General features: G+C 35.0%; 2 long non-coding RNA genes across 2 annotated transcripts; one reads left to right on the forward strand and one right to left on the reverse strand.

Annotated features, from left to right (window-relative positions):
- Positions 1–39194: 39194 nt before the first annotated feature.
- LOC112661759 (uncharacterized) lies at positions 39195–57204 on the reverse strand. Its single transcript, XR_003137949.3, has 3 exons — positions 57082–57204; positions 42357–42466; positions 39195–39334 (listed from the first exon to the last, which is right to left on the reverse strand). It is a non-coding gene; the product is annotated as an uncharacterized LOC112661759 (long non-coding RNA).
- On the forward strand, positions 57169–105478 carry LOC112661758 (uncharacterized). The gene is made up of 8 exons (XR_007407581.1): positions 57169–57298; positions 73253–73359; positions 78341–78607; positions 84288–84412; positions 96164–96250; positions 99005–99140; positions 99484–99563; positions 105230–105478. It is a non-coding gene; the product is annotated as an uncharacterized LOC112661758 (long non-coding RNA).
- The last annotated feature ends 38701 nt before the right edge of the window (positions 105479–144179 follow it).

Genomic DNA, 144179 nt, shown 5'->3' on the forward strand with positions numbered 1-144179 from the left:
ACCATACAAAATAATATTTGATCTATATGGGGTAGGAGAAGAAAATAAGATGCTAAAAGACGTTAAATAATGTAGATATGTCAATAGGTACAAAAAATCTAAACTTTACATTTTATAGGCAAAAATATTTAGATTATGTCAAAAAAGTTTCAAATATTCATTCCTCATAAAATACTTAACACAAAATAAAATGCTAGAAATGAAGAATGACCAAATATAATACATAATCAAATGTTAAACAACTGATCATGAACATGAGGAAAATATAAGGAAAATAAATATCTGTAGTTTAAACCGCCTAGTCTATGATATTTTGTTATGTTGGCCAGAGCGGACATTTTTATCAGCTATGGTATAGAGACTGGCAAAATTAAGAGACCATTTCTAAAGAGATGCAGTTTAAATTCCAATACAATCAAAAGAAATCAATTGACAAATGATTCTGAAGTTTCCAAGAAATATGTGACATGTTAACATAAATAGCTATGTTGAAACCTACTGACTCATGCTTCTAGAACTTACTTGGACAAATTAATCTGTTCCTCAAAATTACTTACTGGGGACTAAAAATCACAAGGCAATGAAGCATTGATAAGTACGAAGAGTTATTCATTCTAAATTATACACAAAGATGCATGGTGGTCTGAGTGTAGGATGGAGTCTGAGCTGGACATTTGTTGGACACATTAGGTGATTATGTTGAAGACCATGGTTTACAGATCCATAACACAAAATGGAAAGTGAAATTCAATTTTCAGTTGCCAAGTTGTTATAAAATATTAGGATGCAAGTGAAATATTAGGAAGCCTTCTCACTTATTAGTCAATCACTGGGTTTCCTGAATGAGTATGACTGCAGGAAGCAAGAAAGAGACTAGTGTTAGGACAGGAGGACGGTGAGAGTGGAGTGCACTGGTGGGGAATGTATTTGTTAAGTGGAGAGTAAGTATTGCTGGAAAATAATCTGGTATCTAATGTGTTTAAAATTCAAATGTATACATATATTTTGCATATTTTGTATAATACATACACATACACATGTATACCTATATACATTTGGAGAATAAAACCATATAACTATCTCTGAAGGGGGAAAATACTACACTCTTTTGAAAATACTACAATCTTTTTAAAGGATTTATTGTTTTCATTTTAACAAACTGAACAGTAAAATTAAAGTTTTATTCTTTTCTCCTAATTTTATTCGAGAAATGGCTGCACAAACCCTTAAATGTTTCTTCTCCTCTAACTCATAATGAATTTATAATGCTAAAGGAAGAAAACGTCTTTCTCTTTGTTACCTCATGTGAACAATTAAATTCTTCATTGCCCCAAATCAGTTTTTAACCATGACTTGAAATTTTATGTTAAAAATCATCTTGCTTCCTATAATTATTTATTTATTTATTTATTTATTTATTTATTTATTTATTTATTATTTCTCTCTTTTCTATAAGGTATATATCATTGCTGTCATTTTAGAATTCAGGTTGAGTACTAACACTGATCCTAGATATAAGTGATGTGTAATATAAGCAAAACCACCCACCATAATAATAAGAACCCAATGAGCAAGAATTCTGTGCAGTATCTCTAAACAGCATTATCTGACTTAATAACATACCAGGAATGCAAAATCACTTAAATTGTTAAAATAAGACTTGGTAATTTGTCTTTTCCCCATTAGCCTTAATGCATTTTGATAGTTAGTTAGAATGAGGAAGAGAGAACAAACTAGAATAGTCAGGGCCAACAAATAAACCTGCATTACAGTCATTAATATCAAGCCACTGGTGACGGAGTATTCAGCACATGAATAATTATTACTCTCAGCTGAGAGGTAGGAAACATTACTAGGGAATATTTGCATTTTAATGGCTTTCAGGGTTTTGTGTTTTTTTTTTGTTTTTTTGTTTTTTTTTTTTTTTTTTTTACATTATTTAGTTTTCTACCTTTGTCCATAGCATTCGAAATGTTCATTGATAAACTCTTCAAAATGATTATTCTTTGTTGTTAATATGTCTATTGAACACTTTTTTTAATGGAGTTGTGTTCTTTTGTTTGTTTGGGTTTAGCTATTGACAGTGAAAACCCCAATAGAATGTATAAAGTTAAATCTTCATTTCCATTTTGATGAATCTCTACTTATCTGAAAATTTGAATAATTTCGTGTAAAGTCCTACAATTTTGTTTGAAAAAAAATCAATAAACTTCTATTTTAAAGTCATCGCTTGACATGAAGATCAGTGTTGATACATTTCAAAGTATTTCAATATTAACTTTGAGCTTAGAATTTTCATACCAAAGACGATATACACATGGCCAACAAGCACATGAGAAAACACTCTGCATCACTTGCCATCAGGGAAATACAAATCAAACCACAATGAGATCCCACCTCACACCAGTGAGAATGAGGAAAATTAACAAGACAGGAAACAACAAATGTTGGAGAGGATGTGGAGAAAGGGGAACCCTCTTGCACTGTTGGTGGGAATGGGAACTGGTACAGCCACTCGGGAAAACTGTGTGGAGGTTCCTCAAAGAGTTAAAAATAGACCTGCCCTATGACCCAGCACTTGCACTCCTGGGAATTTACCCCAAAGATGCAGATGCAATGAAATGCCAGGACACCTGCACCCCAATATTTATAGCAGCAATGTCCACAAGAGCCAAACTGTGGGAGGAGCCTAAGTGTCTATTAACAGATGAATGGATAAAGAAGATGTGGTTTATGTATACAATGGAATGTTATTCAGCCATTAGAAAGGATGAATACCCAACATTTGGATGGAACTGTAGGGTATTATGCTGAGTGAAGTAAGTCAATCAGAGAAGGACAATCATTATATGGTTTCACTCATTGGGGAATATAAAAAATAGTGAAAGGGAATAAAGGGGAAAGGAGAGAAAATGAGTGGGAAAAATCAGAGAGTGTGATGAAACATGAGAGACTCCTAAATCTGGGAAACAAACAAGGTGTAGTGGAAGGGGAGGTGGGTGGGGGGATGGTGTGACTGGGTGATGGGCACCGAGGGGGGCACTTGATGGGATGAGCCCTGGGTGTTATACCATATGTTGGCAAGTAGAACTCCAATTTAATAAATATACATAACAAATAGATTCCTGGGGAAAAATTAATTTTCATAGTATGTTGTCAGTTTTTAAAGATCTATTTTGAAGAATATTAAAAATTATTTTAAAGAGGGATGCCTGGGTGGCTTAGTTGGTTAAGCTCCCAACTCTTGGTTTCCACTCAGTTCATGATCTCAGGGTCATGGGACTGAGCCTTGGAACAGTCTCTGGGTTCAGCCCAGAGTCTGCTTGAAATTGTCTATCCCTCTACCCTTCTCTCCACTTGTGCATAGCTCTCTCTTTCTCTCTTTCTAAAATAAATAAATAAAATCTTTAAAAAAACTATTTAAAGAAAATATCTTCATAAGTTGAACAATATTCTCTTATTTTAAATTATTGAAGCTGTGTATAGATAGATTATATATAAGCCATACATAGTAACTTCATATGGTTAAATGCATTCTACTATCTGGCTAGGCAACTTGGTAACTTAATAGTTGCTCTATTTTTTTAGATTGTAAATTTATGATATATTAATATGGACATATATATAATTTTTTTCCTTTACTTTAACCCTGAAATATGTTATCACCTTTAGCAAAGTACAAAGTAAAATGACAGATCCAGGATTTTACACTGCTAAATATCTAAAGCAGTGGGGTCTTAATTATAGGTCCTTAATTATAAATTTTGAGAAAACCACATTTTAAAACATGCATATTGAGTAAAAACAATATATATTATATATAAGTAAAAACAAAATCTATAGATATTCTAAACATTTACCTACTATTGATTAGGGAAAATATAAGATTTTTTAAAAATGTATTCATGAGACACAGAGAGAGAGAAAGGCAGAGACACAGGCAGAGGGAAAAGCAGGCTCCCTGCAGGGAGCCTCATGTGGGACTTGATCCCAGGACTCCAGGAACACACCCTGAGCTGAAGGCAGATGCTTAATGGCTGAGCCACCCAGGCATCCCTGATTAGGGAAAATATAAAATTGAACTCAAATAATCCTGAGTTTGATTCCTACTAGGATTATATGCTAATCTCTGTGACATCTTCTACCCTGCTTAAAAGTCTAGAGATATAAAAAACATATACTACTGCTATAATATCATTTACCTTAGATTGTTTAGATTGCTATTGGATCATACAATTTAATGTAGCATTAAAACATTTACTCTAGTGTTACATATGTATCAAGATCTCCATTTATTTTAATACACAAATATATGTATTATCTATATGCCTAATATAGATAACATAACTTGTATGTATGAAAAGACTGACCAAGTCTCTCCATGCTTTTCATTATAAGCTCATCAACATATACCGGGTTTGTAATGTCTGTATGTTCTTTCAGTTAAGGAGCTGTAAGTCTTCAATTTTTTCTTGGATGGAAGATAAAATGTTTATTTGTAATTATGTAAAGTACAATACTTGTTATTATAAGTAACTTGAAATAAATCAAGAGATAAAAACAATTATTTTCATGTTTTACAGAATGTTTATGTTGGTGAATTTTCAAAGTACTTTGCTGTCTATCCTGGATATTCTCTCATAATTTTGTATTTTATAATGCATAGAAAAAACGTTTAAAATTATTTAAGATTATTATTCAGGATTTCATTTGTCTTTAATTCCAGAATAGTTTCAAGATTTTGATGCATTAACAAGATTATTTCCCTATCCAGGTTCAAAATTATTACCCATATTCAGGAAAAGATGAAGCAAGTGTGTTAGAAAGTAGATCCTTAACAGAGAGTTCGGATTTCTCTCCCATACCAAGCCATGGAAGTGAAATTCACTAACCCAAAAACATAGAGCCTTTTGACCTTTTTTTCAACAATACATTTTCATCTAATTAGCTCAATCACATCCCTTTTATTTTATGATCTAATACCCTAAGAAATAATTGCTTGCAGCTATCTATTCTCAAACTACTATAAGATTTTTTCATTTCACCATGTAATTCTTAATTACTGTACTAATATATATCAATATTTCCACCACTTTTAGTCTCATGATTGTTTTGACAGAAACAAAACAGCTCCTTCATGACCCACTTTCATTTATTTAATAAGTTATTTTGCAAAATGCATCAGCCCTTGAAATTAAAACAAAAAATATTTATATGATCTCTGTAACTCTATGCCCACTCCTCTTCAAGTCCCATGTCTTTGGCCACACCTCCCTATGTTGACTGTTAAAACCTATCCAGTCAGTGTGATTTCAGATCCTATATGTGGTCTTCACAACTGGTCCCCAGAACTACAAAAATGTTGTTGTGCTCTAATTAAAGTCCCAGGTCTTTTTAATTAAATAAACCTCAATCTCCTTTAAGTGATGGTGCTAAGCATATAGTTTGGGCATGTCCTGCTTTTCACACAAAACTATCTGCCCTGGACAGTCACAGATGGTTCTCAGTCTTTGCTCATTAACTTTGAGAATGATTGTCTGTCACATGCAAGAAAGCTTGGTATATGTCTTCACTCCATGGGACGTGGTGATGGTAAAGGGATTCTAAATTACTTGAGTAGGAAGAGTAACCTTCTGATTGGAGACAGAACTCCCCTACAGCATGAGGTGCCATGACAATGCCCCTCAAATTTCTAAAGACTCTCCCTGAAGCATTAGGTCTTGGCACTATTGCTCATTAACTTTATAGCCAGTGTTATATGAGTCATGGTAGGTTTGCATACCTTACAAATGTCACAAATCAGGAAAAGTAGATTAAAAACTGTCCATCTTAAAACTTGCAACTGTTCATTCTTTTTTTAAATATTTATTTATTTATTTATTTATTTATTTATTTATTTATTTATCTATCTATTTATTTATGACACACAGAGAGAGGCAGAGACACATGCAGAGGGAGAAGCAGGCTCCTGGAGGGGAGCCTGATGGGGGAATCCATTCCCGGATGGGGGGTCATGCCTTGAGCCGAAGGCAGACGCTCAACCATTGAGCCAACCAGGCATCCTGTGTTGCTTCATTCTTGAAAAGCAAAGTAATAAACAGTATTTGCAACTAAACGACTTATGGAGGAAAAAAACATCAGCTTGCAGAATCTGTGTTAGTCTTTATTTCATCCCTATTTACATATGGGTGCAATGTACAAACATACAGACAGTATCCCCTGTGCATAATAATCTTCTGTAGTGCAGCAGGTGGAATAATAATGTAAGATTGTTTGTATAGAAACCCATATTTTTATTTTTCTTGATTATTTTTCCTTATAAATCGGGTAAGAAGGGACAAAATATTTTGTCAGTCCAATTTCTATACAATCAGCTTCCTGGTAGCCCCAAATGATATTCCCTCCAAATTACTCAAAGGAATTAAGTAATTACTGATTTACCAGAAAAATAAGGCACAATAGCTGTACTGCACTGTACTATAATCACGTAATAATGCTAGTTTCATTCACAGTGGGAAAGCCATTAGGTTTTCAAAAAATATTTATGTAAAGTAATTTATCTACAGAGATTAAGAATTTTTCTTTCTTTCATTTGTTCTTTTTTTCCCAAAAAATAAACATGATATTAAGTGGTTAGTCAGAAGTTTCTGTATGACGTAAAATCTAAGACCAAATTACACTAAGGAATAAAAAAGTACATGGAAGATATTGGCTGAGTTTACATGGGGGAGACATTCACTAATACACTAAATTAACTCTGCTACAGAATCATTGATGCTAGAGGGAGGAAGAACAAGAGAGGAGAAAAGGTGCTCATGAGATCTGATATAGAATTTCCTTTCTAATTTGAGAAACCAACTCATAAATATGAAACATAACACCTCTGTGCTTACTGATAATTAATTTTATGGCTCAAGCACTTAATAGTTAAAATTTTCCAATAATGACAGGAGGAAGATAGGAATGATCAAAAACAATCATAGACCTTCTTTGTAGTGACATGAAATCCCCAGTTGCACAACACAAATGTAAATATAACCATACTCATCTTGGCAAGTTTACTCAATAACATAAAATTGCATCTATTTGTTTTACTCTATATCTCAATATTTATATAACTTACAGTACCATAGAACTGTGCATTTTGAAAGGTTACTATTTTCCTGGGGAAACAAATCCTAGAATTTTAATTTTGGCCATCCTATTAAAAATTAAGCAATACAGTATCAGTATTTCTTACAGCATTTTTACCTTCTGCATAAGCTATGATCTTTACCTTATATATTTGGGATAATGAAAATAAAATTTTAATAATCTTGTATATCTTACCTTTCTTTCTTCTTTGTATCTGCACTCGGAAAAGGCAATCTTTTGTATAAGAGAATCCCTGAGGCAGGGATCTCTCTTGAGCATCCCTTGAATTACTAAACAAATTGCATACCCAGTAAAACTAGTCTAATATATCCTTAATAGCTATACAACAAGATTTGGAATATGCCTCCCCCTCCCCTTTTTTTTTGTCTTCCAGAATTTTGGCCAAATTATTTATTTATTTTTGGTCTTCCAGAATTTTGGCTAAATTTTTAAAGCAGCCAAGAAAGGTGACAATACCTACTGTATTATGAAAGGAAGGAAGGAAGGAAGGGAGGAAGGAAGGAAGGAAGGAAGGAAGGAAGGAAGGAAGGAAGGAAGGAAGGAACAACTAAGATCTTATTAAGAAGTGACCTTATTAATCCCTTATTTTTAGTCTTAATGGAAAGAAAGCTAAACGTCTACTAAGATGAAGGATTCTATGAAGAATGTTCCTGTGTTTGGCCCTTGAGACATATTTTGGAGATGATCTGTAAGAAAACAGAAAAAGCACAATCTCTTTCCCTATCTGGAAGCTTCTGAGTTAAACATGGCAAGTGTTGTCTGTTCTGTCCTAAGAACTTAGCAGGGCACTCAAGATCTTCAGCAAACCATCAAGATTCTTTAGAAATTTTGGGAGAATAGAGACTAGTGTCTGGTTTTCATTTTCTTCTCCAAAGAACTCACAACAAAGAACTCAAACATTGAGTCTATACCCTGATGGAGAAGTGTGTGGTTTGGAGAACTCAGAACTGCCAGAGCCTGAACTATCCACTGGCAGCCAGATAGGAAGAAGAGAGGGTAGAGCAAAGGTGAGCAGTAACCATATCTCCTTGAAACCTTACCCTTCCAGTCGTGTGGCAGGTCTCATGGGCAGGATAAGGGAAACTTACAACTGAATATGAGGTTAAAGTTTTGATGGAGACTGGACTGATCTTTCAAATACCTGAACCTGAAGCTGATCTCAACAAACAAAAAACCGATGCAGGGGAAGGGAGACAACAAGAAAAAAATGAATTGGATACCTGCAATTTTCTAATTCCAATAGGAAGTCCACAATCTACTGAAATAATTTAGGCAAGAAGAAAAATAAAAGGGTATTCATCATTTTTGCCTCTAAAACATAGGTTATGAATTAACTTAACAAGTGCTGAAATGTACCAGTTGGCAAAAATTCATGGTCTTAATTCACAAGGGCAGTCAAATTATAGTTTAGTTTGGGAATCCTGATAATTTTAAGAAAGGTATCCTCTTTAATCTGAATTACTAAAGATAAAAATAGGGGAAAGAAAGTGTGCTTCACCTTAGCCTTACCCAAATTCCCCATAGTCATAGTGTCTGTTGCTTTAAAATATTCCATCATAGTAGATACTCTATTCAACAAGCAAAAATGTAAATGATCATACAAAGTAACTAAATAGTCATAAATTAAATTACATTTGAATTGTTTTTTTTTAAGCTTACAATTCTCTTGACAAAATAAGATCCCACGGACTTTACTTATCTCCACCAGACTGATATAAATTAAAACAAGACTTCCCGAGGTCTTGAACCAATTATATAAGGCCTAGATAAGGCATGATTAACCTATTGTTTTGTTTGTTTGTTTGTTTGTTTTTTATTTTTTCTTAGCCCAATGTCTCCTGTCCTTAAACCTGGAAAGAAGAAATGGTGTTTCATGGTAGATTTTCCCTCCTACTCAATATTTTTGAAATTAAAGACTCCATTCAATCATTAACTGGTAAATAACTTGGAGTCAAAAATTTGGCTAATATATTCTGTTCAGGGCCTATTATGATAGCCTTTCAACTGCAGTTTGCCTTCGTCTTCAAAAAGACATACTATACTTTATCTGACAACTGATGGGATGTAACAGCCTTGCCATTGCACACAATATTTGTATGGAAGATCTTAACCACACCAGCTTTATCCAAGAACACAAATATATCATCACATCAATGACAAATTTCTGTAAGTAGATTCATTTGACATACAGATCAAGGACATCCAAACACTCACAAATGAGCTCTAGAAATGAATGAACAATTGCCCCACATAAAAACCACTACTTCAGTAAAATTTCTGCATATTATTTGGTCAGTTAAGAGGCACTTAATCCCTGACATTGTCAAGAAACAGCTATTGAACATTTCAGCATCCATAATATTAACATGAACAGTTTAAGCCTTTGGGGATTCTGAAGGAAATATAGTCCCAATTTAAATATTTTCTTAAGCCTAGAAATGCTATTATTCCTAAATTAACCTGATTTGAATTGTCCCCTTTCCATTAAAAGTCTAGAGTCTGTCCAAATTTCAATGCAATAGATATTCCAATTAATATCTCCAAGAAACTCTTTTACTGTACACAGTATGGGAACTTCCTCTCATGCCATCTAGATTCTTTGGATCACCTATTGTTGCTATAGATTGCTCATAAGTTTCTGATGCAAGAAACTGCCATTCTTGACTGCATATTACCCAACATGAGATAAGTAATTGCTGGATACATACATAGATCTTATTAAAATCAATACTTTCACAGGCACTGAACCTTGGACCTTTATATAGAGCTGCCCATTGTGAATTAGGTCAGGAAGAAGCACTCCATAAGGCATGGTCACTTGCTAAATGCAAATAGTACTAATATGAAAGAACCAATCCTGGGTCTCCTGGCATATCCCAAATGCAGGAGGAGGTGGACTCCTCATCTTAGTCCCTTGCCAGACATCATGATGCTGAATGAAGTCATCTCTCTACCACATCCCTTGGGCACATGAGAGTCCATTGGTATCCACTGACTGAATTTCAAAGAAAATTCATGTACTTTATAAATGGCAGCACTACAGTTACATGTTCTAGAACCTCCAGGGGAGTTGCTGTCTTCTGCTCCTTAACCATGGTAGCTCTTATCAAGGACAAGAAAGATGAATCAACACAATTGACCAGACTTTCGGTAGCAATTCTTCACATAGATGCCCTGACCAACAATAGCCCCATCTGCACATTTTTGTAGACTCTTGCACCATTACCAATAGTATGGTCATCTGGTCAGACCAGTCACCAAAGCAAGAATTTCTTTTTCAAGTCGGCCTCATCCAAAATAACACTAGAAATCTCTTCCATCACAGATATCCAAAATTAAAAGCACAATATAGGGATGTCTGAGTGGCTCAGCAGTTGAGCATCTGCCTTTGGCTCAGGGCATGATACCGGAGTTCCAGGATTGAGTCCTACATCAGGTTCCCTGTGAGGAGTCTGCTTCTCCTCTGCCTGTGTCTGCCTCTCTCTGTGTGTCTTTCATGAATGAATAAATAAAATCATTAAAAATAAAATAAAATAAAATAAAATAAAATAAAATAAAATAAAATAAAAGCCAAAAAAGTCTCATTAAGACACTCATCCCTTTTGGAGCTTAAGATATTATTGACAGTAAACAAGGCCCATATTTCGTTTCTCAGGAGCTGGGCTCTTGACAAGACATTCACTGGAACTTTCACTTCCATTATTGGCCTCAGCCTACCAGCCTCTAGTTAATGAAAAAGTGAAAATGAAAGATTTAACTTGAAACTACAATGAATTTTAGGAATTGGAAAGGAAATTTAAAATGTTTTGTTTTTTTTTTTAATTTTTATTTATTTATGATAGTCACAGAGAGAGAGAGAGAGAGGCAGAGACACAGGCAGAGGGAGAAGCAGGCTCCATGCACCGGGAGCCCGACATGGGATTCGATCCTGGGTCTCCAGGATCGCGCCCTGGGCCAAAGGCAGGCGCCAAACTGCTGCGCCACCCAGGGATCCTAAAATGTTTTAAACATTGTAGTTGTATGTAAACAAAGAATATCCACAATAATACAAATAAGATTATATCTAATGGATATCAATGGAGTTTGAATTATTCCTCATCTATCCATCACATGGCAATATTATTTTCAACACTGAAAAAAATTATGCTTTTAAAGATTTATTTATTTATTTATTTGAGAGAGAGAGAGAGAGAGAGAGAACATGCATGGGGAGAAGGGCAGAGGGAGAGAATCTTCAAGCAGACTCCCCACTGTGTGCCCAGCTCTGTGTGGGTTTGATCACATCACCCATGAGATCATAACCTGAGGTAAACCAAGAGTCAAATGCTTAACCTACTGAGCCATCCAGGCGCCTCGTCAACACTGAAAAATTTAAAAGTTAAGGCAAACTAAAGTACTTTTGTGTGACTCAGGAAAAAAATAATTTAATAAAACACTAAAAGTGCACATTTTCAATGTGCTTTATGCAGATTACACTTTTTATATACTATAAAATTATGATTGAATGTCACTAACATATTATGGATTTAATATCTTCAAGTGTTTAGATTCAAAGTCAGAGTTCACAGGTAATATCTTCGCCGTGCTCAATAATTTCTATGTCCCTCCATTTCTCCATCCATAAAACAAGGATAACAAAAACACTTGCAAAAGGTTTCCTATAAGGAACAAAAGATAATAAAAGTGAAAATGACTTTCACAGTGTCTGACTTACATATGGTATTCAATAAATTTTTTGGCATGATTTAGGAATGCTCTTAAAAATAGAAAATATTTAAAATATATATGTGTGCTTCAGTGCTCCCTAATGAAATATCCTAGAAATGGGTCCTGCCTCGTAAACATCGCCATGAATTTAGACTATTAATTAAATGGTCACGAGTTTAGGACTAACCAGAAGGGCAGCATGATGAATTTGGTAAGACAGGAGTCAGTGAATTCTTAAGAATGAATAATATCAGGATTTCAGTACTTTATGCAAGGTCTCAGGAACACAAATTTATTTATGGGAGTGGGAGGAGTGACCAAAGATTGGCTCCTAGTTCTGGTGAAATTTATGCAAGTTGCCATGAGAGTATTAAAGCCTGAGCTCATGTCAGACTTCCTGACATCTTGGCTTGATTCCATGTCATCTCTGATTCATGTTTCACCACACTACTCCTACCCTTAACATTTTTTATGTATCTGTCTTTCCACAGCGATTTGTAGCTTCCACCTGATTTCTATAAACTGATTAAGATTTCAAGCAGAAAAGAATGGGAATTCTAAGTCTCCCTAGGGCAGAGGTCACCTCCAGCGGAGGCAGCTGTGGAGCTTCTAAGGAAAGATGACCAGGTGGTCAAACAGAATGAGGTCTGTGGGGTCAGCTGCAGTGAGAAACAGCAGCCCTAGTGCGCAGTCTTTGTGGAGATCATCATTGCCTTGAGGGCAGATGCCCCTGCAAATTCCTGCCTAATCTGAATACATTTAAAATTGAACTCCAGTGCTTTTTGAGGCCCACTGGGAAATGCTTCCATTGAATAGGCTTAAAGAGATGCTGACTTATATTGATCTTCATTCCTGTCCTCAGCTCTATCCTGGCATAAGACATTTGGGCATTGCGAAAGAAAGAAGAGAGGTTGTTTGTAGCTTTCATGTGAAACTTTACCTTTATTCCCTAAGGCCTGGCTTAAAACCTTTTTTTTTTGTCATTTCTGCCCCTGTAGTTTAGCCACGGTTCCCGACTCCCAAGTGGAATTTTTAAAGTGTCTAAAAAGGAATGTGATTCGGAAGGCTATGGGGAAAATAATTGACTATACTATAATCTGTAAAAGAGAAAACTATGGGTGTTATGGAATTCATTTATTCTCTCTCTCCATTCATTGTCCCATTCCTCCATCTATCATCTCTTTAACTCCCCATCTATCCTTCTATTTGCTTAGATGATGCTAACATATTTAGTCTATTTTCAGTTCTAGTAGTAAAACACAGAAAGAGACCTCACTCATTTAGAATAGATAAAATTAACTACAGATAAAAAGGAGACTCATAAATGCTTTAAGTTAGAAAGAACTAATAAATTGTTTCTCTTTGGAAAGTGGGTAACATCATTCTAAGAAAATTTCTCTGAAAATTTAAGATCCTTATAAATTCTTTCAGGGAGGTTCTCAGTGTTGTAAGAAGGATTCCCTTCAAAGAGGGAAACAGCCTAATGCATCTAAAAATGTTAGTCATATCTACTTGTAGTTTCTTCTTTTTGTGTACTAAATGAGTATTTTTTTCTTGGGTAGAAATAATATTATTAAATGTTGGAATTAGCCTCCAGAAAAATGGCCTCCGAAATTTCATATTAATTTTTTATCTAACTAGACATTTTTAAATGCTTCATATATTACTAGTATTATTAATTCATGTTTTTCAATAAAGTTGAATATACAATGCAATATATTAACATATTATATTATCATTGCTTTAAATATCTATAACTGATAATTGTCATTGGTTTAAATATTGATAATTGATAATTGTAAAGGAAATACTGGTAATTATTTTAGATCTTGACACACCAAAATATATAGTTTGTTAGGTACATATTTTTTTTAACAAAATGCAATTAATCAAACATAATTTGAAGGCTTTAAAATATTTTTTGTCAAAAGGATAGAATCTAACAGAAGATCCAGGCTTTGATGATGTCATTAGTGCAAAATGAAGACTTTCAGTGACTGGTGAGTGAAAATTAAGAGCCCTTGAGCATGGCTGATTCTAGAAAAATATTTGCCCATAACTAGTGAATTGGCTTGAAAAAGAACATTTCTAGTAAAAAAGAGAAAAGGCACAGTACTAAAATGATTAAAAATTACTGATCATAACTATCAAATCTATCATCATCATTGGTGGGAAAAGGCTGCAAGGCATGCACCTTCTTAGTACTCTCACTTAGTATAGGTTTTCTGAATTTTTCAGTCCTTAAAATGCTTAAATGTGAAATCTGTGAACAGATTATCAAAAGATAGCTATTTCTCCATGCCCTACATGCATATTTTAAATAATAACTGGCTGAAAAGCCTTGACTGAAATGCCTTAGCAGATGCTTCTGCTCTCTCTTTTGTAATTAAATATGCAAAGCTTGTTTCTTTTGGCCTCTATGTTTCTTTATTATTTACCGTTTTGTGAAGTTTTTAAAACAGTCTGTCAAATTGAAAAGACCTGCTCTGCCCTTGGTAAAACAATACAGAGAAATGTTTATATTTTCAAGCTTGATAAAAATGACTTGAAATTAATGAAATTTGTTCCAAAAGAAGTCAATAGATCACAAGCCACAGAAGTTAATTTAATTGATTCTAGGAGTTTATTGTTACTGAGACTTCTAATGTCTCCCCATCGCCCAATTAATGATATTTCCCCCCCTAGGTTATATGGTTATCTTAAAATCCAAATTTCTTATGTGATCTGAGTTTTACCCTGCACTGATCCAAGATATTAGCTTCATTTCAAACGATCAGAGCTTATGACAGTGTCCTTCAGTATAACACACCTTTTAATACATATTTCCTTTAACCGCTTGAGAGACATATAATGTACTCAATTTGTGTGCGTTTATAAGATCATATCCATTTATGAAAAGCTTATTTGGATTTATAGTAACCACAAACACCCATTTTTTCTTTACACAACATAGATTTGGTAGTTAAATGATTTCTCTGCTCAAACATAGCAGACTAACAAGTTGTTATGTTTGAATAATATATTTGAAAGAGACGAGCTCTAATACACTCTCTCAGGTACGATATTTTTTTTTTAGCTTCACAATTTTAGAAAGCAGTCAGTCTGGCTGATTTCACTACCAATTAGTGTCAACATCCAGTTACTTTCTCGTCTGTCTCATTGTAAAATTTAAACCAAATTTCACTGATTTTACTCCATGGAGCTGTTATTTCAGCCATAGATACATCATTAATGCATTTCAAAATGTTCAGTGCTGGACTCAGACTTTTTTTTCTCTCTCTCCAGTACTTTAGCATGGAATTTGTTTTTCTGTGCCTGTATTTGAAAATTCATTTGTAAACAGATTTCTGTCTTTTAAAGAAAATTAGAAATTTTATAATCAATTATAAAAGTAACATTTGGTTGAATTTTACATATGAAGGTTTTTTTAGCTATAATCTCAAATTTATTACAGATTGGATTTATATAAATTTATCATTTTATCTGGTTTGTCAAGAAAAAAATTATTAATCATTTACCAATATGCAAATAGTTTTGCTTCTTCACAGCTGCCATTAAAAATATCTTAAACTTGTATAATTTTTCCAGTTATTTTCATGTAAATCATCTGTTCACATACTGTGTTGAAAAAATACATAGTTACTTAACATATTCTCAACTCTGTTATAAAGGTAAGTAAATAAAGTATCATTGTTCCACTTTTTAGATGGAATGTCTCTGAAAAACAAGAATTTTCAAAACAATTTACAGATAATATGTATCATATCAGGATATAGAACCTTAATTCAGTATACTTTCCAGTAGACCAGGGTGTAATGTAATTCAACTGCCCTTAGAAACTGTTTTTTTTTTTTTCTTTTAGTGGCAGAAGATATTGGTTTTAAAATGCATTATTTTTATTAGAATTTTTAAAAATAGTGAGCTACACTTTTGGCTCTTTTTACAGTAAAAACCAAGATGTTTGTAACTGATTTTTCTTAATTTCAGTTTAAGAATCAAGAAAATTTTTAGTTAATCAAGAAAATTATCAGGAAGATATTACCCAACAGTGCATTTGAACCCAGAAAAATATTAGATATGTGATTTGATTAAAGCCTATTAAATTTTTTTCTAATAAGTATTAGAAAATAAGTAATAAGCATTAACATTTTTTTTATAAAAGACATTTATAAGCACCTGTTACTGAAACTAGCAGCTTCTCCTTACACGTATTCCCATACCCAGAGGTTTGTTTAATCCTTTCTACATGTAGTTCTTCTAATTACTTCCTCCATAAATATAAATGTGACCAATGTTAACTAGATATAAAAACCCTAAAAAATATAAGCAAATATAATCTGTACATGTTTTTATATCATATGTAGATATGATATACATGTATATACTGTACTTATCTTAAATTCATATACACTTGAGAAAATATATCATGAATGTAAGGTTGGTTTGATTTTCAAACATCAGTGTACTTTGCTGCATTAACATTAATGAAGAAAATTATTTCAAGGATGCAAAACGTTGTCTCTTTAGTTTTGTAGATGTGTAGGTGGTGAGGACTTCTGCCCCAAGAGCTCCACATAATGGATTCTACTTATAAGTCTGCTGTACAGATTTAACTGATTTAGATGATATAATTTAGATTTTAGAAATGATACCGAGGGAAAAAAAAAAAAAAGAAATGATACTGAGATGGCCTTTAGACTTTGAACTAATGTTGGAATGGGATGGTATTTGGCAGCTTGAGGAGTCGTAAGTGTATTTTGCTTTTGGAAAGGACCAGAGTCACTGTGGGCCAGAATGTGGACTGCATTGGACAGAATCCTAAGATGTCTTCCATATCATATGCTCCTGGAGTACACACCTTGCATAATCCTTGGGACTATGACCCTAATGAGTTTTACTTTCATTTGATAGGTTATATGTTACAATTGACCTTAATACAAGGAGATTATCTAGGTAAGACTGACATAATCACAGGAGCCCTCTAGAAAGAGAATTTTATCAGGCTAGTTCCAAGAGAAAAAATCAGATTCAAAGCAAAAGGAAGAAGTGAAATGAATTGCTGACTTGAAGATGGAGTGAGCCAAGTGCTAAAGAATCTGGCCTTGGGATCCCTGGGTGGCGCAGCGGTTTGGCGCCTGCCTTTGGCCCAGGGCGCGATCCTGGAGACCCAGGATCGAATCCCACATCGGGCTCCTGGTGCATGGAGCCTGCTTCTCCCTCTGCCTGTGTCTCTGCACCTCTCTCTCTCTCTGTGACTATCATAAATAAATAAAAATTACAAAAAAATTTTTTTAAAAGAATCTGGCCTCTATTAGCTGAGTGGCTTCTGTTGGTTAGCAATAAGAGAACTGGAATCTCAATCTTAAAAATATAAAGAACTGAATTCTGCCAATAAGAATGAGCCCCTAAAGGAGCCCCTGGGTGGTTCAGTTGGTTGAGTCATCAACTGTTGATTATGGCTCAGGTCATGATCTCTAGATCATGATCTCAGGGTCCTGAGATCAAGCGCCCTTGTGGAGCCCCACAAAGGGCTCCACACTCCACAGACAGTCTGCTTAAGATTCTCTCTGTCTCCCTTGCCCCTCCCCCACATGTTCTCTCTTATTAAAATCAATAAATCTTAAAAAAAAAAAAAAAAAGTAAGCCTCTAGATAAAAACTCAGTCAAGTCTGCCAGGATGATTTCAGCCTTAGGACATGAGCAGAGAACTCAGCCACACCTTTTTAAACTTCTGATATGTGCAAGAGAGCTAATGAATGGATGGATATTGTTTTAAGCCAATTAATGTGTGGTAATTTGTTAGGAAACAACAGAAGTCCTCTAACAAAGAGGACTATTACTATTTTTCTCTAGTAAACTGATAGAATGGGAGTGGATTACTTAAACCCAATCAGCGAAAGGGAAGAATAGCAACCAGTTTTGTAGTTCTATCATTGCAGAGTCCAGGGCACAGTCCTGCAGTGATTCTAAACCTGAGTTTTAACTGTTGACCATGGCCTCTTCTTTTCACAGTTTCAAAATTCTAAAATCCATCATCTCAGTAACATATAATTGCCCAGAACTCCTCATTGCTTCGATAATTAGCCTCCTGCCATATGCAGACTCAGAATTCAGCAAATGTCTTGAGGGGAGCTAGCAGAGTTTAGCAGAGTCCCCTTTAATATGTCTATCTTTGGCCTCTTGTCCTGGCCCAAGAATAAGCCAAATTCTTGAAGGATAATGTAGGTGAAAATACCAGTTCACTGCTCCATGTGGTTTGCCTTTTTTTGAAATTATTTTCTCAAATCTTCTTTGCATTAGTATTCTTCAGTTGCCTTGACAAGTTTTTTTCCCCCATAGTTTCAACATAGGTATTCATTGTTCTATGGCAAGATACTGCATCACAATTTAATGTATAATTTTTGTATAAAATCTATTCATTTAACCAAAAAAAAATCACATGATAATTTCATATGATAAGGAGAAATAAAATTTTGGTTAATATGCATATTGATTGGGGATCCCTGGGTGGCTCCATGGTTTAACACCTGTCTTCGGCCCAGTGGGTGATCCTGGAGTGCCAGGATCAAGTCCTACATCAGGCTCCCTGCATGGAGCCTGCTTTTCCCTCTGCCTCTGTCTCTGCCTCTCTCTCTCTCTCTTTCTGTGTGTTTCTCATGAATAAATAAATAAAATATTTAAAAATAAATAAATAAAAGGCAGAAAATTGTCTTTAAATAAATGCATATTGATTGCATCTGAAGACATGATGTAGTCAATGTGTAATTCTTAGAAATTTTCTCTACTTCTAAACAAAAAGCATGCTTAAACAATTAGGAGCTTGGAGGCAGTTGTTTTATAGTTGAACTCAGAATCTGTAAATTATTTTTTTAAAGATTTATTTACTTATTTTAGAGAGAAAGAAAAAACATGGGCAGAGGGAGGGGCAGGACAGGGAGGGAAAGAATTCGAAGCAGCCTCCCTAATGAGTGAGGAGCCCAATACGAGTGAGGCCTGATCCCACAACCTCAAGATCACAACCTGATCCAAAACCAAGAGTTGGGAAGCTTTACTGACTGAACCACCCAGGTGCCCCTGTTTAAGCTATTTTTATAGAATTATAAATGCTATTGATGGAGAAGACTCTCAGCACCTCACACCCAATTCTGAGTCACTTGGCAACAGAACTGTGACTTTGGGCCCCTTGTGAAACTTATTCTTCCATAAACTGCATTTGGAATCATTTTCTTTCTTTCTTCTTAATGTGACATTCTTATTTTTTAAGAAAATGTCCATATATTAAATAATAATAAAGAGAAACAAGAGTCAAAAATGTGGAGAAATAGGAACATTTGTGTACTATTAGTAGGAATGAAAAATGGAGAGTCCCTGGATGGCTCAGTCAGTTAAGCGTCTGCCTTCAGCTCAGCTCATGATCCTGGAGTCTGGGGATCCAGTCCCGCATCAAGCTCCCTGCTCAGCAGGGAGTCTGCTTCTCCTTCTCCCACTGCCTGCCACTTTGCCACTTGTGTTCTCTCTCTCATTCTCTGTCAAATAAATAGATAATCTTTTAAAAAAGGAAAGCAAAATGATGCAGCTGCTATGGAAAAGAGTGTAAAGGTTTCTCAAAACATTAGACATAGAACTACCATATAATCTAGAAATCCTGCTTCTGGGTATTTAGTCAAAAGAACTGAAGTTAGAATACTGCAGAGGCATATCTTATGTACTCTTTGCCGCGCTATCCACAGTAGCCAAGACATAGAAATAAACAAAATATCCATTGATGGATGAATGGATAAAGAAAATGTGCTATGTACATACAATTGAATAGAATTCACAGTGTTAAAAAGGAAAATCTGCAATATGTGACAATATTGATGAACTAGAGGATGATGAACATGATGCTGAGTGAAATAAATTAGTCACAGAAGGGCAAATACCACTATGAAGTATCTAACACAGCCAAGTTCTGAGAAGCAAAGACCTAGTTGCCAGGAGCAGAAGTTAATGAAAATGAAAGTCAATTGTTCAATGGCTAAAGTTTTCATTATGCATAAAAAATAAGTTCTAGAGATTTGCTATACAACTTTGTGCCTATAATTAGTGATATTGTATTATACTTTAAATGATATGTTGTGAGAATAGATGTTAAGTGTTCGTAATATAATAAAATAAAAACAAAATTTAAAAATAATACATTGTACTTAAAAATTTATGACTTTTCATACTTTTTATTGACCAATGTCAAAATGTCACTTCTCATTAAATCAAGAAACTATAACACATCTTGCCTTGTAATTTTGGTGTCTGAAACCTCACTATTTTGTAAAATTTATTGTTATACCACCCTTAAAATTATTAGGTGATATTTTTTTCAGTTTTTAACATGAATTAAATATTTGCCTTATATTATACATCACCAACAATTTTATTGCCATATCCTGATCTAATTGCTATATGAATGTGGTACAGTAACACAGAAACTATTAAAACATTTTAAGTCATAATAAATTACAAATGCTCTTTTCAACTTCTATTTGTGCCGAAAATATAGTAAACGATGTAGAGAAAGTCAGTGCATGTGTTTTCTTAGGTCAACTTGTATATGCTTATCTTTTTTCTCCTTTCACAGACTCTCTGAGAAATCTCTAAGCCTTTTAGGACCAAGAAAAACTATTTCCACACAGGAACAGGGGTAGAATGAAGGAGCCCAGGACAGAAGGGAGATGAGGTAATTCTAGAAAGAAAGAGCAGAGATGTTTGCTCATGAATCCAGTTATCAAAAATAATCTCATCAATTTACAACACCCTCTTTACACCATTTATAAGCAATAACTTTAGGGCAAGAACTTACTTCTCTATTTCTTTAATGGAGAGTGAGACATTAATTTAATGTATTCATAATAGAGTTTTATTTAAATTTTATTTCAAGCTAAGGAACAAATTATGACCACAATAAGTGCAATTATAATAGTGATAAAAAAGCAATACTTATTAATGTTTATTAATTATATGGAACTTTGCTTAGACTTTACTTGCATTTACTCAGAAAACTATCAACACCAATAATTTAAAGCCTTTTCATAAGTAATGTAACTGAAGCCTAGACCAATTAAATAACTTTCCTAAGGTCACTCTGAAACCAGCCCCATTCAAGTTATGAAGTTGAAATCAGCAGAAAATTTTAAGGTTGTTTTTTAGAGAAGGATTTCTCCCAAATCAGCTATTATGATTTTTTAGACCCCACTGACAAATCCACCAGCTGTCTCTGCAGCAGCCTCTGAACAAGCAAAGCCCTGCATTCCTTCCCCAAAGTAATGACCCCATCCAGTTTATACAGACTCTTGGATTATGACCAGAGCCCCTTCTCTTTGTCCTAAGAGATCTCTTGAAGTCAGGGCTGAATTTTGCCTCGTTCTGGTATTAAGTTTCCATCTCAAAATGAACATGAGATGAATGTTGCTCATATGTCTGCTCAAAGTACGTGTTCCATCTTTCCTCATGAATAGTCATAACTCTCCTCGTCCTTTTTATCAATATGTATGTAATCTCCCATCCTGACTTCCCCGTTTAAAATCTTACTTCTCAACCTAGAACCTTCAAGAGGGTCTTTGGAAATCAGTCTGCCATTGCCCCAGGTTGGTGGCCTCCTAAACACAGTGAACTTTCCTTTCTACCAACATTTGTCTCTGGAGTACTGGCATTTGAGCCATGAGCAGCTGCACTTGGGCTTCGATAACAAATCAAGTTGCAGGCAGTATTGAAGAGTTCGGTAGACACTCTTCTCTAAGAGCATAGTCACTATCATACACTGCATCTTCACCACAATTTGCTAATATGGAAACCTAACAATAAGAATAAAATGGACATTATCTCTTTGAAATATGAATATCATGCAAGAGAATTTCAACATTGCAGCGCATTGGACTTTGGAACTCAGTGAAGATCTTTAGAGACTTCTAGTGTGGTGAAAAATGCCAATAATGAATACAAAATCAAAATAATTGTCTTCCTTGTGGGAGTAAATATAATGTTAAATATGTCTTCATTTCTGGGATATTTTTTACCATGTTGAAAAGTACCCCATCAGTAATACACTGGGCTTTTTTTCCGCCTAAGGATGTAGAGAACTTGCAGATTTCAAAGGGGCAAATAGAAAATAAATGAGTTGTAAAATTGGGAAATAGTCACAGTCAACATCAAAGTTAGAAGTCTGCAGCTCTTTCCAAAACTGAGTAAATTGCAAGAATACATAGTACTAGAAAGTGTGCACTTCATTTTTTTTCTTAAAAAAAAATAAATTCCCTACAGTGATGCTTTTGGTTTCTAAGCATCAGAAAGACAAAGGGAATTGTGGTTTTGATTTGCATTTCCCTGATGATCAGTGACTTTGTTTTTTTTTCTTTTTTTAAGATTTTATTTATTTATTCATGATAGACACACAGAGAGAGAGGCAGAGGCAGAGACACAGGCAGAGGAAGAAGCAGGCTCCATGCAGGGAGCCCAATGTGGGACTCGATCCCGGGTCTCCAGGATCACTCCCTAGGCTGAAAGTGGAGCCAAACCACCCAGGCTGCCCGATGATCAGTGACTTTGAACATCTTTCCTGTGCCTGTTGATATCTATATGTCTTCTTTGGGAAAATATCTATTCAAGTCATTTGCTCATTTTTTAATCAGTTTTTTAAATAATAAGCTGTGTAAGTTCTCTTCCTTCCTTCCTTCCTTCCTTCCTTCCTTCCTTCCTTCCTTCCTTCCTTCCTTCCTTTCTTTCTTTCTTTCTTTCTTTCTTTCTTTCTTTCTTTCTTTCTTTCTTTCTTTCTTTCTTTCTTTCTCTTTCTTTCTTTCTTTCTTTCTTTCTTTCTTTCTTCTTTCTTTCTTTCTTCTTTCTTTCTTCTCTTTCTTTCTTCTTTCTTTCTTTCTTTCTTTCTTCTTCTTCTTTTCTTTCTTTCCTTCTTCTTTTCTTTCTTTCTTTCTTTCTTTCTTTCTTTCTTTCTTTCTTCTTTCTTTTTGTTCATTCTTTCATTCTTTCTGTCTTTCTGTCTTCTTTTTGGTTTCTTTATTCTTCTTGAATAAGATATCACCTCATGCCCATTAGATTGGCTATTAGCCAAAAGACCAAAAAAAAAAAAAAAACGTGTCGGTGAGGATGTGGAGAAAAGGAAATCCTTGTGCACTGTTGGTGGGAGTGCAAATTGGTGCAGCCACTATGGAAAATACTATGGAGGCCCCTCAAAAAATTAAAAATTACCACATGATCCAGCAATTTCACTTTAGTGTGGATTTATCTGAAGAAAATGAAAACACTAATTCAAAGAGATATTTTCATCTCCATGTTCATTGGAGCATTATTGACAATAGCCAAGATATAAAAGCAATCTAAATGTTCATGAATGGATAAATATATCATAAACACATGCACACACACACACACATACACACACATGCACACACATGATAGAATATTACTCAGCCATAAAAATGAATGAAAATCTGGGGCACCTAGGTGATTCAGCCACTTATATGTCTTCCTTCTGCTCAAGTCATGATCCCCAGGGCCCTGTAATCAAACCCCTGCTTCCGCCTCTCCTCTGCTCCTCCTCCCCTGCTTCTGCACTCTCTTTCTTTCTCTCTCTCTCAAATAAATAAATAAAATATTTAAAAAAATGAAATTCTGTCACTTGTGACAACATGGTGGACTTAAAGGATGTTATGCTAAGTGAAAAAGTCAGACAGAGGAAGACACATACCATATGATTTCACTTGCATATGGAATCAAAGCAAACCAGAAACAGACTCACTAAATACAAGAAACAAAATGATCATTACCAGGAAAGGGAGAGACTGAGAGCAGCTGAACTAGGTGAAGAGTATTAAGATGTACAAATTTCCTGTTATAAAATAAATCAGGCATGTAATGACCAATGTAGGGACTACAGTCAATAATATTACAATAACTTTGTATGATGACAGATGGTAACTAGACTTACCATGAGAATCACTTTGTAACATATAGAAATATTGAATCACTGTGGGAGAGCTTGTCAGTTTGAGTGATTGATTATGCTATTCAAGGTCAAGAAGAGACAACACAGTACTAGTTGATAACAGCTCTGAGTCTATAGCTAGATTTGCTCACAAAGAGTTGAATTCCTGGTCTCAGGCTAAAATAAGCATATCTCTAAAAGAATATTTTGATTTTTGAATAACTTCATGTTCTTTATTAAAATGAGCACACATTGCATTGTTTTGTTGTTCATTGCAAATACAGGCAAAGTGGTCCATTATTAAAACTTTAGTATAGTAGATTGCTTTTTTTTAATTAAAAAAATGTCAACATCTTTGTTGGGGTGTAGTTAGTACACAGAAAATACAAACATGTTAACACATACAATTTAATGAATTTGGATATATGTACACACCCATGAAACTATTATTACAATCGAAGCAATAGACACAGCCATCATCTCGAAAAGTTGTGATCCTATTTTTTGCAGTAACATGCTTTACATGACATATTACTTTTCAACAAATTTGTAAATTCACAATACAATATTGTTAACTATAGGTGCTATGTTGTAAAACAGATAGCTAGAATTTATTCATCTTGTGCTACAGGGACTTTATACCTATTGAACAACAACTCTTCATTTCAGCCATTTCCCACTCCCTGGCAACCACCATTCTCTTTTCTCCTACTAAGAGTAACTATTTTAGATACCTCATGTAACTGGAATTATGCACTATCTATCTTGCTATGGCTGGTGTTTTTTTTCACTTAGCATATGATGCCTTCTAACTTCAAACATGTTATGGCAAATGGCAGGATTTCCTTGTTCTTTTAAGACTGAATAATAGACCTTCGTGTGTGTGTGTGTGTGTGTGTGTGTGTGTGTGTATCACATTTTTTTTTGTCCATTTAACCATCCATCAATGGACATTTGAGTTATTTTAATGTCTTACCTAGTGTAAATAATGTAATGAACATGGGATACAGATATCTCTTTGAGATCATGATTTCAATTATTTTGTATATATACCCTGAAGTGGGTAGATTACTTTTTTATTTTTAATCTCTGCAACAGTATCTTTAGAATGCTTGATAGAACAAGCAACACTAACAGGGAAAGAAATTCTAGAAACTTCAGACGAATCTGGTTATGTTTAGCTACATAGGTGATCTTCCTTTAGTTTGTTGTGTATGTTTGTGTTGAACACATATTCAATTAGTGTGTTTTATAAATTTATATAATGGCTAATTAAATTAAAAAACATTACATTTATATATTTGAACATTTGGCTCATTGTCTTCTTGGCCTGACTACCAGGACAAATAATATTTTAAATAAAAAACACATAATGGAATATTACTCAGCCACTAGAAACGACAAATACCCACCATTTGCTTCGACGTGGATGGAACTGGAGGGTATTATGCTGAGTGAAGTAAGTCAATTGGAGAAGGACAAACATTATATGGTCTCATTCATTTGGGGAATATAAATAATAGTGAAAGGGAATAGAAGGGAAGGGAGAAGAAATGGGTAGGAAATATCAGAAAGAGAGACAGAACATGAAGACTCCTAACTCTGGGAAACGAACTAGGGATGGTGGAAGGGGAGGAGGGCAGGGGATGGGAGTGACTGGGTGACGGGCACTGAGGGGGGCACTTGACGGGATGAGCACTGGGTGTTATTCTGTATGTTGGCAAATTGAACACCAATAAAAAATAAATTTATTATTAAAAAACATAAATATCAACATATGTTGATTTATAAATATATTAATATATTTCAAATATAATATATAATAAATATATAACATAAGCATACTCTATAAATATGTTATAAATGATATATATAATTTGCATATAGTAGATAACATAATTATTTTATTGTATTATACATAAACATAAATATGAATAACAAAATTTAACAATGATGATCTATGTGCTGCTCATTAAATTAATTAAAAAGGATTATTCACTGAAATACCAAGAATTTAAATAAAAAGTAGAGTGGAAAAATTAACAATTTAATTATTCAAATTAAATAAGTCCCTTGGATTTTCCTTTTGTGTGTGTGTGTGTGGAACCATTTCTCACACCTGCCCGTATTAAGAGCACTTCCAACCCAGATGAGTGAATTGAAAAAACAAGGCTTAACTGCAGGAGAGCAAATCCTGTGTCTCTTCAGTTCATTTTTGCATTACTAGCTCACAGAACAGTCCCTATTACAAGGTAGGTGCTCAACCCATATTTGGTGAATATACTGAATGAATGAAGTTTCTCATATGCTTTGGGTTCTTATAAAACGATACTTCTTTTTTTTTTTTAATCTAAGGTGAAGAAGTTAAATCCTCAGGTAGATATTGGATAACTTAGAAGTAGAGACATGCTCAATAAAACAGAGTGACAGAACTAAAAGTGAAGTTATTTTTCATCAGGGAACCTCAATGAGGTTTTGGAAGAATTTTTGCAAGGCTACAATTTGGGTGAATATATACACAGAGGCAACAAAAAGGTACGTATGCATTTTTAAGGAATTTGAAAAATCAATTGGCAATGGACTGAAATTAGAATACACATGATAGATATAATCTGTCAGAGGCTCCAATTTTTACTTTCCCAGTTTGATCTGGCGCTCCAGTGCTGGCACAGCATTTCAAAGAAAGTGTTACAACAATTAACTTTAAACAATCTGTGTACCTTCATTAATATTTCCCACAAGCTATATGGATGCTATTGTTAAAGAGGTCAGTTTCAAACCCATGCAGAACTCCTGTCTTCAAAGATAGGAGAATGCCACCATGACTTCACACTATCAGCTCATTGACTGACTCTTTACAAATGTGCCAGCTAAGTAAGGAATTGAGAAGAGAACAGGGTAACAGTGGGTAGATATTTCAGTTTCTTTCTTCAAATTGTTAGATTACAGAAACAAGAAAAAAATCCACTTTATTCTCAGGTGCTGTTAATAGATTTCCTCATCTCCATATTCAGCACTGTTTCATAATAGAATAATGCCTTTAAAAACTTCTGCTAATCAGGAAATGGGTTTATGTATCAGATTTAGCAAAACAGCAACCTGCCAGCATATAGAAAGGATATTGAGGAAAAGACAGGTTTTCTAAAAATCATCAGGTTTGGGGGCACCAGGGTGGCTCAGTCAGTTAAGTGTCCAACTCTTGATTTGGGCTCAGGTGATGATTTCAGGGTCATGGGATGGAGTCCTGTATTGAGCTCCACAAAACTGGGGACTCTGCTTGAGATTTTCTCTCTCCGTCTCCCTCCACCACTTTCCCCACTCACACTAAATCAATCAATCAATCAATCTTAAAAATGAAAACAAAACATCAGATCTGTAAATTAATCTATCCTTTCTCTTCTTCCATTCAGTTCTTCCTCAAACTGAGTTTCCTATTTGGCCCAGACACAAGACATTATCTGTCACCTAGGCCTGCATGAGAATATTCTTTAAAGTTAAGTGTGCATGTGTGGCTTTTAGAGTTTCTTCAAGTCCTCTGCCTACTTCATGAGGAATTTTGATCCACAAGTAAAATTATTTTCAATATATTTTAGATACTTGATTCCTGAATGTTGTGGAAATAAAAGTAATGTTGTTTAACTTAGTTTAATTTCATATTTACTGTGATGATTTCTAGCAATAATCAACTGAAGTGTTTATTTAACCTTCTAGAATGTCTCTAACTTTGTCATTATGAAGAACCTTTCATGAGAAAGTACTTATATTTAAGAGATTGGGGGGAATAAAATCACTCTTAATATTTGACTTTTGATTTATGATGACTCATTATTAACACGAGTTAAATTATTTTAAGTGACTTTAATTGGAAATACTTCAATAGACATTAAATGTATCTAACAAACATTATGGGATTTCAAATAAAATACTCCATTAATTGATTTAACATATGTGTAGTAGGCACCAATTACGTCAATATTTATGTTATAATCACCATTATATTAATTATTATGTATTAGTCACGGTGGCCATTATTAGGGCACAACAAAGAATGAGAGATGATTTTTGCACACAAAATATTTAAACTCTAAGGAGTTCCACTTCATTTTATTGTTGATTAGACTCTGTAAAAAAAAAAATAAAAAAACATAAATAGAAAATATGTGGGTTAATATTGAAACTCTTCCCAGAAATATTATTAAATTTCAGCTGAGAAGCAATGCATCCCTAATCTGCCATTAGTATTATTATTGTAATCATTTTAAAATATAAATGAAATGTGCAAATAACGGTAGTAACAGTCACTAGTAGCTATTGCAATATTTACAGTATTGTGCTTTTTGTTATTCTTTAAAAAAAAAAGTCCCAATTTCTGACCCTGGTTAACCTTTTTTTTTCTAATCCTTCTCTAGAGGAAGATATTATAGATATTACTAGATATTATAGAGAATTACAGATCTCTATATGTACAGTCAACTCTTAATTGTTTTCACGTAAGTATTTAAATTATAATGAATAATCCGTTGACTTTCCCAGACTTCCTCATTTTTCCAATGGATTGTGTACCACTGGAGTAGGAGGTGGATTAAAATTGAAAAAGTTAATAGCAATGGCTGAGTAAAATTCTGCATTAAGGAAACTGGTAAGGATCGAAGTGGGACAGACTTTCTTTCTTTTAGTACTGTCTCCTCAGTTCTTTGTTGTCTGAGACACACTACATTCTTTTCAAGGTTATACATTTTTACACATATATTTTAAGTTCCCAAATAATCTCTAAATCATGGTACAAGATTTTTATCAAAGGATTATATTGCTTTTTAAAATGTCAGGTTTTTTTTTTAAGATTTTATTTATTCAAGAGAGACACAGAAAAAGAAATGCAGAGGCAGAGGCAGAGGGAGAAGCAGGCTCCCTGCGGGGAGCCCAATGTGGGACTCGATCCCAGGATCCTGGGATCATATCCTGAGCCAAAGGCAGATACTCAACTGCTGAGCCACCCAGGTGTCCCACACGAAAGATTCTTTAGTGTTAGGCCAGTAGTGGGTAATACTTTCTAGAATATTATGTGTTTGACACTGTTTTGATGAATTCATTTACATAATATCTTCACTCATTTTATCCTTACAATTATTCTATGAGGGAGACTCTATTATTATACCCATTTTAGAGATGAAGAAACAAAGAGGGGAGCTTAAAATAGCTTTTCCAAAATCAAATTAGTGAATAATAGTGAATACTACTTCACTTATTATTCAATAAGTGAATAAATTGGTGAATAATAATAATAATAATGGCCATAAACCAAGAATACCCATTGCACTGTCTGTCAGAAATGATGGAAATGTCAAGAGGGGTTAACCATAGTCAGGAATTCCAATACTACATCTTCCATTAATTATCGATATGACTTTAGTCAGTGTACTGGCCTCTCTGGGTCTCAAAAAATATTCTCAATGGTAACACTGATCTAGAGGCACACATTTCTACTTAATACACAATATTTACCTGGTCAAGCCAGTGTATTCAGTGGACATTCTTCATGCATGCCTTCAAATATGTTATAGTTTTCATTCAAATAAAAATAATTGTTACATGGCATTGCAAATGGGTAAAAAGCAGTAACGAATGCAAAATTAGGACAATTCCTGGCCAGAAGGAATACTTCATAAATCATAACTAGTATAACCATTATTGTTTTTACTATTAAAACTTTCATTCCTATTACTCCTATTATTGCTTGTATTAATAATACTACAAATAAAATTAAACAGATTTTTTTAGGGACACCTGGATGGCTCAGTGATTGAATATCTGAAATAAAATCTTTAAAAATAAATAAAGAATCTATTGTGGAGATTGCTTTAAATAAGTACAGGGCTAATCAATATCCAGAATCATTTACTGGGTATTTGCCTGAAATAGATTAGTGCCTTTGTTTATAAACCTATCTGATAGCCTTAGATATTTAATATATTTTAGACAAGAAGTAGGAATGGAGTACAGCAAATCTGTCTTCTACTTTCAGTTTTGGTATCAAATAGAAGTGAAGTACAAGTAAAAATCAGAAATGATGCATTTAGAAAATTTTATTACATTCTACTAACCTGATGTAGATTTAAGATTTTAGTAGCAAATATATTACCTAGCAAAGGTGATGCTACAAAAAGCAGCTGTTGGCTCTTGTCAAATTATCAGTTATTGATGTGCAAACTAAAATATCCAGAAGAAAGAGGGTGAGATGCATATGAGTTAACCTCAGGCAACAGACATGTATGACTTGCTGTGAATTCTTGTCACATAGATTGAGAGGATTCCTCAAATGATACATATGGTGTTCCACCTGAGTAAGGGAAACAGCACTGCTAAAATACAGAGAAGGCACCTTTGTCTTCCTTATACAGCTGTTCTTGTTAGGCATTACTTCTATATTAGAACAGATGGGTTTTTTTATGGAAAGAAATTAAAGAATCTTTTTCAGGATCTCCAACGTAAAAACACAATTTCTTTCTTCAAGTAAAGAGGATTTTTTCAGCAATTATCTCAATTATTTAAGCAATTTTTTTTCCTTCTAGATGGTTAGGGAACTATCAAAACATTTTTAATACATCTAACTGATAATTTTGCACCTTATGATCCTGTATGGGCCTTACATTTTTATGACAAACAAGAAATCATTTTTTAAAGATTTATTTATTTGAGAGAAAGAGAGAGAGAGAGAGGAAAGTACATGCAAGCAAGGGTGAGGGGCAGAGGAGTGATAGGACTAGACTCCTCTCTGACTGCTTAGCCTCCCATGAGGTTTGATCCCATGATCCTGAGATCATTACCTGAGCCAAAATCAAGAGTCAGAATCCATAGACTAAGTCACTCAGATGAAGCAAAAGTAATTTTAACTTTCAAAGTTTCAAAAAATCATATTGCACTTTTGGAGATTCAGTTAGGGACAAAAATCATTCAACATCCACATGATGTTTTGAGATTAGAGAATCATACCTTGCTAGATATCTGTAGAATTTACAGGAAAAGGAGGAATATATGCCCAGTATATATTTAATATTCAGGTTTGAAATCCCCAACCAAAGAATGAAATTATAAGTTATAACATATATTATAAGACTAATCAACATCTTACTTTAACTTAATAAATGTTAAACTTGCATCCAAAACTTAGCTAATTAGTCATTTTTGGGGGGAGGGGAAATGGAATATTTGATCTAGATCTTGTGCTTGGGAATGTGGGCAAAGGGTTTTTCACTTTAGTTTTCTGAACATTTTTGAAGTTCAATTTCAGTTTCCATCTGAATTATATCCAAAGGTTCCAGAATCACTGCTTTCAAGTGCATTTATCTTAAGCAACCTGCACTAGCTGGTTTGCTCCAGTTGCCAATTCTCTTCTAGGAGAGGGCTATGTATTACAGATAAATCAATATAGGATAAATTCTCTTTTCTCAAGGAATATACCATCTAATTGGGAAATCAAAAACATAAGAAAAAGAAAAACATCTTTTGAAGAATACAATATATATTTATACAAAATGATATTGTGTAGAACAGGAAAAAAAGTCAATACTAATGAAGAACGAATTCTTGGAGAAAGAGGTATCCGAAAAGAGAGAAAGCATTCAGGTGTAAATAGGATAGTTTTTAATATTTAAGCACCAAAACCTTAGAAGTACTTATTTCTCAAATCATCCTTTCTCACAATTTTATTATTCAAATAATTTAAGCCAAAGTGTTATAGTGTCTCATTAGAAGTGTCTTATTTTCCATGTTATTTGATTGATGGAATATTTCCAATGCATTATATTAAATATAATATATGCCTAGTACCAGATATCTAGGTAATACATATTTTGTAAAATTTCTAATTCCTTTGTAGCTATTTTGTAGCCATATGGAAGGTAAGTATTTTTTTTATTTTTATTTTTTAAAGATTTTATTTATTTATTAATGAGAGACAAAAAGGCAGAGATACAGGCAGAGGGAGAAACAGGCTCCATGCAGGGAGCCTGATGTGGGACACGATCCCGGGACTCCAGGATCACGCCTTGAGCTGAAGGCAGATGCTCAACCGCTGAGCCACCCAGGCGTCCCAGAAAGTAAACATTGGTTCATATATTAAAATTTTAAGAGGATTTCTGGATGAATGTTTTAAAATAAAAGTTTTATTTATTCTATTATGACTAATCAAGTTTCCACCAACATTTTACAAATGGTAAGTATTACATACTTGGTGATACTGCTGGGTACATACATACACACATATATATATACACATATATACATACACACAGAGGTATATATATACATATATATACCTATACACACACACACATATATATAGACTATATGTATATACAAAGACATTATTTTCTTTGTACATTGTTCATCTTAGAACATGAGTGTGTGTGTGTGTGTGTGTGTGGAAAGAGGATGAAAAGCTATTTTTCTGGCTTTGGAAAATCATGGAGAAAACTTTTAAATATTTGAGTACTGTAAAATAACCTTGAATGATTTTATTACTTTAGGATATAAAATATTCTCAATCACATCTGCCTAGGGAATATTCTCCATTAACTTCTGATTTTCTTCAAACCATTATTTATGAATGCCCATTTTTAATGCAGAAAGAATTGGAAGAGAACTCAATATTTTTTTAGAAGATTTGTTACCCATACTAACTTATATAGTTGGTTCTAGAAAGCTTAAAAAGTAGGTAGAAGAGTATGTTATGTGGCTACTATGCAGGAAATTTAAATTTTGATTGTTCAGGGTCTCTTTATTATGTCACTGGAGGTTCTATTAGGCTTCCACTGAGTACTTTCAATACTTCTTTCTACACTGTTTTGTTAAAGATGCTTGAATCTTAAGGTTAGTAGTTTTCTACCTACTGCCATTAGGACTTGGAAAATTCCTAAACTAGTTTTCTTTAAGAAGCACACATCCAATTTACAATTCATTGGGTCTTCCGGGAGAAAGTTGCAACAACAGAAATAACTACTTACTCAAGAGGCTGATATTCACTAATTGCCTCATATATATTGAGGCTACTTTGGAGAATAGAGAATAGCAAAATAGAATAGATCGATAAACATGTAGCCCAGTGTCATTAAAATAGAAGGTATTGAATCAAAAATTCCGAGTTCTAATTTTCCTTTTACTCTAAGTTTAATTCTTTATTTTTCATTAATAAATGGATTTTAAAATCTAATGCTCCTTTGAGAATCTATGAATAACAGAAAAGCTACAAAAACATTGAAAATGCTATAAATACTATTGTCATGATAACAAATATGGTCTTATTATGGAATGCACTTCACAGTATGTAACTAAATTGCTAAACATCTGAGAGTATCTAGAAAGTTTGTTTTGTAGAGAATATTTGGGACTGTAGCTAATTCAAGCATTTAGTGAAAATACTAAAAATAGTTGATTTTTTTTTTCTATTTAAACTGCTCATCTTAGAATACTTCTCTCTTTATAAAATTCTCTTGTGAGAGTGTCCTGTGATTTTTTAGCTGGAAAAGATTGGGTTACAGCCTCAACTGCTTGCTCTTCTTGACAAAATGGAGCATGTGGCAAGAGACTTCACTCTTCTACATTAACAAGACAAAGTTTAAATAAAGTGTTTTGTATATTTGAGGAACAATTTACATTGCAAACAGATGTAATGTTTCACTTGTGGTTGTAATTTTTAAAACTTACACTGCTGTCTAGATTTTTACTGATTGGTTTTTATTTTTAAATAAACCTATGAAACAAAAATTCTGTAAAATTACTGCTCTGAAGTGCTATATATTCATATATATATTTATAGTGGTGAATCTGTAAAATTGATTATCTATGCACCAACCCTTTGCTCAAAGAGGAAAAAAAAGTGTGTAAAGTACATGAATGTGTGTGTGTGTGTGTGTGTGGGTATAGGTATAAAATTCCAAATTGGGGTTTTAAAAGAAAAATCAATTGATAAAATCTGAAGAGTGAGTCAGGAGCTTGTTGTATCAGACTAGAGAGAAACATTCCAGGTAGAGAGTGTTAAAGTTACCAAACTCTGTGTATACATGAAGGGACTCAGAGGTGGACTTATCAATTACAGTACCAACTACAACAAGATATGCTTGCACTGAATCAAGAAGCTTTGCACAAATTTTGTGGATGGTAACATGCTATTCTCTATTGAAAATGTTAGCATTTGGGGCACCTGGGTCGTTCAGTTGGTTAAGTGTCTGTCTTTGGTTCAGGTCATGATCCCAGGATCCTGAGATGGAGCCCTGTGTTAGGCTCCCTGCTCAGTAGGGAGTCTACTTCTCCCTTTGACTCTTCCTCTGGGGAAGAGTTCCCTCTCTCTCTTTCTCTCAAATAAATAATTTTAAAAAATGTTAGTATTTGATAAAATGCCCAAATTTTAATACCCCATAATTTGCTTAATTTTTCAACCATAATCTATAAATTTATATTAAAAATATGCTAACTAAAATATTATTGGGATTTCTATCTCATCTATAAGGAAATTAGAAAGACCTTAAATTCAAACATCAAAAAGGCAAATTAAACTAACATGCTCACAATTAGCAAGAATAATTAGCCAGAAGCATTTTAATTATAAGTAATATAATTCCACCCTGAAATCATAATTACTTTGTAAAGAATTGTTTTGCCAAAGCAATAGCAAAATAAACTTTTGATACTTAAAAATAATAAAAGTCTTTGGTTTAAAATATAAGTGTAATTAAATCATGTCAAGAAGACACTCATGGTTTCCTTCTCACTGTAATTTCATTATATTTCTTATTATTTAAATAATTTCTTGAGGATTTAATTCATTCTCATTATTTGCTTTCTAAAAAATTTTGAAAATAGAAATGTGAAATATATCACAAGAGAAAATAGCCACACAAAATTTATTGTCATTTATCCTCCAATTTTCTCCCTTCAGTTGAGGTAATAGAGCACTGACTTATTCTAAATATTATACTCAGATAGAGTCTTAAATATTTAAACACAAATATGGACTAGCTCTATGAAAACAGAAAAGTTGATACCATGGCATAGTTAAAAACCAAGAAAAAAAGTACATAAAATAAATTTCCATAGGTCTATTTTGCTGTAATGAGTATTTTAAAGAAATGTAGTTCCTACTTAGAATGAAACCAATGATAATTAAGAGCAGTTACAGATAAATTCAAAATTAATTGTTAATGATGGAAACCTCTAATTCATGTAGTCAGGAGAGTTGATCTCATCTGAAAACTAATTCAAGGTGGTCAACAAAAGCACTTCTCAAATTTTGTTATATTCTGAGTTGAAAACCCTATATTAGTTATGAAAATCAAAGTGACAATTTTATTTTTTTTACCTTTAAAAATATTTCTAACTAGACAAACCCTATCCTTGCAAGTCATCCATTTGTTCTAGACCTAAGGAGGCTAATATACATCATATGGAGAAATTCTCATATAGTAATTGCAAAGATACTGAGAATTAAACATGATTGTCAACATGTAAAATTGATATGTATCATTTTATCCAAAAATAATTTAAGTAAGATTAAGTAAGACTGAACTAACACTTCCAAAACTCAAATTTATTTATTCTCCCATTTATTAAACAATATGAAGCCCTTAATTGTCTTGCTCCTTTCTTCTCATTGGATGCATAAACAGCATGATAAGGCCAGTTCATACAGGTTTGTGACAGCTGAATGTGTGCATTTCTTTTCAACTCCATGTTTAGTGCTTCTACATCTGTAGCTTGCCATTGGCCATGCTATGAATATTTACACCATGGGAATTGGCAATTCTGAGCCTTTTTTCTTTCATTAGAGAACAAGTTTTTCAATGTTTCCTAGCATATCACTATATACACAGTAGCGAGTAAGACGAGGACATGGACATAGCTATTCTGATATCACTATATACACAGTAGCAAGTAAGACAAGGACATGGACATAGCTATTCTGAAGCCTAATTAATTAATTAGGTTAATTAATTAATTAGTATTAATTAATTTGAATTTGAATTTAATCAAATACATGTGACTAGTCCTACGGTATTGGACAGCACAGCTTTAGGCAATGAAGGATAATAGGGGGATCCCTGGGTGGCTCAGCAGCTTAGCACCTGCCTTTGGCCCAGGAAATGATCTTGGAGTCCCAGGATCAAATCCCACATCAGGCTCCCTGCATGGAGCCTGATTCTTCCTCTGCCTGTGTCTCTGCCTCTCTCTTTCTCTGTGTCTCTCATGAATAAATAAATAAATTTAAAAAAGAAGGATAACAGAAAAATATTCCAGAAAGGAATATGAATGGCAAACACTCTATGGCTGGAATTATATTGAAATATTCTAGAAAAGTTAAGATAAATGTGGCAGAAGCTTAGTGGTGGGGGAGAATGGTTTGAGATTAGAGCAGTTGACTGGGCAATATGAAGGCTCATTTACGACAGGCATAATTGTTTGCTTCTGACAGGTATATATTAAAAGTTATGTTTAATAATTACAAAACTTTTATTTATTATTTACTTGGCACTACTAAGAATTCATTTTGTTTTACTATATTGTCATAGAAAATGTATAGGAAAAAGAAGATATTCCAACATGCAGAAACTTAAAATAATTTTTTATTGTGTATAATGCTAATAGTGAAAATTGCATTAAACTGTCATTTACTGACCACAAACTATGACACTCTGTCTTTGTCATTAAATGAAAATTTAATTTTGAAAATTATAATTTTCACTTTATAAATAAGACTACAGTTTAAAGAACTTAATAGTTCATGAACATTCAAGAAACTGGGGAAAGATATATTTCTATCAAGCGTTCTGGAATTCCAAATGTATGGATATAATGGAGAAGAAGGAGAAAGTATAATTACAAATATGATTACAGATCAATCATTATAAGCTAAAAATAAATATAAAATAAATATTAGCTTAATTTTAATTTTAAGAAAATTTATAATATTTACAGAATTCTCTGGGTACTCATGGTTTTCCTCAATAATCTGGAATTTTAGACTGTTTACGTATATAAGAATGTATTTACTTAGTTACTCCTCCATCCCTCTCCCTGCCTTTCTTGACTGATGGATGGTACAGATACATGAGGGATGATAGACAGATGGATATTTCTGCCATAGTACAGACAGATATTTAGACTGTGATGTTATATTAATAATTATATGAGGGGTGCCTCGGTGGCACTGTTGGTTAAGCATCCGACTCTTGGTTTCAGCTCAGGTTTGATCTCAGGGTGGTGAGATCAAACCCCATGTGGGGCGTTTCAAGTCCACTTGAGTTTCTTTCTCCCTCTCCCTTTGCCCCTCCATGCTGCACCTTAGATCAGCTTATGGAAGTAATTAATAGTCAACTTCTGGCTTACCAAGAAAGCTAGTAACAAATTTGTTATGTGGGAAAAGTAGGTAAAAACACACTATTAATGCCAATTAGTTCTTACAAAAAATGAACATGAAGTTCAATAATTAGAGCCTATTGAAAGATTAGAGTCTGCATGAAATACGAAAACACAGAATACCAACAGAAGAACAAAAAAGGGAGGTAATAGAATACTTAGCATGGAAAAAATAGATGTGGATTACATGTACAATTCCTTTGGCTATGAAAATAATTATAATGGAAATTTGGATAAGGAGAACTTAGAAAATTGAAGAAATTATTTTAGTACTTTTTCTAAAGATATATTAATAAATTTTGAGATCAGGTGATAAAAATGTATGGGATTCTAATTTGAAGTTTTAATTTTCCAAAGACCCAAACATAGATGGCATATAATGGGAAATGACTAATGCATTATCAGATATTTCCTTTAAAAAAAAGGAGGGAAAATTTTTTTAAAAAGCAACTGCATTTGAAATCACTTTGATATCTGAGCTAATTTGAACATTGTCATGTTATGGTTGGCTTAAAATAGGACTAACTACTATGAAATAAAAATTATAACACTAATGAAATCAAATAAGTATAATCTGCTTTACAGATGAATTCCTAGAGGTTCTATTAGTTAAAAGTAAATGGAAATTTTATTATTTATAAGGCTTTCTTCTAATGTCAGTGAAATTAAGGCCAACTTGTATAAAAATATATAAAAGTATCTTAAGTAGTCATCCTTTTTAGGGACATCTGGGTGGCTCAACGATTGGGCGCCGGCCTTTGGCTCAGGTTGTGATCTCAGGATCCAGGATCAAGTCCTGCATTGGGCTCCCTGCAGGGAGCCTACTTCTCCCTCTGCCTGTGTCTCTGCGTCTCTGTCTCAGTCTGTGTCTCTCCTGAATAAATAAATAAATCAAACCAAACAAAATGATAAGGCTGTGCACCATACATTTAAAAAATTATTTCTCCAAAACAAAAAAGAAAGACAAAACAAAAAAATTATTTTTCCCAGGGGTGTTTGGGTGGCTGAGTCAGTTAAACTGATTCTTGGTTTCTGCTAGTCATGATCTCAGGGTGGTGAGATCCAGCTATGCCTCCAACTTCATGCTGGGCACATAGTCTGCTTGACATTCTTTCCTCCTTCCACCTCTTCACATACCTGTGCTCTCTCTCTTTCTAAAATAAATTAAAAAAAAAATATATATATATATATATATAAGTGTTTTGTTGGAGGGCCTAGATGGCTCTGTCAGTTCAGTGTTGAGTCTTGATCTCATCTCAGGTCTTGATCTCAGAGTCAATAGTTAAAGCCCCATGTTGGGCTCCACACTGGGCATGGAATCTACTTTAAAAAGAATATTTTATATGGTTTAAGCCAAGATATTCAATAGTGGCTTTCCATCAAGATATTAAAGATATTTAAAAAATACATAAATAAGTTACTACTTATAGTCCTCATCTAATTCCAACTAGGAATTAGATGATTCTCAAAATAAAATGACAGGCAAGAATGGTTAAAGATAAGCCCTCAGATGAACATGGGGGGACAAATTAGTAATAGTGCTTGCTTAGTTGCTTGTGAATGAGGATTATTGTTTTAATAAAGGTATTTTCTTATAGAAAAAAATTCTCTTATTTTCTTTCTTCTTTAGAGCTAATGTGGCTAATCCTTTCAAATATGGGCTGTCAGATAAATTTGGCATATTCAAGACCATTTTTCAGTCCATTGAAGGCACTTTCTTGCATTTTGTTAAGTTACTGTCAATTCACTGATTTGAAATTAATACAAGTTGGCAGATGATGGAAGTAATACAAAATTTCCTCATAATAAAAAGTACTTTGGAAATACCAAATTGCTTATATTTTAATATAAGCTATTTAATTTTCTTATATCTCTAATTCATTGTGCTTTTGTTTTTGAGACTTTTTTAAAATAGTTAAAAATTACTGAAAAAGAAACAGAATTCTGTTATTAGTAATAATAAATTAGAAAATTTTTACTATAAATATATTGTAGTATACAAAAATGTCAAGAATTTTCCAGTTAATATGATGAATAGCCTTTTATGACAATGAAGAGCAGGGCATTGCTTGTCTTTAGTAAGTGCAAGTTTCATGCCTGAAAAAAAAAAGGGGGGCAATGACAAAGGTATATTAATGCAATATGATAAAGCCATGGACATTGTTATGAGTATGAAACATGTCATTTTGACCAAATGCAGATGACATGTTGCCTGGCCATGTTCTGTGCTTTACTTTATGTGAGAATATATTCCAATAACTCATTTGGCCCCAATCCAACTTCTATTCCAGCATACTCACAACCTGCTTTCCAAAAATTTTTGTCAAGGCATTGAGCTATCTTTTATTCTCATTGATGTTCTAAAGCCCTTACTGTGGACAGGAACTATCTTTGCTTGAAAGTTAGGACCTGATGGAAGTCTACAAAACATGAGGAAGCAATGGACAGAAAAGAATTCTTCAAGAGAGAAAGACAGTGGAATGGGGAGTGGTCCATAACATGAACAAGTAAAAAACAAAAACAAATAAACAAAACTAAGCTCTCAAGAATGAGGAAACAACAATTTAGCAGAATCAACTTCACTCTCTATGAATATTTTAGATCAAGGACTAGATCTAACTGAGATCTCATAGGCAGTGACTATTAGTACACATGGAGCAGTAAATAAAGGTTTTTCCCCATAATGAAATATATGAAGAACTTTGGGAAGGAACAAAAGTATCAACATCATTACAAACCACTTTAAATACATGTAAAACATCTTAAATCTGAAGTCCAGAATTTCAATTTGACATTATGGATTAAGAAAGCTTTTATCAATTCTTGAAATAATTATTTTTGGAGCTACTAAATATTCAGAGATCATTTTACAATAATATTGTACAATGTGGCTATATCTTGGATTCTGGTTCTGAATCTAAAAAGATTAAAATGTTTATGGTTTGGTTATTTAAATCCCTCCTAAAGATTCTCTGTGGGTCTCATTTTTTAAAAATTTATTTCATGTAAGTTTACATGTGATCTACTCAATGTGGAAAATTTAAAATGAGTTTTATAATTTTCAAGTTACCAATGTTTTCAAAATATTGTCACAGCACATAAAACATTAGAATTCTGAACACCTTATAAAAACAGTCAAAATCCATGACTACATTAACTGTTTTATCATTGTATTCACCTATGTGTACCCAAGCAACCTGGAACATGTTTTCTTTTAATCTAATCTAAAATGTTACTTTCTTGGTCAAGTTTTACAGTATCCACAGTTCATATAACATGCCGTCACTACAGTAAATTAAATAATGTTTTACTGATCACTAGAATTTTATTCAGTTTGAAAATTCTAATTCACACTCTGTGAACAAAAGAAAATAGTGTAATGTACTATCTGCTCAGTTGTAATTTTATTCAATTAAAAAATTAATCTGAAATACAATTTTTCTAGGATATATAGAATTAAAGATTACAGGTCAATAATTTTGAAATAACTGATATCGAATTTCAACTGAAGTCATTGAAGCACAACAAAACTTTCAGCCAAAGGAATGTCTGCATTACCCTTTTCAGCTACCAGTAGATGACAAATCAGTGCTTTTTTCTCAAATCTTCAGTTATGTTATGTGACTAATAGTTGACAGGAGAGTTAATGGTGCTTAGAATTTCATGTATATCAAATCTACAATCCCAGTAGCTATAGCTATTATTCTCTTCATCCGCATGCATATGATTGGCATTCTGTACTTAGGAAGCGCCAAAGAACAGTATGAAAACAGAGCACTCTTTAGGCTCTGTATTCCTAGCAACCACCCAGTATGTGGAAATGGAAAGCACTTAATCAATTTACAAGTAGATGAATAAATAAATGGATGATTATGGATCATATTAGTGCCATTAGTTTCATGAGGTTCACATCTGTAATGGTCCATAGCAATAGACTTACTGGAATAGTAAATTTTAAATTCAGACTGCAATTAATAAAAATTATCTTCTCAGTTACATTGATTAAACACAATCAATTATTTTATGACTTTATAAACATTTCTAGAGAGTAAATTTCAAATTCAGATTCAAATAATAAATGTTACTCATATTGATGAAACGTAATTATAAAATCACTTTATGTAAGGTGTCCTAAAATGTTACTTATCACATTTAACTTATGTAAATTTCTTCTACTGCTTTTTCTAGGAAGGCCAGGTAATGCATGTTTGATACTGCATATATAAGCAATTAATGCGATTTTTTGAATTGCATATAAGGACTAATAAAGACTAAATAATTGCAAGAGAAAGAAAAAAAATGAAGCCTGTTCTATCCAATCACATTAGCAATAACTATATATAGAGTTTTTACACAATGACAGAATAGAAGTAAAACAGAAATGTGGTTTCCACACAAGAAATAAGTAAGGAGAATGGAAATAACATATTGGTTATGAAAATAAAATCTTTAAAATGATTGATTTACTTCTTCAATCATTAAAAACACAGATCTAAGTAAAACATGACCTATCTTCTGCAAAGACAAAAACTAACCAAAGTAACTTTTTATCTCTCAAGTTAACCATTCAACTACTGTTCAGTGCTTTATATCTCCCAAGTGTTCATGATAATCTAAAAGAACTAGTGACTTTTAGACAGCCAGGAGGACAGAATTAACAAAAATTATTGTGTTTTTTCTCATTCCTTATTGCTTCATAAGGTATGCTGGTGGATATTATTTACTGAAAGTTTCATTTTGGTGAAAGGGAATTGGCATCAGTGAATGTTTTCCAAAGTTTTTAAGTTTTTCACTCACATCCCACAAAAATTAGAGCGTGAAAGCTTAATCTTTGGATAAAGCTGCAATTCTTGGTGTTTTACTCTTATTTCACTTACCAATTGCTTCAGAATAATCTACTCCAAAATTCAATGGCTTAAGACAACATCATCGCATCTTATTGTGGGTCCAGTGATGATAGCTCATTTCTGCTTTACATAATGTCTACTGGGTTACCATATTAAATATGATTATTCTTATATGTCTATTTTCTTATCTAGGGTAGCTGAAATGCCAGGGGGCAGGGGTGGTAGATAGAATGTTTTTATTTAGGTCATATGTTTGGAACCTTTCCCATTACCTGTTCGGTTCTTCTCCAGGTGGTCTTTCCATGCAGCTGTTTGGGCTTCTTACCGCATGGCAACTGAATTCCACCAGGCAGGAAGTGGAGCTTGTATACTACCATAATGCCTGCATTCAGAAATTCCAAATGATCACTTCTGGTGCATTTCATTGGCCAAAGCTAGCCACAAGAATGGTGAACACTTAACAAGAGGGAAAAATAAGCTTTATCTCTCAGAATGAGGTACAAAGTACATCATAGAGAAGAATTGGTATTGGACAGATTCTTTGAGGGTTAATTTGCAAAACCAAAACAAATTTTCCATCTAGTCTTCACTTGTTTTGATTATGTGGAAATCTGAAAGTCATTTAAATGGCTTAATATCATTAATATATAGTATCTAACTTGCATTGCACAAGCTATTTTAACCTTTGAGAATTTGGCATAGAGGAGAAAAATTTTAAGTAAAAGTTTTAATGCATTATGTGTATATGTATAAAATTATGGCTGGTTCTAATTATTACTTTTGAAATGTTTAAATCACTTTCAAATAAAATAAAGTTTAACTGTTATGAATGTTAAAAGTGTAATTTGGAAAAAATCCACAAAATTAAAAGCAAAATTTTAAAAATTAAGAACATTTTAATTGCTTCAGGTCAGGAACAATTAAATTTACCTCTTTTCATGTCTATTCAATATTCACTTTTCCTTTTATTTTTATAGAGCTCTTTAAAAATATTGCTCTTATGGTCTTATAAGCATATAAAGACATATTCATATAGAGGTCTTTTGCCCTTCAAACATTTTTGCTCATGATGAAATCATTTTGCTTGGCTCTAATGAAGTAAATGAACCATAAACTTTAAAGCAACTGACCAACTGAAGAATTCTTGCTGCTGTATTCAGTAGTAGTACCTACGGTTTTGTGTTTAATTCACTCACTACATTTTACTAGTTCATAAACCATGAAAACATAGATTTTATTCAATATTTTTTGGCACACGGACTAAGTTTCTAATGAATAAGACATATGGTTGAGAGACATATCTATGCTATGAATATACTTTCTCACATGAACATAATTCTATAAAATTGCCTGTAAGTTTTTATTTCTAGACACATACGGATATATGCTTATTGCACACAATGTCAATGCTCTTAAATCTCCATATCTCTTGAAATAAAATGAATGACAGAGGGAATATTAGTAAAGCTCTTTTGCCTTTTGCAAAAGAAAATAATTTTAGGTGAATTTTTAAAATAATGATTCAGAGAAGACTTAATTGTTGGGAGTAAAATGATTCCTGTCATGCATAGTCTTTAAAAATACAAACCCTCAGCTCAGTCCTTTTGGATAAGTTGCTTCCTCCACTATGTTTCCTGACATTTGTCTCCTTTTATGTTCCAACATGCTTAGATCCTGAGTGTATGGCAAACACTAGAGTATCAGTAGTTGATTATGGATGAAATTCAGAGGCACCATAAATTTGGCAGCAGGGGCCAAAAATAAAAAAATAAAAAAATACTAGTCTCTAATTGAAATTTCACATTTCCTAAGGGAAGTAGGCAACAGATTATACAAATGTTAAGATTAAATACTACTTTTCACCAGTATAAATCACATGTTTTCATATAAACATACAGCTTTTACAGATATCTCAAAGTAATTAACTACTACACTTTGATATTATGGTAGGTTTTAGAAATGCTACTATTTCTTATTATTTAATGTGTTAATGAATAACTACATATATTGATATATATTAAATTTTGATAAGACTGTAGATTTCCTAGAAATGTATTTTGTTTCATGAATTTACAAATCTGCTCTAAAAAAAAGGTGCATCGATCAAAAATGATTAAGAATCCCTGTGATTTTCAGCATAGTATGATTGATAATATTCATCAGTTCTTCTCCCCATAGATTTTTCATGTTAGCTAAAACAAATACTTTTCTTTTTTTTTTTTTTTTTTTTTTTTTTTTGGGTAACAAATACTTTTCTTAATGGGGTTACGTGGGTTTTAATTTTTGAATTGCCTTGCCCTTGGCAGGACATGTTTGGTAAAATTGCCCTTTAAATGTAATTTAACATGAAAACACATCCTATCTCCAACCTATAGGCAAAATGTATGAGATTTACTTTTAAAAAAATACACTGGACTGTTCTATCCATTTTGTATTTTCCAATATAGCATATTACCTAGTAACTATTCCAATTGTTACAACATCTATTGTGAATTTTTATTATCTCTGTCATACTAGGCATTAAGATTTTGCACATTATCCCTGCTTCTCAACATCTTCAATGTTATCACTTCAGTCCAAGACACTATCATCTCTTACCTACTTATTGCAATGGAAGCCAAGCTGACCTTTCTACTTTCAACTCCTCTAGTTTATATACTATCCTGAAATTAGAGATTTCCTTCATCCACATGATTTAGATCATGTTTCTGTATTTCTAAGAACACTCCAATGTACACCCATCTCATTCACATCTAATAGTCAACATCTTTATAATGACCAGGAATGTTTTACCTAATCTCATTTTATGACTTCAATCTGGGAAGGCTAAACTGGTTATTCTGCCTATGATCCCACAAAGATGAGATCAAAGTGTTGGTCAGGCTGAGTTCTAATCTGGAGGCTTTAGGAAGAATTTGCTTCCAAACTCATTCAGGCAGTTGGCAAAACTTAGCTCCTGTGGTTATAAAGGTTTCCATTTCTTAGTTGGCTGTCTGAAGGAAATCACTATCATTACCTATAGACCACATGGACCCTTGACACATGACACCCTTTCATCTTCAAGCCAGTGCTGTGACATCAGATTCTCCTCATACTTACAATGACTTTGACTTCCTTATCTTCTAGTAGCTATTACAAACACAACCAATAATAATAAAAAAAAAAGCCCACAACTGTACTTTGAAAGAACAGACTAAATTAAGCCCATTCAATTTTCCTTTCAATAGTTTACTAATCAAAGCCAACAAAGTAGTGATCTTTTTTACATTTTCAAAATCTCTTTGCAATGCAACTCAGTATAATCATGGGCTAAGTATCTAACCATATTCACAGTCCTGAAGACCAGGGCTAGAAATCTTAACATAGTCATTTTCAAATTTCCCTTACTACATATGGGAAATACTTGGGAAAGAAGGTGTGTTGAGATTTTTAATTATTATTATTGCATAACAATATTGTCACAAACTTAGCTTATAGCACTCATTTATTATGTCCTAGTGTCTAAGGGTTGGGAGCACAATATGGTTTACATAGGTCTTTTGCAAGGCTGCAATCAACATGTCCACCATGGCCATATTATAAATCTGGAAACTTGACTGAAAAGAAGACTCTGCTTTAAGTTTATGGCATTATGGATAGAACTCGATGTGTTATGATTATAGCAATAATGCCCTGTTTTCTTGCCGTCTCTTGGCTGGAGGTCACTCTCAGTTCCCAAATCCTACTATCAATGTTTTGTATCTTGTGTCCCCAACATATCTGTTTCCTTCATTAAATGAGCAAGGGAGACTCTCTTCCCATTATGGGCATTACAATCTTATATAATGTAATCCTGTACATGTAATCTCTACATTCCATCATTTTGTCTCATTCAATTGCTTAGAAGCAAGTCAATCTTCAGGAAAGGAGTATGACACAAAGAAGAAATACTAGGTAGAAGAAAACATGGGGGGGGGGGTATTGTTACCTTAAGAAGATTTTCATGACAGGAATATTGAAAAGCAAAAGTAAAAGCAGAGAGGAACATGTGTGTGTGTGTGTTATGAGGTCTCTGTGTGTGTGTGAGAGAGCGAGGGGTAAGTATATCTTGGTGTATGTGAGGTAGGGCATGAGACTAATGATATTTGAACCACATTGATATGTATATAAATTCCTTGTGTTGCTTTATTTCATGGCCATTAAACTGTAGGTCTTTCATTTTGTTTTGTTTCAAATAATACAGGTTGAGTTTGGTTTCTGTCCCTAGCAACTTTTACCAATTGAGAAAGAGTCCCATATAAATAAAGTGTTTTAAATAGTAACTGAACAGTAACCAGCAGCTACATCATTATTATTCTTAGAAATAGAAAATGAATCACAAAAGTACTAGTTAAATTGCCATAAAAGATTAAGAATAGAAGTTCAAATTCACAGTCTTTATGTCCCTTCCATTCAAAAAGTCATTTTAGAAATGTTAATTTTGCCATAAGAAAGAATTTATATCTTTTAGTCAATAACATTTTTAAATTGCTTTTTCTACATCCAACATTATTCTTGAAACTGAAGACAATCCTGAATATGATTATAGGAAATAGAAGGAAACAGATATAAAAACTTGAAACCATGATATTGTAAGTGGTACCTCAGAGAGCAAAAGGAATGATCAAGGTAAGATTTCTCAAAGCTTGTTATACTTAGAAGTTGGATGTGAGTAGGGCAAGAGGTGAAGAATGAATCAAAAGGAAGAGATTTTAATTATGAATGGTGCAAATTTTAAGGGTTTTCAAGATATTCTATTCTGAAATAGTTGGGACATACATAGAATTACTTTTAAAAAGGAATCCAAAGTTAGTTTTCGAATCAGAAACACTGGAGTTGTGACAATATAAAATGATTAGCCCTGGGTAATAAGGCATAGGGAGGCCAGTTAAAAGTTAACTGCAGTGTACCAAAATAAATAATGAAAGTATGCATTTCAGGAATGATAAAGATGGGGAAATGCCTTGTGGACTATTTAAAAGGAGTTATTTATAGAAAGTGACAGGAAACTTTAAAAGGTGGTCAAGTTGAGGGGAGCCTGAGTGGCTCAGTCAGTTAAGCATCTGCCTTATGCTCTGGTCATGATCCCAATATCCTAGGATTGAACCCTGTGTTGAGCTTCCTGCTCAGTGGGGAGCCTGCTTCTCCCTCTCCCTCTGTGGCTCCCCCTGCTTGTGCTCTCTGTCTCAAATAAATAAGTAAAATCTTTTTTTTTCTTTAAGATTTTATTTATTCATTCATAGAGACACAGAGAGAGAGAGAGAGAGAGAGAGGCAGAGACACAGGCAGAGGGAGGAGCAGGCTCCATGCAGAGAGCCTGACTTTGGACGTGATCCAGGGTCTCCAGTATCATGCCCTGGGCTGCAGGAGGCGCTAACCGCTGCGCCACCGGGGCTGCCCAATAAAATCTTTTATAAAAAGTGGTCAAGTCAAGGACTACTTATTGATGTGGAACAATAAGAATTAAGCAAATTGTGCTGAAAACATTTGCAACGGAAATAAAAGAGATAAAGTTTGGTGAGGGCTGTAGATCCAGGCACAACATTCAGCTTTGGATACTTTATGTGTTTGATATTGAGAAACCATCAATGTGCAGAAGATAGCTGAAGCCAAATGAATGAAGACATAGGCAGAGGGAGAAGCAGGCTCCATGCACCGGGAGCCGGATGTGGGATTCGATCTCGGGTGTCCAGGATCACGCCCTGGGCCAAAGGCAGGCGCCAAACCGCTGCGCCACCCAGGGATTCCAAATGTCTTTTTTAAAGGAAGACCTGATATTCAATGACCATTTTTAGAATTCCAGAGAAAGCCACTGGGAAGTCATTATCAAAATGTGAGGAGGAGAACAAAGAAATATCCAAGTAGTGGAGGCCAAGGGAGTTTCAAGAAGGAAGCGGTCTTTAGCCTGTCACATATGCATTTCAGAAGAAAAAAAAAAATCAAGCACTGAAAAATACAAAAAAAAAAATCTATTGAATTTTATATGTAAGAGTCAATATGTTATTTTTAAAAGACCATTTTGGGAAAATTTTTGAAGGCAGAAGTAGTTTTCAAAGTAAATGTGAATAGTCCACATTTAAGTAGGGCAGTAATGATATTTAACATTGTGAATAATTAGATGGGGAGAGAAGGAACAGCATATTCATAGGGGCACCCAGTATGATCCTAAGAAATCATAAATAGGTAATGTAAATGAGATTGAGGAAATTCTTTTGTGTTACTGTTTTACTTACATGTTTTCTAAAATCTTTCCAAAGTGTGCTGTGCAGAATAGCAACACTGACCTCACCTGAAAATCCCAGGACTTTACCCAGACATGTTGATCAGAGTCTGCATTTTAGCAGCCACTCTAGGCTGCATTTTTCTTTTTTTTTTTTTTAATTTTTTTATTTATTTATTTATGATAGTCACAGAGAGAGAAAGATAGAGGCAGAGACATAGGCAGAGGGAGAAGCAGGCTCCATGCACCGGGGCCCGATGTGGGATTCGATCCCGGGTCTCCAGGATCGCGCCCTGGGCCAAAGGCAGGCGCCAAACCGCGGCACCACCCAGGGATCCCTAGGCTGCATTTTTCTAAACTGCACTGGTGTACACATGCCCGAACACTTTGAGGAGGCATTTTCTGTCAGTGGCTTGTAACTATTTATATTAATAATCAAATAATGAGTTTATGATCTGAAGTGATTCAATGTCAAGTTGATATGAAGGCAATTTACTGCTAAGAAAATAATCTTCAAAGAGCACCTCACTGGATATAACAGATATGAGACAAACTTGAGTTTTCTCTTAGAGTAAATACAGTTTAATTCTTACATCTTAAAAATGAAGCAAATTTTTAACCAAAGTCCTGGGAAGGGAAATGTAGTTAAAAGCTGCCATCAGATTATGTATTAAGAGTATTATAAATACAAACCTTTCTGTAAGCAACAGGCAGTTAGATTAGAAATTATGGTTCCTTTGTGAGTAGAACTATTATGCATGCATGCAAGTATTCCCAAAATAGTATGGCCGCAAAATCCCAAACCACCCTGTATGCCAATGAGCAATTATCACACTGGAACCATATGAGACCTCCTTATGAGCTCACAAAAGATGCCATATAATTGCACTCTCCTCTTGATTCCTTACTAATGAAATGTAAACTTAATCTGCTGTTAAAATAAACAAAATATATATGATGCCATCTGAAGTATAAAAAATTACCTTATTCTATATGAGTTAAAAACATAAATATTTAGTGGCACCAGCATGGTGCCATTGGTTAAGCGTGAGACTCTTGATTTCAGCTCAAGTCATGATCTTGGGGATGTGAGATGGAGCCCAGTGTTGGGCTTTACACTCAGCATGGAATCTGCTTGGGACTCTCTCTCCCTCTGCCCCCACCCCTCTAAAATAAATAAATAAATCCTGTAAAAAATAATTTGAATATTTAAGATAATATTATGTCAAACAAGTAAATGTAAAATGGAATAGTTGTCAATACCTACATAAGAAAAAATACTTAAGAAACTTCATGCAACTTTTATAACATAAAAATTTAAACATACATTACAAATCATAACAAAAAATCTGAAAGGTCTAGGACATTCCCCAAACTGCTTCTAGGAAATAATAACATTAGTCAATGGTATATTTCTTTTTTTCACAAGTATTTTAATATTTCCTGACCATGTGCTTTGAAATAGGCAACACACTATTCAACTGAGATATATCAGAAATTGTGAAAGAGAAACTTTGCCTGCATGGAGCTTGACATTTAGGAGATGCATTAAATTGGGGAACTGTTTTTCAATTAAAGGAAGGGTATTACACGGAAAAAAATTCCTTTCAATGTGGAAGTAACTATTACAACTCATTACTAGAAAAAGGATTGAAGGGGCTCCTGAGTGGCTCAGTTGGTTAAGTGTCTGCCTTCAGCTCAGGTCATGATCCCAGGGTGCTGGAATCAAGTACCACATAGGGCTCCCTGCTCAGTGTGGAGCCTGCCTCTCCTTCTCCCTCTGCCCCTCCCCTCACTGTGTTCACTTGCTCTATTTCTCTCTCTCAAATGAATAAATAAATTTTAAAAATCTTTTAAAAAAGGACAGAAAATGAATTAAAAAGGATATGTATAAGGTATAAAAATGAAGTAGTTTTTCTTTTTTCTTTTTTTTTAAGAAATTAAGTTATTTAATATATACTAGGGAGAGTGTTTGAAAACGATTTACTACTAATAAAATCCATGCCCGAAATCATCTTGTAGCAACACTCTCAAATTTTAATATGCATGTAATTTAAATGAAGATTCGAATACAGATTTGATGGATCTGTACAGATTTGATGGATCTGTAGAGATGCCCAAGATCGTGGATCAAGTTTTCAGGTTATACCAATGCTGCTGGATCACCCCTTAAATGATTGACAAGGTGGTATTATAGACTAATCACTATTAGTTAAGTTTTTTCATGAAGTTACTTTTCCTAAAACATAAATATTCTGTCCAGATACCTTTAAAAAATTGCTGAATGTCTCTTTCTATTAAATGTATAAGTATCTGGGGTGAAGGCTTTTGCTCTTGGCTTTCAAGGAGCTCATTTCCCCAGATCTCTTACTGAAGTATGAGGAATGTCCTCTGTCCTTGCCTCACCAGGAAGCTGCTCTATCACTGCCTAGGGTAGTTACTATGTGAGCAGGTGCATGCAATGCCTACACTGGAATTAAAAGCAAGATCAAGAAAATTAAATCCAGATTTCCTGTCCTTTACTGAAGCACCTGACACAGTTAAGAGGGACAAAAGAAATATCAAACACTCTGACATTTTATTTGTGTCGAGAATAATTTACTTCTAAAAGAACCACTTGTCTGTAGAAAAGATAAAATACAGCTAAAATCTTCACAGCACAGCACACTGAAATTGAGTGTGATTGTGTTGATGAAATATCCTTCATCACAACAGACTCACAGTTCTGTAAATAGGCTTTATTGTTAAATATAAAGGAAATATTTTTACTTGAGGCAGCCCATGTTGCTGTACTCTTTGACTGAAATACGTAATATGTATTTTTTTAAAAAGTTGGCATTTTGTATTAAAAAGAGACTCTTTAAGTATTCTTAAATCCCATTAAAAATATAAATTAGGGGCCTCCTGGGTGGCTCGGTCAGTTAAGCATCTGCCTCTGCTCAGGTCATGAGCTCAGGGTCCTGGGATAAAGCAGGCTTCTGGTTACCTGCTCAGTGGGGAGTTTGCTTCTCCTTCTCCTTCTGCCTGCCACCCTGCCTACCTCACATGCTCTTTCTGTCTTTCTGTCACATAAAAATATAAAGTTTTTTAAAAAATGCAAATTAGAACTGTAAGTATGATGGACAAGAGTTAAGAAGATCCAGTTTGGATCTGCACTCTTCTGTTTATTTATTTATTTTTAAAGATTTTATATATTTATTCATGAGAGACAAAGAGAGGTAGAGACATAGGCAGAGGGAGAAGCAGGCTCCCTCTTGAGGAGCCTGATATAGGACTCGATACTCGATCCCAGGACCTCGGAATCATGATCTGAGCCAAAGGTAGATGCTCAACCACTGATCCACTCAGGTGCCCCATACTCTTCTGTTTAAAATCATGATAAATCAGGGACACCTGGGTGGTGCAGCGGTGGAGTGTCTATCTTTGGCTCAAGTCATGATTCTGGGACTTGGGATCAAGTCTCGCATCAGGCACCTGTGAAGAGTCGGCTTCCCCCTCTGCCTATGTCTCTGCCTCTCTTTCTGTGTCTCTCATGAATAAATTTAAAAATCTTTTTTAAAAAATCATGATATGGGTAGCCCGGTGGCTCAGCGGTTTGGCACCACCTTCAGCCCAGGGCATGATCTGGAGGACCAGGGATCGAGTCCCGCGTCGGGCTACCTGCATGGAGCCTGCTTCTCCCTCTGCCTGTGTCTCTGCCTCTCTCTCTCTGTGTGTGTCTCATGAATAAATAAATAAAATCTTTAAAAAAATAATAAAAAATAAAATTAAAAATTAAAAAAATCATGATAAATCATGAAAGGCACATATTTTCTGAGTCTCAGTTTGATCTTTAAAAATTTTGGAGATAAAAATGTGATTTTCTCTCTTTGAGATTATGAAAGTTAAATTAAAAATAAAGGAAAAGTGTTTTATAAATTATAAATAATCATATAAGTGAAAAGCATTATTACTATTATTGTAATATTTGAAACTGGAGAAAATAAAACAAAGCCTAAGTTCAACAACAGCTAATTGCAAAATGTTCTATCAAGATGGCTTCTAAGTGTTATTGATTCACTCTGCAGGGAATTTTCTTTTTTAATGTTCATATGTTGCCTTCTGGAATAATACATTTCACCGTAAAACTAAATATTGTGAAATTAAGGTTTTCCTTTTAAATTCATTGGTTTTATTGCCATAGCTTGGTATTTTAATGTTTAGCAATAAACTAATATTTTCCATTCCCTTATACAGCATTAAAATGAGATATAACTTTTTCATAAAAATGTATCACTTTAATATCTCTTAAAAAAGAAGCTTTATAATTGAAAATAATTTTAATTGGGAAAATTATTTTGATGAATAGGATCCACATAAAAATATTTTCTACCTTAGTATTATGTAATGGAATATTTTATTTTAGATTCAGAAGGAGAAAAAAATAATAAATTCAGTTACTGATTTCAAGAATATTTACACAATCTGAAAAAGAAAAATCCTTCCCCCCTAAAAAAAACCATCCCCTAAAACTACTAGGGCTGGACAAAATACAACAAACATTTTTTTGTTTTGTTTTGTTTTGGAAGCTTGCAATAAAATCAAGGAAGATCTCAGAAACCAAAAGCAAAGAAAGAACCAGAGAAAAGTTGTCAGAAACAACTTGAAATGGGGACTCTCCAAAGAAGTTTGCTGATTCCATAGTCCTAACAGCAGCCCAGAGTAAGGGAGACAAAGCATTATGATCTCCTAAGTCCTTTACGACAGTATCATAAGGTGAGAAGTCAGAACGATGGCTCTTCAGAAATCATCGACTTCAAAGGGATACAAGCTCAATGAAAGGGTAAAGCTTTAAAAATCCACCCACTACTAAAAGGATAAAATGAGATCTTTATTAGTCTTAGCTGAGGGGGAAGGAGATTATCCTCTGAAGAGAATATGAAACTATATCTGTGCTCTCACTCATATTTAGATTTTGAACTTCTAATGGAAAATGTAGGTCAACGAACAGCTTTAAAGTGTTTCCATGTTGGTGGGAACCTGTGAGCGACTCAAAATGGAGCAATGATGGCTAAGAGGGTTTTTTTTTTTTTTTTCGAAAGTTATTTTTAAATGGACCAGAGATGCCATTAGAGAAGTGGAACTTATGCATGTCTTTATATCAAATTCTAGAAATCATTGCTGAACTCAGCCAAAGCCAAGGGGTCTGCTGCACGTTAGAATGGACATAAATGGACTTGCTGCCTAGCACTGGCCCTGGCAACCAATCACACAGAGAGTAGGATAACTGTGTCCTAGTACACAGGACCAATCACACTTCATTCAAAACATAAATTCCCTCTGTCCTCTTTAAAAACTCTACCTCTGTGAGGCGCCTGAGTGGCTCAGTGATTAAGCCACTGACTTTTGATTTCAGCTCAGGTCATGATCTCAGGGTTGTGAGAGGGAGCCTCTCTCAAAGCCCTGCCTGGAGCCCCTGTTGGGCTCCACATGGGGCTCCCTGCTAGGCAAGGAGCCTGTTTAAGATTCTCTCTTTCCCTCTGCTGTTCCCACACTCCTTTCCCTCCCTCTCTAAAACAAACAAACAAACAAAAAAGCCAAAAAAACAAAAACAAAAACCAACCAAACAAACAAACAAAAACAAATGAATAACTCTAACCTCCTCTATCTCTCTGGAGCACACTTTGATTTCTGTCAGTTCTGTGTCTTGCAGATTGCAATCCCTAAGACCCCAAAGAAATGCACACACTTTATTTTGCAGCATGCAGTTTTGTATTTTGTTGGTTGACACACTACAGCAGCTGGCAGCAGCAAAACCTATCTACCCAGATCCCAGGAATTCCTACTGATTAAGATCATCCAAATATCTGATGGCCAGCCCCAATTTCAAAACATGAGACAAAGTCATAATTGAGCGTCTATAAAAATATAATTGGGGCACCTGGGTGGCTCAGTAAGTTATGTATCTGATTCTTGGTTTTGGCTCAGGTCTTGATCTCATGGCTTGGAGATGAATCCCAGGCTGGCTTCTGGGCTCAATAGGAATCTGCTTAGATATTGCCCTCTGCCCCTTACCCCCAGCTCATGCTTGCTCTATCTCAAATAAATACATAACTATATATTATATATAATAATTATATAAATTGAATTAATTATATAATATACATTTATATATAAATATATAATATATATAATTTCAAAAGTGAGTCTTTGAAATTTAAATTAGCATACACAAGCTATAAAATATAATTAAATATTATTTTTTTTAAATATTAAAAGTTAAATACAGAATTGATAATGTGAGCAAGGAACAAGAAACCATAAAATATTATAAGACTGTTTTAAAATTAACTGAATAGAATTTGTAGAAATGAAAAACATATCCACTGAATTTAAAAGTTCAATCAGTAGTTAAATCTGAAGACTATGCATAACTAGCTGAAAGAAAATCAGTGTATTGGAAAACAGATCTCAGCACATTACTCCACATGTAAAAGAAAGGTAAGAGATGAAAATTCTGAAAGCTGAAATGAGTTCAGAGTTAGAGAACTGAATGGGGTCTAAGGTACTTCCACTAACATTCTGAAAAAATACAATTCGGAAAAAGAAAGAGGGAAGAAGTATTATTTATGTAGCATTTATCAGCATAAAGGCTGATAAGTCAGAAACTGAATAAAAGCATGAATCTTATTTTTAGGATTCATACTGTATAATGATGATGCCAGTTCTATCACGTATTTTTTATCCACACCACCAAGGAATTCTCTGAAACCAGCAGCATGTCCTACAATGCAATTCTGACACTATCTGCTTGGAGATGACATCAAATCCCAATAGGTTAAGGGATCAGGATCAATCTCACAAGTTAGCCTCCCCTTCCCACTTCAAAAATTGATTGCAAGTCTAGGTTATCACCTGGGCTTCTGATTTACCAGCTATAGACTGGAGGCTTCAAAAGCCCCCTCCTTGGGTTCCATTAATTTGCTAGAATGGCTCACAGAATTTAGAAATAAACAGATGGAAGAGATACAATGGTAAAGATATATGGAAATAGGCACAGGAAATCTACTCCCTCTCCTTACACCATTCTCCTGGAATTTCCAAGTACTCACCAACCCAGAAGCTCTTTTAGTCTCATCCTTCTGGCTTTTTATGGAAGCTTCCCTACTTAGGCACAATTGATTAAATCACTAGCTATTTGCCTTAGATTCTACCTCCAGCCTCTCTCCTCTCTCTGGAGAGAAGTCTCAATCAACATCATCGTTGCTTCCCCTGGCAATCAATACCCATCCTTAGGTTACCTAGGGTATCCCAAAAGTCACTCATTAACATTAAAAAAAAAAAACACTTTTATCTCTTACCCCTTAGGAAATTCCAAGGGTTTTACTCTGAGCCAGGAACAAGGACAAGGTCCAAAATATATTTCTTATAAATGATAATGTCATGTAGTAAAACCAAGAAAAACAAGCAAATAAATAAAACAAACAAAAGAAAAACTTTACCCAAATTGTAGTGAAAATTTATAATACCAAAGGAGATAGAAAAGCTATTCATATTAGGCAGAGGGGAAAGGCAGTCTACTTATAAAGAAGCAAAAATTCTCCCTCTGCCTGTGTCTCTGCCTCTCTCTCTCTCTCTGTGACTATCATAAATAAATAAAAATTAAAAAAAAAAAAGGGATCCCTGGGTGGCGCAGCGGTTTGGCGCCTGCCTTTGGCCCAGGGCGTGATCCTGGAGACCCGGGATCGAATCCCACATCAGGCTCGCGGTGCATGGAGCCTGCTTCTCCCTCTGCCTGTATCTCTGCCTCTCTCTCTCTCTCTGTGACTATCATAAATAAATAAAAATTAAAAAAAAAGAAGCAAAAAAAAAAAATTAAACAAATATACAAAAAGATACTTCAAAGGTACTGATTAGATATATTCAGAAATGAATAGAGATTGTAAAGTAAATGTTCAAAACATCCACTAATTTGGGGTGAGGAAAGATGTGAATGTGATCTGTAAGAATTTCTGGGGATTTTATTTATAAGGCTAATATTATTTATCCTAAGTAGTGTGATGAATTTCTGCTATCTTACTTTTTAATTTTTGCTATGTCTAAATTATTTAATAAAGTATTTAAAAATCCTGCAGTACTAATTGAAGTATTACCAATTGGTTGGGAAAAAGGTATATTTGGATAGACACTTGTAGCAGTTAGTGTCTGATTCTAAAATTGGTGTCATCTCTCATTTTCTGTGCCAGGCCCTTTTCAAAGAGACATGAATCCATTAACTCAATAAGTTACATTTTATTATTTCCCATTGTACTGATAAGGACAATAACAGTAAGAAACAGTACAATTGCCCATAGTATACTATTACATGGCTAAGACTTTTTTAACCCAAACAGTAAGCGGTGTTCAGGAAACCTATCTTTTATTATTAATCTATATTAACATTCTAACCAACATTTCATATAAATTGCTATAAACTTAGCTAATCATGTACTCATAATAGTAATATTCTGTACTAGGAATGATAATTTAGTGTTTTAGAGTAAAGGCTCTCAAGATTTAGAATGCATTGGAATAACCTAAGGTCTTATTAAAACAAACATTGATTGTCCCACATTCCAGAGTTACTTTTTCAGGTAATCTGGGGTAGGATCTAATAATTTACATTTCCAAAATTCTCCAGGTGATGGTGATGCTCCTGGTCCAGAGAACAAACTTTGACAATAGCTGTTCTAAAACATAGTGAGGAACACTGTATTATGCTACAAGAATTAAATACTCACTAGCTGGCCAATTAACAGGTGTTTTACAGACAGCAGCTCCTCCTCTAGGTTACCCATAATTTTATTTACCATGGTCAACCTGGGTCAGGAAGCAGATGATCCTCCTTCTGATATATTGTTAGGTCAATATCTAAGATGACATCACAATGCTTCACAGTGTCTTTGTGGTGGACCTCCTAGATATTTTATCATCTCAGATCATCATCATAAGAACTAGGTAAATAGAGTGTATTAAAATTTTCTGAGAGAAGGAGCTCACATCCACATAACTTTTATTAGAGTATATTATTATAATTGTTCTATTTTATTAACAGTTATTGTTGGGAAGGACATATTTTTCCTCTACCCTTCAAAATTATTTTGGCTGACCTAAGAATTAAATTGACTTGAGACAGATTAATAGGAGACAGACAAATTTAATTATATATGGGGAATCCACATAAATATGAGAGATGGTAAAGGCTATCAGGCATGAGGTATATGTATTATCACGAACTAAGGAGAACTGAGAAGGGTTCTGGACTTCAAAGGGAGATAAAGCAATTCATAGGGAGATGAAAAAGAGTAGATAGTAAACAAATAGTTACTAGGTCACATAGAAACAATGGAGCAAAGAGGAATTTTTTTTAAAAAACTGATTTTGCTAGGTTTCCCTCTGTCTGCCACACCTTGTTCATATTACACTGTAGTTATCTATGGTGGTAACTTCCTTCCTAAAATAGGAAGAGGAATTCTTTTCGGTGGTTAAGGGGAAGGTAAAAAAAATTCCTGGGTCTTCTGTTTCTTAAAAATAATTAGCCTAAAATTATTCACATGTCAAAGAGACATTTTGGGTGTCAAAATTTGCTCCCATACATTATTATTGTTAATCTCTTCCTTTGCCCAATTTATAAATTAAACCTATCATAGTAATTAATATACATATAGAAAAAAAGTATATGTAGGAGTCAGTACTATTAACATTTTCAGGCATCTGCTGGAGGTCTTAGAATGTATAGTCTGCATATAAGGAGTGACTACTATACATCCATTATGATATTGTATTTTAGGTATTGCAAGAGTTGTTGATTAAGTTTGTTTTTATTTTACCAGAGATTTGGGGAAAGAAGGTACTAAGAGAAAGAATCATCACTATTCTCATAGGAATCCATTTTAACTAATTCTTATTGATATTGCATTTATAATTATTGAATTATATTTTATGCTATTTATATAAAATTCAAAACAAAATATTCTCCCTATTACATAATATATAAATTCTGTACCTCTTTAACCTATTTCCTGATTTCATCTTTTCTGATATTTAAGCTTTATAGTACATTTGCTTCACCTCATCCCAAAATATAAAATGTAATCAATGAGAAGATTTTATTGTCCTTATAATTTAAAGATTTTACTGTTTTGCATTTATGATACTCTCCTGAAGTGCTAGATTCTGGTGTTTTTGGGACATTGCACTGTAGGACCTCTTCTTCATAGTTATTACTTTCAAGAGCAGAAGACCCAGTTGATATTTTAATATGCAGAAATAAGCATGGAGAGGCAGACAAAATGAGGAGACAGAAAAATTTATCCCAGATGAAAGAACAGAACAAGGCCACAATCAAAGATAGAAGTGAAATAGATATAAATAATATGCCTGATAGAGAATTTAAAGCAATAATCATAAGGATACTACTTGAACTTGAGAAAGGAGTGAAAGACCTAAGTGAGACCCTTAACATAGAGATAAGGAATAACACAGCAGAGATAAAAGCTCAATAAATAAAATGAGAAACCTGCTTGATGGAACTAACAGCAGGAGAGAAGAAGCAGTAGAACAAATTAGAGATCTAGAAGACAGAGTAATGGAACATAATCAAGCTGAACAAAAGAAAGAGAAAATAATTATGCAATATAAGAATAGACTTAGAAAACTCAATGATTTCATCAAACATAATAGCATTCATATTATAGGAGTCTCAGGAGATAAGAGAGATAAGGGAGCAGAAATTTTATTTGAGGAAATAGTAGCTGAAAATTTGGCTAATCTAGAGAAGGAAACAGATAACCAGATCTAAGAGGCACAGAGATCTCTCATGAAAATCAACAAAAGCAGACCCCCACCAAGACATATTGCAGTTAAATTGGAAAAATATCATGATAAATAAAAAATCTTAAAATCAGCAAGACTTAAAGAAGTCATTAATTTACAAGGGGAAACTCATTAAAGTAGCAGGAGATTTTCCAACAGAAACTTTGCAAGCCAGAAGAGTGTGGCATGATATAGTCAATGTGCTGAATGGAAAGGATCTGCAGCCAAGAATATTCTATTGAGCAAGGCTATCATTCGGAATAAAAGGAGATAAGAGTTTCCCAGATAAATAAAAACTAAAGGAGTTCATAACCACTAAACTAGCCTTGAAAGAAATATTAAAGGATACTCCTTGAGCGGAAGGGACAGACTAAAGTGACAGTACACAGATAGGAAACACAAGAGCAGTAAAATGAACATTTCTGAAAAATATCAGTAAAGGAACTAACAAAAACGGGGTATTAAAATATAATAACATATACCTAAAATGTAAGGACTAATATACACCTAAAAAGAAAAGAATGAATTCAAACTTAAACAACCATTAAATTAATATAGCTGCTATGCACAGAAGAGGTTATATACAAGCTTAATGGTAACTATATATCAAAACTAATAAATATGAAAAGAATAAAGAGAAAGAAGTCTGAATATATCACTAATGAAAATTAGCAAAACATAAAAGAGAAAGACAAGGAAAGATAAAAGAAAATCTTCAAAAACAAGCACAAAACAAGTAATAGCATGGCAATAAAAACATATCTGTCAATAATTACTGTGAATGTAAAAGGAATTAAGGATCCAATAAAAAACATAAAGTGACAGAATGGATAAAAAAAAATCACCTAATTACATGCTGCCTACAAGAGACTGATTTTATTTTATTTTTTAAAGATCTATTTGTTTATCTTGAGAGAGAGATAGAGAGAGAGTGTGTGCATGCAGTGCATGCAAGGGAGGAGTAAGCAGGGGTAGAGGGAGAGAAATTCAAACAAACTCTGTTCTGAGCACCAAGCCCTACCTGGGGCTTGATCCCAGTACCCTGAGATCATGACCTGAGCTGAAATCAAGAGTCAGATACTTAATCAACTCAGCCACTAAGGTGCCCCAAGAGACTCATTTTAGTCCTAAAGACACCTGCAGATTGAAAATGAGAGGATGGAGAAACACCTGTGTGGCAAATGAATTTAAAAAGAATAGCAATACTTATATCAGACAAAAAAGACTTTAATTTTTTTCTTTTTTTTTTTAAGATTTTATTTATTCATGAGAGAGAGAGAGAGGCAGAGACACAGGCAGAGGGAGAAGCAGACTCCATGCAGGGAACCGGATATGGGACTCGATCCGGGGTCTCCAGGATCACACCCCGGGCTGCAGGTGGCGCTAAACCGCTGCACCACCGGGGCTGCCCCAAGAAAGACTTTAAAACAAAGACTGTAACAAAAGACAAGAATGACACTATATAATAATAAAAGGAATGATCCAACAAGAAGATATAACAATTGTAAATATTCATGAAACCATCATAGGAGTACTTCAATACATAAAACAGTTAATAACACACATAAATGAATTAATCAATCAATGATAATACAATAATAGTAGGGGATTAATGTCCCTCTTATATCAACAGACAGATCATATAAACAGAAAAATCAACAAGGAAGGAAAAGCTTTGAATGACACACTGGATCAGAGAGATTTAACAGATATATTCAAAATATTCCATCCTAAAACAGCAGAATGCACATTCTTTTCAAGTGCACACAGAACATTCTCCAGAATAGCTCACAAAACAAACCTCTACAAATTCAAGAAGATCAAAGTCATACCATGCATATTTTCTGACCACAATGCTATGACACTGGAAGCCAACTACAAGAATAATTCTGGAAAGACCACAAATACATCGATGTTAAATGACATACTACTAAACAATAAATGGGCCAACCAGAAAATAAAAGAAGAAATAAGAAACTACATGGAAACAAATGAAAATGAAATCACAATGGTTTAAAACCTCTCAGATGCAGCAAAAGTGGTCTAAAATGGGAAATTTATACCAATCCAGGTCTACCTCAAGAAGCAAGAAAAATTTCAAAGAAATAATCTACCCTTACACCTAAAAGAGCTATAAAAACAAAACCTAAAACCAGCAGAAGGAAGGAAATAATAAAGATTAGAGTATAAATAAATAATATAGAAACTAAAAAAATAATAATACAACACATCAGTGAAACCAGGAGCTGGTTCTTTGAAAAAAAAAGAATCAATAAAATTTATATACCTCTAGACAAACATATCAAGAAAAAAAGAGAAAATACCCAAATAAATAAAATCACAAATAAGAGAGGAGAAATAACAACCAACACCACAGAAATACAAACAAATATAATAGAATATTATGAATATTGTTATCATAAGAGAATATATGCCAAAAGATTGGACAACCTAGAAGAAGTAGATAAATTCCTAGAAAGATAAACCTGCCAATACTGAAACAGGAAGAAATAGAAATTTTGAACAGACTGATTACCAGTAATCAAAAAACTCCCCACAAACAAAAGTTCAAGACCAGATAGCTTCACAGGTAGAATATATCAATTTAAAGAGTTAGTATCTATTCTACTCAAACCATTCCAAAAAACAGAAAAGGAAGGAAAACTTCCAAATTCATTCTATTACACTGACACCAGAACCAGATAAAAACACTACACAAAAAAAGAACTATAGGCCTATATCTCTTGAACTTATATGTAAAAATTCTTAACAAAATACTAGCAAACCAAATCAAACAAAACATAAAAAAAAAAGAAAAAAACCACTCACCAAGATCAAGTGGCATTTATTCCTGGGTTGCAAAGATGGCTCAGTATCCTCAAATCAATCAATGTGATACATCACATCAATAAGAGAAAGGGTAAGAACCATATGATCATTTCAATAGAAGCAGAAAAAGCATTTGACAACACACAACATCCTTTCATGATAAAAGCCCTCCACAAAGTGTGTTTAGAGAAAATATATCTCACCATGATAAAAGCCATATATGAAAAATCCACAGCTAACAATATCCTCAGTGGGAAAAAAACTGAGAGCATTTCCCATAAAGTCAAGAACAAGACAAGGATGTCCACTCTCACCACTTTCATTCAACATAGTACTGGAAGTCCTTGCCACAGCAATCAGACAATAAAAAGCAATAAAAGACATCCAAATCAGTAAGAAAGAAGTAAATCTTTCACTGTCTGCAGATGATATGATACTATATATTGAAAACCTGAAAGACTCCTCCAAAAAACTGCTAGAACTATACATGAATTCGGTAGAGACACAAGGTACAAAATCAATGTAGAGAAATCTGCTGTATCTCTATACACTGGTAATGAAGCAGCAGAAAGAGAAATTAAGGAATAAATCCTATTTACAATTGCATCAAAAATAGTAAGATACCCAGGAATAAACCTAGCCAAAGAGGTGAAACACCTATACTCTGAAAACTATAAAACATTGATGTAAGAAATTAAAAAGGACACAAAGAAATGGAAAGACATTCCATGCTCACGGATTGGAAGAACAAATATTGTTAAAATGTTTATACTACCCAAAGCAGTCCACACATTTAATGCATTCTGTGTCACAATACCAACAGCATTTTTCACAGAACTAGAACAAACAATCCTAAAATGTGTATGTCAAAAGACAACCCTTAATAGCCAAAGCAACCTTAAAAAAAAACCTAGAAAATCCAAGCTGAAGCCATCACAATTCTGAACTTCAAGTTATATTACAAAGCTGTAGTAATCAAATCAGTATGGTACTGACACAAAAACAGACATATATCAATGGAATAGAACAGAAAACCCAGAAATAAACCCACTACTATATGATCAATTCATCTTAGTGGAAAGAATATTCAATAAGAAAGACAAACTCTTCAACAAATGATGTGGGAAAACTGGACACTTTCTTACACCATATGCAAAAATAAATTCAAAATGGAATAAAGATGTAAATGTGAGACAGGAGACAAATAAAAGTCCTAAGAAAGAGGATAGGCAGTAATTTTTCTAACATTGACTATAGCAACTTTTTTCTAGATAAATCCCATGAGGCAAGGAAGACAAAAACAAAAATTAACTATTGGGACTACATCAAAATAAAAGTTCCTTTAAAAAAATAGATTTTATGTATTTATTCGAGAGAAAGCAAGCATAAGCAAGGGGAGGGAGGGGCAGAGGAAGAGGAAGAAGCAAACTCCTCACTGAGCGAGGAACCTGACATCTGGCTGGATCCTAAGACCTGAGTTCATGATCTGAGCCGAAGGCAGCCATTTAATTAACTGAGCCACTCAGGCATCCCAAAATGAATGTTTCTGCACAGTGAAAGCAACAATCAACAAAACTAAAAGGCAACCTACTGAATGAGTGAAGATATTTGCAAATGATGCATCCCATATAGGGTTAATATTCATAATATATAAAATACTTATAAAACTCAATACCTAAAAAACAATCCAATCAAAAAATGACAGAAGATATGAACAGACATTTCTCCAAAGAAGACATACAAATGGCCTACAGACACACGAAAAGATGCTCAAAATTACTGATCATCAGGAAAATACAAAATAAAACTACAATAAAATATCATCTCACACCTGTCATCATGGATAAAATCAACAACAGAAAGAAACAGTAGGTATTAGTGAGGATGCGGAGAAAAAGATACCCTTGTGCAATGTTGGTGGGAATGCAAACTGGTGCAGCTACTGTGGATAGCAGTATGGAGGTTCCTCAAAAGTTAAAAAATAGAACTACCCCATAATCTATCAATCTCACTACTGAGTATTACCCAAACAATATAAAAACACTAATTCAAAGGGATACATGCACCTCCATGTTTATTGCAGCATTATTATAATAGCTAAAATATGGAAGTAGCCCAAATGTCTATTTATGAATAGATAAAGAAGATGTGGTAAATGTGAACATGGAACACTATTCAGCCATAAAAGAAATGAAACCTTGCCATATGCAATGACATGGATGGACCTGCAGAGGATAATGCTAAGCGAAATAAGTTAGTCAGAGAAAGACAAATACCATATGATTTCACTTGTATGCAGAATTTAAGAAACAAAACAAATGAACAAAGGGAAAAAATGAGAGAGAGAATCAAACTAAAACAGTTTCTTAACTAAAGAGAACAAGCTGACAGTTACCAGAGGGGAGGTGGATGGGGTAATGCGTTAAATAGGCAAGGGGGATTAAGGAGTGCACTTGGGATGTTGAGCCCCAGGTGGTTAAAATAAAAACTTTTAAAAATGTTTTAAATTAAAATATATATGCTTACCATTCAGCAATGCAATTGGAAATCTTGATTAATTATAACATAGTAAACTAAAAAGTTCATTTTGTGCTCTTACGTTTATAGTTTTTGAAGTAATTGCATGCTTTAAAATTTAATCATAAAGCATCATGGAAGTCAATATAATTCAATAATTTTTAAAGTGTATACATTTATACCATATGAAAACATATATTAATATAAATCGAATTTGTGCTTAAAATATTAAGGATTATGCTGATAAGTATTCATGTCACATAAGTATAATTGTGCTTTATGAAAATCACTAAAATGATAAAATGATGTTACATGATTTTTGAAATACAAAATATATTTAAATTACTTTAGGGATATTTATATTAAGAAGTAGTATATAGCAAGAAAATTATGGCAATCTCAAAACATATTCAAAATAGCATATATTTTAGCTTAATAGCAAAGGTCAATACAAATGAGTATAAATCAATGTTCTTAATATAAAATAATCTTCGTACAGCATTTTACACTCTATAAAAGAGTTTGGCAATAAATCATTTCAAAAGTAAAGAGTCATTGAATCAGACCAAAACTTAACCAATTGTTCACATTTTATTAATTAAAACTTTGTTTTGGGGACGCCTGGCAGTCTCGGTGGTTGAGCGTCTGCCTTTGGCTCAGGACATGATCCCGGGATCCTGGATCAAGTCCTAAATTGGGCTCCCCACAGGGAGCCTACTTCTCCCTCTGCCTATGTCTCTGCTTCTCTCTCTCTCTGTGTGTCTCTCATGAATAAATAAATAAAATCTTAAAAAAAAAAAAACTTTAAAAAATATTTAAAAACCCTTTGTTTTCTGTTACATAATTTCATTTTTCTCTATGTAATGAATGTAGAACTTTTTAAGAACCAATGATATTTAATAATCTCTTTTTTCTTTATAGCTAATTTGTATATTTGCCAATTCCCAGAGATTATGCTGTAATGTTATTTTAATGTCTCATTGAAATCTGTACTTGTTATGAATTTCTTTAAAAGTTGATAAGATACTATGAACAATTGGTCATGCTTATTACATATTCTGTAATTAAAACAAACTTGCTGGCATGAGATTTTCACCACCTTGATCATTTAGGAAAATATCACTTTAAGAGCTCATTATTAAGGAAAAGCACTGCCACTCTTCCAGGTGTCCCTAGAGGAGCTCTCTAAACCTTTTAAAATCCAAGAATAAATTGGTGCCTTGTCTTTGCTTCTTTAAATAATTATTAGACATGCTTCAAATCATTGTTTTACATCTTTACTCCAAACCTATGATTCCAAGCACCCTTGACCATAGGCATGAGATTATAAACAATTTAGTTCAAACTTCTTATTTTACAACTGAAAATGATGACAAGTAGAGAAAAGTATTTGTACAGGGTTATACATAATTTGATCATGGGACACAGATAAGTTCTCTTCCACTGTTTTGATTTGGTTTGATTTCTGCTACCAGACTTAGTTTACTCTTTTTTTTTTTCTTTAAGATTTTATTTATTTATTCATGAAAGACACAGAGAGAGAGAGGCAGAGACACAGGCAGAGGGAGAAGCAGGCTCCATGCAGGGAGCCTGATGTGGGTTTCAATCCCGGGACTCCAGGATCATGCCCTGGGCCAAAGGCAGGGGCTAAACCGCTAAGCCACCCAGGGATCCCCGACTTAGTTTACTCTTATATGTTGTTTGGTCTAATATCAATAATCTAATCCCATGACTCCATCAAACTCATTTCTTCGTATAGTCACAGCAGAATCTTAAATCTCAGGATGTTTTTTATCCATCTAAATCTAGGACCTCCAGTTACACTTTTATTCCAACAAATGGACAGTGTCCACTAACTCTTGTCATTTCTGAATATATATTGAACTAATGAATGAGTGCATTTCAATTTCCAAATCGACTTAAAGGTTTGCTAAGTAGTAGCTTAGAAAGAGAAATTTTAAGACACCAGGAAATAACTATCAGAGCTGGAGAGTACTAAAATATATGAACACACAAAATTATAGTTGTGCAATTTTAAGTTAATTAAAATATCTATTTCTTTGTAATGTGTTTTTCTATAGATGCTTTAACATGCGTAAAATTATTCCAAATGCTATAATTTTCATTTATCACGACCTCAAGGCTTTGAATTTATAACCTCAGACCTAGTCATAAAGTGTTTTTATTTATACTATATTTTACAAAATATATTTTATTTAGTTATCCATGTGAAGTTATATGATTTTGGTGTAGTTTGAAATGTTATGCTACAATTAGCTTTATACATTTTGCCTTTGGCACATGCCTTAGGATTTCTTGCATCTGCTAGGCACAACTGCATTATACTCAATGAATAACAATGACTGCAAAATATTCAAAAAGGTAAACTCCTTCGTATAAATTAGAAATGGTAAGGCTTGATAAGTTTACTTTAAGCCAATGTATCTATATAATCTCTCTACAATTCTATAAAAACTAATATCTGAAAAGTAATCTTAGGAGAAAATAAGCGCCTCAAATAAGATACTCCTTACCACTTATAAACAGGTGTTTTATAAGAGAATTTCAAGCCCAGAAAGTAGCGATTTTCAAATTATTTATAAAACATTTTCATCTCTCATAGAATATGATCTCAACATAAACTGCATCAAATGAGACAAAATATGTGAAAAAATGTAAAAGTATAAATTATTTCAGCAATATATTGTTACTATAGCTTTTATTATGCTATTGTTTTTCTTACCTTTACAGATTAGCAGTAATCATAGATAATATAAAGTATGTGTGTTACTCTGCAGTCTTTGAAGCAATGACTGTTCAAATTCTCTTTTTCAGAAAAGAAACTATCGTATTTCAAACAGTGCAACATCATGGCAGTAATAGTGCATTCATTCACTGAAATCTAAAATAAAAGCTATAGATGCCATTAACTTTTATATCATTTCTTATTTCTTATTTTTTTAAATAGCCAAGTAAAATGAGATGATCCCCAGATTTTATGGATAATATTCCCTTTATTATTTTTGTTTGCTTAAAATGTGAGAAAAGGCCTAAAATTAGAAGTCTTTATAGAATTAAAAAAATGTAGGAGATGCAAGAGCTTGAAATGGTGCAAGTCGACTGGGATAATAAAGGGATATTATGAGCAACATTGTGACAACAAATTTCAAAATTTAGCTGAAATGGACCAATTTTTTGAAGAACAGAAACTTCCAAAACTCACACAAGGGGAAATAAATCATGAATAAGTCTATATCTATTAAGGATTACTTTTTTAAAGATTTTATTTTATTTATTTATCACACACACACACACACACACACATACACACACAGAGATATAGGCAGAGGGAGATGCAGGCTCCCAGCAGAGATCCCAATGTGGGACTCAATCTGGGGACCCCAGGATCGTGCCCTGAGCCAAAGGCAGATAGATGCTCAACTACTGAGCCACCCAGGCATCTGTCTATTAAGGATTCTTAAGCAGTAGTTAATAACCTTCTAAAAAGAAAGCCCCGAGTACTGAAGAATTCACTGGTAAATTCTACCAAACATCTACAAAAGAAATGAGAGTTTGTATTCTTCACAAACTATTTCACAAAATATAAGCAATGAACACTTCCTACTACATTTGATAAGGCTGGAATTACCATCATAACAAAATCAGATAAAAACATTCTAGTAAAAGAAAATTATATATCTTATATCTTGTGATCATAGATGCAGTAATGCTCAACAAAATATTGAGTCAAATCTAACATTATATTAAAAGAATTATGCTCCAAGTGGGAAATATTCTAATAGGCAAGGATAGTTCAATAAATATTCATTCCAAGATCTTTCAAGGTAACCTCTCATTTTAATAGGCTAAAGAAGAAAATTTATATGATCATATTAATTGATATTTTTATTTTTTTTAATTTTACTTATTAATGATAGGCACACAGTGAGAGAGAGAGAGAGAGGCAGAGACACAGGCAGAGGGAGAAGCAGGCTCCATGCACCGGGAGCCCGACGTGGGATTTGATCCCGGGTCTCCAGGATCGTGCCCTGGGCCAAAGGCAGGCGCTAAACCGCTGCGCCACCCACCCAGGGATCCCTAAATTGATATTTTTTAAAAAGCATTTGACAAAATGCAACACCCAGTCATGATGAAAACTCTACTTAAACTAGAAACAGAGGGACACTTCCTCAACATGACAAAGAACATTTACAACCAATCTGTATCTAATATCAACTGGATGGTGAGGAAATAGACAATTTCCTTATAAGCCTGAAAACAAGACAATAATGTTCTCTCACTACTCCTATTCAACATCGTATTGGCAGTCCTAGTTAGTATGACAAGAAAAGGAAATAAAAGGTATACATATTAGGAGGATGAAAAAATGTCTTTGTTTGAAGGGCATTATTATATCTATGTAGAAAACCCCAAAGGAAAAAAAAAAAAAAAGAAAACCCCAAAGAGTCCATCAAAATCTTCTGGAAACTAACTAGTTAGTATAGCAATGTCACAGGGTACATAGTATACATACATAGGAACCATGTCACAGGATACATAGGGTTGATTTTTTCCCCTAAAAATTATGTTGAAATCCTAACTCAGCTGTCTCTGAATGTGACCTGTTTGGAAATTGGGTCTTTACAGATGTAATTCAATGAAAAATAAGACCTTTAGGGTGGGCTCTAATTCAATATGACTAGTGTTCTTATCAGAAGAGGAAATTTGGACAAAGGCAATCAGGAAGATATCATATGACAACAGAGGCAAAGAATGAAGCAATGCATCTGTAAGCCAAGGAACATCAAAGATGAAAATCTAATACTTGAAGTTAGAAATAATCAAGGAAGTTCTACATAGACTCTCAGAAAGAGCATGGCTCTGCTGATACCTTGAATCTTGACTTCTAGCATTCAGAACTGTGAAAGAATAAATTTCTGTTATTTTAAACCACTCATCCAGCTCATAGAACTTTGTTAGTGCAGCAGCCTTAGGAAACAAATACACATGGTTTAGATTAAAAAGTTAATCATTGGGGCACCTGGGATGCTCAGTGGTTGAGCATTTGCCTTTGACATGATCCTGGGCCTGGGGATTGAGTCCTGCATCAGGCTCCCTACAGAGAACCTCCTTTTCCCTCTGCCTATGTCTCTGCCTCTCTCTCTCTGTGTGCTTCATGAATAAATAAGATAAAATATTTTTAAAAGTTTATCATTTTTCTCCATAAAAGCAGTGAATAATTGGATTTGAAATTGAAAATCAAAACCATTTATAATAGTACCAAAATGAAATATTTAAGTATAAACCAAACAAAGTATGTGCAAGATCTATATGCAAAAAATTACAAAACTCTGATGAAACAAATGAAAGAGAATCTAAACAAATAGATGAATATCAAATGTTTATACATAAGACTAAATATTTTTAAGATGACAATTCTCTCCAACTGGATCTCTGGATTCAATGCTACCCCAACCCAAATCCCATTGAGCTGTTTTATTCTTATCGACAAACTGATTCCAATATTTACATGGAAAATAGATCCACACAAATATATAGTCAACTGATCTTGTCAATAGAGCAAAGGTAATTGAATAAAAAGAAGACTCTTTTTTTTAAATGGTACTAAACATTTTAATGTGCCTATGTAAACACAGAAAACAAATACCTAAACATATACTTTACACATTTCAAATAAATTAACTGAAAATAGATCAGAGACTTAAGTGTAAAACACAGAACTGAAAAACTTCTAGAAGGGCTCACATGAGTATATATAGCTAATCTTTTTTGGCAATTAACTTTCAGACACATTACCAAAAAAATGATCCAAGAAAGAAAAAATAGGTAAATTTGACTTTCTTAAAATTAAAACTTCTGCTTTATGAAAGATAATGTGATGACAATAAAATGGCAATCCATGACTCAAATAAAATCCTCGCAAAAAAACACAGCTGAAAAGGACTTGTATCTAAAATATACAAAAGCCCCTTAAAATCCAACAATAAGAAAAAAGAACTCAATTAAAATTGAGCAAAAGTGAGAGTGGCTGTGAGTATAAAGAGGCATAGTATATATGGGAACTGTCTGTACTTTCCACTCAGTTTTGCTGTGAATCTAAAATTGTGGACCCAAAATCCACAAAATAAAATCTATTTAAAAAAACAATATCGACAACAAAGAATTGGCAAACGATCTGAACAAACATCTCACCAAAGAAAAAAAGTTGGCAAAAAGGCAAAAGATTCCCAACATCACAATAACAATGTGATACTGTTATGCATCTTATAGGAAAGCTAAAATTAAACAAACAGAAAACACTGACAATTGCCAGTGAGGATAGAAGCAGTAGGAACTCTCATTCCTAGTGGGAATGCACAATGAAACAACAACTTTGCAAGACAGCTTGTCAGTTTCTTTCAAAGCTAAACACAGCCTTACCACATGATCCAGTGTTGTGCTGCTATGCATTTATCACCTGGGTTGAAAACTGTGTGTATACAAAAACCCACATTTAGAAATGTATATGTCTTTATACAGAATCATCAAAACTACTAGAAGCAACCAAGATTTCTTTCAATAGGTAAATGTATATACAAACTGTGGTTACTCATGCGATGGAATACGATTCAGAGATAAAAAAGAAATTCACTATCAAGCATAAAATGTTATGAGTGCATCTTAAATGCATGTTGTAAAGTGAAGAAAGACAGTCTACAAAGGAATACTGTGTGACTCCAATTATATCACATTCTGGAAAAGGCAAAACTATAGAAACACTAAAAGATAAGTGCCTACCAGAGGTGTAGGTGCAGGGAGAGAGAGTTGAATATGTGAAACATAGGAAATATTTTATGTGATTATATTCTGTATGATGCTGTAATTGTGTATTATATGAGACACTATGCATTTGTCAAAACATACAAATTCAAAGCACAAGGAAAGAGCAAATCTTAATGTATGCAAATTAAAAACATTATTACAACATGATGATTTGAGACACTTCTATGCACCTTAAATTTCTACAGTGTTACATGCCAATTATAGCTCAAACAAACTGGAAAAAAATAACTTTAACAAAACATATTCTTTACAAGGTTAGGGAAATCATGAGATTACGTGCAAAATGTTATAAAATAAACCAATAGTATTGCAAATGTATAAAATGTCACTGAAGGAGGCAAAAGAAAAAAGTTACTTGATCTAAGTAACTTTGGAAATGAGTGGAGTCTGCACAACTAAAGGGCAAGAAGCTGTATGAAGCACTCCTCTTTCATGTTAAAGTTGTGTTCCATGGAAGCAGGGTTAACAACTCTAATACTGCTATAGATGTATACATACTAGAATGAAGTAAATGGATGCCAGATGGTAGGAGCCATGTTTTTCACTGAAGGGGAATTTACAAACAGGAGGTATGGTAAATGATCTGTGTGGTAATGGATTAAAATCACATATATTAATATGAATTGATGTTTAATCTAATATAGATACCAATGGTCACACATATCAATATTTATAGAGATTGGGATACCCATTGGCTAGTATACATGCATATATTTTCTTGCTTTGTCGGCTAAGAGAGCTTAGAAGCAAGATACCCTAGTGGCTACAAATATACCTAGCACCCAATTCTTGGTTTCTAACAATTAAAAGAAATCAGGAATCTTTGGAGAAATAGTAGGAAGTATACAAGATGAGTCTGAAGCATCAACTATTGGGTATGCCAAAGAGACATAGGAACCAACAGAAAGAGCTCCTGATGGCCAAATCGGAAAAAAACTTTGGCAACAAATAAAGTAATATTGGATCATAATCCAAAAAATAACATATATCCAGGATTTTATGTTGATTATCAACTGATTATTGAATAAATAAATATATAAGAAGAAAGAGAAAATCCCTTATGCAGGAAATGGCCAAATACTTTTTATAGATATTTTGTTCTCAAAGAGGTGGATAGATCCCCACTCCCTAAGTGTGGGTTGTGCATAGTGACTTCCTTCCAAAGAGTATAGAATGAAGAGCTGAAAAAAGTTTAACTTTACAGTGAATGGACCTCACAAACCCTATCGTAGGCAGGTGATTAAAGTTATCATCAACAACAATGTCATATGGAAACCATGTGTCCTTCATAAGATGTGAGTAAAATGGCCCTTCATCTTTATAGGTTTTCTCTCAAATATCCATAACTCCAGCCTAATCACAAGAAAAACAAATGCTAGTGGTGGGACAGTCTGCTAATTATCTGACCAATGCCCTTCACAAGTATGATGGTCTTCAGAAACAACCACTGTCTGAGAACCTACCACAGACAACAGTAGTCTAAAGAAATCAGACAACTCAGTGCAATGTAGTATCCCAGATTAAATCCTGGAAGAGAAAAGTACACTCAGTAAAAACTAAGGAATTCCGAATAAAGTATGTACTTTACTCAATGATAAGTTATCAATATTGGGTTTATGACTTATAACAAATGTACTACACTAATGTTAGATATTAATGAGAGGAAACTGACTATAGGGTACATGAGAACTCTCTATTCGACCATTGAAAACAATCCATAAATAAATCTAAAACTGTTCAAATAATAAAATGTGTTAAAATGTTTTTAGTGATTAAAATACCATGTATTTATATGGATATTTGGGAAACATTTCTATGCTGTAGTTTTACTGAGATACACAGAAATGGGTTATAAATTAAGGTACTCACAAGGTAGTAACATCTAGTCTACTTTCTCTTCTTTTACAGTAGAAATGACATAAAGTGATGTAATTTCCTGCCAGAGATCTGAAGTTTCAAACACGGTGTATCATTTGAGAAGTATAACTAAAACTATTCAAATAATGCAAAACAAGGTAGGAAATGAAGATTTAAAAAGAGCAAATAGAAAACTTATAAAATGTTATACTCAGTTGATACTTTATCAGTGACCATATAAATTATGAATGGACCAAACACTAATAAGCAGAGATTTATTAATCTCTATTTACTTGATAAATTCAAATTTAATGGTTACTTTCCCTCTTACAATGGCTTATTTTAAATGTTTATTCAGGGAAGGAAAAAATTGATTCTCTAAGTATACAGCATGTACCAGTGTATAAATTATCTAAAATACATTTAATTTGATCTTTTCAAAGATTTTATTCATTTATTTGAGAGACAGAGAGAGAGAGAGTACAGAAGGAGAGTGAGAAAGAAGCAGACTCCAGCCTAACATAGGGTTCAATTCCAGGCCCTGAGATCATGACCCCAGCAGGGAACAGATGCTTAACCCCCTGAGCCACGCAAGCACCCCCAATTAATTTGATTTTAAATCATAAATGTTTCACATCAAGGGGATATTTTAAATATATATATATATTTGCAAAATGCCACCATTATTAAGAATGAAAATAATTTAGTAATATATCTGATAACCATTTTTTAAATATGCTTTTTTAAAGTTGAGGGGCGCCTGGGTGGCAGTGATGAGAAGCATGGGACTCTTGGTTTAGGCTCAGGGAGTGATCTCAGGGTCCTGAGATCCCACTGACTGGGGCTTCCCTGCTTAGTGCGGTGCCTGGTTAAGACTGTCTTTCCATCTCCCTCCTCCCCTCCCTGTGGAAAGTTCATGCTTATTATCTCTCTTTCAAATAATAAATAAATAAATAAATAAATAAATAAATAAATAAATTCTTTAAAAAAAAATCGGTTGAAGTCTACTTACCATCTAGGAGACTTAATTAATTTATTTTTATTAATTCAGATCCAGAAATTGTCAACAATATATAAATTTTTAATTGAACATATAAATGTAATCTCTATTTGTGTATCAATATAAAAAATAAGTCAAAATGTTGAGGTTTTTGAATTAGGTGTGTTTGAAATCTGCACTCTGAAGAAGGTTGCTAGAGTATACAAACACACACACATGCATGCATCTATATGTGTGTATGTGTTTAAGATATTTGTTTCAGGATATTTTGGAAGGAAGGAATCTATCATTTGGTTATTTAAAAAGCTGTTTAACTTTTCCAAATGAAAAGTGGCAGAGTCATTTGGCCTTGAGATGACTGACAACATCCACTGTAAACTGTAATGAACTATATTTATGAAAAGCTCTATTTAAATTTACCTTAATGAAACCACAAATTGAAGCTATTACATGACCTAAGTAATTAATGTTTCAAATATTTTCAGAATTTTTTTAATATTTTGTATCTAATTTCTGATATTCAAAATTAATATAATTAAATGATTTCATTTAGAATGAAATACAAAAATGTGACTTTAATAAATATATAGTTTGTTAACTAACCGAGAGTAAAATAAAAACTTAAAAATATTTTTCATGTTAATATCTATTTTATTTGCAGGAATTTAAAAAATAATGATTATTTATAAAATTTGACAATATAAGAAATATATTAAGTATATATCTGAGGTTATACTATTTCTATTGGCCTCATGATGGTAAAAATGACCCTCCCAACTTATATATTTTTTTTAAGATTTTATTTATTTATTCATGAGAGACACAGAGAGAAGACAGAGACATAAGCAGAGGGAGAAGCAGGCTCCTTGCAGGGAGCCTGTTGTGGGACTTGATCCCGGGACTCCAGGATCATGCCCTGAGCCAAAGGCAGATGCTCACCCAGGAGTCCCTCAACTTAATATTCTTAAATTCTGGATAAATGAGGGCAATGTTGGAGCCTAAAAGTGATTCACTTTTTATGTTACAAAGTTTAGATTATTCCTTTGTTTTGGTAAATTTTGATAAATTTGTATGCTCAGGTCTTCAGTAGTGTTTAAGCAATAATATAATATCAATGAACTCTTCACTCAGAAGTTGCCTGATAGGACTTGCTGCATATTGCAGAGCTGCATTAAACGCACAAACAAACAAAATTTGCTAATTAAAAACAAAAACAAAAAATAAAACTAACACAGAATTCAGCTCTGAGCACCACAGATGCCACAGTGTAGCTTGATTAAGAAACCTAGCAACTTAACAAATGTAGATTCCTTAGACATGAGTCAGCAGGGGATTTCAGAATGTTTACAAGTTTGTTTTCTTTGTTTTTAATGAATATTCTTGCCTGTAAACATAAATATTGGAAATAAAGCTATTTCAACTCACATTTCTTAATGTAAGTACTCAGACAGAGATAAATTAACACCATCAACAGAATTATTAAACATTGAAATGTTTAAAATTCAGGTTCAAACATTATTACTTTGCCCTTGGACTATATCTAAGAAGCCACTTCTGAAACAGTTTTTGAAGACCCAAGAGATAGAAGAGTGAACTTTGCATACCAATTAGAATTTTTATTTCCTTAGTTTTGGGTAATTTCAATTCAACTTTTTTATTGCAAAATGGCTATTATTTGCTATTTTTCATATTTAGACTTCCTATTATGACACAATTATCTTGTTATTTTTTGAATATCAAATATTTTTAGAAAAGTACCCAATATGATTTTATCACCTATTTTTCCTGAAGATTGTAAAATTTTGTGTATATTTTTTCCTAATGAAAGTGCTTCCTAATTAAACTTTTCCATTTGGTGATTTTCAGATACCATAGGCTCCTATCTCACATTTGGCTGTTCTATCCACATTATATAATGGATCTAACCCTTCTCCAGCCACATAGATATAAAGACAAAGACCAGTGAATGGTCAGTACTGGGTTACTTGGAGAGAGGCATCACTGAGGCTTTTGTAGAACACAGAGAATTTTGAAGAACCTCCTGCAACATCTTAAAATTCATGTGAAAACTGCTCTACACTATTTTATTCCTCTGCCTGCTTTTATATAAAAATTGGTTGCATTTCTCCAATTTTCTCCCAAAACTGATTTTAAATAAGAGGCACCAACTTAATTTTGCATCATCTAGCACCTCTTGCTAGGTAGGACATGTATGCACCTGAGCTTATATCAAGCCCTTTTTAGGAGCAAAACTCAGAGGATACAGATTATTAGCTTCTGATCAATAATCATAATTAGAAATATTAATCTCTATTGGAAAGCAGACTGTAGAAGACAGAATTCTAAGATGCTTACGAAATTCCTACCCTCTGATGTATACAATGGAGGTGATCCTTTCCCCTTCAGTGTGAGCAGAAACTCTGAGAATGATGAGATGTCACTCTCTGATTATGTTACATTGTATGATAAAATGATTTTGCAGAGGTAATTAAGTCCCACAAACAAAGAGGAGATTGCCATTGATGGGCCTGACCTAATCAAGCAAAACCTTTAAAATAGGACCTAAGGGGGAGAGACTGGAAGCAACAGACACTCCCTCCCTGCCATTACCCACCTCTCTATTTCTCATCCTCACTCACTTGTGTGTTTTTTGCTGACTTTGAAGAAACCCATCTCCATGTGTTCTACCACTGTGAGGAAATAAATTTTGCTAATGACCATAGGAAGAGCACCTCAAACCCTCATGAGACCACAGCGCCTGCTGACACCCTAATTGCAATCTTGTGAGACCCTGAGCAGAGGATCCATATAAACCATATCTGAAATTACGACCCATGCAAATGTTAGGAGAACAAATGTATGTTGTTTTTAAGTGCTAATTTTGTGGTAATTGTTATGAAGCAATAGAAAAACAACACATAAGCACCTACCGTATTTAAAAACTATTAAAATAATATCATAGGGCAGCCCGGGTGGCTCAGTGGTTTAGTGCCACCTTCAGCCCAGGCGTGATCCCGGAGACCCAGGATCGAGTCCCACGTTGGGCTCCTTGCATGGAGCCTGCTTCTCCCTCTGCCTGTGTCTGTGCCTCTCTCTCTCTCTCTCTCTCTCTCTCTCTCTGTGTGTGTGTGTGTCTCATGAATAAATAAATACAATATTTAAAAAAATACTATCATAAATCTTAGTTTTCTCTCTATGTTTTTCTTGTCTCTTATTCTTTCCAGGAAGCCTCATCCAGAATAGTGTATTATCTTATAGTACAGTGTATTTTCCAGTTCTACACAGCATAGGGAGTCATGCAAGAGGCTAGAATTCTGGGCCGTGTGGTGGAGTGCTAGTGGATGGCTTCGCATTTGGAGCTTTTCTGCTCTGCTCCCTGTACTTCCAATACAACAAGTCTATGTTTATCTTTACAAGTCTTATTCTTTCACAAACATTTTTTTTCTAAAGGTTTTATTTATTTATTCATGAGAGACACACAGAAAGAGAGGGAGAGACATAGGCAGAAAGAGAAGCAGGTTCCGTGCAGGGAGCCTGATGTGGGACTCGATCCTGGGACTCTAGGATCACTCCCTGGGCCGAAGGCAGGCGCTCAACCACTGAGCCACCTAGGCATCCCACAAACATTTTTTTTAATAAAGCAGTTTCACCATTAACCATTAACCAAAATCCTGTTACAGGACACTTGATATAAAAGCACAGATTTTATATTAATATTCCCTGTCCTATCAACCTGTGTCCTATTTTACCACAATGCTGTTTTTTTTTTTAAATCTCAATCTGTAGAATAGAGATAAATCCTAATTCTTAGCTATGCTTAAAATTAAGTGGTTCCAACAGGTATTGTCCTTAGATGAATTTGAAAAATTAAGTAAGAAAGTAAGTAAAAGGTTAATCCATAATTGGATTCACCGTTAAGTATTTCAGGGACAATGTTGATTTCTAATACCTCATATATCATTATAAATAAAACATAATCTTTCTCTTCTTTGTAAATGAAAATAATTTAAACAAAGTTATAGTGCCATATGTTTATAGAAATGGTAAATAATATTTTATGTAAGCATGGTACAAATAATATAATTAATTTCAATATAGTTTTATTGTTTCTTACATTCTCTCTCTTTTTTGTTTTAAAGATTTTACTTATTCATCCATGAGAGTCATGGAGAAAGAAGCAGACACATAGGCAGAGGGAGGAGCAGGCTCCCCATGGGGAGCCTGATGCAGGACCCGATCCCAGGACCCTGGGACCATGACCTGTGCTAAAGGCAGATGCTCAACCACTGAGCCACCCACGTGTCCTACCTAGACTAGACCCTCTTTAATATTCAGTGAAGTATTGCTTTTCTTCTATCATGGTGTGGAAGTTCCAGCAGACTCAAGAATTTTCTGATCATTCTTAGGTGAGACAAAACCTCACAGTTGCTTTAAACTTGGTAACATGGGCTGAGTTTAGAAATTAAAATGCTCATCCAAATACATTTATCAGAAATTTTATCTTAATTAAAAATAAGGTGCCCCTCCCCTACCTTTGATGAGAAAGGGTAGGGCAGCAGATGACCCTCTCAACCTTCAATCTCCCTTAACCTCTTCACATAGCTACTGTGTTCAAACTCACAGGATTTAAGTATGAGGTGGACAGCACAATGTTAAACTCCTCTGCTTTAACAAGAGGAGGCTACACTTTCATGAGTATATTCACGGCTTCTTCACAGCCTTCCACCTGTGCCCTTGCATTGTTGACTCCTCTTCATGGATGATCTCTTGACTTCACAGGGGCTGTTCTATGTTTCTTTCAATTTGTGATTTTCAGACTTTGTTTTTTTTTTAAGTTTTTTTTTTTAATTTTTATTTATTTATGATAGTCACAGAGAGAGAGAGAGAGAGAGGCGCAGAGACACAGGCAGAGGGAGAAGCAGGCTCCATGCACCGGGAGCCCGATGTGGGATTCGACCCTGGGTCTCCAGGATCGCGCCCTGGGCCAAAGGCAGGCGCCAAACCGCTGCGCCACCCAGGGATCCCTGTTTTCTTTTTTTAAAAAAAATATTTTATTTATTTATTCATGAGAGACACGGAGAGAAAGGCAGAGAGAGAGGCTCCTCACAGGGAACCTGATGCTGGACTTGATCCCTGGACTGCAGGGATCATGTTCTGAGCCAAAGGCAGATGCTCAACCACTGAGCCACCCAGGTGTCCCTGATTTTCAGAATTTTTAACCCATGTGACATCTCACTGTTTTGTTGAATTTTTATCTAGCACATCTTCTTAAGGGGGTGCTAATTTTAAGTGACTCAGACTTACTTTGCTGCTGTGAGTCCCTATCTGGTTACTGGGGTTCCTGGATGGAGGCATCTGCAGTTATTTACACAGACAGCACCAACTGTCCCTCAGACTCAAGCTCTCCCTCTATCCTTCCCTTTCAACTGCTCCATCTGATAGATAACCACAGACTCTCAAGTATTCTATCTCAGCAATTCAGTAGAAACTCCCAAATTAACAGCCTGCCATGCATCTCCATTTTTCTGTTCCCCACCATAAGAGAAAGTGAACACAGGAGAGTTTGATATTATTTGCACATAAATTGGAACCAGAAGAGTTTTTGCCCATACTCCTTACTACTAAATTTAACTGAAGGAAACAAATGAACAAAATAGAATCTTACTTACTGTTGAAGGAGATCATGGAGAGGATGTGATCTGCTGGTTGACCCATGAGCTGGAACTGGGTATTCAGAGGTTCCTCACATACTCCCTGGTCCTTGGGATGACCATCCTGCCTGCCATTCCCACAGTGAGAAACATTTTCAAGAATACATCCTTGAGAGAGCAATGTGTTGTTGAGACCATATGGATGGTGTCAGTTAAAGCCACTGTATAAGCTTTCAAGATTTGGCAGGTGGGTGCAGTGATCTACTCAACTCACCACCTACAAATCTGGAGTGGCCTGACTCTCTCTTCCATCTCGTCCTGCCATCCTGGATCTGGGGGCTGGTTGCAAATTTCACATGGGAAGCTCTAGATATTGCAAAGAGCCAACAACTGGTAGCCTGTCAGTAGTCAGAAAAAAATGGGTCTCGAGAAAGAAGCAACCTTGAGGGCAATGCGTAAATGGCCATCCAATTTGGTGTGGGGAAGTGTGGGGAGGGTTGGCCCATTTGCTGGATGCTCATGAACCCCCGCCTGAGTAGGATGCCTTGAGCACACCAGCTGCTCTGATGCACTTGTTGGGAATACTGCACACAGCACACGGCGGCCAAACTGGGAAGCAGGGGCTGCTGCGGTGGGCTGGACTCTACAGTGGTCATTCAGCTGGACACTGATTACCAACTAGAGGCTGAAGCCTGAGTTAAAAAGCTGGAAGCAGAACTGAGATTACAGAAGGACATGTGGTTGTTCATAACTTTGCGGCTTCCAGGTGGGCAGACAGGGTGGAAGAGCAAGATAATTAGCTGGAGAGCTCAGTGTGCAGTTCTGCAAGGTCGGAGGGCAGATTTAAGGCCTTGAGCCCTGAGCACTTGTGATTGGAATGATAAGAGGTGAAAACCCTGGGAAGGCATTAAGAACTCCGAGGAGTATGGTACAGTAATTGACAGTGGAATGGACAAAATGCCCGGTGTCTGACCCCTACTGCAAAAGAAAGCAGAAGCACAGCAACAATAATTCCAGACAGCAGGGCAGTGCCCTATTCAAGGAATGTTCATGATGAGAGAATACACTCCCACTGAGCTTGTTGGTATAGCTGCTGGGTCCCAACCAAGGCCACGGAAAGTATCCAGGCATGGATGGAGTGGTGTGGGATATGGGAGTGATGACATTTCTCTGACTAGGCAGGAGGCAGAGAAAATAAATATCACCACATATCCTGTCCCACAACACCTGAGTGGCATTCCAGGGATTCAAGGCATTCACTGTCTTGTAGATTGGATTACTCCATCCTGCTTGGAGGCTTGGCCAAATGAGAGGTACCTCCCTGGGCATGTGGGACCTTGGAAATCTACAGAGGAAGACAACAAATTCTTAAGAAGTTGCAGCCCAGGTGGCTCAGCAGTTTAGCGCTGCCTTCAGTCCAGGGCATGATCCTGGAGACCCGGGATCAAGTCCCACGTTGGGCTCCCTGCATGGAACCTGCTTCTCCCTCTGTCTGTCTGTCTGTGTGTGTGTGTGTGTGTGTGTGTGTGTGTGTGTGTGTGTCATGAATAAATAAATAAAATCTTTAAAAGAAAAAAAAAAGAAGCTGGGAATAAGACAGGCCATCTAGAACCCCGTTTCTGAAGGCTCTGATCAGGTCACATTCAATGCAGAAATGAAAGCCAAGGTACTCCAGTACACCCCTTAGCACCCAGTGTGGGACACTGATATTCATGCTAAATCCAGTTGTAGGACAAGAAATTTATGATATTAGGCAAGCCATTGCTGATGTGGGGGAAAGTGACAAATCCTGAGAATGGGTACAAGCTTTGGGAAAGCCCTAAGATGGAGAAGGAACTCAAAAAGTCAAAAGGCTATTCCCAGATGGATGTAAAATACTCAATAAAAGTAACCTGAAAGCAAATGTGATTTGATCTCCTCGCTGCCAGGAACCCAACTGGAAAGACATAATGGCCACCTCACACGGTACTGGTAAGCCTAAGAAAAACCTCAAAAGGCTGAACAAGAGTTCAGACTTGCCCCACCTACCCCTACCAACCCTGATGGTCCACCTGCTCCAGCAGAGATCTCCGAGATACAGTCCTAGTCCGGGTAGTCTGGGTGGGTACCTCCCATGCCCTGGGTATAAGACCTATAGGTCAAGACTGCCTACCAACTGGGAATCCATAAGCCTGCCACCTCTGTGAAAACTGGTAACTCTCAAACAATATAAGTTGCTGGGCAGGGGGGTAGAAGGAGATAGGAGAAACTATCCAAGAACTGCACTGAGTGGATATTGCATATCCTGCCCATAGTGCTTTCAACAGCTCAATAAAAAAGCTAAATGGAGGGACGCCTGGGTGGCTCAGCGGTTGAGTGTCTGCCTTTGGCTCAAGACATGATCCTGGGATCCAAGATCGAGTCCTACATTGGGCTCCTTGCATGGAGCCTGTTTCTCCATCTGCCTGTGTCTCTGCCTCTCTCTCTCTCTCTCTCTCTCTCTCTCTCTGTCTCTAATGAATAAATAAATAATATCTTTAAAAAAATAAAAAAGCTAAATGGACTGCAGAGAATTGAACAAGATAGTAACTCCCATCCATGTGGCTATGCCCAACATAGCCTCCATCTTGGATGCCTCTGCCAGAGTCCTAGGAGTATCCCATGCTGTTCTGGAGTTAGCAAAAGCCTTTCCCTGGCCACTTAGTCAAAAGATCAATTTGCCTTCATGTGTGAAGGACAATATCAGATCTTTCAAGTGCCTCCGTAAGGTTACCTGCATAGCCTCCCCATATGTCATGAGATGACATCATCCCCATGGCTGGGGGTCTGTCCCTGTTATCCTTCCCCACATCAGTAAAATGGGCCTTACACTGAAGATTTGCCTCTGCTGTAGGATGCTATTCAGGCTTTGCTGGAACATCTATGAGGAAATGGAAGTGGTGAGGCCATAGAAAATTGAAGGTCCAGACACTACCATAACATTCTGGGAGTCATTTGTTCAGGATAAATGTATGTTGTCCCAAAAATTAAGACTGATAGGATGCAAGCTTATTTAACTCCTAAAAATGTGAAAGAGGTATAAGACTTTGTATGGATTTGGGGATTTGGAGGATTTTTCTTCCCCACTTGGCACAGTGCCTCCATCTCTTATCCCACCTCCAAGATAAGGGCCTGTGTGGGACAGATAAGAGAAGCAAGCCACCTTTGCAAAGGCAAAAATAGTATCGAGGCAGATGAAAGTTCTGGGCATCAACCAAGCAGAGCCACCATTGAGTCAGATGTGTCTGAGACCCCAGAAGTTATGGGTTGAGCACTGTGATAGAGACAACAAAAAGGAGAGTGCTGCTAGGATTTTGGCTCTAGCTCTGGAAGGGGACAGAAACAAGATCTACCCACATAGAGCAACAGCCCCCTCATAGTGTACACAGGAGTCCTCCAGATAGAGCCTTTCATGAAGGAACCATGGCAGCTAATGGGCTCAACTTAGAATGGTTTAGCTGGTCATCACTCATGAGCCCTGGCTGGTAACTCTAAGCTGACAGTTGGGCTGTTCCAAAGGGATTAGCTGTATGGCTTAGAAAATGGGAAGTAGAGAGATAGAGAGATGATCATAAGTAGGTCCTGTGGGACAGGATATGTGGTAAGATATTTGGGTTCAACTTTAAGACCCATTGTCTCAAACTTCACTGTTTTCCATGCCTTAGCTCATAAGTTGTTGACACCCCCTGACAATCAGCAAGGTGATGCCCTAGCTGGGGTGTGAGCCCTAGCAACTGACCTTTTAGTATATACAGCAGATTGGGTGCATAGAAAAAGGGGCCATTGTGGCACCTGGGGGGAATGGCACATTGCTAAGGATGCTGATTGCCTTTGAAATACAAGAACTTGGTTAATGCAGTAACAACATGCCTCATGTGTTCTAAGCAATGCTCAAGGCAACTGCCAAAGTAGTCTAGGGCCATCATTAAGAGTTCCCAACCAGTAAAGGATTGGCACATTGGTTACATTGTATATGTGACCGCCCAGTGAAGGCCTCTATATAAACTTTTAAGATTCTGGTGGGTGACCTTAGGGAGATACTCATTTTGTAGCCTCCTAAAATAAGCCTTGTGTGTAAGTTTCCTTGCTTATTAAAACTGTCACTCAGCACCCTGGAGTGCCCTGTCTCTTTCTCCAGTTGTCTTTGCCCTCCAGGTATAGGGCCACTTTCAGATTTTATCCAGGAAACCCCCAAAGTTGCAACCAGCACTTACTATATTATAGATTTATGGATGAATGTTATATTTTCCTTATATAATCTATATTATTTAAGCTAAATACAATGATAATGTAGTAAACTCAAATTAGAAATCAAAACACAATATTTTTTAAAAGACAAACAATTTTAAAGGAAAAGAAGAGATTTCTGATTATGCCTTTCAGAGCTTCTATCATTATTCTTCATTTATTTTTTCAGGCTATCACCTCAATTTCACAAATGTTCTTCATGGAAGCCTAGGAAGTAAACCTGGGTCATGGGGGACATGGTTCCAATGCTCAGTTTCTTTTGAAAAATTTTCATCCAAACATGAATTCACAGAGGTATATGCTGGTGTTATACTCTGCTCCTTTGTCCAAATACTAAAGTTATAACACTTGTAAGCTTCAAACAGAAGTTTTCTTTTAACTCTTATTTTTGAAACATGGCAAATATGCCCAGCTAACTACATTTGTTAAGGTTGGTATTTTAAAATGCTATCAAACCTGCAGAGTGTAAAGGATTTTCTTGCACAGCACACAGAAGTATACAAAGAAAATATATTTGTTTCTGATCAATTAGTGTAGTTAGTTATCCTACAAAATACAGAATTCCTTCAAGGCAGTGTTTGCTTATTAAAAAGTCATTTTTGATAAGGGTGAAATGCCACAATTCTGAGTTTCTTCTGCATATATTTAATATGTGACAAATGAGCATCCTCAAAGATCTACTCAATTAGAAAAATGGAAGTGTGGCATTAATTTAGCCTCATAAGTATCAAGTGTGTGAAGAACGGTTCATGAGTTTACTCTTGTTTGGTGGCCTAGATGTCTGCCTCATCTAAGGGAGATTAAATTGTAAACTGAAGAATGAGTAGAGAATATTTAATTTTGGTAGATGTGTGAGCATGCGTGGGTCCGAAGGGTAGTAAAGGCTTAGCACCAAAGCAGGGCATACTTGCTGCAACTGGTGTCATGCATCCAGGGAACTGAAAGAAGCCAGTGTGGTTGGGAGGAGAGAATATGGCCCTGACGCAAGTTTAAAATTGACAAATTCATATAGCCAGATATCAAAGGCTTTTTCAAAGTTGATAGTAAAAATGATTAATCTTCAAAGAAGAGAAAATCATTATATGTTGCAACACTTTTCTCAAGAAACAATATTTTGTGTATCTGCCTCATCTGAATGTTGTAAAATCCTCCCTTTTTTCTTTGAAAAGGCAATTATTGGAGAGATGCTTTGTGTTACAACTGTCTATAAAAGTCTCTAATTTCAATATGTAAAACAATCGTGATGCCATACCAAACTGAGTTTGAGATTTCTTGTTTTACATGCATGCATATTTTCATTAAAATGAAAAAAAAAAGAAAAAAGGGGCAGAGTTTAAAAAAAAAAAATCATAGTAGAACAAAAGGGATACCCACACAATAAGAAGGACTCTTGCAATGGGTTATTGAAAATACATATGAGTTGCCTATTAGACATGAATTTAATGGTGTCAATGGACATTGACAAAGTCTCTTTTTTTTAAGATTTTATTCATTTATTCATATGAGACACAGAGAGAGGAAGAGGCAGAGCCGGAGGGAGAAGTAGGCTCCTCTCAGGGATGTGGGACTTGATCCCAGGATCCTGGGGTCATGCCCTGACCTGAAGGCAGACACTCAACTACTGAGCCACCCAGGCATCCCCAGAGTCTCTCTCTTCTGATAGAGTGGTGATTTGGGCCTAGTTCTTAGGATTCTGCACTCCACACATTCTAGATTTCAGGTGATCTCCTTGTGCTAATTCTCCAGACATCATCTCTCACTACTTAGTTTTCTTCTCAAAGCATGAGGAATAGCATCTTACTCCGCACTCTTTGTTGGCCCTTGGGGAACTGATTCTGATTTGGATCCCTTTGTTTCAGAAGAACTGCTTAGCGACATTTAGGGTGTCTGAAGACACTGGAACCTACCGTTCTTTCGCAAAACAGCTGCATCTAGGTTTGAGCTGGATCTCTTTCCTTATGTTCTATCATAATTTATTCACCTTCAAAGTCAGAGCCACCTGAAAAATTATAGTATCTTTATGGTACATTGGAGTGAACTCCTATCTAACTCTCAAAGGCATTTTCATTTCAGAAGACAGATTCCTCTTCTAAAACTAAAAAAATAATAATAATAATAATCACTCAATTGCCTATTTCATGTGACCAAGGAGACAGTACCTTTCAGGTAGATTCATAAAACAGGTTGCAAATATTATTGAAGAAATAAAACTCTTAATTTGCTACCAGCATGAGGCTACACAGCTATGTATTAACTCTCACCATCAGCTGTCCCTAATATGAACCAAATCCACCCAGCCTCTCATTTCTTTATTTATTTTGCTACATTTCTGCAATTATAACCAAGTCACAGTGACCTTTTCCTTTCCAGTGGAAATCCACAATCTATGAAGTCTACTTAAACAGAGGTTGTTCAACATTTTTCTGCAAAAGGCCAGACTATAAGTATATTAGGATTGTAGGCCATATGGTCTTTTCTTAACTATTAAAACCTGTCATTGTGGGGTGCCTGGCTGGCTCAGTTAAGTGTTTGCCTTTCCACTCTGGTCACGAACCTGGGGTCCTGGGGTGGAGCTACATGTCAAGCTCCCTGCTCCTCCTAGCTCGTGCTCTCCCTCTCACTATCTCTCTCTCAAATAAGTAAATAAAATATTTAAACAAAACAAAATAAAACCTGCCATTGTAATCCAAAGCAATCATAGACTATTTACAAATGACTGAGCAGGTATGTTTTCCAATTAAACTTTATTTCCAACAATAGAGAGAAAACTAGACTTTGCCTGCAGGGTTTTTGTTTGTGTGTGGGGGGTTGTTTTTTGTTTAGTTTTGCTTTTTACACAGAAGCATTTTAGTCTTGCAAAATATAATTTGAGAGAATCTCTTTCTTCTCTACCTCAGCAATGTGCCAGTATTATATTTCAGGCATATGATTAACCCTCAGTTTTAAATTATCCTGTTAAGTTTTTTACCCCACATTTTGAAAATTCAAAACAAACAATGCCTAATTTTAGTGTAATGTAGCCTCTACCGAGAGTCACCTGAAAAATACAGGAATTTGTATTCCTCCATACATGTCAACCCACTCATGGTTCATGTGTAGCTGAGGTGCTTCAACATATGCAAGTATCCAACAGCTAGGCGTACCCACATGAGACCTGAGGAGAGAAATGAGTTATAAGAGACAATAATTTCAACTATGCAAATGGAATCAGTCAGCAAAGGCAATGGTTTTCCTTGGGAGCAGCAGTGACACAAGTTTTAGAACTTCCTTTTAAGGCAGATCAGTTCTCACTACAAATGGCATCAAGATTGTGCTTCTCAAGAACAGCCCCCTGATTTACTTTCTCTGAAACAGGAGAGAAGTCTAAATGAACATTTAAAAATCTATTTCATGGAATAGAGATCTTTTCCAATATGGAAATTTAATCTCCTTAAAGGATATTTTAAAGCATAGGTCACGAAGAAGACTATTGATTCTAGAAGAACGATATGAGTGTTAAAAAAAGAAAGCAAAATTTTAGTATACTTATACATATACAAATGAGGCATTAAAGTTGTAAAGACTAAAACTGAGGAAAAAACTGTGGCAGTGGCCTTTGAATTAATTTAGAATGATGGTTTGGTTTCCTCATATAGCTTCCTGGAATGGCCATGTTGTTGCATAACTATCATGTTAAAATTTGCTATATTTACATTCCAAGAAATTTCTACATGACCATTAAATACAAGTAATTTTCTAATAAAAAGTTTTGCTTTAGCAATGAAAAGACATAAACTTTGATCATTCTTGCCAAAAAGATTATGTCTCTTGTAAAAACTATAGAGTATCATCAGTCCATGTGGTATTTTCTAGTCTTTGAAGTAAGAACCTTCATAAATTGTATTTGTGTCATTTGGTGCCAGATGTTTTGGCTCAATTTTTCCTATTGCACAGATTTTTTTTTAAGTTAGAGGTACAACTGACCTCATTATTTTATTAATTTATTCACTTATGCATGCATTTAGTGAACTACTTCCTTTATGAATACTAGGTTGCAAACAGTGTGCCTGCAGGACCAAATGTTTAAAATGGAAGGAAACCAGGGCACCTGGGTGGCTAAGTTGGTTGGGAATCTGACTCTTGATTTATGCTCAGGTCTTAAGGGGCTGGGATTGAGCCAGCCTCAGGCTCCATGCTCAGCCAGGAGCCTGCTTGAGGAATCTTTATCTCTTTCTTTACTGGTTAGCATTCTCTGTTTCCAATCAATAAATAATCTTTAAAATACAATAAAATATGTATCTTAAAAAATATACAGTCCCAGCATACATATAAACACATCACTGTCATTTTGTGGAGCAAGGAGCCACTGATCTCTCCGTAAACCTCACAGGTGAGATTTTTCTCTCTTTGAGGTTTTGAGGGTCAGAGATCCAACAGGCTGTATTATGTATTCCATTCCAGTGACTGAAATAGAGAATAATAGAGAAAGAGGAGTTGACAAGTACTTTAACATAAAGCTATTCTCCTAAATCTTAGGTTTCCACTATAAAAACTAAAGATGGTCCTTCTTGTCTTCACTGTTTCAGATAACTATATTAGTTAAGGCAAACTTTAAGTGTTCTTTGTTGTAAAATAAATACTTGCTATGTGGCATTCTAATGAAACATGGTCTGCAAGTTATTTGAGAGAATGCAATTACTTTTGCCTATTAAATTTCAGAATTGCAGCAATTTATCATTCTTATCAAAATGATTTTTTTATGGTTCACATGGCTCATGAAACCAAGGGCAAAATAATCAGAATAGTTTAATAAAAAAATTAAACATTAAGAATTATGTATTTTCCATCTTGTATTTTTTTAAAGTTAAATTTTCTTTACTATCAGTTTCTCAAAACAATTTACAGTTAAATTATCTACTATTGATATGGGAGAGCTTGGTTCTTGTCTCATGGAGTCAAAGAAGGAATCTCACAGACAACAGAGAGTAAGCAAAGCAATAGAAGTTTATTAAGCAAAGAAACAGAGAAATCTCTCAAAAGTGAGAGGGGTCTTCACAGGGTTGTCACTGAGGGCTTTTTTTAAATCTCTTTTATAGGAAACTGACCAGGGAACTTGGTAAATTTCTCGTCAATATCAGGGTGGATTTGTAAATATCATGTCTATATTTAGAACAAACAGGGTGGCCTTGGAACAAGATGGTTCTTTATAAATAACATGAGCACAAACAAGGGGTTCCCTTTTCTCTGATTAATATCTCCTCCATAATATTCCTCTACATCTGGGGTTTCTGTGACCCTAGTAGCTATGAAAGGGGATACTCCCTAATGTTTTGGAGCTAGGGAGCCAGGTTTATTTTTCTGTTTTTTACTGTCTTACCTCTGTTTTTTTGGGATGGGGAGGACCCTGACTCTGGGACTCTTCCCTTATCTTTCCCTGCCTAGCACCACCTACCCCTAACTTGTCCCTACATCACTATCACATAATTATATGCACAATTGTGATCAATGGTATTTCCCTGATGACATATCAGTATTATAAACATGAAAATTGAAGTCGAGTCACAAATGTTTAATTACTAAGAATGTATTTTAGGGGTATCTGGGTGGCTTAAATGGTTAAGCATCTGCCCTCAGCTCAGGTCAGGATCTTGGGGTCCTGAGATTGGGGCACACAGCAGGCTTCCTACTCAGTGCGAAGTCTGCTTCTCCTTCTTCCTCTTCTTCTGCCACTGCCCCTGCTTGTGCCTTCTCTTTCTCTCTCTGTCAAATAAATAAAATCTTTTAAAAATAATATATTTTATTTTAGAGACAAACTTAAACTTTATCAACCTTGCAGGGTCTTTGAATATTCTGGAACATGTGGATTTAGGTTTCAAAAATATGACAGTTTCAGTGTTAGGATGGAATTTTGAAGGATTGAATAACAATGCGACTTTGCTTAGAGGAGGGAAACATATAAGCTATAATAATTTTGTTCTTAGTCCCTTTTTGTCATTTCAATTTTTCTTTCCACTTTTATTCTATCTTCAAAATACACTCACCCTGACAACTAGAAGTATAAGTAAAAATTAAGGAAAATCCACACAAGAGCTGCATTTGCCTTTCCCTTGCTCCCATGCCTAGAAAGGTTGTTAGCATTCTCCCCCTCTCTCTTAGTTGCTCCTTCAGTCCTCATAAACTTGAGTGGTTTGAAACAAGTTCAGCAGAAGGATCAGTTTCAGGGCCAGGTGACCCAAGCAGCACATATAACCTCTTTACTCTGCGGATTAACTTAGAAAATACTGAAATATCATTTACTGACATTCAAAGGTCATCCATCTATCTCCTAGAAGTCACATTGCAGGGGTGCCTGGATGGCTTAGTCCATTGAGTGGATGACTCTTGATTTTGGCTCAGCTCATGATCTCAGGGTCCTGGGATGGAGCCCCACATCAGGAATCTTCACTCAGCAGAGAGCTCTCTCCCTCTCCCTCTGCCCCTCCCCCATGTGTGTGCAACCCCCCCAATAAATAAATAAATAAATAAACCTTAAATATAAGTCACCTTGCAAATGGTCACCTTGTACAGGTGAGGATAGAAGATGCTTTGTTTTCATCCCTGACATAACTTCAGAGCTCTCATCTGTATTACAGTTTTTTTGTTTTTTGTTTTTTGTTTTTTGTTTGTTTGTTTGTTTGTTTTGTATTTTTTTGGCTATGTAGGGAGGTGACAGGAGATACATATTTGTTTATTTCGGAACTAAAGTTGTGACATAATAACTCCCACTTGGCAGATCTAACCACAGTGGAATTCCAGGTCCTCAGCCTCAAGATGCCACAACAACAAATAGCTACCACCTGCTTTACAAAAGAGTATGAATTATTTTTCCCAGGTGCATTTAAAATTTGGCTAGCTACACTGGTTTTCTTTGCCATAGTATTCATGAAGGTAATATTATAGCAAATAATCATATATATTACATTTAATGGGATAGTCTTATTTGCTATAATAATACTAGTTGTGTTCTTAAAAATACTAAATTGTCCAGAAACACATTATTAAAAAAAAGGGGGGGGGTTAGAAGCTGGTGAGAGTCACACTTACAAAGCAAGGTATTTGCCTTATAACAAAAGTAAAAATATTTTTTCAGTAGCTATGTTTGGATTTTATGAAACAAGAAGTTGGTTCTTTATAATTAACAAGATTAATGTTATTGAGAGGTCTCCTTTAAATCTCAGTTAACACCTGGACCTCTTCCCTTTCAGCAAGCTACAATGTTGCTGGTGTCACAGAGCCAAATCTCTATACCTAAAAAAAGAAACAAGAAAAAAAGAAAAGAAAAGAAAACAAGCGAAGATGTTTTATTCCTTGGTGTAGTCCCCAAGTCTATTTTTTTTCTCTTCCTCAGGTGCTGATCAGGAGCCAGTTATATCAAGTAATAATGCGAGACATTGCAAATTGCAGGTCTCATTTGATAGCTTATTTAAATACAACATTAAATCTCTTATACTTGTAGCTTATCATGTAAAGTTCATTTCATCACCCATTGCCATTGGTTGCCCAATACAGTCAGCTTTGAATTAAAAAAAAAAAATGTGTCATTGAGAGAAGAGCATATCATTTTATTAGAGTAATTTCTCTCAACTGTTTTCTCCTATATAGTCTATTTAATAAACAAAAACATTGTCAAGAGCTTTCTTAATCATTCTATATTTATCTACCTATAGGCTTCAAACTACTCTGTGCATACAAACCTCACGGAACTCTCAATCCTTATAAGTTTTCTGTGGTTGTTATAACAAATTACCAGACATTTCCTGACTTAAAAATATACAAATGTATTATCTTATGGTTTTATGGGGTCACTCTGGGTTAAACATCAAGGTATTGGGGGAACTGTTATTTTTTTTTCTTAGAGATTCTAGAGAAAAATGCACTTCTTTTGTTTTCCAGCTCCTATAGGCTTCCAACATTCTGTGTCTCATGGCTTTCTTATTCCAACTTCAAAGCCAGCAGAGTTGTATTTCTCTGACCATCTCTTTGTGGTCTCATTTCCATTTGACTCTCCTCTTCTGCCATCTGATTCTACTTTCAAGGATTGGTGTGATTACAGAGTGCTCATCTGGATAATCCATACTGCTCTCTCTGCTTAAGTCTAGCCCATTGATACCCTTCATTCCATTTGCAACTTTAATTTACCTTACATAATTTATAGGCTCTGGAGATCAGGATTTGGACATTTTGAGGGAACATTATTCTTCTGACCACTCCTAACAAATGAACTCCTTATATGCATTTGTGTTTAACTACAACTTGCAGAATGATCATAAATGCAGTCTGGGGCATGTGGATGGCCCATTGGGTTGAGCCTCCACCTCTTGATTTTGGCTCAAGTCATAAACTCAGGGTCCTGAGATCAAACCCTTTGTGGGGGTTCCCACTCTGTGCAGAAACTGCTTGAAAGCCTCTCCCTCTACCCCTTCTCCCACAAGCACACATAAGGCTCTCTCTCTCTCTCTTTCTCTCTCTCTTTCCCTCTCAAACAAATAAAATAAATCTTTTTAATGTAATCAGATACTTTTTCTCCGTACCAAATCCTAACAGGTGATAAAGAGAAAACAATAGAGAATTCCCTCACTTCATCATCATTCATGGAAAATAATAGACAATTCAATACTTTGAATAGACAATTCAATACTTGAAAGAATCTCTAAGTAAATAGATTACTTACTTATTGTTTCTCTTCCGTCTCTTTTAGACACAATTAAATAAATTTCTCTTGCTACATTTGATAGTATTAATTTAATATCATCATGTATATGTTAAAGTGCATTTCATCACATTTGTTTATATTCAATTATAACATAAGTATTAACACAAATATTGAAAGATTTAACCCAAATACTTTCAATGTTGTGTTTCACATTTGACCTTAGGTTGCTTGAAATAAGTACTGTAACTTATCCACCTCCATGTTCATCATAACTCTCATATTATGATGTTGCATATTACAGACGTTTGCTGACTGATTGAGGGGATGAATTTAGGAATGATTGCCAAACAATAAAATTCTTTCCTAGCCATTATGTCCAATAGGAAGCTTTTAAAATATTTTGTAAATATTTATCCTGTCACTGGATACAATTTCCTTTTTTCCCACTTATCTTATAAATATTTGAAATTGCATTCAATTTAGAATAATTTAAAACATGTTAAACCATCACTTTACCTTGAATTCCTAGTTTATATTCTAAGTGAAAAAAAGAGCAAATTTTAAAAAAATGCTGTCTTTCATGGGGCAGTTGCAATATGAATATTTTTTGTACCATGTATTTTATTTCACTTGCTAGGTAATCATCTTATGTTCCCAATCATTTATATAACCTTAAAGTCGAAGGACCAAAGTCACATTTAGAAATGATAAAGATGAGCGATAGCTGCCACATTCTAAATTAAAACCAAGTTACTTCTGGGGCCCAGCTTGCAGCATTCTTTATTATAGCATATCCTATTGACAAGGGAAACATTTTTTGAGTTTCTTAAACCTTGAGAGTTATAAAGCCCGGAATGCCTATCTCAAGCTGGAGTGTCATTACATTTCTATGTGTCAGGCATTGGATTTCAACAAGAACTCATTTTCAAACCAATAGCTGCTTTTTGAAAAGGGATGTGGCTAGTAGCTTTATCAAATCCAAGTACAAAACCCCAAAAGCAACATCTCCTGCTGCTACCTTTTGCACACCGCTTCCCTTTTTTATGGTAAGTATCCAGAAACATAGCAATTTTTTCCCTGACTACTAGACCTCAGAAATTACAGGTACTTGCATTAAACCGTAACTCATTTGCTGTTTTAAGTGACAAAGGAGCTTGTCCCATAATGTACTTCTCTAATTGCATCTTTCTTCCGTTGAGATGTTGGGATGGTCCCTTCTGGCGCTTATGAGATGGGAAATTTACAAGCAAAGAACACATCAATTCAAATGTACATACAATTGGCAAATAACATATATTAAGTAGAAGCAATGAAACTATACAATAAAACATTGTAACTTTTTATGTTTTGCTTTAGGCCTTAGCAATGAAAGTCACTGCTTCAAGAGTTAAGTTATAGCTGCCCAGAGATCCTGTTATCTCCGGGCCAGAGCTTAGAGAATAAATAGGTGGAATTGAAGTGGCAAATGCTAGGTGAGGGATAGCTAATGCAGGCAAAGACTTTCTCTCTCTCTCCATTGATTCCTTGCCCCACAGTTTGTTTTCATCTGTGTAGCATCCACATCTCAGCATCTGTAATGCCCAGGCTTGAGGGATCATAGATTTGCTCCCTCATATCCAACCTTACATTTCTTGGTACCTCAGCTATCTTTGCACCCAGCATCCACAAGAGGGTGGGCATTTGAGGGCCTGTACCAAATAGAGCTATAAATGTGGGACCCAGGAAATTTAACAAAAATCCCCTACCCCTGGACAAGCAGAGCAGGACTGATTCCATTTTGTGCTACACTGATTCCCACCTCTCGTATGACCCTCACATGACCTGCTTATTGCTTAAGGCGCTGCCCCACCCTAGTCAAGCCGCTGGGCACATCCTAATCAGAAATCGGCTCATAACAATGTAACCCTGCTTTGTGCCCGCCAAAACTGCACGCCAATTCTGACCAAAGTAATAGGGCAGCTCAAATGGATACTATAGGGTAAGGTGTAATTCAATTGGCCACCTGCGTGTGGACCGACATGACTGTGCAACTTTCTGTGTATCCCATTGGCCACTGGCGCCTATAAAGCTGCTACACGTCTTAGTCTCGGGGTCCAAGTCCCTGCTCCGCTGTGTCGGGTGCACTTGGACCCAAGCTCGAGCTTGTAAATAAACCTTCGTGTGTTTGGGTGCACTTGGACCCAAGCTCGAGCTTGTAAATAAACCCTCGTGTGTTTGCATTGGTGTCGGCTCCACGGTGGTTTCTTGGATTCGCAATCTTGGGCACAACAATAAAAAGTCAAACCCTTCTCTCCTTGAAGTTCCCAAGCATATTCAGTTGAGCTACACTTAGGTGAAGTCTTGACCCCAACTCGAATCTTTAAAGCAGCTGAAATCTTGGTAGAATAGTGGCCAGTGATCTGGGAAACATAGAGAAAGTAATCTTTGTACCAGTAAATGATACACATTTCCTTCAGGCTCTAGAAGAGTAACAGCTGCTCTAGCCCAAAGCCTTGCCCCAGTTCCAGAAATCAATGAGCCATTTCCCTTTCCTTAGGAGGGCATGAGCAAAAACAGAAGCCAACAATCAAGTTGCCTATGGCCTCCTTCCCTGCACCCTGCTAGCAACCATTTCCTGATTCTTCCTTAAAACAAAAGGCAGAAATGGGGCATAGAAAACTCATGTTAAGATCTTCTATAAATAAATAATCTTTTGGCCTCTGATCCATGAACCTAGTTTTTGCTGTCAGAATACAATAAATTAATATAGACATAAAAAGTATCCATTTAATGGTGAGGGTGGAATCCTGTAAGAAATGGGATTTATGAGAAAAGAAAGACAAGGGCCCCACTAGCTGGTTGAAATTGATAGTAAACCTATTGACCAAACTTCTCCTACTTTCTGTAATTTCATAGCTTTAAACTTAGGTAAGTTGCTTAAACATTAAATGTTTTTATTTCTATTAAAAAAGAATATGAAGAGAGCAGTTCACATAGAGCCTAGTATATAATAAGCTCTTAAGAAATGCTACTGATTGTGATTATAAATAATTTTAGATTTTTTAAAGGTGATGATGATACATGAAAAATTTATATAAAACACTTGTTGGTACCGGTACATAACAAGAGCATTAAAGTTATGCATATTTTGAATTATTCATTGACTATAGCAGAGTCATCATAATGTACTAAGAATATAAGAGTAATAGTTTATTTTATTTTATTTTTTAAAGAGTAATGGTTTAAAGTGATGCATGGAAAGTGCTGTTCAGAAAGAAAGATAACATATACAAAGGACATATGCCTAGAGATTATAAAGAACATGAAAGGGGAGCACCTGGGTGGCTCAGATGTTTAAGTTTCTGCCTTCAGCTGAGGTCATGATCTCCATCCAGGTCCTGGAATGGAGCCCCACGTCGGGGGGCTCCCCCTGCCATTGGGGAGCCTGCTTTTCCTTCTCCCTCTGCCACATCCCCACTTTTGTGAGTATGCACATGCTCTCTCTCTGTAAAATAAATAAATAAAAATCTTTTAAAAATGGAGAGGAAATTAGAGGACAGGCCACAAAGGGACTAATGGTCATTTTTAAGGATGTGCACTTTTATTTTTTTAATTTTATTTTTTAAAAAGATTTTATTTAAATTCAATTAGCCAACACATAGTACATCATTAGTTTCAGATGTAGTTTTCAATAATTCATCAGTTGCATATAACATCCAGTGCTCATCACATCCTGTACCTTCCTTAATGCCTAATTCCCAGTTACTCCATCCACCCCCCAACCCCACCTCCCCTTCAGCAACCTTCACTGAGGGATGTGCGCTTTTAAATTGATTATTTGCAAACTCAAATACTTTCAAAGAATGGGCAAGAGCTATGACTGTGTGAAGAACCTAAGCAGAAGGTGATAGAAGTTATGGCATTTAGATGGGGCACCACTTAGATAATTTATATTCAAGGACTAGAGTTGCCAACTTCCACATCCCAATTCAAGGATCAATCATGAGGATAAACCCGTGGCTATCCACTTGATTTGTTAGGGGAAAAAAGAAAAAAATCCAAGGAATCATCCCCTCAGTTAAAAATAATGACTACCTATCAAAGTTTCTATTTAAAAAGTATCATTAATTTGTAGCAATAAAGAGTAATAGATCTCCCTACATCATTAATATTGAAGTCACCCCCATGAGGCTTACTGATACTTATCATTGCCAAATCCATATTAATTGTTAACTGAAATTGAAAAGGGTAACATTGACATGAGATTTCACTATATTTTATGCTTAATATCAAGATTTGTCAGTGAAAAAAAAGCTATTGTGTTACTTAGAACTTTTAGTCCTTAAAGATTCTATTGTGATACATTATCATTTACATAAACATGACCATTTAAACAAGTAAACAAAATCAAAATGGAAGCATTATACTCCTTCTTCAGCTAAAATCAGGAAGACTTCAGTACAGTATACTTTACCTAAAATTCAAAAAATCATTGTACTCATATCAAATCATATCATATCATATCAAATAAAGTTGCCCTGTATTAGGAAGTGCTTCACATTTAAAGTATCTCTTTAAAAACTAATTGGCGATCATCTATAATGATAAACTTTTTCTAAACTAAAATGACACCTCCTGTGTTTTAGAATAACCCCAGGGGACAGCCACACTGAACATAATCAAGTGGAATATTTAGCAAGTCAGCAAATGCCATGTTCCTGGGTACCAGGAGAAAAACTTCACCTATAGAGATGTGTACTTTATGCATCTTAATGTGCAGAACTGGAAGCATGAAACCTAAGGATGGTCAACAAGAAGTATCAAACAAGCCTGAAAATCATGGAAAAACTAAGGCCTTCTGAGAAATGAGTATTTGGGGCAAGAGTAAATAAATAAACCCTTTACCAGTAGAAACCCAGTGCCCTGAGAAAAAGGATACTTCTGACAGCAAAAGCCCCAGAAAGAAATAGCTAGAGGAAGTCATAGAAAGTGAGTCACAGAAAGTGACTCGTAGGTTTAGATCAGTGAAAACCCCTTACTAATTCACACCTATTTCTTTCCCCTTTGGAATGATTAAGGGCAGAAGTAACCTAAGAAGCACGTTTTGAATAGCACACACTCTGATGTTGAGGGTCATGGGTTTCAAAGCTTTGAAGAAATAAAGATATGAGAAAATTTGCCTACTATTATTCTGGCCACTTTGAGCTCACATATTCCATTATTTCAAAGTGGAACTAAAACAAAACATAATTTTTTAAAGTGGCCATTTCCAATCTGAGAGAAAAAATTAAGGATATCAACTTATGGTTTATGATACCTCATAAAAGTTTAGGAGAAAGATAAATGGGTATACCTTTCAAGCAATTAGCAAGTAAACAGGAGAATGGTTTTCTATTACTGACAGATTATTGTTTTTAGTGTGACAGTTTAATTTTGTCTGGATGTACAATGGCTTAGTTTTATTAAGTTTGTTGAAATAGTTATTGAAACAACAGGTCTTATTGCTTTTATTTATATTAAAATCTATTTCACAAAGTGGACCATTAAAATGAAAAATATGTTCCCCCCCCTTTTTTTAAAGATGTGAATTGAATCTTAGACTCTGAGTTGTGTGATATTTCAATTTGAAAGCATATTCTACTGATATATCTTTATAATCAAGTTATTGCTAGCAGTTATTTTATTTTAAACTATTTTTCTTTAAATAATCTTCTGTTAGATGTGATAGCCTGAGCATTTCATGCGGAGAACAATGCTGTCTTTACCACAGTGTGAATGAATGTACAAAATTACGCATTTGTGTGGTCATCTACACTGTGACAAATATATCATTGTGCCATGCCTGAAATGATCAGGGTATTGCATGAGATTGTAAAAATTGTTATAGGTGGTATTTGCTACAATAGCTGTGTTATTATAAAAAAAGTCATGAAAAAAAAAAATTAAAAAAAAAAAAAGAAAGTCATGGCGATTACAATGGTAGCATAATAAACTTTATTGAGCACTAATGTAAAATAATTAATTTAAAGTACCCTGATGACTGTTGTTAATACATTTGGAAGTGGATATAACCTGAACAAAAACCCAAAAATTACAAATGCTTCCACCAGACATAATTTTTAGAGTTTGCGATAAAATGTGTCATTAAAAATATATGCTACATCCGCATGTTGAGCTGATAAACACCATCATCAACTGGTTGGTCACTATGGTATATGTTTACGGCTTCTATTCAGACAGATTAACAACTTGTGGAGATAATGATCACATGCTTTACTTGCATCTTTATGGTACTACAAGACCCCATTCTCTGAACAAGAAGCACAGCAAAAACACTGAAGGAAAATAATGTTGGTTTAATGCAAATTTCAGGTAAGACAGCCAGCCAGACACAGACATAATGGAATTTTTAAATAGTGAGCATGAATATGAGTTTCCCCTGGATCCTACAGTCTACTCAGGTGTAAGATCAAATATACTAGTGTAGGGTATTTTTTGTCTTTCCATGTAATTTCCATGATGTTCAGAATCAGCGTCAATAATGCCTGGGGCATCAGCAATGTCAACAACAGCATGACTGAAACAAAATGTGTGTGAGCAAGATGGCTGAGAAGAAAGGATTGGGGCTTGTAGGTGATGCAAGCATTTGGAATTAGCCTAACTTACAAATGCTTTAAACCACTGTGTGGCATAATTAAGGTCACTTTCTCAACAGTGTGGAAGATGAATGTGAAAGAGTCGAGGAAAGAAACTGAGCCATGGTGGACCAGCAGGGTTGGAGGAAAAGTGCCAAACGTGAGAACTATTTAAGAGACATGATGTAGTGACTTATCAAGTCTTTTTTTTTTTTTTTTTTTTTTGACTTATCAAGTCTTGTAGAAGAAAACAAGAAACTATCAATTCCTGTCTGACAATTTGGTGGCTGATGTAGCCATCATCTTATGAGAGTGTTTAAGAGGAGAAGAATATTTCCTCTCTCATGTATTTTTATGAAACATTTTACCCTGAGTGTTCTCAAAGGCAATTTCATGTTCGTAATCTAAATCTTAGTAGAGATAAATGGGAGGTGCTATCGTGTATCACCTGGTACAACATCTCATCCTGTTATTGTTCTAATTACATGAGTGAACAGCTTAATGTACCATAAACTCCCAGCACATAGAGAGAAACATCACCAGTTTGCTATTCAAATAGGATTTTTAGAATGGTTTTACCTATGACTTTTAAATTAAAAACCTAATGTGCTTTCATCTTCAATTAAGTTCAATTGCCAAGTATAATTGACCATGGTAATGTAACTAGCAATTTGAGGACATTCAAACACACACATGCTGTACACATTTTTAAATGGGTTTAGCTTATTTCATGGAGCTTTAAGCCTAGAAATCACTTCATGAAAGAACCTAGTTCAATCCTTTTTATGACAAAAGGAGACAGAATTATGAAATGCAGAGAGATAATCAGGAAGTATATGGTACAACGAAGGGGAAAGACTAAGTCTAGCCCTTACATGTATCAAGGTCATGTGTAAGCATTGTCCATTGGACTTTGTCTCCAGAATTCACATTAACTAGCAACCCCCTTCTTCTCCCTCAATCCCCATCAATCAGTTAATATCTCCTACTCATTCTCTCATCTGGCTACCTGGCTAGGAGCCATTAGCAGCTGATCTGGAACATGTCACCATTGCATTGTTAAAATGAGAAGTTTTAGGCACAGAAGAGTAAATCTGATATATACACTTGGAAAATGCAGGTGAGAGAGAGAAAAAAAATCTTGTTATTAATATAATTCCACAGAAGGAAATACTAAAAACTAAGGTGTGCTTAGGCGGTAGGTAAATGGCAGGTAAAAATATCACTAAATTTTACCACACCAAATTATTACCAGTTTTAGAATTTTTCAAAGAACTATTTGTTTTGTTCATTCTATTATACAATTTTTAAAAATGTTTAACTCTGTGATTTCATTTTTCTTATTTTCTTCTTTCTAGATTCTGTGGACATATTTTGGTGTTTTATCCTAACTTGTGGAATAGATGGTGTTTTCATTGATTTTTACATTTATTATTTTTAACCACTATTGATAAAGCTTTGATATTTCTCTTCTATTAGTTTAGTTTAGTTTTTTTTTTTCCCTATTCTGAGTCTTTTTTTTTAGTGGTACATGTAGTCACTTCCAGTTAGTGTAATTTTAATACATGTAGATTTAAATCTGTCATCTTAATATGTGGTTTTTGTTTCTCTTGGGGCATATTTTTCTCTTTCATGTGCTTATTTTGTATTGCTTCCTGTTTTTCTACTTTTATTCCATCTATTCGTCTAGATCTTTCATGTAACATTTTGTTATTGTTTGATAATAACGGTCTTATTGGAGATGATGACACATAAAAATATCTCTGACTTATAAGAGTATTACATAAATGGCAACCTTGGACTATCTTCCCAGGTGGTGTGCTGACCTTTCATTTCCTCCTCCACAAGAATATCCTGCTACTTCTCTGTGTTTTAATTAAGTCTATATTTTAAATTCCACATGGCATTTCTATTGTTTTTCAGTCAATATTTATTTAAATATATCTTATTTACCTTCCATTTTTCTCCTGCTTAAAGAGTACATTCCAACATTTTCTTTCATGCAGTTACTAATTATCTGTCTCTGTTTTTCTGTCCCTTGCTCCTTCTGTCCCTCTGTCTCTCCCTCCCACATCCTCCTCTCCCTTTCCCCTGCTCATTTGGCTTTTAAATATATTTATTTTACCTTAATTACAAAAGAATATTATTACTGGCAGTAATTTTTTGGTTAGTTTTCTGGTGAATGGAATATTTATACCATTCTCATCTTGCTTCAATATTTTTCCAGTTTTAGAATGATCTGTTTTTCTGTTTCTGTCATTTTAAATAACACCTCTTTGCCTTTGATTTCTGCAGAAATAATAGTGATGGATTTACTTTTTTTTAATTAATTAATTAATTAATTAATTATTTATTTATTCATGGGAGACATGCACAGAGAGAGGCAGAGACATAGGCAGAGGGAGAAGCAGGCTCCCTGCAGGGGACCTGATGTTGGACTCAGTCCCAGGACCCTGGGATTACAACCTGAGCCAATGGCAGACGCTCAACCACTGAGCCACCCAGGGGTCCCTACCCAATCTTTTAAAACAAAAACATATGTATATTTTGGTTTAAGGCAAACAAAAAAAAATTAAAGTCAAAAGTTTAAACACATATATTTTAGGAGTAAATTTAAACTTTAAAGTTAAAACCATTTGATAGATACTTATAAAATATGTAGATTAAGAAATCACTGTAAGGGTGGCTAACTGGTGCAGTTGGTTTAGGCTCTGACTCTTGGTTTCTGCTAAGGTGTTTGAGTCCCATGTGGGGCTCTGTGCTCAGTGTGGAGTCTACATAATTTCTCTCTCCCTCTCCCTCTGCCCCTCCCCTCTACCCTCTCTCTGTGTCTCTAGAATAAATAAGTAAATCATAAAAGAAAAGAAAGAGAAAAAAGAAAGAGCAAAAGAAAGGAACAACTTTATAGGGACCTGAGTGGTTCAGTTTGTTAGGCATCCAACTCCCAATTTTGACTCAGGTCATGATCTCAGGGTTGTAAGATTGAGCCCTGCATCTGGGTTCTGCACTGGGTATGGAGCATGCTTGAAATTCACTCCCTCTCCCTCTACTCCCATCCCCTTAAGAAAGAAAAGAAAAGAATAAAAATGAAAAGAGAAGAAAAGAGAAATAAAACTTTTCAACAGAAGAAAATATGAGGAAGCAAATAATAATAATAATAATAATAATAATTAACAATAATAATTTTGGTATTATACAATAGACTTGAGGATAAAATGTAAATTTGATTTTTAAACTTGTGCTTTAAAATATAACAATCTAAAGAGAAATTGAGAGAGAGGAGACTACTATAAAAATATCCAAAATACATTATTCCAAATACAAGGAGAAATGATTTTACAGTAAGAGGAACATAAAACACAACAATAAAAGAAACCAAGTCCAATAACTGCTATACTGTGACTTTTCTCCCTACAGAGTAATTATTAAGATAGTTGTTTACATGCAGACTGTGACATTATTTAAAGCTGAAAGTTGGGCAGCCAAGGTGGCTCAGCAATTTAACACTGTGTTAGCCCAGGGTGTGATCCTGGAGACCCGGGATTGAGTCCCATGTCAGGCTCCCTGCATGAAGCCTGCTTCTCCCTCTGCCTGTCTCTCTCTCTCTCTCTCTCTGTCTCTCATTAATAAATAAAATCTTTAAAAATAAATAAATAAATAAATAAATAAATAAATAAATAAATCTGAAAGTTTAAAATCAGTGATAGAAAGGATTAAATCAAAGATCCAAAAAAAACAAAAAAACAAAAAAAAAAAACAAAGATCCCTTATTATAGAATTCATTAGATTTCTTTACATATAATGCTTAATTGTAAAATAAATAACCCATGAAATTGGAGTAAAACAATTTCTATGCATCCATGAGAGTAAAAACCAACCAACAAACAAAAACTTCTGTGGCTTAAATCAGCTATAATTGCCATCTATGTTTATCAAATTAGTGGGAAAATTGTTCAACCAAATTTTTAAAAGTCCACATTTGCAGTCTACATTTAAAGGTCTACAATCATTCAACCAAAATTTTAAAAATTGACTGATTTATTGACTTTTTGAAGGTGTGTATGTATGTGTGTGTGCTTGCACATTAATTAGTTCTCTGGAGCAATGAGACCAAGAAGTCTATTAAGGGATTAATGCACATGAAAAATGAAATGTAGATAAAACATATTAGGGCAATGAAATTCTTCAGACTGCATTACAGATTTGATACCTGTAAGTATGGAAGCAGTTTAGACACACAATTTCCTGACTTTTAAATAGGGAGTTCCAGAGCAAAGACTGTTGGAGTCCTATGGTGAGAAGAAATGGCCAGACTCCAGTATCAGATCAAACACTGGCTTTATGAAAATTTTGTAGTACAAGTCTGCCTATGGTGAATTCTTCCAGCTTTTAGATATCTGAAAACATTTTAATTTACCTTCATTTCATTTTTAAAAATATTTTGCTTCATATAAAATTCTAAGGTGACATTTTTCAGTACTTTGAAGATGTTGTTCCACTGTCTTTTACCTTCCATTGTTTATGAGAGGAAAACATCTGTCATCCTTACCTTTATTTTCCTCTATATGCAATGTGTTTTTTACCTTGTTGCTTTATTTTTTTTTCTCTAAACCACCAGTTTTAAGCAATTTAATTATGAGTTTTGGTTAGGAGGCAAGAAATTCATGTTCTAATTTTTTTTCCATGAGAAAGTGGTTTGCAAATGGTCTTAAAACTAATGAGGTAAGTATATAATATTCTAAAATTTACTTTTGGGGAGGAAATGACCAAATTTTAGCTTAAGTGAAAAATGAAGAGGAAAGTAGTAGAATTTAACTCTCCCCTTAAAGTTACCAAAAGTTGAGCAAGAAAGAGTATTTCTTTTTTAATTTTGAAAATGGGAAGCTTCAAGTTAATGTCATATAGGTATATATATTTTCAGAGTTGGTACTTGAATGACTAGCATATGAGTGCCGCTTAAATTTTTTGCCTTAGATGCCTTAATCACTTCATCTTAGTCTTGACCTTGATTCATAAATCAAGACCAAATGCAAATGTAAAGATACCATATTCCCCAAGAAACAGGTGGAATGGCAGAATTAACTCAATAGTACACAATTTGTACAAGAAGTTACCTCTTCCACAATAATATCACAGAAGTCCACAGAATCTTCAATTCAATACTAGAGAAGAGAAGAGAAGAGAAGAGAAGAGAAGAGAAGAGAAGAGAAGAGAAGGAAAACCTTCTCAGAATGGTTGAGTTTAACTAAAGATGCTTAAGATTATAGTTTCTTCCTCTAGATAGTATAGGGACTCAAAATAATCATTAAGTGGAGTTAAATAACAACAAAAAAATTCTAATTTATGCATATGTGAAGTTTGGTATTGAAAATATCATTTTGTAAATAATAGCATTCATCTTTTTAGTATAAATATTTTGAGAAAAAATGATATTGTCAACAAGAAAAAAATGAGTAATCTAAAATATCATTTAGGGTTCTAAAATATTTATAAAAAATAGTGTCATATATTTCTGGAATTTAGTTACTTAATACGTTTCTTTTGGTATATAATAAAATTAAATTCAGTGGTTTAATATCTGTAATTCAACATAATCTGGTGGATTCATAAGCAACACTTTTATTTAAAGAGCCCATATTGTTGAAAAAATATATTAAGTGTAATAAGTACAATTTAATTTTTAACATTACTGAAATACACTCCTTTTTTTCTTTATTTAATAGTTTTGTATTATGCCAAAGGCAAGAAAGATTGTCATTTGTATTAAATATTTTTTGTCATTATACTGGTTTGAAAATGACCCAAATAAATTCTTTTTTTTTAAAGATTTTATTTTTATTGGAGACAGAGAGAGAGAGAGAGAGAGGCAGAGACACAGGCAGAGGGAGAAGCAGGCTCTCTGCGGGGAGCCCGACGTGGGACCCAATCCCGAGTCTCCAGGATCACGCCCTGGGCGGAAGGCGACACCAAACCACTAAGCCACTGGGGCTACCTGACCTAAATATATTCTGAAACATATCTGAACTATTAAAGTTTGTGTCAAAAAAAATAAAGTTTCATTTAATATTTGCTTAAGTCACTGTGTAATTTCTAGCTGATTTTTAATACATTTTCTAGAAAAATTATTCACTCATTGGAATATCGGTTCACAGTCTTCTAGGTTCTTAACTTGATACAATTAAGTGTCTTATCCATATGTAGATTAGTTTTATTACTGGAAGGTTAATTTATTAACTAAAACTAGAATTAATTCCTTTAAGAAAGAGAATATACTTCAAATTTTCAGTTAATGGTTGCTTTCCAACACCTGTTCACCATAAGCCCCCAACTCTTCAGTAGGGGTTGGTCAATATTAAGACTGTCATTGGCAATGAGAAGAGAATGGTCCCTTGTGCCCTTTAAACATTAGGTGTGTAAGTTTCACCATTTTTACAGAAAACAGTAGGAATAATAGCACCAAATAGGGATAGTTTTTTTTTTTTTTAATGGATTAAAGCAACAGGAATTTTATTATATCTCATGACCTTATAGATCAAAAACTCAAGCAGGGCATGGCTATGTGATTTTTCTGTTCCACTTAGCATTAACTGGGTGTGTTCAGCTGAAATTTGGTCTGGTCTTGGGGCAAATATTTGCTATATTTTGACCTGTGTGTATTGAGGGCCTTGTGGGGAAGCTTGTAATGGTCAGGATGTAATTACATTATCTTGGTGTCTAAGGGCAAAATACCATTCAAAATACCATTAATTCTTCATGATTATATAAGAGATTCCTAAAAAATCATGAAAAAGAAATAGTTGGTTGCTTTTCATTTTCTTGTATTACCTCCAAAGAATATACTGGCTAATTCCTGATTTTATTCATCTCTGACATTAAGAAACCAACCTCGAATATGTGTTTCTTAGTGCCAGTCTTAATAATAAGACCTTGCAGTACATATTACTATTTATATGAGGGTCATTAAATCTGGCTGGACTGTGGTCATGGGAGCCTTCTCAGTGAAAATAATCAGGACCCAGGGAAAATTAACAGAGAATATTTAGACAACAGATTGCTATCTTACCTGTCATGCCTTGTGAAGAACAACATAACTGTGGAGCTGCATCAAGGGACAACATCCAAGACTGGAGTAGGGGAATACATTAAAAGATCAGGGAAGATGACACTAGATTATGTTACCCCTTACATGCATCTAATGCCTTATAAACAAAGATGAAATGTGGTGTGTTAAAATTTCAAATTAGAGCACAAGGTAGATCGAGGAGTGAGGGCATTGTTCCATAATGATGGAGCAATTAGGAACTTGCTTTTTAAAAAATGCATATCTAGGTTTAATTACTTACTTAAAATTCAGTGGAGGCCAGCTGTCTGTGAATTTGAGTTACACTGAATAAAAGTTATTACAAGACAAGCCTAATGACTCCAGAGAAATTGAGTGTAGTGTTAGTATTCAGTTCCTGAACAGAGAAAATATAGTATACAGTGGAACCATGGGGACATCTCCTAGATTACCAATGGTAATTGTTCTCCAGAAATGTCCAAATTTCCCTAACTAATATGTTTACTTGTCAAATCAAGGAAGCTAGTAGTGTATGACCTGGTTGCATTTGTGGGACAGGCACCTAAGCAGGCTTTGCAGGTAAGATCTATTTTTCTTTTCTTTTTTTTTTTTAGTAAGATGTGATGTTTGAGTTAAGATATAAAGACAGAGTACTGTCTGAGGAAAGCAGGCAGAGGAGAGTGCTGCAGGCATTGGTATCAAGTCAAGAAATAACTTGGCATCTCCAGTGAACTAAAAAAAGTAAAATTAGAGCACTACCTATGAATGAGGAAGTTTTGAGGGCTGACTACAAAGGGAAGCAGAGGCCAGGTAATCAATTTTCTTACTTGGACATGTTTTAAGAAATAGAGTAGTGAATAACTTGATTAGATTTATGTTGTGGAGACAGCAAATCAATAAGAAGGTGCTTGTAGTAATTGGAAAAAAAAAAAAAAGACATGATGCTTGTCTGAGCTAGGGAACAGGAAGACAATTTGGAAACCGAGGATTCCAAGATTTAAGAGCTAACAGACATCCTTATATACTGGAGAAGAGCAGAGACTCCGAACTAAGGTAGATCCAGTTTGAAATACCATCCTCATCATTTAATGATTTTTGTGCTTAACCAAAATGTTTCATCTCTGTAATTGTCAATTTGCATTGGTAAATTGAAGATAATAGCAGTACTTTTCAAATTCTTACAAGAATTCATTGTGATATTGTATGCAAAGCTCTTGGCACAGCACCTGGTATGAATTCTCAAAGCACAATAGCTATTTTTACTATAATTCACTGAACGTGGCAGTTGATCAGATCTTGTTATTAAAAGGAGAAAAAAAGCATTCTGATATCTGCTGAAAATGTTAATCTTTTTATCATGAATTGTTCTATCTAAATGTTTCTTCATATGATTTTGTTTGTGTTTTAATTGAGCAATCTTTGCAATCTTCTATAAATTAGAAAGGGATGAACAGTGTTTTCCTAAAGAGAACAGAAATTCATTTACTCCCAAATTGTTCAGGAATATTTTATCTCATACAATATATAGTGTTCATTTTTTGTTGAGATTTAAGTGCCCTATATATGTAACAGAGTCATGGATCATAAGAAGGATGGTTAATGGCTATGAAACCTATGCTTTAATTTTGAAATACAAATGTTAGCAATGTAATTTTGAGAATTGCAATATGGACCATTTGAAATTTATAGGAAGAATGATAATCTTTAAATATTAGTTTTAAAATGGAATATACATGAATAGGGTTGAATTGTTTTTATACTACTTCCTTGGATCCTTGTTTTGAGAGTACTGGGGGTGGAGAAATAAGTATTATTTTCCTATAGATGACAAAAGGTAGCCTCTTATAAAGTTTTCTAGTTTTTAATTTGCAGTCAAAATTTTAAGTATGATATCTAAAATGTGTTTTTGATGCTCTCCAATTTCACATAGGTTGACTTTCCTCAAATAAATCCAGAAACACTGATTATTTGTGTTTTGTGCATGTGATGTCTCCTGTAAGGTTGTGGGTTGATTTATGAGTTTATCTCCACTGGTGGCTGAGTATATCCTTCCTCTCTAGCTAATCCAGTGATGCTCATTGAGTGAGAATAGTGTTAGTAACCTGTTAAATTGTTAAATTTAGCTATTCAAGGCAAGAGATCTTAGATGGAAGATGATTGTAAATCAACTGGGAATGGCTATATTTCCCTTCTGGAACCACAAAGATCACACATATACTTCCTGGTGAGTCATTCTGATTTATTGCAAACTAGCAAAAACACTCATGAATGTTAGCATGGACTAGTATATAATTCTAAACTCTTTCTCTGTCTCTGCCATCTCTCTCTCTAGAGAACAGGCTCAGAAATCTTTGGAAACCAAGTAAAACAGATTTAGCAAATCTTGAGGATGGCTTCTCAATTACTTTTCCTTCTCTAGTGATCTTGCAGTTATGTTCAAAGTCGTTGTTCTGCAAAAGTGGATTTGAGGTTATAGCCTATGTATTTATTACACAGTTTTCAGTATAATAATCTAAGTGGCTAGATAAAATCAAATGTTCAATGTGTTGATTGTCTATAGCATATTTGAAAAATGTGATGATGGCCTTTCAAAATGATAATATTAGTTACTGAATATTGGCTTATAATCTCAAGAAAATTAAATTGAATCCCAAAAGAAGTCCTCATATAATGTAAATGTTGTACCTGAAATACTGTATAGTAAGGATTCATACGAAAACTATATTTAGAAAATGCATATTATGTACCTATCTTCTGAAAAGTTACAATAATTAAAAGAATAAAATACTGAGATAAAAACAAAAGAAAAGAGAAAGATCTATGAAATGAAATAGCCTCTCTCTCTCCCCATATGTATATATGTGTATTTTCATAGGAGCAGGGGTGGGTGGGTGGTGTGTGTGTGTGTGTGTGTGTGTGTGTATATATATATATATATATATATATATATATATATATATATACACAAACTAGTATATCATGATATATAACTATAAAATATTATATATAATGACATTTTGTTATGTCACTATAATTTTATCACACAAAAAAATCTACTGTTGTAATTGATGATGTCTTCTCAGACTAGGTAATCATAGTAGGTAGAAATGTGTTCAGAAAGACACAAATAGAAATCAAAATGCCCACGGAGGCTGAAAAAGAACAATGCTGTACTATATTGACTGACTCCAAAAATGATCGGAACCAACTCAAACAAAACAAGACAAGAAAACAAGCAACAACAGCAAATAATATCTATATTCACTGAATGCATACCAGCAAGCAGCTGCCCTTTTTGTAGGTCCTTTAGTTGAAAATAGCTCATACAATCTCAAAATAACATTCTATTTGAATAAAGGTCAATATTATCACTGATTGCATGCCAGGTATCAGCTGCCCTTTTTCTGAGTCCTTTTTCTAAATTAGCTCATATAATCTCAAAATAACCTTCAATTTAAATAAGGCCAACATTATTCTATGATTTCAAATTTGAGCAAAACAAAGAACAGAAATATTAAGTCTTTTATTCAATGTTAACAGAGTTAATTTTCAGATTTGAGATTTGAATCAAGGATGTTTGCTCTAGAGGTTATAGCCTTAATTATATAGAACCTGGTCTGTCAAGGAACCATTAGTAAATTAGGTAGTGTTTGAAAAAAAATGGGAACATTTCCTTTAATATACAATTCTCAATTCTGAAGGATATTAGTTCTAAGTAATTTATAAATTGGCAAATGCATTCATCTTTGTTTTTATGATTGTCATATCAATTTTTATTCATCTGCCTGGTGAAGCAGACAGGCATACTATAAAGATTCATTTGTATTTTCATAATTAGTGGCATTGCAAGACCAAAAAATCTAATAACTTTTTATGGTATACACTACTTATAAAATTCACACTATATGCCATAGGAACTGAAGCAGAGTATTGATGAAACTCAAGAATATGAGGAAACTGGTTCATAACTGGTCTGCAATTCTAAAGTACTTTTCATATTTTCTTTATTAAAAAGTAGAGAATCCGAAACAGTTTTACCTATGGTATAGCAAAACAAAAATGTAAACTTCATTGGGTATATGACTATGGTGTTATCATTATGTTTGGGTAAAAGCTCAGATTACGGATAATTAGAGTTACAATAAAGTGTTAGATAATCTAGGTTTTAGATTTACAAAATTCAGAGATTTTAGCTATCTTTGTAATGATTTTCTGATGAAGTCATAAACTGAAAGAATTTGGATTTTATCCCTCAAAATTACTTGTAAGGAATTTTAATACAATTCTGTTTATTAGAGCTATTATCTCAGAATGTGTACCTTTGAGTAATGCTGGACATGTTTTCATGTACGTGTTTGCCAACGGTTTGTTGGCCACAAAAGGTACAAAAAAAAAAAAACCCTACGAAAGGTCTATTGAGTTCTTCTGCTCATTTTATTTATTTTTTTTTAAAGATTTTATTTATTTATTCATGAGAGACACACAGAGAGAGAGAGAGAGAGAGAGAGAGAGAGAGAGAGATGTTGAGACACAGGCAGAGGGAGAAGCAGGCTCCATGCAGGGAGCCTGATGTGGGACTTGATCCTGGGTCTCCAAGATCACCCCCTGGACTGAAAAGGGTGCTAAACCGCTAAGCCACCAGGGCTGCCCTCTTCTGCTCATTTTAAAACTGGATTTGTTTGTTTGGTTTGGTTTGGTTTGCTATTGAGTTGTAGGAGTTCTTTGCATGTTTTTGGATGTTAACTCGTTATCAGATATAGGATTTGCAAAAACTACTATTCCATGGGATACCTTCTCTCTCTCTTTTTTTAAAGATTTTATTTATTTATTCATGAGAGACACACAGAGAGAGGCAGAGACCTAAGCAGAGAGAGAAGCAGGCTCTATGCAGGGAGTCTGATGTGAGACTGGATCCTGGGACTCCAGGATCATGCCCTGGGCCTACGGCAGGCACTCAACCACTGAGCCACCCAGGCATCCACCATGGGTTCCCTTCTCATTTTGGTGGTCTCCTTAGCTGTGTAAGTTTCCTATATACTTAGATATGAGTAGCTTTTAGTTATTTGATGTGTAGGAATCCCTCATTTTCTGGATTTCTCCCAGAAACACTTGATCGATATATGGTCATTTACTACTTGCATCTCTAGGAAGAAGGAAAGCCAGGAGGTTTATATCCACCATCTTTCTGGCAGTCCCTCATCCTAGTTTTCCAAATAGGCAAATAATGAGTCATTGTTTATGAATCTTTTTGTAAATATTTTCAGAGTGATATTTTTCAATGTTCTTGCAATTCAAACTTGCCTTCAACAACATACAAATTAATTGCTTTCCTCCCTAGTTTCGGTCCCATCGTGGATCATCGATCGATCACAGATCAGGATAGGTCAGGTGTGATGGAATGACAGCTCCCAAATCCCTGGGGTTTACATCAAACAAGGTGTTTTGTTCCTGCTATGTGTCCACCATGGATCATCTGTGGCTCTTTCGTATAGTATCTTCATTCCAGGATTCAAACTGAAGTGGCAACCAACAGCAGGACCAGTGTTAGTCTTCACAGGAGAAAAAGGAAGCATGCTGGTTCTGTGACCTATCAGTGACATATTTTACTTCCTCTCCCCTGTCATCAGACTAAACAAATCATATTGTCGAGCCTATTTTTATTGGTGTAGGAGGATAAAATCTTCTCCCAGGAAGGAGCAGTAGATACTGGGGAGCTGTGATGTAGTCTATCACAGACAGCAGCAGCGATATTTCTGCTAAATAAATCTGAGAAAAAGAGCATAACAATTGTTTGAGTTTACTTTTGGATACAGATTTGGTTTGGGGTTTTTATAAGGTATTTTGGCAGTTGCATTTTTCCTTTGGAAATGTTTGTTACACATCTGTGATATGTAAGGCTTTTGTATTTTCTAAGCATATCATGGCAATGTGAATTCTCCAAAGTGCCATCTGAGGATGAGGATCCTTAGGAGGTTGGAGTATCTTTAGGAAGGGTCAGAGGGCCAGAACTGACTAGCATGCAGTGGGCAACTTGGCTGTAGGGAAATTGATAACGGGTCCTTAGGAAAGCCTCTTCCTAACACTCCTGTGGACAATTGCAGGTTCCAGGAAGGTTCTGAATGGATTCAGGTCACTACAAAAACACACCTCCATGTACACTTCTTGACAACCTGCAAGTGATTAAGGTTTGCTTCTTTTTAGCCTTTTATAACCAATACATACAGCAAAGCTAATATGGAATGAACATTTGACTCAAAATGTGTCAATCACAGTTCTGAGCTTTATTAATTCAGATCCACTTTTTACAGAAAAAGAAACTATTGAAGTGGCCCAACATAAGTGTATCTTCACTAAAGAAATTGCTTTCTGAGCAGAAATTTTTTCTCTATTTCAGTGTTTAACACCTCTCATCATAATTTAAATGTTTACATTTTTCTGCATTTCAATGTGTTGTATTATTCCATGCTAAAATATGGATAGCTCCATGTAATAAATTTCTAGATAATTGATAATAGGCTGCATCACATAATACCATGCTGTTTGAAAATGTTAGTAAATGTTAATAACTTTAGTAGTTTGTATTTGATTATTATTGTTTTTATTTTCCTAGATGGAAAATAGTTATCTTCTATTAGAAAATGAAACTTTGGGCATCTGCGTGGCTCAGTGGTAGAGCATATGCTTTTGGTTCAGGTCATGATACTGTGATCCCGGAATCGAGTCCCACATCAAGCTCCCCGCAGAGAGCCTGCTTCTCTCTCTGCCTATGTCTCTGCTTCTCTTTCTCTCTCTGTGTCTCATGAATAAATAAATAAAATATTTTAAAAAAGAAAGCTTTATAAAGCACTAAGTAGGAATTTGCAGTAGAAATTGAGATATAATAGCGAGGTGACATTTATTAATACTGATTATTTTATTTTTTTTTATTTTTTTTTAAATGTTTTTTTTTTAATTATTTATGATAGTCACACACACACAGAAAGAGAGAGAGAGGCGCAGAGACACAGGCAGAGGGAGAAGCAGGCTCCATGCACCGGGAGCCCGACGTGGGATTCGATCCCGGGTCTCCAGGATCGCGCCCCGGGCCAAAGGCAGGCGCCAAACCACTGCGCCACCCAGGGATCCCAATACTGATTATTTTATGATGACAATATCCTTGCTAAAATCAACACCTTTATGTTGGGAGCACATAATTTGAAATTGTAATATCATATTAGTTTTACTGAGACAATTTTTTTAGAAGTAATCATAATTTTTTGTTTAGCATTGTTTTCATTCCATATGTAATTACTATCATCTTCTTTGTGATAGATCTTAAATATAATATATTGAACACTTCTAAAAATATGTTCCCTTTGAGCATATACCATCTAGGATATGAAGGCAAAGAGTGAATAAATGAATGCTTAAACATATCAGGTCGTTGTAAGTGTTGAAAAACAAAATAAAGCATTATAAGGATAGTTAATTAAGGGATTCCTGTTCTTATAGTTAGTGAACATTTCTGTAAGGGGAATATATTTGAGCAGAAAAGTAAATGGCATTATATCATTTAAGTATTTCCATTGATTGAATAATACTACAGATCCAGTTCAGATTGGAGATAATGGGGGAAGGAAATACTCTCTGTTACCAAACTGTCAAGTAAGTACTTGAGTAATCAGAGGACAGAGTCTTCATGGAGTATTTATCCATGCTATCCATAGTCTAAATTCTTACATGCATCACTTTCTTCCTATTCTCCCTATATCAAAATGGGAATTTTCTGGTACTTAGTGAGTTTCAAGTCATTATGTCATGAGACAAAAGGTGATATTTTCTTTTTTGAAATAATAGGAAAATATAAACACAAAGCAAAAGGAAATGAAAAACTCTCAAGATGGTAAGAACACGACATAAATTTCTGAATCATAGCTCACAGTGCTAGAACACGGGATTGCTAACAAAAGATAAATCATGGGGAGAACACGTTTTGAAAGAACTACTGGCCTTGAGGATTTCAAATGAAGATCTGAGTAGAGGGAAAATGCCAAATAAATAAAAGACAATGGTTTTGAAGAGGAAAAAAGAACCAAAAGATGATTTCTGCATTAGGTTGAGATTATCTTTAAGGGATCTTCTTCCTGTAAGACTGCCAATAATTTTTTTCACCTGACTTTTAAAAAGGCATTTGACTTTGGTTTAGTATATAAAGAGTGTTTCAGTAAATTGTTTCCATAAATAAGTATTTCTTCACATGTTTTTCATTATTATCCTATTAAATTGCCTTTAAGATTTTTTTCTAATTCATCTTCTTAAAATTTTAATAACACATTCTGTGCATCTGTTTATATACTGTATATATTTGCTTTATTTAAAAAAAATATATTTTCTCCACTTCTAAGAACCATTTTTTTTTTTTTGCCCACTTGTAGTCAATATGTCTCCCATTGATAATGATGCTGGAAATTAATAAAGAAAATTTTATTTTCATAGTTTATTGTGCACTTTCTAGTTTAGTGTATTTTGAAAACAATAATTATTATCAGAAAAAATTAAAGCTACATCAAATCACATGTTAGTTTTGTTAAGGATTACTTAAAAAAAGATATGCAGCATTTCAGCTAAGCTGGAAATTAAGGGAATACTTTACTCGCAGATCCTAATGAACTTGATGAACTTAATGATAAATAAAATGGACATGAATTAAAGTTTTTTATAAAATGATAAAATATCTTTAGCTTCAATATTCCTTCAAGTATAAATTTTGCCTCTAGGCTCACTGAGGACTCATTTTGTTAACAACAACTATGACACCTCGGAACCTATTTTCCCTAAACTCATTTAACTAGTGTCTGAAACTTGTGTCCTCATTAACTCAATTAACTACCTGTCTATCATTAGTCAAATCACTTAACCTTTAGGAGATGGCAAGACTTTTTTGCTTAAACCTAAATACACTTGAAACTGACAGGGGGCTCTAAGACTGAACTATCAAACTTATTCTGGGTCTGAGCAAGTACATGTTTGACACTGCCATCAGAAAACTAAATCATACAAACTACTCTCTGGATATTTGAGCTATATACTTATTAGTCTATTAATTGTAATTTTTATTCTCACATATCTTAGCCCCAAAGAGAATTCATTGGCCAAAGGGCAGCAGAGTCAATTCCAATTAATAGTTATAATTTTCATTTTAAATGAATACAGTGCATTCTATTTTTATATTAGTGTCCACTATGCTTGAGTACTAGACATTTATCTGCAAGTGTCTAATTCACCTTCTATGTGCTGCTCAACCATGTGGCCAGAGATCAGAATTTGAATTTTGTTGAATTAATCAAACCAATTCCCTAATCTTATGATTAGTAGCAACCAACTATGGTGCTGCCCACTGAGGTGTCCTGGGCTTGCCTGGGGATTCTTTCTAAATGCTACATTTTCTAGTTATGCCTTTCTATTATTACTGATATAAGCCCAAGTAGACTATTAGAGTATAACTCATTACAGTAAACAGAGGCTCTCATCCTATAATAAGCAGTGAATTATCTATTTAAGATTCTTATTTCCTCAGAGTCCTGCAAAGACAGTGGGGGAAGGAAGTATCACTTATCTTAAACATAAGTTGCAATAAAATCATTCTTGTTAGAACAAAAAGAAAAGGAGAAAAGAAATGAAAGGACTATATTTTGTAAAGCTCAGGAATTGTTGTAAACATCATTGCAATCATAGACTTATTGGATTTCATTGCTTACCAAGCATAGCCAATAAGTACACTTTAAAAAACTAGGAAAAATTATTCTGGTTTCCCCTTATAGAGTCTGCAGCCCTGTGGCTGCTTCCATTCAAGTGGCTTGTTTGGAATAGGATAAAGTGTTCTTTGAAAAAACAGAAGTTGGGGGTGGGGCAAGATGGCAGAGGAGCATGGTCCCCAAGTCACCTGTCTCCACCAACTTACCTAGATAACTTTCAAACCATCCTGAAAACCTATGAATTCGACCTGAGATTTAAAGAGAGAACAGCTAGAATGCTACAGTGAGAAGAGTTCGTGCTTCTATCAAGGTAGGAAGACTGAAAAGGAAAAAAAAAAAAAATCCAGTGAGGGAGGGGCCTCTGGGGGAGCTGGGCTAAGACCGGGGGCAAAGGCCTAGAGGACAGGTAAGCCCAGCCCCGGAGAAGCAGGAACTTTAAAAATCTTCCCGGATGGAAAGGCGCTCAGCAGGGAACTCGAGCAGGATCCCAGGAGAGGCAGTGGAGCCCCCAGGCTCCGGGGGTCTCTAACAGAGGAGGTGCACCCCGGGAAGAGCGCCACACACCGCGGGCCAAGTGCGGTGAAGGGCTGGAGCGGGCCCCAGGGCCTCGGGAGCAGCTCGGGCGGTGCTCCATGCAGAGGGGGCTGCGTGGCCCTGAGAGCGCGATTCCAGCAGTACAGGCCCTGGATCCCAGGGCTCCGGGGAACACAGCCCAGGATCCTGCACTCCCCCCGGAGGACAGGCGGAGGCAGGGACACAGTACAGCGAGGATGCTCCTGCCACCGGGCGCCCCGAGCTGTTCAGATCAGCGCCCCCCGCCCCCTGGGGCATCCAGGCCCCTGCGGACTGGGAGCTGCAGTAGTTACTTTCAGTCAATATGTCAGCAAAGTTTTCTATAAAATGGAGCTGACTCCAGGGCTGGAGAACTGGCCGCTGCCACTGTTGTCGTTCCTCCTGGTGTCACCCTGTGCCTTGGCGGGGCAGGCCGCCAGGGAACAGGGGCCTCATAAGGTCAACAGCTCCCACTGAGCCCTGAAACTGGCAGGGGGTGGGGCAGCTCCCCTAGGTGCATACACCTGAGAATCAGCGCAGCAGGCCCCTTTCCCAGAAGACCAGCTGGAAGGACAGAGGAAGAGCAAGTTCTTGACCAAGCAGCACTGGAAAGCACCAGGGGAAGTCCAGGGACTTACAGTATATAGCACCAGAAGATACCCCTCCTTGTTTTGTTTTTGTTTTTATTTTTTCTTTGTATTTTCCCTTTTTTTTTTTCTTCCCTTTTCCAGTACAACTTGTTTTTAGCCACTGAGTAAAATGACTAGAAAGAACTACTCACCACAAAAGGAAGAATCAGAAACAGTACTCTCTCCCACAGATTTACAGAATTTGGATTACAATTCGATGTCAGAAAACCAATTCAGAAGCACAATTATAAAGCCACTGGTGGCTCGGGAAAAAGCGTAAAGGATTCAAGAGACTTCGTGACTGCAGAATTTAGATGTAATCAGGCTGAAATTAAAAATCAATTAAATGAGATGCAATCCAAACTGGAGGTCACAACGACGAGGGTTAATGAGGTAGAAGAATGAGTGAGTGACATAGAAGACAAGTTGATGGCAAGGAAGGAAGCTGAGGAAAAAAGAAAAAAACAAAAGATCATGAGGAAAGGGTATGGGAAATAAATGACAGCCTCAGAAAGAAAAATCTACTTTTAGTTGGGGGCCAGAGAGTGCTGAAAGGGACAGAGGACCAGAAAGTGTATTTGAACAAATCATAGCTAGGAAATTCCCTAACTTGGGGAGGGAAACAGGCAATCAGATCCAGGAGATAGAGCGATACCGCCCCCTAAAATCAATAAAAACTATTCAACACCCTGACATTTAACAGTGAAACTTGCAAATTCCAAAGGAAAGAGAAAATCCTTAAAGCAGTAAGAGACCAGAGATCCCTAACTTATATGGGGAGAAGTATTAAGTTAACAGCAGACCTCTCCACAGAGACCTGGCAGGCCAGAAAGGGCTGGCAGGATATATTCAGGGTCCTAAATGAGAAGAACATGAAGCCAAGAATACTCTATCCAGCAAGGCTCTAATTCAGAATAGAAAGAAAGATAAAGAGCTTCCAAGATAGGCAGAAACTGAAAGAATATGTGACCACCTAACCAGCTCTGCAAGAAATATTAATGGGGACTCTGTAAAAGAAAGAGAAAGTCCAAAGAAACAATCCACAAAAACAGGGACTGAATAGGTATCATGATGACACTAAATTCATATCTTTCAATAACTCTGAACATGAATGGGCTTAATGACCCCATCAAAAGGCGCAGGGTTTTCCAGACTGGATAAAAAGCAAGACCCATCTATTTGCTGTCTACACGAGACTCATTTTAGATGTAAGGACACCTACAGCCTGAAAATGAAAGGTTGGAAAACCACTTGCCATTCAGATGGTCTTCCTTAAAAGAAAGCAGGGGTAGCCATCCTCATATCAGATAAATTAAAGTTTATCCCAAAGACTATAGTAAGAGATGAAGAGGGACACTATATCATACTCCAAGGATCTATCCAACAAGAGGACCTAACAATCATGAATATTTATGCCCCTAATGTGGGAGCTGCCAAGTATATCAATCAATTAATAACCAAAGTTAAGACATACTTAGATAATAATACACTTATACCTGGAGACTTGAACGCGGTGCTTTCTGTAAATGACAGATCTTCTAAGCACAACATCTCCAAAGAAACAAGAGCTTTAAATGATACACTGGACTAGATGGATTTCACAGATATTTACAGAACTTTACATCCAAATGCAACTGAATACACGTTCTTCTCAAGTGCGCATGGAACTTTCTCCAGAATAGACCACATACTGGGTCACAAATCAGGTCTTAACTGATGCCAAAAGATTGGGATTGTCCCTTGAATATTTTCAGACCACAGCGCTTTGAAACTAGAACTCAATCACAAGAAGACATTTGGAAGAAATTCAAACACATGGAGATTAAAGACCATCCTGCTAAAGGATGAAAGGGTCAACCAGGAAATTAGAGAAGAATTAAAAAGACTCGTGGAAACTAATGAGAATGAAGATACATCCATTCAAAATCTTTGGCATACAGCAACAGCAGTCCTAAGAAGGAAATACATCACAATACAAGCATCCCTCAAAAAACTGGAAAAAACTCAAATACAAAAGCTAACCTTGCACCTAAAGGAACTGGAGAAAGAACAGCAAATAAAACCTACACCCAGCAGAAGAGGAAAGTTAATAAAGATTTGAGCAGAATTTAATGAAATGGAGAGCAGAAGTACTCTGGAACAGATCAACAAGACAAGGAGTTAGTTCTTTGAAAGAATTAATAAGATAGATAAACCATTAGCCAACCTTATTAAAAACAAAAGAGAAAAGACTCTAATTAATAAAATCATGAATGAAAAAGGAGAGATCACCACCAGTACTAAGGAAATACAAATGATTTTAAAAGCATATTATGAGCAGCTATACACCAATAAATTAGGCAATCTAGAAGAAATGGATGCATTTCTGGAAAACTGCAAACTACCAAAATTGGAACAGGAAGAAATAGAAAACCTGAACAGGCTGATAACGAGGGAGGAAATTGAAGCAGTCATCAAAAACCTCCCAAGACACAAAAGTCCAGGGCCAGATGGCTTCCCAGGGGAATTCTATCAAACTTTTAAGAAGAAATCATACCTATTCTACTAAACCTGTTTGGCAAGATAGAAAGAGATGGAATAGTTCCAAATTCATTCTATGAGGCCAGCATCACCTTAATTCCAAAACCAGACAACCACCAAGAAGGAGAATTATAGACCAATATCCCTGATGAACACAGATGCAAAAATTCTCAACAAGATACTAGCCAATAGGGTCCAAGAGTACACTAAGAAGATTATTCACCATGACCAAGTGGGATTTAGCCCCGGGGAAGCAAGGCTGGTTCAACACTTGTAAGGAATCAACGTGATAGATCATATCAACAAGAGAAAAAACAAGAACCATATGATCCTCTCAATAGATGCAGAGAAAGCATTTGACAAAATAGAGCATCCATTCCTGATCAAAACTCTTCAGAGTGTAGGGATAGAGGGAATATTCCTCAGCATCTTAAAAGCCATATACAAAAAGCCCACAGTAAATATCATTCTCAATGGGGAAACACTGGGAGCCTTTCCCCTAAGATCAGGAACAAGACAGGGATGTCCACTCTCACCACTGCTATTCAACATAGTACTGGAAGTCCTAGCCTCAGCAATCAGGCAACAAAAAGAAATAAAAGCCATTGAAATTGTCAAAGAAGAAGACAAACTCTCCCTCTTTGCAGATGGCATGATACTATAAATAGAAAACCCAAAAGACTCCACCTCAAGATTGCTAGAACTCATACAGCAATTTGGCAGTGTGGCAGGATACAAAATCAATGCCCAGAAATAAGTGGCATTTCTATACACTAACAATGAGACTGAAGAAAGGGAAATTAAGGAGTCAATCCCATTTACAATTGCACCCAAAAGCATAAGATACCTAGGAATAAACCTAACCAAAGAAGTAAAGGATCTATACCCTAAAAACTACAGAACACTTCTGAAAGAAATGGAGGAAGACACAAAGAGATGAAAAAATATTCCATGCTCATGGATTGGAAGAATTAATGTTGTGAAAATGTCAATGCTACCCAGGGCCATTTACATGTTCAATGAAATCCCTATCAAAGTGCCATGGACTTTCTTCAGAGAGTTGGAACAAATTATCTTAAGATTTGTGTGGGAAAAAAAAAAAAAAAAAAGATTTGTGTGGAATCAGAAAAGACCCCAAATAGTCAGGGAATATTCAAAAAGAAAACCAGAGCCTGGGGCATCACAATGGCCGATTTCAGGTTGTACTCCAAAGCTGTGATCTTCAAGACAGCGTGGTACTGGCACAAAAACAGACACATAGATCAATGGAACAGAATAGAGGACCCAGATATGGGCCCTCAACTCTATGGTCAACTAATATTCAACAAACAGGAAAGACTATCCACTGGAAAAAGGACAGTCTCTTCAAAAAATGGTGCTGGGAAAATTGGACATCCACATGCAGAGGAATGAAACTAGACCACTCTCTTGCACCATACACAAAGGTAAACTCAAAATGGATGAAAGATCTAAATGTGAGACAAGATTCCATCAAAATCCTAGAGAAGAACACAGGCAACACTCTTTTTGAACTTGGCCACAGTAACTTCTTGCAAGGTACATCCATGAAGGCAAAATAAACAAAAGCAAAAATAAATTATTGGGACTTCATCAAGATAAGAAGCTTCTGCACAGCAAAATAAACAGTCAACAAAACTAAAAGACACCCTACAGAATGGGAGAAGATATTTGCAAATGACATATCAGATAAAGGGCTAGTTTCCAAGATCTATAAAGAACTTATTAAACTCAACAGCAAAGAAACAAACAATCCAATCATGAAATGGGCAAAAGACATGCACAGAAATCTCACAGAGGAAGACATAGACATGGCCAACATGCACATGAGAAAATGCTCTGCATCACTTGCCATCAGGGAAATACAAATCAAAAACACAATAAGATCCCACCTCACACCAGTGAGAATGGTGAAAATTCACAAGACAGGAAACAACAAATGTTGGAGAGGATGTGGAGAAAGGGGAACCCTCTTGCACCGTTGGTGGGAATGTGAACTGGTGCAGCCACTCTGGGAAACTGTGTGGAGGTTCCTCGAAGAGTTAAAAATAGATCTGCCCTATGACCCAGCAATTGCACTGCTGGGGATTGACCCCAAAGATACAGATGCAGTGAAACAGCAGGACACCTGCACCCCAATGTTTTTAGCAACAATATCCACAATAGCCAAAGTATGGAAGGAGCCTCGGTGTCCATCGAAAGATGAATGGATAAAGAAGATGTGGTTTATGTATACAATGGAATATTCCTCAGCCATTAGAAACGACAAATACCCACCATTTGCTTCAACGTGGATGGAACTGGAGGGTATTATGCTGAGTGAAGTAAGTCAATCGGAAAAGAACAAACATTATATGGTCTCATTCATTTGGGGAATATAAAAAAAAAATAGTGAAAAGGAATAAAGGGGAAAGGAGAGAAAATGAGTATGAAATATCAGAGAAGGAGACAGAACAAGAGAGACTCTTAACTCTGGGAAATAAACAAGGGGTAGTGGAAGGGAAGGCGGTTGGGGGGAGAGGGTGACTGGGCGACGGGCACTGAGGGGGGCACTTGACGGGATGAGTACTGGGTGATATGCTATATGCTGAAAAACTGAACTCCAATAAAATTAATAATAATTTAAAAAAGAAAAAAACAGAAGTCATGGGCAAAGAACAACACAAATGTCCATTTCACCTTTGAACAGTGAAAACTTCAACAGGACCAGGTAACTATTATTTTCAATAAGCAGAATTCTTTAACTATAAAATCTAATTGGTTCTAATTCTCACTTCTGAAATGATTAAGGTTAAATTTCCATCACATTCCACATATTCTAAATCACATGTGTTCCAGTGTTTGAAGCAGTCCACATTATACACCACCTAGGTCTTTCAAATGTATATTTACCTCATGCTGTTTTGCATATATCTATGTGAGTTTGATTTCAAGAAATGGAAAACATACTCAAAGTGTAGAAAATAGACTAAAATGCAATAATGAAATTCTATTTAACTGATGATATTATTGTTTTATGATTTCTGCTGATATTTTATTCATGGGCAGTGAAGACATAAAATATTTTTCATAAAGTTTTCATATATTTTTCACACCAAAGATTTTTTGCCATTTTTATGTCACATTAATACACACACACACACACAACACAAAACAACTCTGAAATGTGTTTGGTAGTTAAGATATGCAGAGGAGTATATTTTATTGGTTAACCATTTAGTAGCTATGTGTAACTAAAAATACATTTATGCTCAGTAAAACTTCCATGCATCCTAATAATCACTGCTGCTGCTTCCCCTTCTCTTCCTCTCCTCCTCCTCCTTTTTCTTCTTCTTCCTCTCCTTCTTTCTTTCTCCTCCGCTTCCTCCTTTTTCTCGCAATGTCCAAGTTAATATCCAGCCAATTGAGATTGATATAAGGAAATCCCTTGGTTACACACTCTCTCTCTGGGACCATTCACTCCCACCTACTTTCGACTGGCTTTCCCACATTCCAGAGACTGCAACTGCACGTGGCATTTTAAAACCTGAGAATGTAATCTAATTTGGCTAGAGAAAACAATATCTTAATGGTGCTAAATAATCTCATATTATTTTCTTTCCTGAAAACATCTTGAATTATTTTACAGTATACTCAAAATACTTTTTATGGACTGAATTGTGTCCTCTCCCCACAAAGATCATGAAATCCTAACCTGTAGTACCCACGAGTGTGATCTTATTTGGAAATAAGATCTCTGTATCTGATCAAGTTAAGACAAAGATATTAAAGTTGGCCCTGGTCAATCAAGATTGGTGTCCTTATAAAAAGAGGAAATTTGGGACAGTGAGAGAGATGTAAAGAGGGAGAATAATGTGAAGACACAGAGCAGCATCTACAAGAAACTCTTAAAGATACCAGAAACCATGAAAGGCATGGAACAGATTCTCCCTCCCAGCCCCTGGAAGGAAGCAACCCTGTCTGCCCTTTGATTTTGGACTTTGAATTTTTTAGCTCTCAGAACTATGAAGCCACACATTTCTGGTGTATAAGCTACCCACTTTGTGCTACTTACTTAATGTCAACCTAAGAAACTAGTAAAATAGTTTTTTAATATTCCAGATTTTTTCCTTTTGAAGAATATGGATTTAATGTAGTTGAGTATATTCATTTTAGTGTATTTCCTTTTTGAATATGGCATATCTTTGAAGACATTAATAATTTATAAAATAAAAATGAAAATCTTTAAGCCCTATGCTTTCTATTTTCCTCCAACAATCATTTTGATTGAAGTTCTTATTGTTCCTGGATATTTTAGAATGGGTAAACATTCAGAAATCCCCTTTTCTTATTAAAACATTATGATTTATGTAGGATTTTTAAAATTCAAGGTTATTAGTCACTCTCCTTTTGAATACAGTGGATTTATTTAACTCTTTATCTTTTATTATCATCAGTTTAAGTGGCCGAAAATATTTCAATTTCAGAAATTTTAATACTATTTAAATTTAACTTAAAATTTTAAAACTTTTTTAAAAAATTGTTATTTATTCGTGAGAGACACAGAGAGAGACAGGCAGAGACATAGGAAGTGGGAGAAGCAGGCTTCCCACAGGGAACGTGATGTGGGACTCCATCCAGGGACTCCAGGACCACGCCCTGGCCCAAAGGCAGGCGCTGAACCGCTGAGCCACACCAGGGATCCCCCTCAGGGTTTTTTGCAATACGTGTCTCCCTCCACCCCTGGACTCAGCAAATGTCTATCTTGCCTTTGGTCACTATGGATTAATTTGAATTTTATATGCACTGTTTTGCTCCTATTTTTATTCACTGTAATTTTGAGATTCATCCATGTTTCTGTGTTTATCAGTAATTTGTTTCTTTTTGTTGCTAAGAAATATTTCATCAAAAGACATACTACATTTAATTCATCAGTTTTTTTTTTTTATGTCGCTGGACTTTCAGATTATTTCTCGTTTTTTACTATTACGAACTTTGCTGTTGTAAATAATTGTGTACATGTCTTTGTGTGGACACATGTTTTCATTCATTTTGGATGAGTATCTAGGAAAGGAAAGCCTGGGTCACATGGGAAGAGGATATTTATTTAAGAAACTGACAAAATGTTTTCCAAAGTGTTATACAATTTTATACTCCTAGAAGTTTATGAGAGTTTCATTTGCTGCAAATATTTGGTCATTTTAACATTGGTCATTCTAAAAGATATTTGGTATATATTTTTGGCTTTAATTTGCATTCACCTTATTTCTATCTTTGTTGAGCATCTCTTCACTTCCAAATGGCCAGTTTTAACAAAATGAATCCTAAGTATCACAAAAGCTTGAGACAGGTTATTTTTAGGTCTGGAAATGCTACAAAAAATTTTCCATATCAACTAATGGTAATTGCTTTTCACTTTATATCATTTTGACTTGTGAAAGTTTTCATAGGAACACTACTGCAGATAATAGGGGAAATGCATGCTACTTTTGGTTTTTTATTCACATTTAAAATATTTTCCCAGCTTCTACCATTTCTGCTACATACATTTTGAACAAGTGCTTTTAAATAATCAATGTTTTTATTTTAGTGCCAGTAGTTCATAAAACCAAAAAGTAGACAAGACAAATCATAATACATATTATGGAAACTACACTCTAGGCTTTTACATCAATTATTGATGGGAAAAATAACAAAACAACCTCATGTCTTTTATAGATTGTCTTTTGAAACAACAGTGAGTTGAGCCATTAAAAGGTGAAACACCCCATTGAACTGAAAAGTAAACAAAGGATGTGACAACCAATACCTAAGGAAAAATATGTTGTCTGATCTCTGCTTTTATGCCTTCTTTTGCCTCTGGTAAACAATGAAGAACTAAATTCAAAACTAAAATGCCACAGGGATTGGAATACTAATATTTTAACCTGTTTTGCATACCAGTAGAGCTTACGAAAATTTTTAAAATAAAATACATGAGATGATATCCAAATGGAAAGTGGGTGGACAGTGATGCAAACAATCCTACTAAATCAAGTAACTTTTTCCAATGGTAAAAATGACTTATTTTATAGTCATTCAATTTAGTTGGGAAAGACATGCTAAAACATGTAGAGCCTGGTCACATTTTATCATTAACTACTCAGTCTTTAAGCACTGGATTTTTTCTTCCAGCTTGTCTGAATTTTGGGCTGTGTGTGTGTGTGTGTGTGTGTGTGTGTTGGCTCCATGATAAAGGGCCTGGATTTCTTCAGGGACCTCAATCTACTAAAGTCAGAGGCAAAGAGAATTGACAGGCATTTTAGTCTATCTCTGGGGACTGTAGTTCATGCTCATAGGCTCCAACTTGTTCTTGCCAGCCATACATTTCTCTGCCTAACCCAAATGCTTGCCCTGTGGTTTTCAAGTGTTAGCATCAATCCAACAGGAAGACAACCTCTTTAAAGAGACTCCTTAACTGGCTCCCACAATTGCCTTAGGTCAAATTTCTCATTGAACCTTGACTGATCCACCACACTTAGCCATGTTCCTAGTATAAAAGAGTAAGATTTTTTTTTTTGTGGAAAACATAATAAGGATAAGCTTCTAAGATCTGACCATGTACGTAGTAATGTCAAAATCATCTGTACACTTTCTTCTTTTCACTTTCTCAGACTGCCTACTTAGTGAAAATGTATCCTACCCAAGAAATGAGCAATAATGTATACATGCATAGCATTTCTCTAAATCATTATTGAGTAGAATATTTATTCTTTGAAATAATTGAATGATTATGCTTACAGCTACCAAACCATTAATAGGTAGAAGAAAGCAGAAGCATATTTATTTGTTTTTATATGAGGTATAGTTTTTACTAAAATTATTTAAGTGCATTGCAACTTCATCCAAAGGGTTAACAGATCTGTTTAACATATTCACTATAGTTTATTGACTCAGACTTCTAAGAATGAAACTTAGAATGGTCATAGAAAAGATGCCTCTTCTTTCTTTTCAATATTTTTCAAAGAATATGTTATCAATTTGTGTCATTCCCTTGCCCTGGAGGAGATAACTTTGTTTTGATTTCATATTGAAAATGAAAGAGGCACACTAGAAAACAAAATGAATTTTGACATGTTTTACTCTCAGGAAAATTTCTCGACTTTAGTGGCACTGAATCTTATCAGAACAATTCACTGTAGAAGGCTACACTCTGGACTTGAAGCAGGATTTTGAAGCTCTACAGATTTGGGGGAAAATAATATAGGGAAGCCTCTAAGTAGTCCCTTGCTAAACCACAGGATGAATGGTGTTTGTTTGACCTACTTTTACAAACCGTACAGAAAATAGGAGCCCTATATGTCAAGTTGTTACAAGTAAGAGGGTCTTAAACTACTTTTTCAATACAACTACACTAACCAACCAAGGTCATTAACTTACAATAGAGAGACCTGAAAACTTAGAAACTTGACTTCATTGGAATTTATACAAGGTGAAAGTGATAAAAAAAAAACAAAAACAAAACAGCACTGTGTTCCTCTCATTTCCTCTCATTTCTTTGTCCCATCTCTACCCTTAATCTCACATTCTTTTGTCCAAATTACAGCATAAGATTATTTTCCAAAATACATCAAATAGGAAGCTAAGGCAATTCCATGAGAATGTTATTGAAAGGTTACAATGAGGGGAGTATTGATTAATGGGGGGGGGGGGGGTTCTATTGCAATGAAGAGAGAAAAGGATTAAATTTAGCTAGCTAAAATAAGACTTAAATTAGTAAAATAAAGAGAGAAGTGGTTCCGTTCAATAAGACCTTGAAAGTCAGGACAAAAACACTCAAGAAATCAGTCCTATGGAGTGCATTTTATTCTTTTAGCCACAAGAATAAAGGTAGGCAGGGCAGCTTACTATTCAGATAAATTAAAGTGAAGTGTTGCTGGAAGGGAGAAGATTACGGGGACAGGGTAACTGGTGATGAACATGAAGAAGGGCACGAGATGTAATGAGCACTGGGTGTTATATAAGATTGATGAAGCACTAACCTCTACCTCTGAAACCAATAATACATTTTATGCTAATTAATTGAATTTAAATAAAGTTTTAAAAAGAATATGGTAACAGAAAAAAAAAATAAAGTGAAATGCCTCATTCAGAGTTGTAGTGTACATGCTCCATTCCTATTTGTCATTGGAATCAGAGCCCTCAATGCAAGCTATAGCAATGCAGTGACAAAATGCAAGTGAGTTAGATAAGCTTAATCAGGACCAGAAACTCAAGTGATCTATTTATAGAAAAGCTCAGAATATTTTATTGTAGTACATTAAAAACTTTCCAGTTAAAACAAAATATACACTATGTTTATTATCAGGAAGATATGGCAAAATAACAATTACCCAGGACTAAATGTGCAAACTCAATAATTCCAAATAATGATCTTTGTCAAACTGAATCGAAATATATTTGGAAGATTAGAACTCAAGCAATACTCATGGCAATTCTTAAAAAGAAACAAAACAATCTATTGTAAACTAACATAGGAAATGAAATAAAATAGGGAATTGATGGATCAAAATACAAGCATGCCTCAGATAACCACCATGATAAAATGAATATTGCAATAAAGTAAGTCAAATTAATGTTTTAGTTTCTCAGTTATGTTTATAATATAATGTAGTATATTAAGTATGCAATGGTGTTATGCCTAAAACAATAATGCTCATGCTTTTAATTTAAAAACACTTCATTCCATGGATCCCTGGGTGACACAGCAGTTTAGAGCCTGCCTTTGGCCCAGGGCGTGATCCTGGAGACCCGGGATCGAATCCCACGTCGGGCTCCCGGTGCATGGAGCCTGCTTCTCCCTCTGCCTGTGTCTCTGCCTCTCTCTCTCTCTCTCTGTGTGACTATCATAAATAAATAAAAAAAAAATAATAATAATAAATAAAAAAACAAAAACAGTTCATTCCAAAAAATAAAAATAAAAAAAAAAAATAAAAACACTTCATTCCTAAAAAAAAAAAAATACTAGCTATCATGGCTTCCAGTGAGTCATAATCTCTTTGCAGGTGGAGAGTCTTGCCTCTGTGTTGACGGCTGCTGACCAGAGAGGTGGTGCTGAAGGTTGAGTGGCTGTGACAATGTCTTAAAATAAGATAACCATGAAGTTTTTGGCATCAATTGATTCTTCCTTTCATGAACAATATCCCCATATCATGCAATGGTGCTTGATGACATTTTATCCACAGAACTTCTTTCAAAATCAATTCTCTCAAACCCTGCCACTGGTTTATCAACTGAGTTGATGTAAAATTTTAAGTCTTTTTTTTTTTTTTTTTAACATTTTAAATCTTTGCTGTCATTCTGACAATCTTCAGAGCATCTTCGCCAGGAGTAGATTCCATCTCAAGAAACTACTTTCTTTGTGTATCCATAAAAAGCACCTCCTCCTCTGTTCAAGTTTAATTATGAGGTTGCAATAATCCAGTCCCATCTTCAGGGTCCACTTCTAATTTTATTCCTCTTGCCATTTTCACCACATTTGTAGCTACTGTCTCCACTGATGTCTTGAACCCCTCAAAGTCATCCGCAATAGTTGAAATCAACTTCTTCCAAACCTGTTTATGTTCATATTTGGAACTCATTCCATGAATCAGAAAGATCCCTCATGGCATCTAGAATGGCAAATTCTTTCCAGAAACTTTTTTTTTCTTTCCAGAAACTGTTTAAGTTATTTGGCCAGATCCATCACTATAATATGCCATCTATAGACTAATAAAATGTATTTCTCAAATAGAAAGACTTAAAAGTCAAAAGGACTCCTTCACCCACAAGATGCAGATGGATAGTGTGTTAACAGGCATGAAGACAATATTCATCTCATTGCACATCTTCATCAGAGGTCTTGGGTGACAAGGTGCATATCATTGAGCAGTAATATTTTGAAAAGAATATTTTTTTCAGAACAGCCGTTCTCAACAATGGACTTAAAATATTCAGTAAACCCATGTTATAAACAGATGTGCTATCAACCAGGCTTTGTTGTTCCATTTATAGAGCACAGATTTTGACAAATTACAAATTTTTTTAAAAGTTATATTTATTCACGATGCTACATTTATTGCATTCCCTTAGAAAAGTGGAGAACTGTTTATGTACCCAATTTGCGCATATAAAACTTTATACAAATTATGTGTAGCACATAAAGGACTCTGGTACAGCTAAAAACCTGACACTACAATTTGGGTAATCCGGCTTTAGGGTCTCCAGTTTATCAAGTCTGTCCATAGAAAATAAAAACCGGTTATTATATGCAATCTTGCCATTCACACTTAAAAATTATTTTAAAATATAAAATTTTCAATTACTCTAAAAACTCAAAAAGGTAAACTGGAAGGGGACATACATTCTGTTACCAATTTCAATTTAACAGTATGACAAATCCATACCTTATTTTGACTGGTCTTTAAAAAAAAATCACCTTAGTTTCGACATTATCTTTCTAAGTTGTGGCTGCTTCAAGAAGGTAATTTGTCAAATTATAGTTAGCAGAACTCATAAAGGCCCTAGGATTTTCATAATGACAAAAGAACATCAGCTTCAGTTTAAAGTCATCAGTTACATGAGCCCCTAGCAAGAGAGTCTTTTGAAGAAAGGCATTGACTTCTCTTCTCTAGCTATGAAAATTCTAGATGGCAGCTTCTGCCAATATAAGCCTGTTTTGTCTACATTGAATATCTGTTGTTTAGTGTAACCACTTTCAGTAATCACTGTATCTCAACTAGATCTTCTGGAAAATTCAGTGCAACTTTACATCAGCACTTGCTTCTTCTACCCTGTACTTTTATGTTATGGAGAGGGCTTCTCCCTTTCAACCTCATGAACCCACCTCTGCTAACTTCCAACTTTTCTTCTGCAGCCACCTCACCTCTTTCGGTCCTCACAGAATTGAAGAAAGTCAGGGTCTTGATCTGAATTAGGCTTTGGCTTAAAGGAATGTAGTGGGTGGTTTGATCTTCTATCTGGCTACTCAAATTTTCTCCATATCAGTAATAAGGCTGTTTTACTTTTGTATCATTCATGTGTTTACTGGAGTGGCAATTCAAATTTCCTTCAATAACCTTTCCTTTGCATTCACAGCTTAGCTGTTTGGCACAAGGGGTCTACATTTTGGTTTATCTTGGCTATTGACTTGCCTTCCTCACCAAGCTCACTCATTTCTAGCTTTTGATTCAAAATTAGAGGTGTTCTATTCTTCCTTTCACTTGAATGCTTAGAGACTATTATAGGGTATTGTTTGGCCTTATTTCAATATTGTTGTGTCTCAGAGAACAGGGACACCTGAGGAAACGGCTAGAGATGGGGAAACAGCTAGTCAGCGTAGCAGTCAGAACACACATAACACTTAATAAGTTTGCCGTATCACATCGGTGCAGTTCATGGAGCCCCCAAAACAATGACAATAGTAGCATCAAAGATCACCGATCATAGATCACCGTAACAAACACAATAGAAATTTGAAATACTGTGGGACTTACCAAAATGTGGCAGAGAAAAGAAGTGAGCAAATACTATTAGAAAAATGGTGCCAATACATTTGCTTGACACAGAGTTGCCACCAGGCTTCAATTTGCAAAATATGCCATATCTGCAAAGCACAACAAAATGAAACACAATGAAGTCACATATGCCTGTAGGTATTTCAGAAATGAATTGATATATCTGGCAATTCGCTAAAGGACAGAAGTTTCATTTTATATCAGTTGACAAAAATGTTTTCTTCAAACACTAGTATTGCTAAAATTAGCTATACAGAGAATATTCAATGCTTTAATGTCCAGAATAAAAAATGAAGTACAAATTAAAAAAGAAAAAAACACATTAGAAGAAAATGGCAAATTATACAATGAGAACTTTTAACACTGACTTCATAGTAAGGTAGAGGTTGTCTTATACACTTTATCATTATTGATTCATTTAATCCTCACAGCAATAATATGTTGTAAGTACTGTTATTATTCCCATTATTTGTAAGAGCTTTGGTACCTCATATGATTTTTTTTTTCTGTTTCACACTATGTCAACCAATGCTAACGTGGTCAGCTCTGCACTACAGGCTTTCATAAGGTTAACACTGACGTTACTCAACAATCCTCAGTTGAGGTCATTCGACTTTCCCACTGGTTGTCTGATGCTTAGGTATGGCATTAAGTAAGGGAATACACTAGACACACATATGCAACCTTTGAATGTAAGACCTTTACCAATGTGTAGATGGGGGATGGGAGGCACTGGGTAAATTCTTCCCTTATGTCAAGAACTGAAGGAAGCTAAGTGTTAGAATCATGAAGAAAAGTGGGTGTGTGGAATAAAATGAAGCTGGTATTGAGAAGCCTGTGTATATAAGATTTTTGTAACACTGCAAAAAGTGTAGATCTTTAGCGTAAAAACAATGGGAGGCACAAAGAGAATTTAAGTTTCTTTTGAGACATTACCAGGTCTGTGTTTTACAAAAAAAAAAAGGTGTAGAACCAACACAGTGAGAAGAGGTAAGGAAGGAAGCATGAACGACTGATTAAGGGAGAACATATATTAAGCTATTTATGTGCTATATAAGTAATTAGAAAGATAATACAATGTTGAAGTAGAGTCATAGCAGTAGAGGTGGAGGGAATTGGACAGATTTGGATGATGAGTTAAAGAAAAAATATAGCTAGGTGGGTAAGTAGACAGGTAGATGATGATAGATGATAGATAGATGATAGATAGATAGATAGATAGATAGATGATAGATACTTAGCCTATTTGAACTTCTACAGCAACAACAATAAAAAAAATATTCTGGATACCTTACAAACAACAGATATTTATTTCCCTTAGTTCTGGAGGTTGGGACATTCAAGATCAAGGCCCTGGCAGATTCACTGCCTGGTAAGGACCCACCTTCTTCCCAGGGGGCATCTCCTAGCTTTGTCCTTTATGGTGAAAGTAGCAAGGGAGCTCTCTGGTGTCCCTCTTAAAGGACACTAATGCTGTTCACTAGCGCTCTACCCTCATTATCTGATCATCAACCAAAGATCCCCACCTTCAAATTCCATCACATTGGGAATTATATTTTAATATGTGAATTTGTGGCAGACACATTCAGTCTGTAGCATGTTAATTTGTAATACAACTATCATTTTTAAAATTTTATTTATTTAATTTTAGAAAGAGAGAGAGTACAAGCAGGGAGAGGAGTAGAAGAAAGGGAAAGAATCTCAAGCAGACTCCATACTGAGCACAGAGCCTGATGCAGGATTCCAGCTCATGACTCTGAGATCATGACCTGAGTTGAAACCAAGTCCATTGCCTAACTGATTGAGCCACCAAGGTGCCCCATGTTTTTTTTTTAAATTTTATCAATTTTTTAATAAAGAACTTTCTTGTTTTTTTTTTTTTCTGCAAGTAACAAATAAAATTAAAGTTTTTATAACATTTATTGGAATGGCAAAATGTGGTTCTCTAGAGAAAAATTAGCAAAAATTAAGGGGAAAAAACTATCTTATTTCTTATGCACACAGTTTCTCATGTTCAAAAACAAGTAAAATTATAGGAACAATTATAATGTTATGGACTAATATTCTTTAAAATATTACTTCATGACCGAACAACTGAAAAGCATTCACACCCTTTAGGGCAGTGTTAACCAAGCTCACTGAAATGCTATTTTTGAAAACAATGCAGCACTGAATGTAATCTTTTCTAAGGTATATTCTGTTGTGGTATGCCATTTTGTAATATTTTTGACTGATGTGATACTGACTCATTTCACAACTCTTCAAATTGCTTAGCAATTCTATTTAACAAGTAAATTCATGCTAAAGATTTTGTAAACATTTGTCAGATACTTATCACACACTTTAAAGTTATTAATAAGCTTTCACGTTAATACTTTAGGGGGACGTCCTATCCCCATTCACTGCAATAAGCTAGCAACCTCCCACTCAGAAATATTAAAAAAAAAAAAAAAAAAGGAAAACTGGAGGTGAGGGAGGAGCAAAAAGAATTGGCAAATATGACCACCATGGCCGCCTTTTTAGGTCAGTTTCCCAGGCATGAATGTATCTACTCTAAAAACTCTACTGAGAAATAAGAAGTATTGCACTAGTGTTATTTCTGATGGATAGGCATGAACTGGACAGATTGTTTACACTCAGGACATAGCTGTTGGTAAACATAAGCATGAGACATAAACAGCATGAGTTCTAGTATATTGCATCCATAAAGAGCAAAACTACTGCACAGAATTGTATATTCCAGACACATGCCCAAATACATATGCTCATTTAAAACATTCATCTCCAAATAAATGTGTTGGTTCATTGAAATTTGAAAATGAAATAAAATAAAAAATGAATCAATAAGATTAGCTACTTGTGCCCCCTTCCTCATACCCATAGCCATTGTAGTGCACATGTACATAGGCACCATGTTGGAGGTTGGTTGGTCTACAGGCCTCTTCCTAGTTCATAGTGGTTCTACCCTGTAACCTGTTGCAGACACCAGTGGCCATGGTGCATGAGGTCAAATTCAAACAGTCGCCTTGCAGGTCACTCCCTTCTCAGGTATCCATGATGAGTTCTCTATTTTTTTTTCCAATCTAAGAAAGAAATGTGGGATCCCTGGGTGGCTCAGCGGTTTAGCACCTGCCTTTGGCCTAGGGCATGATCCTGGAGTCCCGGGATCGAGTCCCGCATCAGGCCCCTGGCATGGAGCCTGCTTCTCCCTCTGCCTGTGTCTCTGTCTCTCTCTCTCTTTCTGTGTCTATCATGAATAAATAAATAAATCTTAAAAAAAAGAAATGTATGAATATGAAAACAATCCAAATACTTTTTATGATAGTCCATACCTCCTATAACAAGTAAGGCAGTACCTCAGAACCTAAATCCCCTCCCTTTATTTTCTTTCTTTTTTTTTTTTCTAGAACAACACTTTCTTTTGGTGTATGATATTCCTGGAAAGAAAAGTTCTAATAGAACAGCTACATTCATCTCAACAGAGCATTTAGCTTCACTTTTAAGTTTTTGATGAGTGAAGTTCACATCTGTGGTGGAATTAGAAGGCACAGCAATGCTTAGTGCATTACAAAATACCTCCTTTACTTCTAGACATTAAAACAAATAGGGTTAGAGAAGGAAGCATGAAAGGCTGATTTAGAAAGAACAGATATTAAGCTATAAAATATATAGGCAGAGTTAGGGAATTTTTACATTATTAAGTAATGACTTTTATGAATAATGTATATGCTTTTTAGAAGAATAACTTGGCCTGAAGTCATAGATGTTATTTCTGGAACTGTGAATATCCAAAGATGTTCTTGTGACAAGGATGAGTTTGCTTGTTTCAATTTTTGAACTAATGAACACAAAACCTTTACTGCAACTCTTACAGGAAACTCTGGGTTATTTGGAAAATACAAAGGCTAATTCTAATTTTGAAGCTCAATTTCTATTTTTGATATACTTAACAACTTCATTGACATAAAATGAGATTTAAACTGTACAATCTTTCTGGGCCATGTTATCATAATTTCTCAAATATTCATCATTGGGTAGTACATCAATGCCCATTCACACAGAAATTGAAAAATATCTTCAGAAAAAAATGTGTAACTAAAATATCTGAATAATTAAACAAACACACAGGGCCCACATCTTTCTTTGTTTCTTCTTCCCCCATTTGAGGAAAGTAAGGTGCCACTATTTCTCATACGCAATACACTGTCTGGCTCATATTTCACTAGAAACCAAATCGGCAGCTTTAAAAATTATTTTTGTTGCTATTGTTAAATCGACTTGGAGTTTTTGGGGCTGGGTGAATAATTTTTTTAAAAAAGATTTATTTATTTATGATAGACATAGAGAGAGAGGCAGAGATACAGGCAGAAGGAGAAACAGGATCCCTGCAGGGAGCCCGATGTGGGACTCGATCCCTGGACCCGGGGTCACACTCTGGGCCAAAGGTAGGCGCTAAACCCCTGAGCCACCCAGGGATCCCCTGGGTGAATAATTTAATAGATAAATCTGGGTACGAGCCTTAAGGAAATCATGATACAATAAAAATTAAATAATAATAAAACCCTACCAATTCAAAAGCAGAAAAATAGTCATAGAATAGTCATAGAAATCACATGGACAGATACATAATAATTATATATTATTAGTAGCTAATGATGGTGGCATCACTAAAAATTGGAATACATAGTGATGCTGGAAAATAGACTTGGTTTAAGAAGTAAAATAAAGTACCTTTAACTAATAACAAAATATAAATATGGTCTCTAGACGGTTATTGACTTCAGTCTAAAAGTAAAATTATATATTTAGCAAAGGCAAATGAAAGCTCCTTGTGAACCACGGAAGATGACTTCCTGAAAAATATGTTCAAAAGTACAAATCCCAGAACAAAAATGACAATTCTATCAAAATTCATGTTCAATAAAGTATTTCATGGATATCAATAACTGACCACCAATAGTAGAAAAGACTATGGTTGCCATATCTAAAATTTGTATGTGAATAATAACTAGGATATCAATATTGCACAAGTAAACAAGAAAAAGGCAGAAAGCACAATGTAAAATTTTGCAAAAATAAAAAGATGAAAATGTAAAAGGTAAAATGTATTAATTCTTTTTGCTGTTGTAAAAATTTACCACAAATTAGTGGTTTAAAACAATAAACATTTATTATTATATAGTTCTGAAGGTCAGAAGTTTAAGATCAGTTTCAGTAGGCCAAAGTCAAAGTATCATCAGGGATGGTTTCCTCTGGAAACAGCTGGGCATGCAGTGTAGAGAATAGCATCTGGGCAATGGTTTCTGTGTCATTTGGAGAAAGATGTATTTGATTTTACATCATACCAAAACGTACTTTTTAGAAATTCCAGAAACACTTGCTAAAAATATGACATGGTTTAAACAGATCAAAACAAAGTTTTCACAGAATCCCAAAGGATTTTTTTTTACTGTGAGCATATACAACTTTAGAACATACTCGAGGCTCCAGTTTATAGATCCCCTCAAGGAAAGAATTCAACCAGGTATTTTAGTCATACAGCTCTGTTTTATTTTAGAAATAGAATATTCTGGCATAGGTAGATAAAGGATAACTTCTGTTCTTAATCAGCTCTAAATATTCCTTGTCATATGTATCTTTGGTTCCTGTGCTTTACCTATACTGCTCGATGGCATATATAGAGGTGGGTGACCTTGGCATGCTTTCTATATTCCAAGGAAGTTTCTCAAGACAAGAGAGAATAAAATCCTTAAGCAGAATCTTTCATTCAGCATAAACTCTTCTCTTCTACTTCCTTTTTGAAGCTAACTTTAAAGTTGTAAATGACAACTAGCTAAGGCGAAATTGTTTCCTCTTTCTCTGCCCCTGCTCCCAGCTATTCATATACAACATGTGTGCAAAGGGTGTGGCAGTGGCAGGGAAAAAGGAGCTGGGAGGGAATGGAATGTTCATGTGTGAAGAAAAGAGTTGCCAGCCAAAGAGAAAATAATGTCATACCTAGAATATGTGTGTTTCCTCAACACAAAAGTTAAAATCAGTTCATTGATTAGGGGAGTGTCAATCCTGGCCACTGAACCTTCTGGAGACATAGTTTACAGTGGTTATATAGGTATTTTTCTCTTTGTCATCTGGATACTGCAAAATCTTTAGTGTACCCAGATTTCCAGGTCAACTCCGAAAGAATTTTCATCAGTGTCGCTCAACATGGGGTTTAAAGACCCATGTGGGTGCTAGACTTGTTTGTTACTAATTCAGGGTGAGATAAGGAGTTGCAGCCAGCATGTCAATCAGCCAAGTTGCAAGGCACACTGTTCAGTTCGCCTAATGTTTTTTACTTAGCAAAGCTTTCTCGATTATTTCCTGGAGAACAGGTCATAAACAGTTCAAATACAGACTGTTTTGAGTAGCGGTGTTTAAGATCTTTCTTTCAGTATAATATTAATGTTAAATATATGGAAATGCATGAGTACTTATATGAAAATAAATGTTTGCTAATAAAATTGGATAGAACATAGGGGTCAGAGAAACTGGGTCTTGATGTGACTCTTGCTCCTTACCGGTGTGACCTGAAATGAATCTTTTATTTTTTTTATTTTATTTTGTTTTTATTTTATTTTATTTTATTTTATTTTATTTTAATTAATTAATTAATTTATTTATTTAAAATGAATCATTTAGTATCTGTGAGTTGCAGTCTTCCTCATTTGCAAAATGAGCTGGAAACATTCTGGATTAAGTAGCTGAATGAAATGGGGAAATATAAAGGAACTGAATGCATGGAAGCATCACATTCTTACAACTAGACCCATGTCAGTGGCATATGAATACTGACTATTGATTAACTGAGAAGACAGGTGCTAAACACATTTATTTTTAATTCAATTTGAAAACATCCTCAACCCTCATCTCTTGAATATTTTCCATCTTCAAACACATATTTGATGTTCAAGAAACCTCTTTGGCTATGGTGTGTCTTTGTTGAGTACAATAATGTTCTGGGGTTCAACCTGCAAGTTCACGACTGTGTTTGAATAAGGTAGGTGTTCAAATAAATATTTGTTGAATTATTGAAAAGCAATCTGCTGAAAGCTAGAAAAAAGAATTAGTCTCATTAGGCTAAAGTCAAGGTATTAGCAGGACTGACATTTTCTGGAGGTTCTGAGGGGAAAAGTATTTCCTTCACTTTTTCAGCTTCTATAGGCCACCTGCTTCATTGTCCAACTTCACATAGCTCTAACCTCATTTCTGTCATCACATCTACTGCTGATTCTGGTCTCCCTGCCTCCCTCTCTCGGGAACCTTGTTTCCATTGGGCCCACACCTCAATATCCTTCATTTAATCACATCTGTAAAGCTCCCTGTGTCATGTAAGGTGATACTCCCAGGTTCCAGGGATTAGGAAATAGATATCTTGGGGGAGCAAGAGGATTTATTCAGTTTACATAAGAGAAGCCCAGACAGTAACCCTAACTAAAACTTTGAGATGCCATTTTGTATGCATTGGGTCAGAAAATATAAATATCCAAATACTGCCAAGCATTGGGGGGAATGTAGGGAAATTAGAATGCTCAGGCTCTGCTGGTGTAAATATTCAGTAATGTACAGAAAAACCTATTAATATTTCATTGTCAAATTGTGTAGAGAAGCATGCAAATGACTGAGCTATGCCCCCCCTCATTGTTTAGCTCTGGGAAGTTTTTACTTAAGTCTATACATTCTCATGAACCAATATGTTCATAATAGTAATGTTTCCTGTTGTGTCTTTTCTGTTCAGTGGTATCTGGAGGCAATCTGAGCAGTCATCACTGACAGAAGAAAGATATTATGAGAAAAACTAAGGACTATCAGGCAGCAGTCAGAAACAACTGATTAAATAGATATTCACAGAGAAATTTGAGGGACTGTATTTAGTGTCATGGTGTTTAGTGAATTGAGTATATATTCACACACATACACTCATACATCAATGTAAATATGTATGTATGGTACATATGATTAGGTAATTGCATATTTTTTAAAGATTTTATTTATTTATTCATGAGAGAGAGAGAGAGGCAGAGACACAGGCAGAGGGAGAAGCAGGCTCCATGCAGGGAGCCCGATGTCGGCTCCCGGATCACACCCTGGGCTGAAGGCAGGCGCTAAACCACTGAGCTACCCTGGGATCCCCTGTAATTGCATATTTTATATTAAAATATATGCATGATACTTTATAATTTAGAAAACATATTCAGATAAAAAATAATATACACAAAGGACTTTATAATGTTTATGCTGTTGGGGAGAGAAATGGCTTCCTACGGTATGGAGATGGAAATGAATGAACAAATGAATGACCACACTGCACAGACTAATAATACTAATACTCTATCCATTGGATAATATGATTAACTCAATCCTATGCATCTGAGATGGAAAAATAATTATGAACTGATGTCAAGCTGGTAATAACTCCAAAATACTCTGAAAATGTAATCTTTTAATTGCATTACTACAAATCTGTGGAATACATACACTTGGTGCTTTATTTTAAAATTTCCCGATCAGTTAGTAGTTACTTTCATGTGGCAGAGAGAATCTCCAAAACGTTTATCAAGTGGTATGGCTCAGACACTAGCCAATCAGAACAAATTCACAATGTAAATAGACATACTAGAGTATACCTATTTAATGTGAGTGCTGCAGGTAAATTATATGACAATAACCACTATATACAAACTACAGTCTCAGGTAGGTACCCTGCCCGTCCTTTAAGTTCAATTTTACAAAATATTTCAATTTAAGATATGCACCATCCCAGAAAATCTATTTTATGTAGTTAACATTGTGGTAACTATGAAATAGGTAATATTTCAGGATGCCTGGGTGGCTCAGTAGTTGAGTGTCTGTTTTTGGCTTAGGGTGTGATCCCAGGGTCCTGGGATGAAGTCCTGATTGGAGTCCCCTCAGGGAGCCTGCTTCTTCCTTTGCCTATGTCTCTGCCTCTCTCTGTGTCTCTCATGAATAAATAAATATAATCGTAAAAAATACACAGCATTTAAAAAATAGGTAATATTCCAAACGTTTGCATGGAAAATAGGAATTTCCAATAATGTTGACTCTAACAATACTGGCAGATTTTTTCCACTGGCCTGCTGTGTATTTTCACTCACGACACTTTTAGCATCAAATGTGTGAGTTTTTTCCACTACCAAATGGTTGTTTTCCAATTTCTAGGTGCCAACTGAGCATCCTATGACTCAGTTCTGACACTAACTACCCAGAGTCAGTGTCCCATGCCACGGGTTAAGGGCTCATTCCACAAAACTGCCCTACTGCAGGTACCAGTTGTAAGTCCTAAGTTGCCACCAATGCTTCTGACCAAGCAGCTATAAATTGCTGCTCTTTTCTCAGGGCCTGTAATTGGCTAGAACAACTTACAGACTCCAGGAAAATGGCTCTACCTACCATTACTGCTTTATTGTAAAAAATGCAGCTCAGGAACAAGTTGATGGAAGAAATGCAAATGATATGTTGTGGGGGCAGGGCAGGACATCACACTGAGCTTCCTGCTCTGTGGGGTGTACCACTGTCACAGTACCTCAATGTGTTGACCAACCCAGAAGCTCTCTGAACCTTGTTGTTTAGAGTCTTTATGGAGGTTTCATTACTTAGCATGGTTGACTGAATCATTGGACATAGGTGATTAATTCAATCTCCAGCCCCTCCCTATTCTCACTGGAAGTCAGAAGATGGGGCTAAGAGTTGAAACCCTCTAATTACACAATTGGTAATGAGCTGGCAACCAGCTCCCATCCTTAAAGTATCAAGAAGCCCATCAAAAGTCCCCTCATTAATATAAACTCAGAAAGGGTTTATTATGAATAACAAAAGATAATCCTCTCATCCTCATTGCCCAGGAAATTCCAAGCATTGAGAAGTTCTTGTGCCAGGAACCGGGGGTAAAGACCAAATATGGTTCTTATTATGTGATAATATCACGTCTACATTATAGTGATTTGACTTAGCTGTATTTATTTAGCTCCACAATTGAATAAAGGGATATTAGGGGACATCCAGGATCCAGTTGTACTTACTATTTGTAAAATGTTGTCCTTCTATTGCTGTCTTTTTTTTTTTTTTTTTTTTATTGCTGTCTTATGCAAGGGAATTGGAAGACATCTTTCATATAACTTTGAACTAAAAAAGGTAAGTGAAATATGAGATGATCATTTAATACAGTCTAAAATATGCTACTTTAATTATTTGGACAATGGGAAGAACTTTAACCTTCACTGATTTAATCCGTATACTTTTGCTATAATGACTTGTAACCCAGGTAGGGAAGTTGAAGTTGAAGTTTTATGGCTTCTTATTTCATTTCTCCCAACTTTTCCCCCACAATTTTAGTTTTTAGAACTCTTGGCCTTATATAATGCACTCTTTCTTATATAATATCCTATGTTTTGTTAAAAAAAAAAGCGTTATAATCTACTAGTCTTCACTAAAGAGTTAATTAGTAACAACAGTTTTACCTTTTCCAATCATATTTGAATTTTAAGAGATCCCCTTTAAAGTTGAAAAAGTCCTTTGAACTAAGTGAATAATTACTAGAAATGAAAATCCTTCTACTGAGATAAACAATAAAAACAGTTTTGGAAATGAATATCTCTAGAGCAGTCAAACATTGGGCGATGTTGGGAGAAAATTTTGTTTTTAGAAACTTGGGTGAGGATTTTTTTATACATGCTACAATGCACAGGACAGGTCCCTACACAAGTTGTGACACAGACCAAAATGTCCACAGTGCAAAAATGTCTGTTCTACAGTTATCTTTAATCATTCTGTCTGAAAGCAGAGGAAGAATTTCACACTAGTCCAGGGAAGAGAATAGCATTGAATTTCTCTTATAGAAGACAGAACTCAACCTGTGAGTTCTAATGAATTAGCAGAAATCTACAACACAGAAAGCCAAAAGTATTGAAATTACATGAAGCTTAATTCTAGGTAAAATCAGCTGAAGTATTAGTCTAAATACATTCTGATCTTTTGTTTGGTTAGTATACTTATAATGGAAGATTTTTGTTTTCCCATTTACTAGGTGAAAATTTCATGTTGCTCATTATTGAAACTTATTTGAAAAAAATGATGTTTGCTCATGTGCATATATGAATTTATGGTGGTAACAAAACATTGTTTTGTATGGAAAGAAATTTTTCAGTTGAGAAAATATTCACACCACCTTAAATCTCTTCAAGATGTTTCAGTTAATTTAACTCTGACCTTCAAATTACAAATAAATTTTGAAAATTTTGAGATTAAATTATTATTGCTCACCCTCTTTGAGATTAAATTATTATTGCTCACCCTCTTTAATAATAATTAAATTATTATTGCTCAGGAGGTGAGCTTTAGAAGCTAAGTGTCCTTGCAGAGTATGAAGTCAACACAGTGAATTTCAGGCAATTTTTTAAATCATCAAACTTATTGTCGGTCATATAAACTGTTATCCTTTGCCCTCTATCCATGCACATGAAATTCTGATTGATGTCAATGGGAGCCATGTGTGGCTTTTGAGAGCACTGAAGTTTGAAACTTTATGGTGTATTCAGAATATCTTTGAAGTCCAGTTTCTGAAGAGAGACACAACATTTAAAAAATAGTTCTCCGGGGCTTTTTCTTATCCACTGGGAACAAATTTAGATTGCCTATTTTAAATGCAATGTTAGGCTAGAATTGCAAAACACAATATGGGTTGTGAGTAGTTGATTTCAAATGGATTGTTTCAGTTTATTTCAATTCTAAATTTATAGCCTTGAGGGCCTAACGTGGCAAACAGCCCACCTCTCTTTTAGAACATTAATATTCATGAGTTTCTTTCAATAGTGGTAGATAGTTATTTTATTCATGGTATTGCTATAAATTATGTGCATTACTTTCATTAGCTTAGTCTACAAAATCCATCAACAGAGCAAGTGAGATCACCTTTGCATCAACAAATTCATAGTGAATTTTATTTTTAAATTATGGCCAAGTATGCTTTTATATGAATTCTTAATTTTTAAATTGGTGCTTATCCTGATAAATGTATTTAAGTACTTAGCAAGTATAACCCTTTGAATTTGTTTTTACATCAAGAGATGATTCGTAGAGTAATTACAAGCAACCACCAAAATGCAACTGACAGTGTATCTCAGGAGGTCCTAAGAATATAAATCTATTATATAGCACATGATGTAATATTTATCTACTATAACATAAAATTAAATAAAACCAATTATTTTCATATGAAAGAACTTTTGAATAATTTGGATTTCTTATGTAGGAGGACCAAACATTTCTAAGCATTCAATTACTGAATGAAATGCAACAAATAAGAGTTATTTAATCTTATTCATCAGAGTATTTAGTTGGGTTTATAGGTTTTTGAGTAAAATGCATGACATGCATAGAAATCATCCTACAATTTTTATCAGAATCAAATTTTCTGTTATCTGTAACCTCCACATTTTCCCATTTGAAGATCTACATGCCCTAACCGAGGTAAATACCCTAAATATTGCCTTTCTTAGGTAACTTTGTTTTTCCTGTTGGAGCATAATTAAGTTGTGCTCTGAACTCCTGAATCTGAAGCTTCTCAGATAACTCTGCCATTTTGCTATGTTCGTCTTACCACCTCCATGTAGGGTCAATGTTCTTGACAGCTCATCAAGCATGACCCGGATAATCCAACTCAGCCATAACTGAAGGAAAGTATTGAAGAAACAATCA

This window comes from Canis lupus, chromosome 31 (assembly GCF_003254725.2).
Source record: "Canis lupus dingo isolate Sandy chromosome 31, ASM325472v2, whole genome shotgun sequence".
In the NCBI taxonomy this organism is placed as follows: domain Eukaryota; kingdom Metazoa; phylum Chordata; class Mammalia; order Carnivora; family Canidae; genus Canis; species Canis lupus.